Source organism: Stegodyphus dumicola, chromosome 3 (assembly GCF_044657685.1).
Source record: "Stegodyphus dumicola isolate Sdum_Otavi_A_Nest chromosome 3, ASM4465768v1".
Classification (NCBI taxonomy): Eukaryota; Metazoa; Arthropoda; class Arachnida; order Araneae; family Eresidae; genus Stegodyphus; species Stegodyphus dumicola.
The window spans coordinates 113,117,845-113,262,023 of NC_140770.1; the positions used below are offsets into that span (position 1 = coordinate 113,117,845).

Sequence of the window (144,179 nt, forward strand, 5' to 3'; positions counted from 1 at the left end):
TCTTTCTCTCCTTTACACAAAATTGTTGCAAAAACGGACAGGCAGACATGTATCCCGACGGATGGAGGACAACAACTGGAGTGCCGTTGCAACAATGCAGAAGGCCCGGAGGCGCCTTCATGCACTGTTGAAAAGACGTCCTGCGTGAATATGGAGAGATCATGAATAAGAAGAGGTGATGTCAAGAACTAAAGGAAAAGGAGGAGGATGGAAATGAATAAAAAGAGAGGCTGCGCTGGACCTCTTTTGTCACAGAAAAAGGACATTTGTGAAACGGGTGTTTAGAGCAAGTGCATATATTTTATATCCGCCTGAATCAGTAATGGCCAGTTTAGCGCCTGTGAATGGAACGCCGGGAAAGGAGTGCAAAAGAATAAATATACAAGCACTCGTATATTTTTTGAGTATTTTTATTATTGCTCTTATTATTATTTGAAGTAGGACGTGCAAGAGTTTAGCTCGGTTGCCTCCACCAGCGCCAGCAGAAGTAAAATGGATGCGCAAAAGAAGGGGGGATATCTTTAGCGAAACTCGTTTTGTGTACGAGTTTGGGAGTCAAATGTTTTTCTCTGCGAAGAGTGAGAAAGAGCAATAAGCAAATGCCGTCTTTTTACTTTTAAAAGCATAACAAGGAAGCTGAAGGTGGGGAAAGAGACATTGAATCATTTTAGAAACATGATGTATGCCTTTAGAAGACAGGCGACCTAGTTTTAAGTGCTATATATTCATGCATTCAATGGCAGTGTACCAGAATTAAAGGGAATTTTTATATTTTTATCATGAGTGGTGTAGTTCAAATGGAAGTATCCTGGAAACATTGAGTCATACATTAAGATTTATTTGTGAAAATGAGCATTATTTGGAAATTACGTTATTACGTTACGCGTAATATTGCATTAAATATCATTGATATTTCTCTTCTTTGTTGTTACTATTTGCCTGGTATTTTAAAGCATATTTTTCGACGAAGTGACCAAACGGTTATTTCAATAAAGGAATGCTATATGTTAGTTTCAAGGTAATATGCTCTGTTACATTAAATTTATAAATACTATTTGCAATATCGTCGTAGTATCTGTAGTTTTATACTGTTATTTGCATTCAATCTTTGAACCATTTCTGAGATTTTCTAAATTTGTCAACTATTAAAATATGTTGAAATAAAAGCCTAGATTAGACTTCGTTTAAATTGCAATGTTATGCTTGGAAGACATGTATACCCTCACGCAAGCGTTTTTGTTAAAATACAAGCAAAGCTTTTAGCTCAGCGAGATATGGATTCGTTTTCAAATTCCGAATTTGAAATTATTCAGCTATTATTCCTTCCTTTGCAAAGAAGAAAAATCTAAACAAATAAAAGAAACTATATTTTAAAGCAAAAGCTCATACATAAGTTGAGAAATGGCCTGGCCATTGAAAATTACAGAGAATTATTTGCAGGCGTTTACATTTTGATACAAGTTACAGTTATTACTTTTTCTAATATGCATTTCAGGCATACACAGAGGAGTAATCAGTTGCGTGACTTAAGCCACCTAATGCCTTTATCTCATCAAAAACGCATTAGATCTTTTTCTCGCTCTTTCCTCTCTCTAAGTGTGTTCGGAGTGTGGGATAGTCAGTCAATCGCGACCGTGAGAAAATTGATTCAGGGACATTCGGTCTGTTGAGTGAGACACTTTGTTCCTAATCGGACGATTGTACTGGGATGGACGTCACTTTGCGGTTGCTACGTCACTTCCGGGTCTCACTACTTCCGCTGCAGATTTTTTTATTTTTATTTTTTTTTTTATTTTATTTTTTCCCGTCCTTTTCGATCCCGGGAATAGTGCACGTGATGCTTCCGGAAGACTTTCACTGAATGTCACGTGACCATCGTAGTGACGTCTTAATGTGAAAATCTGAGGAAATGGGATCAATTATCTATCCACATTCAATATGTGTTGGAAATTGGTCACCTGAATTAATTATTTTGGGAAAATATTCATATATGCCAGCTTACAGATTGCTTAGGAGCTACCTAGAAACGTCAAAATGAAAATATTTAATTTTATTGAAAAGTATAGAAATCTATTCGTGATAAGATTAATTATCAATAAAATATTTATTACTTTCGTTCATACTAAACTCTAAGGTTAAAATACTTGCTGGTAACACTCTTATTCCCTTTCAAAGTTTTACACAAAGTTCTCTTCGACCAAAACCTTGTTTGAATCTCTTCAATAAAGAAAGTTATTCTCTTTGATGGCAGTTACACTTTCTCATTCCCTAAAATAACTCAAAATTTTCCAATAGTCATTAAAAGCATTAATATAAAATACAGAGTCTCCTAGAACGATTAACAGGATCTGATGAATTATCGATGAAATATTTATTACTTGAAATGGATAGAAAGTGGTTGCATTTAATTTAGTCACTAAAAACCGATGCCCCGATAAACCGAAAAGTTTCAATATGGGCCAAAATAATTAACAGCACTTCAGACACCAGAGCAGTATTTTGGCAAGAACGTCTGGTTGAAAACTTGCAGTGTTTCTATGATTCTTTCATTGGAATAGTTAAGCTTACTCAGTTTATTCTCTGCAGCCCAGCCAAGATAATGGTTAGCAACGTTGTCTGCCGTATCGAACAGCCTGGTTTCGAATCCCGTTGAAGGCACGGATGTCTGCAAATATATAGTGCCTGTGCGGCATGGAGGCACTCTAAATATGCAGCTAGCCTAAAGTCTTGTCGAGAGGTTAGGGTAGGGCAAGAGGGGTGGAAGACCCTCGGATCTCTCCCTCCCAGCGTTGTCTGCATCGCAATTGGAGGCGGAACTGAGCAGAGTCGTAAAGTCACCTGTGTGATACTCAATGCTCTTGCCGACGACAGGTGCAATCTTGCACTCTTTGCCACGATGAATTTCGTGGGCTTGATCTGATGTTACTGTCAGACAAGTGAGATAAGTCACAACAACACAATTCGTTCTCCGCAAACATCAATTTTGACAAAGCCGCAAAGGAAGAAGTTAGGGGATGTAAATTTAATACTTCTTTGTCGACCACGTATTGTCTCTATTTCTGCCAATTCGCCGTTCTGGAAAGTCACATTTTCTGTTGCTCCTGCATGATTCATAGCGTGCGTTTATGCTTCATCTTATTCAAAGAAGATCTGCAGTTCAGTGTCTTTCTTTTCCATTCTTTCGATTTCAAGGACAAAAGTCTGTAGTAAGATAGATATTAATCTTGATATTAGCTTGAACAACAGCAAAAACAATAAAAAAGCCAAAATTCTTTTCTAAGCTCTAAATTTAAGCGATTGTTGAAATTTTCACAACTGATTAAATCGAATGTGGTCTCCTCCAGAAAATTTTATTTGAAAAAAAAATGTTTGATTGTGAAGCCTTCATAATCTTATACGCTAATCCTATGCTGCTTGTCCTACCGCCTTCCGACTATAAGCAATACTTGAATAATTTAGGGATGAAATTTCGATGTCTTACGCATGACGTCATACGTAGCTGATTTAGGAAAACCTAACAACTGACTACAGTGTGAATTTATTTTTATGGACTAAAAGTAATTTGAAATGGGAGGATTTATTATGCATCGAGGTCTTTTAAACACATATAAACGTATGCACATAATCGTTCTGAGGGAATGAATTAAATAAACATACCTACAATTCAACGTACATAAAATATACTTCAATGAGGCATCACGAAACTTCACATTCACTCTTGCACATGCTTTATATTAAAAAATGAATATCAAATTACATATTTGGAATAATTGTTGAGAAAAATCATTAACATGTAAACCATTAGAGAGAGAGACGCACATATGTGCAATGGTTTGGCTACAGTTGATTTACTTACATTGCTCAGAAGTACTTGTAATGGCAGTAATGTATTTAGCAACTGAATCTGTTTTCGTTTTTCAGTATTTCTTTACCAGAGTGAAAAGAAAAGTGAATAGCGTTGTAATAATACGCACTTAAAAAGCGAATCTTTATTTTTTATAATAAATTTCTTTAGTTTCTTCCGGCGTTATTGGATACAATTTTAAGTATTTCTTTTGACCTTTATGAACATTTTCAAGAAGAAATAAAATAGAAATATGAAGCAAAGAATCTTTGTGTCATATTAGACGCCAGTTTATTGTAGACATTTTGAAAAACCGAAACGTTTAGCTTCACCATTGCTCGAAAGAAAAGAAAGCTTTCATTAAAAAACAAGATAATCTTACACGAAATAGTTTTATGACCTGCCATCAAACGCGTATATAAGAATGTGTATCAAATTCAAATCTTTGGAAAATTAAAATAATTCAAAGACAGTTTACAGATGCTCCTTGGCACATTAAAATAATGTGTCACACCAAAACTGGAAAACATCTTTAATGAAGTTATAGAATTTAAATGTAGGTACGGTATGCTGTTAAATTCTATAAACATGTTGGAAAACATGACAATGCATTTATGAAAATGAAGAGAAACAATCCATTTTCCTCCTTTTATATCCCGCTAATTTTATATTATCATTATTATTCTGTAGGTTTTTATTTTATTTTCTAATAGTTATTTTTATTTTGGAACAAGTTTTTCCTTTACATTCTAATTTCCTACTTACGTTTTCCTGCCAGAGTGAGTTTTCAGTTTTACACTTTGTGCAAATAAGGTAGAAATGAGTACTTAAGCTGAGGTTTAAGTTACTTCAGTAGGAGAGGGTGTTGTGCCCTTTCTGCCACGCTGTTGCTATTATTTAAAGCTATGGCGGTACTTAATACATGGCTGCTAGTATACACCGGTTGTCCTTAAATAAGGACCAACTAAAAACGCGCGAGTTTGATTCTGTGCAGATTCGGCCGAGAACGCCTAGTCTCGGTCCCTTACATCACCAGGTTTGTCACCGGTCATGGACCCATTTATTATCGGGCAAGAGGTATAACTACAACAGATTGCTGCGAATGCGGAAACACAGGCAGCCCTGAGCATTATTTAACTACATGTCCCCTAACAGAGCAGCTGCACGTAAATCTGTCGGATCAGACGGCGCAGCGTAAACATTTCTTGATCAAACAACCTGCATTTTTATAAAGAAATTATTCAAAGTTATGGCAAAATTAGAGGCACTAGGAATTGACCTGTGCAGTGTGAACTAACACACGCCATGCCCATGATACACGCAAAGTGATCAGATCACACGCACAACACACTAATCATGGTTTGTATAATTCAGTATCTGTATGTAATCCAGTAATTGTGTAATTCAGTAAATATACGTATGGCATGCAACAACAGTATGATTATGTATCATGAATATTATTCTACTAGTAATCAGTATCAGTAATTGTATGTACGTGGAACAATCTGGTTGTACAATTATATTTTATGTATGTTTATCCATTATGAATCAGTATGTAATATGTATTTTAATTATGTAATTGCATCACATTTTTGGATTTACATTTTATATTTGTATTATGTATTAGTAAGTATGCATGTATTATGCACGATGGGTAAGAATACTTCCTAAAAACACAGTGCAATTAATATATTAAAGGGCCTTAAACTGCTGAGGTAGTAACCAAATCTGTATGGATTATGTAATACTCTGGGACGGAAGCCAACTCAGCGGATTTCAGGATTTCAGTAATTGTGTAACTCAGTACTCTGTACGTAATCCAGTAATTGTGTAATTCAGTAAATGTATGCATGGCACGCAACCGTGTATGATTATATATCATGAATATTATTCTACTAGGAATAGGTATCAGTAATTGTATGTACATGGAACAATCTACTTGTAGTGTATTTGATTGATTATGTGCATATGTAAACTTGATTTGTATAATTCAGTATTCGTATGTAATTCAGAAATTCAGTTGTATGATTATGTATAATGTATGTTTATCTCATGTACGTTTATCTTATGTATGTTTATCTATTATGAATCAGTATGTTTATCTAATATGTGTATCGATTATCCACGGCTCATGTACGTAAGCAAGTATGAACAAAAGTTTTTATGTACTATGAAACCAGCCTTTGTACGGAAATATTCAACCTTTCTAATTTAATGAGTTGTTCTGGACAGTTGAGGGATTCGGACAATACCCCAACAGTCTGTGTAAGCCGCACGGGTGTCCTGATCCTGCTCTCAATTGTCAATTGATTAATTATATCTAGGATTAGTTCGTTTTGTATTTTGTATTTTAAGTTAAAGTGGAGTCTTCTTGTACGGCCAAGATGGGCCAGCTGTGAATATATTTTCACAGCTGTTAGAGAAGTTAGAGAAAAAGGGTATTTAACCCTTCTCAGGAGTTGTTACTCAGTTTCTCAGTATTTTAGCTTTCAAAGACCTCTATTCTAGTTAGGCTGTTACAATTCAGCTAAGTTTTATTTAAGATTCGCTAATTTGTACATTAAATTACGGATCTCCAACTACAGATACGGTGCTTTGTGACTACATATTTTCATCTGTTCTTATACACATGCATTATAGCCATAGCTTTTTGTGTAAAAATTAAACTTGGTTCTTTAAATGAAGTAACATGGGGATTCAGTTTTCAAGTATTTCAAAAACACAGATGATTTAAGAGGTAAACGTTATGAGATATAAAAATAGGAGATAAAAATTCAGTTTGAATTTTAGACTCATTTAAACTCATTTTTAATTAGAAAATTTTCCCTTTATATTATATTATTACATCTAATTTAATCACATACCATGACATATTTTACTTCTTCTAAAGGATCAGTCATTGTTTGGTGGCCTGTTTGGAGAAAAAAACTAATGAAAACATTTCTAACTACTGTATAACTAACTACCCATGACAATTGTTAATAGCAACGTTTAAAGCAAAATACTTAAATCGATTTTAAAGCAAAATATTTATATCGATTACCACACAGAATGGTATCATTAATAGGCAATAATTTTATAATTGCACTATTTAGTGAGAAAATAAAGGACCCTGTCCTATATTTTCCTGTAACATTTGACACTAAAACCTTCCTTTTTCTTAACACTTATTTTCTTCAAGTAAGTACTTAGTCTATTGCTTTCTGCGTAAATCGATTTGATTCCCTAGTATCTTCACTTTCAAAGAATTCGTCAGCGACGTCTGTTCGATGCAAACGAGACATACCGTCCATGAATAAAAGGTCAGATCCATATATATCCATGAGAAGTCTTGCACACAAGTTTAGGACCTCATCCCAATATCTCTGGCCGGTCACTGATCCGCTGTGAAAAACATTAAGGGCCGTTCAACCTTAGATCATTACGTCTCCCCAAATCATAACATTTGCACTACAGAAATAGTTACGTTCCATAATATTCGAAATAAGACTTTGTGTTGCTGACTCCCTCCAGATGTAAATTGATGAGAGGTTAACATAATCATTGGCTTATCAGTAAAGAGAATACGGGATCGTTGCTGTTCACTACAGTTCTGGTGTTCTTAGTACAATTGAAGCGATCCTTCCTTTGTTATGAAGACTTTTCCTATAAGACTTCTTTATACAGTACTTTCTTGAATGTGGAAACAATATCAAACTATCAAACACTTATTCATAGACATGTGCCTGGTCAACCAAGAGTTACCATCCCTTGAAAAGACCGCTATATTGCTGTAATCGTCAAGTGGAATCCCCCCTAACTGCGAAATACATGGTTGCAGCATCACTTGGTTAGACAATGTCTGTCAGTGCAGTGGATCGAAGCCTTCACGTGAAGGAATTGTATGTACACCCGAGTACCAAGTGTTTGTGTTCTAATAGCTGCCCAATATAGATAATGTCTGTCAGTGCAGTGGATCGAAGCCTTCACGTGAAGGAATTGTATGTACACCCGAGTACCAAGTGTTTGTGTTCTAATAGCTGCCCAATATAGATTGCTGTCGTCAATATCTAAACTGGACTGTTTCGGATTGGGACAATATACAGCTCACGGGCGAGTTCAGATTTGCTCTGGAATCATATGATAAACGTTTAAGGGTCTTTAAAAAGCTTATCGCACGGAATATGGCTTAGAACATGATAGAACCTCAAGCCTTCCGAGGTGGCAATATCATGGTGTGGGTTGGAATTTCAGTGGAATACAATACCCAGCTGCACATTTTCAAAAACCGGATCTGTGACCTGTTGCACAATATCAAGATAAAGTCTTACACCCCATTGTAACACTCTACACTGAAACAGTTTGATCTTATTTCCTCCTTGCGGATTATTATGCCGTTCTTATAGAGCTAACATATTTAGCGAGTACCTGCAGGGTGAACGCATTTCTCGTATGGAGAGGCTGCCGTATTTCCTGACTTTAATTTCATTGAAAATCTGTGGGATGCACTCAGCAAACTCAGGCAGGGAAAACTGCTCTAACGTAACAATGGCCAATGTTAACATCTGCGCTGCTGATTATCCCATTGAAAGCACGAGCAGTTGCTGTATAAAGCTTATGAGAATGTCTAGAGTGGTCACATACCTTATTATTATAAGTTTCGTTTGTTCCTTTTAAGCTTTAAACATAATTTTGTTAATGAATTGAATGTGACGTCATCATATTATTTACCAAAATTAATTGTTTTCATCTTTGTATATAACGCTTGTTTTCTTACATTCATAAATACTGATACCTTCATGTGAAATAGAATGTTAATCAAAACTTTACCTTACCGCTTTTGTTGTTGCAGTCGCATGCTTAACGTTTGGAAGCCATGGTACTTTTAAAACATAGAAGAATTTTCTTTTTTACATTTATCGCTTAACTTTTATCTAAGTTAAATGTGCTTTTACCATTTATTTCATTGCCACGTCATGAAGTGAAAAGTATTTATTTAGGCCGCTACATCATATTTAAATGAAATTTCAGCTTTTACACCGAACAAATGAATTTTCTCTTAATCATAATTTCTATTGAAACGTTGCAGCATGTTTCGCTTTATATTAACATGATCTGTAGACAGGAGACAATAAACTCTTTTGCGCTTAAAAAAGCTCTGTAGTAACAATTTTTCTTAATGGCTAGTATGAAATATATTGCATATTTTCTTTGTAAAAGCGAACTGTTCTTTGCACAAAATATAAATAAAACAAGGTTTATATAAATCACAATAAAAATAATTGCCGTCTATTGATGATAGAAAATATAAATTAAACAAGGTTTATATTAAGCACGTTAAAAATTCATGTCATCTATTGATGGTATACTGAACGGGAGTGGGTTATTTAAACCTTTATTCTGAAACAAAGGACGATGATTCAATGTGTCTGAGGAAGAAATAGTAGAAGAGTGTTTGAAACTCCTCCCATAGCATGTCAGTGCCTCAAGACACAGAACACCATCACTCGGCTTGTCACCGAAGACATAGAATCGTACAAAATTCTTGGAGGAATTCACCTAAGTAGTTTATATTTGTTTTCTTTGGTAATCTCTAAGAAACTTGTTACATTTCAGAAGTCTGGAAATCAAGTTTTACTTTATTTAGCATATCAATATATTTGATAAGTATAGAGAAAAATATATTTTATGTACATCTATAAAACTCCCTACAAACACAAAGCATTCATTTATATAAATGTATATACTATAAATGTTTGCGTGCATAGAGTGGTATAGTTAACGTCATAATTTAAATAATAAATAAACTTGCTTTATTGTTTTACTATTATTTATTTCTAGTTGTTCTTAATATTGAATACAATTCGTTAAAGTATTTTTACATTATCGTTCGAAATAATTTCTGGTAAATGGCGGCCATTGTAACCTACAGTTTGACGTGCTCTATCGAGGGAATTCTACAAAACTCTTATTAGAGTTTCGAGTTCTGATTATTGAATTGTTACTGGTTATTGCCCTTAAGCTGTTGTTTCGTACATAATTTGCATACACTTTCCTTTTTAAGTAGTTCAAGCGAAATCTACCTGCATTCAGTCTGGTAATGGCAGTGCCCAGTTAAAATTGAAATATCGGAAAATGGTGGCCTTAAGATATGGCTTCAAGTGTGCCACAAGTTTTTGCTAAAAATTTTGAAAAATTGGTAAATTGTTGAGCACTAGGCAGGTTCAAAAAATTAAAGAAACTGCAATATGCTTGTTTCTCAAAACAATAGGGTGTTTGATTTTGTTGAAGTAAAACTGGTCAATTTTCGATTTTTGTTTAGGTGATGAATCTTTCAATCATAAAATGTTCTTTTGTTAGTTATAAAATCCTAAAACAGAAAAGAGGAGTAAAGTACAAGAAAAAGGTTATTTATTGTTTAATTTTTAATGCTAATTATGAGCCACCGTTTACATTAAACGCACTTGTTACATAACCGTACTATTTAAGAATATATTTAGAAACTTTTATTTCTCTTATCTTTATTCATGAGAGTAATAAGTCATTCAAGTATTTCTAATAATTCTAAGAAAAATTGGAAATTTAATTTTCCTTTTACTCATCTTCATATAGACGTCTTCTTAATGCGATTTAAGTGAAAATAAAAATATTTAAAAAGAAATTTTAAAGCGTTTTAATGCAAGATATATTCAAAACTTATTATAGGTAAAAACACTCACGCAAACCAAAAACATTCATTATGAAAATTACTTAATAGAAAAAGATTTATAACAAGTTTTAGAGAAAGAGTGAAAGAAACATGCAGTTCAAAAGAATGTGTATCATTTTAAACTGAACAGATAAGTAAATGCATTATATACTTTTGTAAATGTATTGTATGGTCTATTTTTGCATAGCAGTGCTCAAGATATAATATTTATTTTTATAAATTTATTTCCGAAAATAGTCACCACGAATTATTGAAGAAAACAAGTGTCATCCATTATGTCTGTCCATAGCGTAGTTCGGGTAGATAGGGTTTAGTAATTAAATCTTCTTACTTTTGCAGTAAATTTCCGTTCTTCGGTATCTGTTTCTTACTCTGAATCAATGTAAGTCTTAAGGTCTTTCAAAACTGTACTTAAATCTACAAAAACAGATAATCATGAAGTAAAATACATTTAAAAATAAATTTTATTAACTAAATTTAAATATAAAAAATAACAAAATACAAATTAACACCAAAAAATCCTTAAGTAAAATACAAGTAATGCCAGATAAATAATATCTTTAGTGAAATGGGGAGAAACCATATTATCTCTCATTTATCTTGCAAAAGAAGAGATGATATTTTCATAGTCTTTTGATTCTTATGGTGTAATTATTGTACTGTTATTTGTAGAATTCATTTTGCTACTAAAACGATTAATAAAATTAATCGTTAATTAAAAGAAGTTCGTTTGTGATATTAAAATATTAAAAAAATTAATTACATGAATTTAAAGGAGATCTGAGGCAGTGGATTTAAAACTTGATTCTTCAGTTAATAGATTAATAGCAAAAAGAGTTTAACCCCTTTTTCTCTTAGTATTATTAGAGTTTCTTGTAATATTGAGTTGTAGGGTTTATATTTATTTTAACCAACATTTATTTTAAGTTTAAACTATCTTTCCTGTCAAGCCTTACTTTCCCCTGGAATTGCCAATGCCAGAATATGTAAATTTGAGTAGAACGCGCAAGGATTCAAATTATCAGCGGAAGTATTCTGATTTAAATAGAAGGAAACGAGTTCGGTGTGATATTCTTCTTACTTAGCAAGCGCGGAGGTAGTTAGCGAGAATTGAAGAACCCCGCGTTGCGGCCTATGTGCTTGGCGGGAAGTAGTGGTAATAGTTCCAGTGAGCTTCAAGTCTGCTGAATTAGCAGCGGTATTGTAAAACGCAGTGAGTTAGTTATTTTAGAGAGCCTCGTAGTTAGAATCTTGTCTTTACTTTCTTTTCAGGTTATTATTTTTATTTGACTGCCAAGTTGGCACATTCTGTAAGCGTTAAGAGGACGCAATTGTAATTTATTACGTTGAATAAAAAGGGACTTAAACCCTTCACTAGGCTCTATCTTTTATACAAGTTTTCACAGTCACCTCTTGGTTGCGTGCAAGTTGGAGGCGCGCAACGTTATATTGGCGCCCGAACACTTGTCGAACTGAAATGGCCGAAAATTGGATGGAAGCCGCTGGACAACACCAAGAAATGACAACTCAGTTAGAAGGATTTGGATACCTGGTCCAGACTTTGAGAGCATCAATCAAGCCAAACGTCTATTTCGACGGAAAAAATTCGGTGGCGGTATTTCTCGAAGGTCTAGAAACCACTTTCAGCTCTACCCTGTGCCTGAAAGACAAAAAGTTGCCATCGCCACATCAGCACTAAGAGGACAGGCCGCGCTATGGTGGAAAAACATAGGAAAATTTCTACTAGGTGAATTTGGAAGCCCGACGTATACATTTGAAAATTTCAAAAAATCGTTAGTAAAGGCCTTCCCCATAGTGAAAGATCGCGCACGGCTGGAAGCCGAACTATATAGTTTCTACCAACGGGATACAGCAGAATTGACGGACTTTATTTTACGAAAAATCAAGCTAACGGATATGCTGTATGGAAAAAAACCCGATGCGGAGATAATTGAAATAATATTACCAAGATTGTTACCCGCTGTCCAAGACTACTTTGAAATTAGAAACCCAAGAACATTGCAGGAACTCTTCGAATTGGCGGTGAAGTTTCAAAATCGCAGAATCGCGGAAAGAGCGAGAGGGGAAACATATTCTCAAAGTACCCGAAGGAAGGAGGAAACCAGAAATGGAAATCGCTCGTATGGGGGAAAGAACTATCAAGCTAACGCATCGAAACTCGAAGGTCAAGGCCCAAAAAGAAAATTTGAAAATAAACATCCGCGTACCCAGAAGACACAGATTGAAAGGAAAGCTTTAAACGACTAGAGGGGCCTGTGAAAGGGAGGGTCCAGACCCCGGAAGTTTTAAAAAAACCCTCAAATAGACATTTAAACACGGTCATCGTAAAAAACTCACAGCTACCAATTATACAAGTCCTGGTTGGCGATGTACCAGTAGAAGCCCTCATCGATACAGGAGCAGAAGGAAATTTTATGAGTGAAAAGTTCTTCAAAAAGAATTTTTATAGGATACGACTATTTAAAACCAGAAATACGGAAATTGTAGCGGCGCAAGGAAAAACATGTCACTGCATCGGGAAATTATCATTAAACTTACAGGTAAAAGAGGAAAATCTCAAAGTATTAATTTTTGTGGTGAAACACCTGCAACACTCTCTTATTTTAGGTATGGACATTTTAAGGGCCGCGAGGGCCAAATTAAATTTTCAAGATAGTTCCGTGGTGTTGGAGATGGACCAGAGGGTGGTGGAGCCTGTGGAGACACCTGAATTGGACCTTAGCTATCTGAATGACCAGGAAAGTAAAGCAATACAGCAAGTGGTGAGTAATTTTTCTCATTTGTTTTCAGAAAAACCAGGAAACTGCCAAATCGTGACTCATAAGATTCAATTAAAGCCGAAAAACCTTGTAGGACTAAACCGTATCGTTATGATAAACAAAAAGACCTAATCATCGAAGAACATATTCAGGAGATGTTAAAGAATAAAATAATAACGCCCATAAATAGTGAGTACGCGAGTCCAGTCGTACTATGTAGGAAAAAGAACGAGTTTCCTCCTTCGGATAAAAGGGCTTGGAGGTTTGCTATTGATTACAGAAAACTAAATAGTATTACGAAATTTCCAGTTTACCCTTTGCCGGTTATAGACGAGATCATTAGACAGATCAAATCGACAAGATATATGTCTACTTTGGACTTAACGTCTGGCTACTATCAAATAGCTATGAGACCCGAAGATATACACAAAACCGCGTTTATAACAAAATCGGGCACTCATGCATTTTTACGCATGCCCTTTGGGTTGTGTGGGGCCCCATCAACATTCCAGAGAGCTATGGACATTGTTCTAAAGCCTGTCCTAGGAAAATCAACTTTAATTTATCTAGATGATATAATTATAACGAGTAGTACGTTGGAACAACACATTAATGACCTCGAACAAGTCTTTAAATTATTAAAAGAGGCCGGTCATACAATTAACGCCTCAAAATGCAAGTTCGCAACTAAAGAACTTAAATATCTCGGTTATAAAATTTCGCAAAAGGGTATAGAAACGCAAGATTCAAAAATAAAAGCTATTAAGAATTTCCCACCGCCCAACACCGCCAAGAAACTTTCGTCTTTCCTTGGATTATGTTCTTACTATCGATCTTTCATAAAAGATTTCGCTAATATTGTTGAACCACTCTTAGTAATCAAAAGAAAAAAGAGTAAATTTACGTGGACAGCAGAAGCTAACACAGCTTTTGAAAGATTAAAAGAAGCGTTTATTAATGCCCCTGTTTTAAAATTCCCTGAGGGGGACGAAAACCTGGAAATTGCAGCAGATGCGTCAGACTATGCGGTGGGTGCGGTTCTTATGCAAAATAACCATCCGCTGGCATTTTTTAGTAAAACATTGAATCAGACACAAAGGAATTATACAGCTACAGAAAGAGAAACATTAGCCGTATTAATGGCTGTACACAAATTTCGAGTTTATTTCGGCAAATCGCCAGTAACAGTCTTTTCGGATCATGCGACTGTTGGTAGACTTTACTCGGGAAGAAACCTAACGCCCAGGTTAATAAGATGGGCTTTAAAACTCCAAGAATATAATATCACAATAAAATATAAACCGGGTAAGGAAAACAATGTAGCTGACGCACTTTCTCGCATAAAACTGGACGATGAAGGAAATGAGCTTAAATGCGCTGTGTTGACTTCAAAAATTTTAGATTCTAGAGATATGGTTATTACTGAACTGAAAGCTGATCCTGAATTTGGAAATATCTATGCTTATTTGAAAGACCCCGAAAGCTTTGAGCATACAGATATCGATGCGATAAGAAATAGAGCAGAAAACTATGAAATAATAGATAATTTATTATTCTATACGAAAACAACAAACGAAAATCTTGAGTATAAACCAGTTATCCCAGCCTCGCTTCGATTAAGCATTTTGAAGGAGTTGCACGAAGAAAAAACAGCGGGCCACCTCGGGGTCAGAAAGACTATAAAAAGGGTACGCGAGGCGGTATATTTCCCGCAATTATACAAAATAGTAACGGCGTATGTCAGGTCCTGCAATCAATGTCAGTTAATAAATGATATTAATTACAGCCCGGCCGGGTACTTAAATAGCATTCGCGCTACATTTCCGAATGAAATTTTAGGCATAGATCTTCTTGGTCCCTTCCCCCAGAGCGAGTTAAATAAAAATCGTTTTCTTTTAGTAATAGTAGATCATTTTTCAAAATGGATAGAAATTGTTCCACTTAAACGCGCGTCAGCCAAAACAGTCGCAGATGCATTCTTACACAGATACATTTTAAAATACGGTGCACCGATAAAAGTCATTAGCGATAACGGAAAACAATTCATTAGTCAAATATTTGAAAACATATGCAATGGACTTGGCATACGCCATATCAAAATGGTTCCGTATAGACCACAGGCTAACATAGCAGAAAGAGTTAATAAAAACATTGTAAAAATAATTCGCAGTTACGTTAGCACACATCACAAGCGCTGGGATGGCTACATAAATGAATTAGCTTATGCTTTAAGAACGGCACATCATGATACTACGGGAAAAACTCCAGCAGAATTATTTTTAGGCAGAAAGTTAATTACGCCTTTAGATAAATTATTCTTTGTGCAACAAAGAGAGGAGTTTAAACAACAAGATGTGCAAAAGTTGATTGATCAGGCGCTTAAAACCTCGGATACGGCAAGAAATAGGCAGAAACTTTATTATGATAGAAAACGCCGTGAAGCAGATTTTAAAGTTGGGGATAAAGTATTGAAGCGGAAATTTTCTTTATCAAGTGCCCCAGACAATTTTATGGCAAAGCTAGCTCCAAAGTTTGAAGACCCTATGTAATTCAGGAAATCAAAGGGGTAGTATTATATCTTAAGAATGACAGAGGGGAAATCTGTAAAGCAAGTCCCGACCAGGTGAAAAAATACTATAATCCAAATGATTTTGAAATCCTTAAAAGTTTCTTGCAGGACTCAAGTCTAAACGAAATAGAAGGGCCAGAGACTACAACAACTATTCCACCACCCAAGAAACAGAGAACTGAAGAGAGACCTAGCACTTCTACAACCCAGACGTCGGTATCAAAAAGAAAAAATGATTTTCAAACGCCGGCGTTTAAGAAAAACAAAAATACAGATGAACCGGGTAAAGAAACCGTGGTAAAGAGAAAAACACCACCTACAAAGGATAGCAGGAGAAATTACACATCAAGGAGAACGCGCACACGGCCACAGAGTCAGGTGCCAGCAACGCCGCCGTTCCGGAAACTGAAACGCCAACAGGAGGCACAAAAATACGAGGAACAGAAGAAATTCAAGAAGGACTCCAGACCGGAGGACGTCAAGACCAGCCGTCCCAGGCAGAAACGGAAAGGCCAACAACCAGACGATTACTCCGTCAAGAGGCCAGCATGTAGAGGACGCAAAAGAAAAAGCAACGTGGACGACACTCGGAGATCAATAAGGAGAAGATTGACATCCATGAAACCTCTAACTTGGGATCAATTTTGCCAAAAACGGATGACGGAGTTTCAAGCATCGAAAACTCAAAGATAAGTTAAAACCTTCTATAAATTTTTTTTTTCTCTTTTGTTCCGAAATGTTATGCATAGGTACGAAGTTCTATGTTTTGACGAAAGTCAATATGTCTCGGTTGAGACTTAGTTTTGTTTTACTTTATTTAGCTAAGGCAAAAGTATTATTTTCTTTAAGTGTAAAAGCTAAAAACAAGCATTTTCTGTTGGTCGAAAGACTAATTCTGTTACGTTAAAGCCAAAATTCGGCCGAAGATAAAAATAACTTCGTATTCTTGTATTAATAAGAATTTTACTTTCAGTGCCGCCAGCTTGGCGAAGAATGAGTAAAGTAAAAATTTATTTTCTCTTATTCATTTTATGGTTAATTGTAAAAAGCATATGTATTAAACTTTTGTAAATGTATGTAAATACTTGCATGTTATGTAAAAGTAGAATTTAGTCTAGAAGCATAAAATTGTAGATGCTAAAAGTGAATGCTTAAAAGCAATGAAGTCAAAGTTTAAGTATTAAACTGTAAAGTCATGCTTTAGAGCGAAAGACTGCATGTTTAAAGATGAATGAGGGGGAAGTTAGAATGAATGTGTTTTGTAGGGTTCTCCACCCACATTTGAATTTTTAAGAATATTAAAGTAGCTCATTGAGTTGTAGAATGTCGAGTAAGGTGTGTCTATTTGGTTGTTGAATTCTAACAAATCATGGTGGTTAGGTGAAGTGTTGTAAGACTAAAACACGAATATTCCCGTTTGACACCACACACGGTGGAGAGCCAGGGTAAAGTTAAATTAATGCTTGAAAAATTGAATGAATGTGAATTAAGCAATAAGTAAGAAAAACGAATCCTTAAAAACAAAAATTTATTGTGTCAAGAAAGTGTAAATTATAATATATGTAGAAAAATACTGATACTTATTCCTTCCAGATGCTGGAAGGAAAGACAAAGATTGATTGATGAAGTCCAGGAAAAGTTGCTGTAAGAAGAAAGCTTTGTAACGAGCAACAGAATTTTAGTATATAATTGTTACATAAGATTTTTTTTTTGTGTAAACGAGGTTCTCGCCAGTTAGTTCAGAATTAGAGAAACTTACAACAGGTCGTTTGTAGGACCTGCTTCCAAGTTTTCCAAATTCTGGCAGCGGCAAATGTAGGGTTTATATTTATTTTAACTAACATTTATTTTAAGTTTAAACTATCTTTCCTGTCAAGCCTTACTTTCCCCTGGAATTGCCAATACCAGAATATGTAAATTTGAGTAGAACGCGCAAGGATTCAAATTATCAGCGGAAGTATTCTGATTTAAATAGAAGGAAACGAGTTCAGTGTGATATTCTTCTTACTTAGCAAGCGCGGAGGTAGTTAGCGAGAATTGAAGAACCCCGCGTTGCGGCCTATGTGCTTGGCGGGAAGTAGTGGTAATCGTTCCAGTGAGCTTCAAATCTGCTGAATTAGCAGCGGTATTGTAAAACGCAGTGAGTTAGTTATTTTAGAGAGCCTCGTAGTTAGAATCTTGTCTTTACTTTCTTTTCAGGTTATTATTTTTATTTGACTGCCAAGTTGGCTCAGTCTGTAAGCGTCAAGAGGACGCAATTGTAATTTATTACGTTGAATAAAAAGGGACTTAAACCCTTCACTAGGCTCTATCTTTTATACAAGTTTTCACAGTCACCTCTTGGTTGCGTGCAAGTTGGAGGCGCGCAACGTTATAGAGTGACTATTACATGTATTTTGACTAATGTCGAAATCGGCCATGCGTGCTTTCCTGTTCTGATTTCCGATTGTAACATCAATTGTAGCCTCTTTTTTTGGAAGTCCAGTGCTTTAAATTGATTTTTAATACCATTCATGTTTTAAAATATTTAAAATATAGTCGTTTGAATTAAAGATTTAAAATATAGTCGTTTGAAAGAGAGGCCAAATAATTAAGTAGTAGCATTATTCCTGTTGATGCTTTGTAAAGAAAAGTAATTAGTTTATGCGGATGCATTTACAATTAAATAATGTTGCTTTCATTTTTTTCATATTTTTGCTGTTATGCAAGACACATGTGCAGCTAGCGGAGGAAGTTTAATATTACTTCCAGAACAACTGGAATAAATAATTATACATTCCGTAAAATCAATAAGATAATTAAACTTCATATTCAAATAATTATATATTAACTTCGTGTAGAAACTTAGTATTTCGTAATTTATTTTTAGCCCAAAGGAGAGTTAGCTCAGAAGGGCTATTAATTTTTTTTGGAATTTTGCGTCGATTCCCTGTTAAATGTCCGTATTACTTTTCAAACTGCTGTTACCAAATATTATCGCCCTGTGTTCTATTTAAAGAAATTAAAGAGACTCATACATTTTAAAACTCATAATATATTCGAAAATGTGATGTTGCATGAATTGATATAACTTATTTGTTTTAAAAGCAATTACTTCCAACGTTTTACAGCTGACTATATAATATAGCTGCTCTCTGAAATAGTAATCAGAAAGTTTGTGTTGCCACAAATATTTTTATAATTTAATCCGTTTTGTGACAAAATGTTTCGTCATGTTTCCATCTTGAGCGCACAGTTTAAAACATTCTGTTGCATAATTTAATTCCACATTTAATATATAGCTTTTATAACATTTGGAAACTACTGTGAACCAAAAAATCTAAGAATTTCATGTTAAATTTTTATTTTATTTGGAGCTGAGTTTATAAATGTATTTTATTAAAAAAATCTGTAATGTTTTCGTGCATAAAAATTTTTAATATTAAAATATTCATGAAATTTTTGGTTCAGTTAGAAAATAGTGCCCACATAAAGAATTCCGTCAAATTTCAAGTATGTACCATTAGCCATTTTTAAAATATCACTCGCGCAAGGTAGAAACATGTCGAAACAATTTGTCACAAAGCGGATTAATTACAAAAATATCTGTGGCAACACAAACTTCCTGGTTACTAATTCCCAAAGCAGCTGTATTATGTAGTCGCTGTAAAAAGTTGGAAGTAATTGCTTTTAAAATAAATAAAATATCCCAATTCTTGCAACAGTCACATATTCGAAGAGCATAAGGGGTTTAAGGTGTATGAGCCCCCTTAAATAATGAAGAATCTGCATAAATGTATGTATGTTTCCCGCACTGTGATAAAACAACGGAACCTAGTGCCCAATTTTGAATATTGTAATTCCCCTCCAACTATGGGTATATGAAACCCTTATTTGGAATCTGGAATTTGTTTTATTATCGATTTCATATTTTGCAACACTTTAACGAATTTTTGATTAAGAAACTCAACGATTTCAAAGCGAGCAGTGGGAACACTGTGCCCCCCCCAAAAAAAAACATTTTTAACATTTTTATCTCTAGCGCGCGAGACTGTATCGGAAATTCTAAAGATATGGTCATTTCAAAATTATTTTGCGATATTGCTGTTGAACTGAATTTTGGAGCGTAAATGCGAAGAACATGATGTTTAATAAATAAATCTAACACAGAAAACGTTAAAAAATACGCCCCTTCTTGCCTATGTAAAATCTGAAAGCTTTCGAATTTTTTGTCCTGTTTTATCAAAACATTTTATGATTTTAACTAAAGAATTTCCGTTAAAACAGTAAATAATGAAATAAATAACAAAAAAGCGAGGAAAATATACTGCACTTTTAATTTAATCTTTTTAAATTTATTTCTTTATGAAAGCAGTTACAATGCGAGTAAGCAGCTGGAAAGAAGAGTAAACTCAAGACCTATTGAAATTAGTAGATTATGTATTATCCTGGTTTCCTTCCATTCAAACTGACAACATATTTCTTTTTTTTATATATATATTTTATAAACTCTTATATCTTGTATGAGAAGAAAAAATAAAAATCTAAGCAATATATTTTGCTTTATATGTCAATGTTCATGGTGAGTGAAAACCTCACTAAGACAATAATAACCATAAAATAGATCTATTTGCATTTAATTAGAACTGCACTCCCTGATGCTTCAAGAATCTAGATATATAGTGCTCTCCAAGAAAAAGAAATGCACATTTTCCCCTTGAAAAGCCTCCTTAATTTCCTGCACCAAATTATCGCTTTCCTCTGAAATTATCACCTCTGCTCAACTTCACGGCAATGGGGCTGAATTAAAAGAGAAACCAGCGACAAAATCAAGTGGACGGTCAGACATTTAATTGCCTTACAAGGGATTACGCTAATTAATGCATCGAAATTAATTAAGGAGATCATTCTTCGTATATTGAAAGACGCGCGCCCAAATTGATCCTTTCTCGCGATATCTCGCGGTAATCCTTTGTATTTCCTCCTCAGGCTCATTGACCCCTGGTTCGGATTGGAAGGCGAAGAATAGATGAATGCGAATTCGGAAGGGGGCATTTAGAAGGGGAGGGGAAAAGTGAATTGTTGCAAATTTTGGAGAAACTTGTTGAGATGTAGAGAATTTCGAAGCAGTTTGGTTTGAATTTAGGACACAAATGAATTAATGCTGTGGTGTGTTTTGAAATATACGTAGTCTTCAATAAGTTTTAAGCCTTACCCCAATTATGCAGATAAATGCCCAAAAGGACTTGCTAGATTTTCCATGAAGTTTCCCTTGATTTAGTGATTTCCTTTGTTATTTCTTTTTGCTTCTATTTGTTAGGTGTCCAATTCCAGCAGAGAAAATCATTTTTTCACACACTGTAACATCCTGAAATGCATTTCGTCATCATCATTTATGTATCGCGAACCATGTAAAGTTTCATAGAACTAAATCTAGTGAGATGTGGCTTAAATTATACAAGAAATTTTGTTTGCTTCAAGGTTTGAAACCAAAATATCATAGAATTAAATCTAGTGCATATAGTGGGTGGGCAAGATTAAAAAATATGCATTACTGGGTAACAATTTAGGAAATATATGAAAAGCAACAATTTTTTCGGAGTTTACCACCGTCCTTTTACTTTGTTGTACGAAGTAAAGGAAGTATAATCGCAAATAATTTCGATATTTTTAACGAAAATATCAGTTTTGACCGCGCTCCAATCCATTTGAACGATGTTTTTGAATGACATCTGTACGCACGGACAGAATAAAGGACTCTTCTTTTTCAAGACGGTATGAAAAATGGATTAAAAAATTTTTATGACGATATATGATATATGTTTTTTTTCTTATGAGATATTTTGTATGACGTCTGTGCGTACTTACATATGTATTTATCTTGCATATTTCAAAAATGAACAGCCTAGAACGTTTAAATTTTGCATATGGGACTGCTATACCATGTAGTTGTGCGTCTTCCCTTTGCATTGCAGTTGGCCGCACCAAATGTATATATATATATGGATTAATTCTTCTTTACCACTTGTTTTATAATTCATTATACTAACTGCATACTTCGAAATGCAGGATCACTGGGAACCACTATCTATTAAAATTCTCACATATTTTTCGATTCCATCCCCACGAAGTTTTACTACTAAAGTTTGCAAATTTACTAACTGCATGCAAGATTTATTTGTCAGAACACAGTCTTTTTTATTATTTTCATCCCCAATAATGTCTGTAGAATTATTTCCGTGAGAGTTACACATTATTCACAAATGAGCTTTACCGCAATAGGAACATTTAACTTTGGTCTTGCATAAGCGGGAAATATGGTTCCGTTTCAAACATTTAAAAGAGAATCCGTGATTCAGCAATTTTTGCTTTTTTTCATCTAAGGTTAAACGACTTGCATTCTGACATTCAGAACTTTCATGATCTGAATCGCAAAATATGCAGTTCGAATGTTTATAATTTTGATTCTCACTTGTAGACAGCAACTGCGAGGCAGACGATACATCTGGTACCCGTTTATCATGCCAAGTTGACAGCTTGCTTTCGCGATTTGTTTGTCGGGAGGGAGGAGAAATTGACGCCGCTTCTTTCGATTGCAAAGATGTTTTTTCCCGTGCAATTAATTGCTGAGAAAGACATTCCACTAGGTGATTCAAATCGTAATTTAATTTTCGATTCCAAAACCAAATCTGCGGGCAATGTTTTAAGCAAAATAGGTGTTAATAAAGCTCCATATGTTTCTGAGGTCATATTTAATGATTCAAGACATCGAATATGTTTTTGTATATAATAATTGAATAACTTACGGAAATTTTGAATTTCATTTTAGAATCCTTTAGAGGTCTTATTTTCAGTAATTTATCTATATCGGCGTTTATCAGTACATCTTTATTTCCAAATCTTTCTGTGAGGAGTTTAACTGAAGTTTCGTAATTTTCTTCGGTTAAATCGAAACCGTCAATATTGTTATAAGCAGTACCTCCCAAAAAGGATATCAAATAATTAAATTTACTTATAGCGTCAAGCGTTTTATTTTCGTGTATGGCTGATGAAAAAGTGTTCCAAAATGTTAGCCATTCCCAGCTCTCGCCATAAAACTTCGGAATCGTAAGTTTAGGAACTTTACATTATGACTTTCGATTTTAACGTTTTCTATCATACTTTCACTTAACTGTTCAGTGCTTCTTAACACACTAAATTTTTGTTGTTCTATATTAATTTCTTTCAATTTTTTGTTTGCTTTGTATTTAAATGTAGTTATTCTTTCACGATATTAGTCAACACCGTTTAATTCCTGGTCTAGATCCTTTATGTGTATTAATTTTTCTATATCGGCATCTATTTGTTTTAACTCGTTCAATTTTTCATTTAAGAGTTCTAAGGAAATTTCTAGTTCCTCTGCATTCACTTCTGTTTTTGGTAATTCAGTTTCGATTCAGCCAATTAATTTTGTAACGGCAGCCCTTATGTGGCCGCGTTTCCTTTTCAATGTATCGATGAATTCCGTCATTTTTAATATTCAATAATTCAACAAGTATCAGCAATGCGCTTTCATTCGCGGCACGGGATGCCAAAAAATGTAATGTTCATGATATGATTAACACTAAAATCATTCTCAGAAAATAAAAGATAAAAGGATTTACCTTTTAATCGATCTTCTTTCTAATCCAAAGGCGTATCCGGGAGTATTTTAATTTCATTCATCGATGCACTACTCACAGAAAGAGAGAGGCTTCTAAGATAATAAGATATTTAATTTACAATCACACCACTAAACTAATATATATATGTATAACATAGAAGATAAGGATTACATGTTTCACTCAAACGTCCATCACGAGTTCTCAAAGTTCAGTTAAAAAAGTTCTGTTTTAGTTTTTACTGCGCGCATGCGCAGATCACGTGGTTGTCGTTGAGAGTTTCAACAATACGTTTTAATGTATTATATGTTTGCTTTAATGTATATAAGATCCTCTTCAATCCGAAACTTATTTGCCGTAATGTATAAAACCTACATAATTGACGCAAAATTTCGTTAAATTTCGCCACAATGCGAGAAACATACGTACATTTATGCAGATTCTTCATTGTTTAATTTCTTTAAATATAACGCAGGGCGATAATGTTTGGTGGCAACAATTTGAAAAGTGAAACAGACATTTAAGTTTTCGACGCTAAATGTCATAACGAAATTAATAGCCCTGTTCGACTAACGCCCTTTGGGCTAACAAAAGAATTTGAAACCTTGTTCAGAGCGTTCCGCTTTTTAGGGCGTCACTTGATAAAACAATTATATGAAATAATGCCTTCCTATTATTCGCAGTGAAAGTTTCACGAATTTTTTTGTTGATCAGTATATCTTAATGTATAAAGTGATATTTTAGTATATATAATAAACAGCCGCTCCAGCTCAGTTTTTTCCAGCTACATTGTGAAAAACTATAATTGGATCAGAATCTCTTTACAAATGCATAGCAAAGCAAACGTATATTAATTTTACAGCAGAGAATGAAAACCTGAGCCTCTTAAAGTGCATAACAGTATAGCGTTCGAAATCAATGGGAAAATATACTACAGCCAGATTTAAAGTGTCATATCTTCAAAGACGACTTCCAGTGAAACAGAAATAAATTACTGCAAAAGTAGAGTAAATTTAAATTACGGTGAAAATTTATCAATATACATTAGAATACTGGTTAGTTCTCAAACTACTTGTGACATAATGCAGGAGACAATTACCGGTTCAGGAAAATGAGCATATAGTATAGATCAAAGATGGGCAAATTTTTTCGATCGCGGGGCAAAAATAAAAAAAAAAAAAAAAAGGTTTGGCAGGTCAAAATAAATTTTCTAAAGTTTTAAAAACAATTTACAAGTATTACAATTTAAATATGTTAATGAGATGAATAAAATTGCGATTTCGTTTTTAAAAATTCTTATATTGAGTTTCGAAGTGAGATGTACACTGATTCTAAGGAACGAGGATAAATGCTCATCTGTCAGTGTACTTCTGAAATAATTCTTTCTAAGGTTCACATATATAACATATTCATATATATAAAAATACTTGTTCACGTATATAAGATAAAGCAAACATAGCACTGATTTTCTGGGCTTGAGATATTAAATTTCGGAAACTTACTTTCGATAATGATTTGTAAAACTCTAACCTTGGCATATTTAGAAACAAATGCTTGAGATGATTGTTAGATTGTAACTCAATTAACTCAAGCTGCAAATCTGACCTCATTGCTTCACAATTTACGTTGAAAGGTAAAAATATCCAATTCTGTTTGAATGGCAGTGAAGTCTTGAAATCTTCGTTCGAACTCAAAATGCAGTTTTCTCAAGCCATTTTCATAATTTTTAAGCTTCTCTTCATTTACTGAGTGTATTGAATTAACCTCGGGAAATGAGACAAGTCGTTCTTAGCTAGATTTCCAGCAAACAGATTAAGTTTTACTAATTCAGAAGTCAAACTACAAAAATCAGCGTTATATTTTCAAAATTTTCACAGGACTAGTTTCGATGGTTTTACCGAACCACCATCCTCAGCTGCAAAACCGCAAATTGTAGGGTTTGCATCCATTTGCGGTTTTGCAGCTGAGGATGGTGGTTCGGTAAAACCATCGAAACTAGTCCTGTGAAAATTTTGAAAATATAACGCTGATTTTTGTTGTTTGACTTCTGAATTAGATTAAGTTTTATTAAGTTTTAAGTTAAAATCAGTAAGTTAAGATTCAGTTTTTTCTAAGAGGTCTAATTCACCTATATTGGATTCCAATATGTCTGCTCCCCGAAAAAGAGATAACTTTTGTTGGCGCCAATCTACAGCTATAACAAACAACTAACTTCCGCTTTTAACCCTTTACCGATTGAAAGCTGTCTATGCTTGCTCTTTCCGACAATTTATGTTTTGTAGAACAAAAATAGAGAAAGTAAAAAGGTCATCAGTCCTTTGAAAAAAAGGAAGAAAAAATTAATATTTAAACAAAGTAGAAAAGAAGATGGATATATAATATGTAAATATATATTTCTTTTAATTTGCCTCCGACCGGCAAATTAAAATTCTATCCGCAAGCCGGATAAAACCTTCCGGTGGACCGGAGTTCGCCCGCGGGCCGTAGATTGCCGATCTCTGGTATCATTTGACCCTAGAGCATATTTAAATGTGAATTCAAGTCGTCATAAGTATACATTATATACAGTTAGTAAATAATATGTAATAAATAACAGTTATATACAGGTCGAATATGTAGCGCACAGTGTGCAAGGAAAAGTATAAAATTCGACATACAGGTGAGAACAAAATTGACACAAATAAGAGAAAATTCACAAGACTTCATCCATTGACATTTCTAGGGCAATTGATGAAGCAGTAGAAAATTTACAGATTTTCGAAATAAACCTTCGCATGCATGCATGAGTATATTTGCATTTTAGGCTGTCCAGTCTGCGCAGTTAATAGATGAGATCTTTCGTAGATATGACTGTTTCTCGTATGTAAAATCAAGTACGTCTTGGTAAGGATCTCCACTTTTGAAGAAAATCACGAAACCTCTCCTGCAACCACCCGGAAGAATAAGGAAATTGTTTCGCTATATTTCTTAACTGGACATTATACCATTAATGTTCAGCTTTGAATTTATTGAATGCTTAAATCTTTGAAAATGTTGTCTAAAATACCCATTTAATATTTATGTTAAATAGTACATTGAGAATAGGCTATTTTCTGTAAGTAAAAAAAGCGTTCTGTGCAAAAAAGTCTGTACGATTTATTAACAGAAAATTTACCATCCCTATTAATTATCATTTTTTTCTGTTGCTAATATACTTCAGAAGGCACTGAAATAATTACTTAAATCTAAAAGAGTGTATCGCTAGTTACAGTGTGGAATTTACGTGTAATTTTTATTAGCGAAATATTATTTAATTTACGTCTTCCCCTTCTGCCTCTTTTCGCCAGGAGCTTCGCTCATTCCATAATTTATGTGGCTACGAGTAGCAAGCATTTTTACTGTAGACATTAGAGATTTAAAACAAGAATATGAGAGTTTGGACTTCTTTCCATTGCCCTGCCCACTGAAAAAAAAACAGGCTGTTGGAGATACTAATACTGATCTTGCTTGGAATACTTTAGACTGAGGTTAGATCTTGTTTGATGAGTTTGCGTTCGAAATTCTGTTATCATTAACCGTTTTGAAAGGAAGTTTTGAGTTTTAAAATCAAGTCCAGATTGCCTGATAGATCTGTGTTCCTATATTTTAATTTTAAACACTCCCAAGTGTTGCGTTAGAATAATCTTAAACGTAATTGTGTGTCTATTTGTTTTGATGATTAGCTGTTCTGGTGGTGATAATACACCACACAGAACAAACGCAACACCTTATTTTTATAGTAATTGGCATCGCTAAGTCGGTTGGCACCCACAATAGATATAACAAGAGTATACACAGCTGATACTTTTAGAATCATAATAGCGGACTTTATTTACCTCAGTAAAAAAATAATATGCATAATATAAATGTTATTTCTTTAAATTTAAATTCACGTGACCGAATAAATGTTTCTGTTTTTTTCGATTCTTCACTTTTTAATATAAATGAGAATAGAATTTTTTAAAGAAGTTCATAAAATGTGTTTTATTGAATTTACAGCAACGCAGCTAAAATGAACGATGCATTACAGATGAATGACAGTATACATTTAACAGAATGAATTAGTTGGCAAGCCAGTTGATGCAGCATATTTAAGACGAAATAAGTTTAAAACTCTAATTATTCTGCACACGATATTTAATACACAGGAATTAAAATCTGTATTTTAAGAAATAATACTGAAAACTGAAGAAAATTCACCTGTATGACTCTTACCTTTTTGAAAAACATAAAATTATGAATAAAAACAAGTTATATTTTCTGATACAGATATCACATAACTTACATAGAATTTTATATTTTTGTTTTAAATCAATTAATCTTGAGATTTAGTTTAAATAATAAAAATTAAGGAAAAAATATTAGAATAACTTTTGCTATCATCTCAACCAGTAGTTGTGACATTTTATGAAGAATACAGTAACGAATGAAAACGTCACTTAACGATTGTTTTCTCCATGATTGCCCAAATGCAATCGGAGAAGATTTGCGCCTACAGCCAAAGACGTCAGAAAAGTGACTAGACGTGTTTGCGACATTTCGGACCAGTTTGTTGCAGGTAGCCGGTATTGCTAACCACCATACCGAACAAAGGGATGACTATTTATCATTAATCCAAAGGGGCTTTGTGTCCCTGGAAGACTATTGTTTTCGTTTTGTGATTTTGCGTTGAATCACTATAAACAGCGAATCACGTTTCAAACTGTTGCCACCAAATGTTAGAGTCCTGCATTATATTTGAAGAAATTCAATAATGAAAAATATGCATAAATGTATGTATATTTCTCGCATTGTGATAAAACAACGGTATCTAGAGTCATCCAATTTTGAATGACGTAATCCTACTGCGAATATGGGCATTTGAAATCCCAAATTTGAAATTTGGAATTTGTTTTATTATCGATTTAATATTTTTAAAACTTTAACGAATTTTTGAGAAACAAACTCAATGATTTAAACGTGAGCAATGGCAACACTCTACGGGGGGAAAAAAGACCTTTTTATCACCAGCGCGCAGAACTCTGTATCGGACATTCTAAAGATATGGTTATTTAACCATATCTTTAGAACCATATCTTTAGATATTGCTGTTGAACTGAATTGTATGTTTTAAGTGCAAAGAACATGATATTTAATAAATAAAGGTAACACACAATGCGTTAAAAAAGAGCCCCTTTGGACGTAATTTAAAGTCTGAAACCTTTCAAATTTTTTCAAATTATTTATATTTATTATGAGATTATTTGTTAAGACATCCTGAAAAAAAAAAGCAAATTGGATGATTGTCACTTTAAATAGTTAAAATTATTTATAACACTTTAAAATAATGTTTACTTAATACTTTAAATCTATACCTTAAGGTGCAGAAATTAAAATATTTTCTTTCCTCTTTAAACTTATGTAAATTTTGAAACAATCTTTCCGACTCTGAATCAAATAAATTATATGCAATTGTACACTTTTCTGTTAATTTATGAGATGTTTGAGCACCCGGAAGATGTTCGTGATCGGAACTTGCTGCGTGCATCATATGTCACTTGAGGGACGCAAGACTTTGTGTCCAGCTCCGCAACCAGTTGTTTTCCTTGGCACCTCCCACACAGCAGGAATGCCCTCCTGGCGTCCAACCAATCAAAAGTCTCCGGCTCTTCCATAAAGGAAACAATAACAAAAAATTCCCCCTCTCCCCTCATTCCTCATCTTACCGACAGAGGGCAGCCTAGTGTAAGGCCGCGTGGTAGAAACTAGGTTGACAGAATGTAGCTTTTCTGCCACGCTGCCGAGCTCAGCAGTGAAGCTCTAGGCTCCCGTCCATGCTGTTGCACTCTGTCTTCCCACAGGTACAAGGACCTGGGGATTGTTAATGCTTGTTTTAATGGTCATCTTTGAGACTCAGAATCACACAATAGATATCCCAGTTAGACGTGGACGTGTTGTCATTCGAAATAGCCTATTTTTTCATTCATGATATCATGAGAAAAGGGAGATGATTACTTGCGAAGTGAATTACTTCATCATGTAAAGATTATTTTTGATGAATGAATAATACGAAACCGCAAATACATGAGGACTTTACTCGAACTTTTTTGTATTAACTGTTGACTTGATGACAGACTTTCTTCAGAAACTCAGACTCTTTTAAAATACGTCACCTGAAATTAAATAATTTTCTGAATATTTAGAATATTTCTCAAGGTAGTTATTTGGTTTCCTTTCCTGAAAAAGTATTCAACTGTGATTTCAATTATTCATTGCTTCTTACAGAGGTATTGGCTGCAGAAACTAACTGTCCTAGTTTTTCAATGTATTTCATTCTACATGTTGTTTCATAGGAGAATTCGATACCACTTGTCATGCAATAAAATATTCTTTTATTTTCTATAAAATGACAGCTTAGCTAGTGATACATACTGTTAAATATTTTAGAATTTACGTTTGTATGGTAAATTTAAATGTGCTGCTTAAGTTTTACAACAACCTACCATGTATATTTTGGTAGAAAAGTACCTACCGAAAAAAAGAAGACATAAAAAATTACATATTCATCTAGAATAAACAGTATCATATAGAAATATTCTTTTTTGGTAAACATAGCGTTTAACAACATTCAGTTTCGTATTAAAATAAAATAAAAGGAGAATCCATCGCATGAACTTTCTACAGGTGTAATTTGGAGCAAATATGTTAATTAAATATACATAAACTTTATGGAAGAACTATAAAGATGAGTGAACTTAATTTTCATCAAATGTTGTTTTGAAATATGCAGCATATTAACAGTGAAATTCTTAAGTGGCAGTAGATTTTAGCACATTTTCGTGGTCAGTAAAAGGACAATCAGTTGCAAGCAAAAGAATTCAGGCGAAAACAAACATGCCAAGATCGTTTCTTGTAAAGAAAGTCAAGTATCCCGTAGACCACGTAACACGCTGGGCGTATCGTGAACCATCCAGTCCTACTGAGGCGGCTCCTGCACCCCCATGTCCTCCTTCTCCGTCTCATTGTCTCACCGTCCGGTACACGAATAGTAAGTACACATTTCCTTTACATTATGTTTTATATGTTTTGAATTAAATCATAAAATCCATGGAAAACTATTCCATTTGATTTTTATACGTTAATATGAACTCGAAGGCTATATTTATGAATAGCGATGTAGTAGGAAATGAGATGCACCGTACTAATCTCGTATCATTGTAAGTTTCATAAGAACAATAAGTTTCATTGTTTAACTTTCTGCATGTATCATGATTATAGTTGCTCAATGAAAATTATTATTATGCGATGTATTTTATACAAAATATTGTTATTAAGTTTCTTATTTCCTTCTTAATGGGTTATATTTCTCACTAAGAATCAAGATTACAATTCGTATTGTACTTGAATACGAATAAAGATTTTAAAATGTTAAGAAATTACAGAGAGCAACAATATTTTACTTTTTATATTTCATGTAGCTTCTGATTATATTCATTAAAGCTCTAATAAGCGCTGTTCTAATTACATTGTTTGTCGATGTTGCTAATGATTATGGAAACTTTGCTGCATATTTTCTTAGGAATTTGTTACATTACTATAACGGAATGTTAAACATTTTGTGAAAATACGGAAATTTGCTGTAATCTGTTAAATGTAAAATTATTTGTTCCAGGTAAGAAGATGTTAATCTAGACTTAATACGACTGATAAGAGGCCAATTGATGCCAACAACTATAAAAAAAGTTTTCGGCAATTTATTGTACCTGGATTATTAATGGCGCATATATATATATATATATAAGTATAGTTCCAGTTAAATCTTTTTCCGTTTCTTTCGATTGACAAAAATACGGTCCTTTTATATTAATATGAAGCAACATTGATATTATTTTTATTTAAAGAAAAAGAAATCCTCGTGCACCACAAATTATTACACGAGACTGACAAATCGTAAGTAAAAAAGGCAAAATTAAGCAACTTTGATTAGACTGCATTTCACAGTGAAACGTTGTGGCAATAGACAATGAGTGAACAACCTCTTCCGTAAATAAAATGTCAGTAAACAAAAGTTAGTAAATAAAAATAATATATATATTACTTACTGATAGTATATTTGAACTGTTAAGAAGTAATCTCCTCTATTATAAATGAGACGTTTTTGGAGGCTGTGTGAAAAATTTAGTTTACAAAATGGACAGGTAACGTACAACATTTATAGAAACAGTTAAGGCAGATTAAAGCCAAACAGTATTTTTTCCATGGCGACTCAGTTCATTAATATATTTATTTCGCTAATATTTCAATGAAACCTTATGAGGAATTATCTCATTTTCCCGTTCATGCTATCTGGTGTAAGTGGTGAGTATGGCCAAATAACAACATTAAGATCTGTGGTTTGAATTTTGACGTGTATATTGGCTGGTTTTTCAGATTTATCTCACCAAGTCTGTTAATATCCTCAAAAGTGGTACCCGGAATAGAAATTTGGTAGACGATAGTTAGTCAATACTTGGATTTTATCGAAAGGATCTCATGCCTTTCTTTAGTCTTTTTTTAAATAGGGAAGAATGTAAGGAATTATCGCATCCTCCCGCTGACCACTAATGACGAAAACTATTGGTGTGCATCTAACAATTGGAAGTTCGAGTCTCGGCGAGGGAATAAATTTTCTGTGTGGTTTCTTCTTCCAAAAATTCTTATTTTCTCAACATTTTCATTTCATATACATTTCATTTCTCAACATCAGAGGTGCTTAGTTTGATTAGTGCTTGGTTCAAAATAATTCACCGTTACAGTTTGCATAAAAACATGTATTAGAATATAGTTTCAAGAATTTCTATCATCTTATATGTCTGTTTAAGATGGATTGTAACCAAGAAAGCTAAGTATGTCCTACTGGTTGTAACTGATTTTAATCATTTTAATTCATTTAATGCATTAAGTCCTTTAACATCAGGCCAATTTAACTCACTTCCATCACAAGAATCCTCGAGGTATGTTTCAAATTGAAATTTCACTTTAATAAAATAATTTCTTAATGTTTGTTTTGATACAGAAGTATTCACATTTTGCCTATGACACCAAGCTAATTTCCAAATAATCAGATATTTAATTTAAAGCAAAATTTATGACTTTAAATTAATCAGATATTTAATTTAAAGTCATAAATTTTGTTTTAGCTGCGACAGAATTGACAAAGTTTTGTAGCTCTCAGTTCCCTGTGAAGAATTGCAAAAAGAAATACTAAATGAATTAAAAACACTAAGATTTATATAATAAAATTAGGCAAAAGCCAAACTCCTTTCAGAGACACGTTGCGAATGTTTTTGCTCTTTGTTTTGGATTTATCTTGCAAAAATTGTGGCAAATTATATTCCATTCTTTAAGGTAGGAATTTCGGTAGATGACTCCAGAAGTGATCTGAATCATGTTCTCTTGATATGAATTAGTTATTTCTTTAACATTATTGTTGTTCTACGTCAAAATACCAAACGAATGTAATCAGCGAGAGGAAATCTGTTATTTCATCCTGACATTAAATAATATATGAAATTCGAAACAGTTTTTTAATTATAATACAGATGCGAATATTTGTAAAATCAAGTCAGTTAGATATACTGTAAATTAAATCAATATAGATATATTTACACGGTTCCACTGTGCTGTAAATGTCAACTTCTAGAATTGTAAATACATCCAAGTGACTTATCTTTCCATTGTAACTTTTCAGTCGAATAACCACAAACTCAAATGAAGGATTAAAATAAATTTTCCAATTAACTCATCAGCTTGACGGTTGTATATAACAATAAAAGAAAACTTGTAGCTTGCGTAAAATTCAGAACAAAAGTTCAAATCACATTAAAATAACAAATGTAAAGTAATACGCAAAAATATAATAAATAAGTATTTGGTTATATAATATAATAAATAAGTATAAAAAAATAATAAATAAGTATTTGGTTAGGTATCAGTATTCTACAAAGCAATAATGACTAGCAAAGCTAAAGTCAATTGAGCAGTTCAAATTAGTATCAGAAGTTTGTCTCAGAGTAACCTTCCAATGATAGTTGCTAAAAGCTCTCTATCTGAACTCTAATACTATGCCCTTAATCACATTAACTAATTTGCATTCTGATTGGAGCTGGTGAAAATACAGGCTGTTTTTACAGGCTGAATACTGATATAACTGTGATAATAAATGTAAAATTCTATATATTATTAACAATAAAATAAATATGTAAATTATTGAAAAGTGTACATTTTGCTCTTCAAAAACGTGCATTTCTAAGTTTAGAAATAAACTAAAGATCTTATGGTACTCATGAGTGGCAATTTGCCAAGCCTTGTGGACAATAAATACGCTAGAAGCTTATTATAAAATAATTGCTACTGCAAAGGAAAGATTAGGCTGTAAGCTTTTGAAATGTAAAATATAGTAACTTTCACCCATTTTCAGATAGAGTTTTGAAAAAATGAATTCTAATTTTTACCAGATATCTCAGTCATTTCACACTAAGAAAAGACCCTTTCGATTTTATTGGTACTCTTTAAACATTTTAAGACGATTTGTATTCGCCATGAAAGTAATTTATAAGAAACACCGCAATCCCGCCCTTTATTTTATGCACCTTTAGGTGTGCATGCACATTGCATTTATACATGTACCGAATTCATTAATATTAAAATATTTGTGAATATTATTATAAAATGTCATAACAGTTCTTTTAGAATACTATGTAATAAGAAGGATTTCTGTTAGTATTGGAAGGTTGATAACTTATTCATTATACTATGGTCCCCTTTAACTCTTCTCTCGCCTCACAAAAACAGCTAGATTAACAACAATTCGTTATAGTGTTGTTACATTTGAATACCAGAAAGCGTTTACTGATGATCTGCTGTTATTGGCAGAGTTTTGGATCGCAAGCACTATCGAGAAATATTAAAATGACGTATAAAAGCATTTCACTAAGCAACGAAGTTCAAACATTTGCAAGTACGTGAATGCCAAATTTATATTCTGTTGATCCAAATATCTATATTTACGTTTTGAGAATCAAAAGAAACGAATACGTTTCTAGAAAACTAAGACCGTAAAATTTTCTGTTGCATAAATATTATATAATAGCAAAGTAACGGAAATTATGGAATCGGTTTTCAGCAAATGATCCAGCCTTTTAAAAGAGTTATAAAGGGAAATCAGACATTACACATGCCGTTTTCTTCTACCGAGGATTGCCTTTTGAATAAAAACAAATTGACACATGCAGATCGAAAGAGAGTGAAGAATTTCATAACATTCAGATTTTATGTCTGTAGAAAGGAAAACTATGAATTTTATAATAAAAGTTATAAATGCACATATAGGTTTATCTAATTTAATACATAAAGTGAAATAAAACCAAATCTTGCTTATACTGTGTCAAGGGTTCCCTTAGCTCTATTCGTTGAAATGTCGCAATATAAGTTCATATTATTGAGGTTTGGTTTGGTTTATTGAGATTACGGCAAAGCACACTAGGGCTATCTGCCTAAGGGGAGGGATGCCTTCGTGGAGGACTTTCTAAAGAAAACTGACTCGTATACACGTTACACATGGGGAAATCTACGAAAACTCCCATGCAGCCAGCCCGTTCGCGAGATTCGAACCTCGGACCGAACTTTACCACTCGGCCGCTGGTGAGTCCATATTATTGAGGATTTTATTTTCTAGGTATTCATTCTGAATTCTAATGTTGTTGTTGTTGTTGTGACTTATCACACTTGCCTGTGACATTAGAACAAGCCCACGAAATTCATCATGGCAAAGGAGAGCAAGATTGTGCCTGTCGTTGGCAAGAGCCTTTGGTCATCATACAGGTGCTAATACGACTCCGCTCATTTCAGAGCCCAATTGTGAAGGAGAGCACCAGCAGCCTTTCCAGAGAAATTTTGGCTAGCCGCATATTTAGAATTTCCGCATGCCACACAGGCAGTATACATTTACAAACATCCATATCTTCTCTGGGGTTTGAACTCGGGCCCTTTGGTATCGCAGTAGGCTTCCCCTATCACTATACCATCTGAGCGGCGCCTGAATGCTAATTGGTACATAAATGTAGCTAGGTCCAATGGCTAATGCCGGAATAATAAATGGTAGAGCTAAGCAATAGTAAGTAATACTGTAAGCGTTGCTTCTGAAAGCTCTATAGCTAGAAAATTTAAATTAATTTTTATCCTGGTGCGGATTAACGGAAAGACATTATACTAACAATCCAAATCATGGATCCAAATGGTTACTTAACATAAATACCTTATATGGGTCATTTATTAAAATTCTCAACAAAAAGAAAGGGATTTAATATTCGGTGAAATCTCTCTAACACGACCAGCCACAATTTCTGATAATTTTGGTCCTTTGTGGAGGTAATTTTAAAAACTTGATGCTTTGTACTCGTATTTATTTATATTCTCGGAAATAGCTCATCACTTTTAGAGGTAGTGGTCTCAGTAAGGTAGTTGGAGTTCGACCATTTTTGAGAGAACAAAAGGGATGCACATGCTTTAAATGGATGTGTATTTTTGCAATTTATTAGGAACATACTTGTACCAAAAAAGAAAGTTTGGTATACAAGATACCAATTGTTTTTAGAAAAAGGGAATTGAATTCCCCTACAAGTCTTCTCTTAGAACTAATTAGTGTCGGACCATTTAACAGGCAATCATGGCTAAGCTCATTTAACAACTAAGCAAAAATTTCCTGTTACGGAGACTATTAGTGTTAATGATGCAATTCACTAAACTGTCTATAAAAGTTATGGGACATTAAAAGTTCAGGATTTCAAAAAGAGAATGATTATCTCATCGCTTCCTTTTCACATGATATTATATTTCATATGCTTCATATCTTTCTTCATTAGTACAAATATGTCCATTTGAATGCGTTCCTAAATTGATATTTGATCATAAATAAGGTAGTGTATTATTTTTGTAAAACAATCTTGAAGCATTCTTGGCTTCGAATATTTATTTTCTATAATTGCCGCCCAACTGGTATAGTGGTTAACGTCGCTGACTGCCGTGCCGAAGGGCCCGGGCTTGATTCCCGGAGAAGACATAGATGTTTGTAAATGTATAGTGTCCTTGCGTCAGGAGGCACTCAAATATGCGGCGAGCCAAAATTCCTCTCTAGAGGTATACAGTCCTCTCTTATACCACCACTTCGAGAGGCTGGTGGTAGGGGAAGAGAGGGCGGGAGACCCACTGACAGACCACGGACATCAAAATTGGGGGGCGGAACTGAGTTAAATCGCACTGTCTCCTGTAAGGTGCTCAAGGCTGTTGGCTCAAGGCCGACGACAGGCGTATCTTTCGCTCTTTGCCAAGAGGAATTTGGTGGGCTTGGGCTGACTATAGCTCAGACAAGTGAGCATTAGTCAACAATAACAACAATTTTCTATAATTTCATTTCGGGTTAGAGCACATTTTATTCCATAATGTTCTAGAAAATGAACACGTTTTTACCAACTAAGTAGTATGTGAATAAGTACACAAGTAAGTAGTATGTAATAGGAGTAAAATGTGAATAATGGAAGACTGTTTTGAACTTAAATTTAGATGAAATTCAAATTGTCGTAATCTCAAATTACAGATGATTTTTTTATTAAAGAAGGTATGATTTATTTATTAAATAAGTGTATAATACATGCCAAATTTAACAATATAGAGTACAATTAATGGACAGTCAATTAGGAAATCACAAGACTTAAATTATTTTGAAAAAATCGAGGACAAAGTAAAAATTTAGAGTTAAGACAAAATACCTTGGATCATTGGTTGTTATACGTTTATTCCTTCATTTATTATTTATTTTTGGACCCAAACTGTAGATGAAAAAAGAAAACACATATCAAGTAAGTGTGTAATAGGCAACAATTTTAATGAAGTTTAATTGTATTTGCAATTAAAAATTTATTGCAAAAGTAAATACAACTCACTACTTATTTATTCCATTATAAAAATGTATAAAATATTTTGCTTATACAATCATGTTTCCTTTTAAATACGCAAAGTATTAAGTATTGAATATGAATGGAGATAGATAAAAATATATAAAAATGACTGGTGCAAGATTAGAATATTCTAAAAAGTAGATGACTTAATTTAGTTCACTTTCCAAGTGTCAGGGGTTTGGCCCTGAAACCCTTCAGTTCCTCGAAATAAGTGATAAATGTGAATAAGGGATATCGTCTTGAGAATAATTTCAAAGTGACCCTTTCACTTGGTATCTTAACTCCTTTATTTCTAACTTTGCACACAACCAGAAATCGAAACCATCTGGAGCTTTCAGAATTTTTCGCGTGTAAGGAATTAAAGAACCATCATTCTGTATGGAATTTTACGTTCGGTTGGTGGAGGCTGAATGATATTTTTCTTTACTTTCAGATTAACGCAAATTTAAGCTCGTTGCTTAGTCACTGATTTTTTAAAACAAAAATAAACCACTGTGAATAAATAAAACTATCCAGCACCGAGATCAGGGATACATAAATGCATTAAAAATATTTTGCAGTTTTTTGCTATATAAAGCGGACGACCGGTCAATAAGTTTGAAAATTTAGGCGGGGGGCTTAAAATTTTCTATCCTCAATTTCTTCAGTAAGCAAGTCGGAGCTCAAAATATAGATAGATAGACTGATACTCCCATACCAATTTAGAAACGAAATATGGCTTATTTTATAAAGTGTAAGGTAATTGGTATTGATACAAACGAATTGAAAAGAAATGAAACTAAATTACGAGAGTTTAGTTTTATCTCAGCATTCTTATAACTTATCTTCTCAGCATTCTTATAAGTGGCTATGAAAATTAAATGTGCAAGATTATGCGGTTCTAAAAATATGATTAATATTTTAAAAAAGAGGTCGATTTTTAAATTCGCTACAACAGGAGAAATTAGGCTTAATGAATTTCGCGCTTAATTTTATCATAGAGTTTAAATTACCACCGAAGGTAAAATACATGTGGGTTGCAAGTATGAAGAAGGTACTGTTAATGATTCCTTGGATAACTGTTCTATGTAGCACAGTAACCAAACAAGCGAACAGCTTATTTCATAAAGATTTACTTCTTACTAAGTGGCTAATTAATATCAAGGACATACCTCTCATATTTTGGGGGCATTCTAAATATGTGGCGAACCGAAAGTCCTCTCGAGAGGTTGATGGTAGGGAAGACTGGCGGGAGATCCTCGGACCCCCCCCGAGGTGCTCTCTATCAAAATTTGGGAAGGAGCTGAGCTAAATCGCATTGTCACCTGTAAGGTGCTCAAGGTTGTAGTCAACGACAGGCGTAACTTGCACTCCTTGACACGAGGAATTTCGTGGGCTTGGTCTGACTGTAAGTCAGACAAGTGAGCATTAGCAAAAACAACAACAGCGACAGTATAGTTGTGTACTCAGAAAGAACAAGACGGCAGTTCGCAAACAGTAATTAAACAATCTTTTAACTCACTTACAAAAATATTTTCTTTGAAGCACTTGATTCAGTGAATTATAAAGTATCATATCGCATATGTTTCGGTCAGCATCGTATGGCGTATGGGTTTCTGCGGAAATGGTAAGTATAGTGAATTTGAATTACTATACTGGATCACTGAAGGACAGCATTAAATTTCTGTTAACTAAAACCAGATTTTATCTGAATAGGTAACTATAAAAATAAGTAATAAATGTTTTCGCTATAGAGACAGAGGAATTTATTACCGTAGAAAATAAACACATTCTGGATTAATGTCACAAGAAAATTACTAATCACATTATCAATCAATCATAGATATACTCAACTTCAAATACTCAGTTTCTATCGAATTTTACTTAAATAATACTTGCAAGTTTTCTATATATTTATTTTTTATCTTCCCGTAATGTATTTCAATGAATTTATTTTCGGATTTCCTGCAGTTATATATAAATTATATTAGTCATTTATTAATTTTTTATACCTACTTTAAATTTTAAAGTAAGTACACCAAAATAAATAATGCAATAATAGTAATTTACTATTCTTAAAATTTAGATTCTGAATATTTTTGGAATTGCAAGTTTCCTGTCTTTACTTCAGCTATACATTAAAGGGTGGAAGATTATATAGAAAGAAACCTATATTGAATATATTCCATGAAAAATCAAGTGTTCGTACTCCTAATGAAAAGTCTGTTTGAAGAATAAGAGTATACAAATAAAGCAATGAAATTTCTTAAAATATATATTGAAGAGCATTTTATCGAATAACAGTATATATAACTAGGTCGTCGTAGTTTTAGAAATTTTTCTTTCCAAGATACTTTATACATCTGACGCTTTCAATATCATAAGCCGAAAAATAATAAACTATACTATTTTCTATATCGTTTGTTTGTGGCTTAAGCTCCAGATAGCTACATAACAGAAAACTTTTCCAGAACGTGCAAATAGAAAGAAAAAAAAAGAAATCTTTCCTCTCTGACCCACACTACATTCGATATTTTTCCATTTTGGGGCAAATCTGACTTCCAAATGCATACTGTTGAGTATACATATCCGTCTATATATACACAGATACATATATCCAGAGTGAAGGAGAGAGCAGAAAAAAGTACCTATCCCCAGTTTTCCGAAAAGTGATTTTTCTCTCAGCTTGAAATTCCGGAGCAGTTCCTAAATCCGGGATAACTCTCTGAATAAATAATTCCGGATGTCGGTTGGATTTCTAAAGGATTTTATATTCGGTGGATTTAGGGGGTTATCGGGGGGAAGGAGGACTGTATAAACCAGCAAAAGGATTATGGGATGATCGCTGCAGGATGCCCTGATCTTCAGGTGGTTTCAGGGGTGGTCCTGGTAGGGTGCAGAGCCTTGCTACAAGTGAGGAACTTGGTGGACTTCATCATGTAGTTCTTTAGTTACTACATGTCTCTTCAACCACATGGTCATACGAATTTTAATTCCATTTCATTTTGAAACTTAAAATGACTTTATATATTTTCAGTAACGTTATTCATGCCCTGTCCTAGAAGATATTCAACATATCGGTACATATATATATATATATATATATATATATATTGAATTCAACAATGGTTATCATACAAAACTTGTTCTGCCGCGAAATGGGGGTCTTAAACCTTAGTATAATGCATGAGTGCTTCAGCAAATATAAATTATCCTATCATATTGCGTTAGAAATTGAGCAAATTGACGGCAGTGCGTTTGGTCATCAGGTTGCACGAAATATATTTCATCAACAGTTTCACGGCAGAAAATCTACCGAGGTAAATTCTAAGCCTAACTCAGCTAAAAGCTATCTTATTAATGATCTATCATACTCAGACTTGCAGTGTAAAAGGTGAGGACAAAATAGTGGGGTTCTATGAAGCATTCAATAATTCAATTCCGATAAATTTCATAATGCTATTCTGAAAATTCCAGTACTTCAGTGATATATAAAAATTATCTTGCGTAAGGTAATTCTACGTTTTTGGTGCACACAAATGTAGGGAGCAAGTTAACATACCGTATTTTCAGGCGTATAAGACGCATTTTTTTTTTCTTTGAAAATAGGTCTGAAAAACGGTGTGCGTCTCATACGCCGATACTGCGTTTTATGCGTTGATACGTCGTTTGTGAATGGGTCGAAGCTTCATGGGATGCTGTGAAAACAGACACAGTGGTTAAATCATTTAAAAAGTGTGGTATTAGTAATGTACTGGCAGAGTACAGAAGACAATTTGGTTGAATGAGGATTAAGATGCTGATTTAGAAGAGGCTTCAAGTGACTTTTCATTTAGCTGTGGAGATGAGTGCCTGGGTTTTTTACGAAGGAGATTAAAAGGTGTTCTTTCCGAGATAGATTGGGTATTTTCAGAAAATTTATTTTGTATTTGTATCTTTTTATATTTAAAATACGGTAAATTCATTATAACCATCAGTAATGAAATTTTATCCTTCAAAAATGTATAAAAAAAGGGGGTGCTTCTTATACTCCGGAAAATACAGTATATCTAATATTTTATCGATGAAAATTTTACAAACGTATTTTTTCAGAATATGTTCAAGTGACTTCAGGTCAAAAGCGAACTATATAGAACACTTTAATTTTGTTTCTCAAAGCGAAAATTCAATATTTATACCACTCTGCCCTCTACTAAAAAACAACTATGAATATACCATTGAAAATAAATTAGTCAGCTATTTTATTCCGCCATAACAAATGTACTTCTATTAATTATGCAATGATATGGAGCCCTACAACCTATAAAAATAAATGAAAATTGTGCCTTTTAAAACTAGAATGTTGCGATTATTAGTAATGCCCTTCAGTCTCATCATAAAAATGCTATTCAAACATTTTGATATCAGCCTACCTGCTAGTGAGATTATTATATTATCCCGTAAACATTTCGCCATTGCTGGCTAATCAAATCATCGGAATTACAATGTAATGAAGATGGCATTCCTGCTGATCAAAATATTCTGATTAGTTAGTTAGTACTTCTCCTGCTTCTCGTGCTTTATCTCTTCATCTCTATAAAGCCTAGAGGCATATGTCTAAGAATCGCTGGTTAAAGCAACAGACTGGGTCTTAAATATGAATAAAGGAACTTTTCATTATGAATAGAGGATACAGCGAATTTAATTATTTTTAACTAAAACTTTGCTATGTGGTTTTTGAGAAGATTTTATATTTCAATTTTAATATGACAGGATATATGAAGATTATTACCATAAAGTATATGATAACAATATATTTCGTCAATAGTTCCACTGCAGAACATCTACCGAGCTAAACCTTAAGCTTAATTCTTTCTGTCAGTCTAAACTAACAGAAAAATAAATGTACATAAATGCGCTAAGAAGCCTTAGAATACATATTTTTTTCTATATTGCAAATATTTATGATCATCTATCGAGTACAACAAATGGTAAAGCAAAGATGTATCACGATAAAGCTGCTAATCGTTGCAGAAAATAATTCTGCACCTTACATATAGAAATAATTTAATAATAATATTTAAAAACTGTACAGTTATGCTAGTAAATAACCACATATGAAATTTATTGTTTAACAACAGAAAAAAATCTTATGCTTATACGATAGATTTTTCGCTTGGAGCCTTAGCAACAAGACCATTAAAACGAAAAGTCTGAGGATAAGGTACAAATTTATTGAACTCATTAAAAACTTTATTCAAATAAAGTTAATGAAATTTTTTCTTGACAAAAATTTATACATCTTATTTTATCTAAGGCTACCAACAACTAAAAATATCTAATCCAAAAAATAATTCAAAGCATTAAAAGGTATTTAGAAATTGTGTAATTCTTGCCATGATTTAAATAAAAACGTTTAACTATATTTGCATTTCTTCCCTAAGCAACACTGATTTAATATGGTATGTCCTGCATTTAACACTATTAAATTGTTTGAGTACACTGCCCTCTATATAACACATTTTATTATTTAGAATAACTATGATATCTTTATTTAACAAGTTAGAGAGTTTGCTTAGCTCAAATAGAACACAATTCAAAGTTAACAGTCTTTACAGACATTTAAATGGAAGTGTTGAAAAAATAAATTAGAAGAGACGCATTTGTATGTTTTTAAATATCTTCAGGCTTAACTATTAGGCAATTACCTATTCAGGAGTATATTCCAGAAAAGAATGTGATATGGATGAAAAAACGAAGCACCAATACAACGCAAGTAAAACTTCTACTTCAAAACCATAGGTAGAGTCCTCTCTCCTCGATATATTGTTTAGCGCTTGTTTGTTTTTGACGCTGCCAAGATTCATTTTGCGAAAGTGACACTAATTTATTCTAATTGAGTATAATATATCAATTGAGTATAATATATCTATATTAATAATGCCACTCTGGTTCATTTATGACACATTTATTATTTTAATTAACTCAATTTTCCTCCTCTTTTGCGAAATGTAACTTAAGCACACCAAAACATCACGTTGAATATAAGAGTTTTTTAGTGTTTTAGCTACAAAAAAAGAAATATTAATATCTGAAGAATGGCAAACCATGAGAAATAATGTTTCGTCTAAATTAAACATTGAGTAATTCCTTTATTAATAATGACGAAGATCGTGGGAGTTACTATACCATCTTCTTTTTTAGTTCCATATGTAACAGTAAACTCTGCATTCTCATTTACTCATTTGTGGTTCAGCACATTGTTGGGATAAGAACCGTGATAGTTTGTTGTAGATTTGAAAATGTGTAGAATTCGATTTTATAGTCAGATCATGCTGAGGTTCGTTGGTTTTATGGTAGAACTGTGTAGACAGACAGATTATTATTATTTTTTTTTCGTTTAATTTAAAGACAGAAAATTTCATATTTAACTTATATTTTCTTATTTGATTTATAAATGCACTAATAGTAGAAATCGTTTTTTTAAATGAATGCTTTAATGCAATAGAATATTTTGTTTCAAATTTATAAGATGCTTTTAATAATTAATTTTCCTTCATCCAGATCTTTAGAAACATAGTTTAGCTACCACATAACAAAAGGATGTGTCTTTCTTAATTTTTTATGCGTAATGTTATTGATATTAAAAACTTTAATGATAAAATCTCCTACACGACACAGCATGACACAATTTATTGACAGATCTCCTAGTAATGGTTTGCTGCCAATCTGTGCGCCAAATGATCCCTCATTCTATCTTTCAAATTATAAAAGCAAATTACTTATTAATCTGACAAAATAAGCTGTTAAGTAATGCTATTTCTCGTATCTTTAGTCTCAGAGTTATATTTTAAGGAAGAAAATTATAAATAGAATATCCGCAGTTTGAAGAGCTTCTTTCACTGTTTTCCAATGATTTCGCTATTTGAAAGTAGAATGTCAACTTTTGATATTATAGATAAGTTTTGTGAATTTTTTTAATATCACTAATACATTTTAAATTAATAATGTACCTGCAAAGCATATAAATGCATATAACTATTACAAGCATTCCGTATTTAAACATCCGCAAGAATACATAAGATGAATAGAGGACAATGATGAAGGTACACTAAAGTGAAAAGATGTGTTAAGGAGATACGCAAAAACCGTATTATTGCTTGCAGAATGGTGCGCGGTATTATTTGTTATTACAGATAAAGAAAATGTTGCCAAAATTCGCTACCTGTAAGATGTTACGAAGTTTTTAAAAAATAAATCATGTACATTTTTAGCATTGGTACTAAAGTATTTAAAATAAGTAAATTTATTGAAAAAATAGTATAAGAGATCTTGTTTATCCAAAAATTCATTATTCGCTAAACATTTATATTAATGGCATGAATAAGTAAAGTTTTTAAGGTTCATTATGCACTAAACTGCTGTTTATACGTTTTCTCAGGTATTGTTGAAAAAAGACGCAAAAACGAGAAAGAAATTTAATGGAAATTCTATTTTAATGATAATGCGGATATTTAAGCTGCATAATTTTAATTCTACTATTCTTCTACTGCTAGTATATAAATTTACCTTAGGGTCCACTTGCTTATCTTCTAAGTGGCAATTGTACGCGTAGTAAGTTCTGGTAAGAACTACACAGAAGAAGGGTTAAAAGTACCCTTTATTAAATCTTTAAAATTTACAATGCGTCAACTCGACGCTAACAAACTACACCTTCCTTGAGTGGTAACTGAAATCACAGAACTAAACTAAAAATTCGAAAATAATCACACGTAATAGAACTAAGCTACAGGGCTCAGATATTCCTATTTCTTCAACCCGCGTTGAAATTAGTGGCAGCAAGGTAAATACCGTTAAGCCATGTAAACCAGCAATAGCTCCGGGAGCAGAAGCTAACGCAATAGAGGTGATGGCAATAGCTTAACTCTCTCTAACGTTCCTTCTGGGAACCCGGTATTTAAACTCTTTCTTCACAAGCTAGAACTTGCATTCCTTCACGCGCGCTACCAAATTTAAATATTCTGGCATTGACAATTAGGGGAATGAAAGCTTATATCAAAGTTTAAAATTGGCAAAAAATTAAAATATTTCATTTTTAATTACGAGAATTACAAGAATACAGTATATCGTAGGTCAAATTCTGTAGTTGCGAATGTAGAGCCATGGTAGGTAATTTCCTATAGGGAAATTCTCGAAAATACGCATGCAGCCTATAGTGTCATCGTGTTATTTTGAGGCCGGAAATGTTAAAAATGTGGAATGCCCTCTCAAGGATTCGAATTTGGACCTCTGGAATACGCGCCGGTTGTTACACCCCGGGTGTGCATGCAGAAAGGAGGGAGAATATACTTTATATACTTCCCTTTTAAAAAACGGTTGATGATTAGGGGTCCCATTCGAAATAACCTGGGAGTGAGGAATTATTGTTCACCACCTTTTAAGTTAGGGAGCCACTTTTCAGTAATTAGGGTGCTTTTTTGAAGCAGGAGATATGAAAAATGAGCAATACCCTCACCGAAACCTACACGTCTCGAATATGTGTCGAGTATGCTACCGTTACGCCACGAAGACTTCTTGGCTTATAAAGTATCCCTCTGAAAGGAGGGAGGAAAGGAGGGTATACCTTATAAGCCAAGAAGATATGAGTGGAACGAAACGGCCTGTGTTCCCATATAATAATGTTCCGTGCGTACGGGTTCGTTTGAAATGAATGCACAAGTCCGATAAAAAAATGAACAAAAATTTATTATTATCACAAGAAATATGCTTAAATTTCCTCAAATATTCATGCAGTATTACAAAATATCACAGTAGTTATCTTTTAACTACTCAAACGTTCAAAAGAACTTAATTCAACACAGCTAAAGAAAGCTAATCCGCGAATTCGCTACAATCAACAAGAGCAGTTGTCTAAACAACAACAAACTAAGCAACTACCACGAACTGAGATGTTTTCCTCCTTTTATAAGATTTTAAAAATCACGCGCTAGAATTTTCTAGTACTTTCTCGAAATCAAAAAGAGATATTTATTAAATGTTTAATGCACGAGCTCTTGTATTTTCAATTTTCCGGCTTAGCTTTCTTTTAATATTCGTCACGCGCTGCACTGCGCAGGAAATAAAACCATTTAATTTATAATTGAACTAACATTAGCTGTTTAAATACCAAATTCGTGACACTAAAAAGCTTTTTACCAGTTTGTTAAAAAATACACGAAGATTTAATAAATACTGGGTAAGCTAAAATGTAAATAAACTGAAATAATGACTGATCAAATAGATTAATATATAATTGTTGTTGTAGTTATCATGTCTATGATGAAGCCTATTCGAATAGTACCATGGGTGAAGATCACAAACGTGACAACCTGGAATATCTTCGGTTTCGTAAACAAGATCGTAATTTTTACCCGGCAAGGATGGGCGGACATTCAAAAATATATCTAATTTTCAATTATGTGTCCAGACAGTTACTGCAGTTTCGAGATATTTCCCTACCCTCTCTGTTAATTTCCAATCCTCTATAATGTTCAGTTGTAACCTAACTGTGGTTTCAGTTATAAGTCGATTTCCATTGATGTTATGGAACTGGTCCTTTACTGGAATTAAACGTTCCTTCATTATGTACTTGGTCAAGGTATTTACTTCCGAGAGGATACCATTTAAGTTATTTTTATTGCTGAGATTGAGACTTCGAGCCCCTTCTGCCAGTTTTTTCTGCGTTCTCGTTACCTGTAATGATCACATGCGTCGACTATCATTGAAGAATGCAGACTTTATCAAACTTTTGGACCTCGTTTAGGCGAAAGCGGATCCCGCTGGTGATCAGCAAGCGTTCATCCAGGATTAAGTGTAGTTCAAGTAGCAGTGCCTTTTAGTCACAGTAGACAACGAGTCCTTTTGCTTGCTTAGAAATGGGGAAGGATATATGCATATCAAATGTCTTCGATATTGCCAGAAGCTCGCAAGTGAAATTAGGTACTATTGTTCTAGCGTCAATTTCGTGTTGATAAGGAATATCGCCTGGGGTAGTCAGAAATGTTCCAGAACCTCCATTAGTGATTGTCTCATCAGATGAACCGTCTGTATAACCATGTAAAAGTTCTCCTAAGGATCTTGTTCAACGGCCCTTATCCCTTTCGTTTAACGATGTCAGTCAATGCCATTTTATTGCATGGTTCTAGTATGTTGAGTACTGTTATACTATAGTTCATAGGAAGCCTGGAAGGAAATATTGGCTCTTGAAAGAATATATATATGAGTCAATGTACAGTATTATAATTTTAATCTCTAAATGTTATCGAAATATTTTAATATTATAAGATACTTTGTTCAATTATGAGAGATTTTGCAATATAAAACAGAAAGTTTCATTATGTGTAATAAATGTAATTATGAACTAAAGTTAAATATTTAAACAAGTGTACCTTCAGGTACTTGATAGGGGTCCTTCTAACTGCTTATATATGTGCCGCACATGAGTAGCTTCAATATAATAACAAAAGAATTCCATAAACGAAATTCACATGATCTTTTCGCTACTTTTATAATTTAAGACAAATTATTGGAGTTAGGAATCTTATTAATATTCATATTTTTTACAATTTCATGACACATAGCATGATAGAGTGGTTTATACTTAGTGATGCAAATATAGTAATCACAATGATCTTTAATTAAAAGAGACTTCTGGCTTTAAAATTATCTAATAATACAGAATAATAAATTTTTAAAATTCAGTATTTTTGGGGAATATAAACGATCGTCTTGAAAACTAAACACAGAATATGAATTTGAGAGTACGTATCAAACATATATTCGTTGCAATTTTAAAAAAAGTACTAAATTTACAAAAGCAGTTATAAAGTTAATATTATTTTGTAATTCGAAAGTATCTAGTTCTAAGCGAAAATGTAGAGTTAAATTTTTCTCTTGTAAAATTATGTTCAGATTCAAGTTATATTGCTGTTTGAGCTCAAATGCTTTGTCTCAATATCAAAGGTCTTGGCATAGATTTCGATAACTTGAACTCTCTAAAGGTTTAGAAGCAGGACAAATATCTTCATAAAAGATAACAAACAGCAATGCCCCCCCAAATGGTGAGAAATTTTTCTTTGTTCCCTTTTCTCCTTCTTTTTTTTTTTTTTTTTTTTTTTTTTTACCAAAGTAGGGATTTGTTTCTGACGGAAGAAACTCTAGCCTCTTTGCTTAATTCCATATTCTTAAAAATGCAGCATCGCGCTAAATGGTAGAAAGATGATTTAATAGCATTCACACTGCAGCACGAAGTATGTTGTTCAGAATGATAGTACACCATACAATTTTTCTACAGAACGATATTTGATGTTATGACGTCGTCTAACAGCAGATTCAATTAGTGAATGCTTTAGGCTTATTAAATCCTTAGGCTTTAGCCTTTAGGAGTTTTCTGAGACTCGTGCTGCCGTACTATATTCTTCCAGCTGTGTCTAAATGCAACTATCTCAGCTTTGCATTTTATCGCAACCGATACTTTAACCTTAAGTGCCAGTAAATTATCTGAGTCAGCTTGTAGCTTAATATTTGACTTTGTAGTCTTAAACTACATTATAAATGTTTAAATTTGTTTGTTATTGCTTATTTTACATCATCACAAGCAGTGGTTTATCTGTAGCACAAGTTGTGTTCTTTATATTAAAAGTTCAATTTAATAAAAAAAGGTTATTTAAATCTTCGCAGGTTTATGTCGTGTTATTTCAGACATAACAGTAACATGCTATGTGTCTATTAGGGTTGTAGGATGAAGTTCAAGTATCAGATGTACTACAACCTTGTTAAATCTCAACTAATTTTGTAAGATTAACACAATTTTTATTTACTGATGTTGTTTAGTTTGAAAATTATTGCAAGAGCTAGACTATGAAAGAGCTAGACTATGAAAAATCTTTCTTATTAGAAACCTACGGGTACAACTAGCATATGTAAATAAAGTATTTAAATACTTGTATTTAGGTTTCTAATAAGAAAGATTTTTCATAGTCTAGCTCTTATAGCCAGCTCTTCCATGGTTGTATTCAGTGCATATATGAGTTTACGTTTAGGTGTCGGCAAATATCTAACTAATGTTGAATCCTTGTTTCTATCTACATAAAACTGAACCAGAAACATTTTATTAAAATTATTCGATAAGTCTTCGACATTAAGAAGGTAGGTAAGGCTTACAGATGCAATAAAATTACCGACCTGCACATTTTTAAACGGGATTCTTTGACGGCTGTCCAGTATGGAGATGAAGTCCTAGAACGCATTGTGAGATTGTATGCTGCAGCAGTTGGCCCTACTTTTGTTTTAATAGACGATAACGTACGTCCCCATAGAGCTGACATCGTCGATGACTACGTGGACAGTGAAGGAATTGCGCGTATGGCGTGGTCAGCATATTCGCCCGACCTTAATCCCATTGAAAATCTTTACGACGCTCTTGGCTCTGCTGTATTTTCACATTTCCTACCTCTATCCACTCTTATTGAGCTGGAAACTGCTCTACAAGAAGAATGGCTATTGCTTAATTCTGCGGTGGTTGACCACCTAACTGAAAGCATGGTCACAAGGTGTAAACTTTGTATACAGATCAGGGGGTATCACATACCCTAGTAATGTCCTTTTTTTCATTTTATGCTGTTTATTTTCACTTTATACATAATTATGTTAAAGTCTCCAGTATGTCATTATCTAATAACTTACAAAAATTATAGTATACATAGTAGATCCATGATGAAGAATAAACTTGGAAGTCAGGTAAATGTAATAAAATGCTGTCCTAACAGATTTTAACTATACCTTTTAATGTAATTAAATATTTGCGACTATATATAATTCGGCACATTAATCTTACATGCTCCAGAACATTTCTGTATATAATTATTGATTCTGTTTTATGCATAAATATATATGTTACTTTGTAAGGATTATGTTAATTTTATTAACAGTTAAATTTTAAGTTAAAGTTCCTTTCCTGTCAAATTCTTAACTTCAACTTACTACTTCCGGCCAGAACGTAGTTTGGAATCTTGCTGAATATTTAATGAGGAGGAGTGGTATTTAAACCACGAAGTTACTTACTGAGTCAGAGAGAATCAGAGTGTCTGATTTACGTGCGTCTGCCTTTTTGGCCATTCTCTCTCTCAAAGCTGTTATTACGCTCGGCCGTACTCACGCCCTTGCTAAGCTTCGTGGTCAAATCAGTTAAGGGGCCAACTCGATTTGAACCTTGATAGCTTCGGCTATACCTCTTTAGTTAATCTTAGTTTTAGTTTAATTCTTAGTCTTTTAAGTTCAAGTCCAAGTGCGGGCTTTGCTTGTACACTTCCAGGCGGAGTTTTGTTAAATCTTATTGAAATAATTAATAAGGGTTAGTTACCCTTCTATCTTGTTGTTTCTTGCCACCGAACTCAAGCGACTATTCGCTTATCAGTCCTTTGATTTTTCACTTCCAACATTGACTTAGATTTCCAAAGTGAGGAACTCTACAACTTTCCTGCCGAATTTTGTGTCAATTAAAGCAGTATTTGTTGATATTTTTGCAGTTTACACCTTCGTGCTTAACCTTTGGAAGTGAGTGTACATAAACGATATTTAAGAATTCGTAGAATTGTGCAAGTTTATTAGATAATTAAACGTGCACAACACTGTAAGAGAAATGATCGAACAATCTTGGTAATCTGTTAAAAAGCTAACAGAGTAAAAAGTATTTAATCCCAGGAATCAAAGAATAATTAAATGCGGAGGTATAGTAAAATGAAAAGTAAAACTGCTAAGAAATATAAGTTACGATGTAATTTTTAAATGAGAATTTAAAAATCGTTTTAATTTTGAAATCAGAAACATGAATTAAATCCATTCATAAGCATTATATATATATATCTTCAAATGGAATAATATTTAAATCTATTGTATCTTGATTCACGTTCAGTGAATCGTTAAGATTAACGGGTTCCTGATTTGTCGACATTGTAACTGAAACTTAAAATTTTCTTGAGAACAAAAATGTGCACTTTTCTCAAAATATTTTTACAGAGTTAAAATTTAAATAGTTAAAATTAAATTTAACAGTTAAAATTTAAATAGTTAAAATTCATATAATTCGGCACATTAATCTTACCTGCTCCAGAACATTTACATTTCTGATATGGTTGCAATAGGATGACAGCAGGGCAGCATCTGTTTAGATAAGCCGAAGAAAGGAAGGAAAGTGCGTAGTTATTCAGTATGGAGGCTTAGTTTAAGAGAACGGTTTCAGTTTCAATGCATTTGATAGAATAATTAGTAATGATATAAAATTATTATTGGCTGTCTGAGTTTTAGCCCCATTTACATCACCAGATTCATGTAAATGTCACATAAACTACTAAACGCAGTGGCGCAACAGCCCTAGTGGTCCTTGTGGCCTGCAATCCCCCGGGCCCGGGCTGCTTGGGCCCTGGAATGCATATGCGCTGGACGAGTAGTCAGCTTTTCGCCCCGGTGTTTAGTCCCCAAGCGAACTCAGTACTCATTTTAACGATTCACTCAAGGGTTGAAAGGCTGAGTTAACCTTGGCCAGCCCAGGAATCGAACCTCGGACCTGTAGTGCAGCTCCGCGATGCGCTAACTATTACGCCACCGGGCCTCAAAAATCATATAATAGGGATTAATCTAGAAATGACGCAGTCCGAAATACGTTGTTATAAGCAATGATTATGTTTAAAACAGAAGGGAAATATCCAAATTAAAATGAGGACTTAAGGGGCTCTTGGCAATTAAAGTTATAATTATTTTGCATTTTTTTATCTTTACATATGCATTGGAGGAGAGAGAAAGAGAAAACTTCGGGAAATGAAACTCTTTTTTTGCAATATCTAATGAAATTCCAGTAGCTCGACACATAATTAAAAGATTAAACGATGTAATAATATATCAATATTATCAGCAAGTTTCCCTTTTTTACTTCCTTGTACAAAGTAAAAAGGAAGTATTGTAATCTCGAAAAGCTTAAGGCAGCATATTTCAACGAAAATATCCACTTTGACAACTTTCGAATGCAATTTAACGATGTTTTTGCGTGATATCTGTACGTAAAGACAGAATAAAAGACTCTTTTCCTCCAAAAAAACTGCTTTAAAAGGAATTCTGAAGAGAATTTTTCGTGGCGTCTGTACGAACGTATGTACGTACGTGCGTACGAACGTACGTACGTACGTATCTCGCATAACTTAAAAACGAGTTGCCTCAGAACTTTGAAATTTTGCATATAGGACTACTATAACATGTACATGTGCATCTCGTATTTTGGTTTCAATCGGCCGCGCCAAACGTATATAAATATATTTATAAATATATCCACTCTGTTACCCAGCTCAGTGATTTCAGTTTCTTTACTGTTATATGTTTGTAAATTGTACATTTTTTTCTTTAAAAATGACTGAATTATGTTGTTTTTATCTTTTGGTTAAGGTTTTATGCCTTTAGGAAATCTGTATGCAATATTTTTAGAATTATCAACAACTTAAAAGTTGTTTAAGTGCCGCTAAGCCTATTTTGATGGCGGCCATTGCTTGTTTACATTTGAAAAAGCTGAGTAGTGAATTTGTTGCCAATCTAGAGAAACGTAGCTTCGCAACAACAAGGATAAACGCCTTCATTTATTATTGCGATTTAAATCATGCTTAATTCTTTCTGGAATTTTTTCGAGGAAATAAGTGTTTAAGTTTTACTTAATTTTTAATAATTTAATTTTTAATAATTAGTATTTTTAGTAGAGATATTTTGAGTTTTTATGTATTTTTGCCTTGTCACGAAGTGAGAACTGAATTAATTGAATGAGAAATACTCAATCGTCTGTGAAAAACAGTTTCTTTTTTGTTTTGCTTGCTTAATTTCTTTTATACTTCGTTCTAGCTTTATTATAGTATTTGAATAGAACATGTGGCAACGATTAGATAATTCTTTAAATGATCCAAATTTGTGCATTGTGAGTTATAATATGAACGAAATATAATACTGTTAAGTGAACCTAGCGCCAGAGTGTCGCTATGGTAAACAAATAGAGTGAATTTTAAAGAATGCACTTATTCTATTGTGGTTTATGCGCTGTCGGAGAAGTAGATATAATTAAATCCAATAAGTTTAAGCAAAATGCAAGAAAAAATGCGTATAATGTAATATTCCGTACAAGGAAGTCATGTGGTGTATACATCAGATTTTTTATACTTCAATAACAAGTAACAAATGAAAGTTTCAGAAATTCACCTGCAATTCATATAACGCAAAAGATTACATTAAAAATAATTAACATTAAAAACTCATACATAGAACAACTGCGTGTATTAAGAACCCTCAATATTCTTACAGTTATTTATATTAAAGTATATTTCAAGAAAGACTAATATCTACAAAATTAAAATATCAATATACCGCATCAAAAATTATGCAATAATGTTGATTTCAATTAATGTTCATAATAGTTCATTTGTAACACCTTGTTTACTGCTCACACGTACTCTACCGTACGAATGTGCATTTCGTTGCATTCTGGTTGGTGCATGAGAAGACTCTACTGCAAAAGTTTGCACATTGCATTCTGTTTCTGTGCCTTATGCTTTTCAAAAAGGCAGATCAGTGTGTGAAACTTCTTGTGAACAGAAACGTATCATATGATTTTAGATTTAAAATTTCTTCGGAAATTGGGATAAATATCATATTTCTGGTTTCATTTTCCGTACGTCAATCACAAGTTAAAAGAACGATTGAAACCATTTAATGATGCTAACACAATATCCAACGTTAACATAATATCAAATGCTTTCAAAGTACGAGTAGTAGTGTAGTGACTTAAAATCTCTAAAACAAACACTGAAATTAGAAAAAAAATGATGTAAGTCTTCCATGGCTATTATAAAAGGATGATGAATATGTGAAATTGTGGAAGGAATTCGATTAAATGATATTTGAGATGCTATACTCCTTTGCATGGTTGTTTCTAGCTGCACCTATTAAAAACAAAGAAACAAGCAGCCCAATTTTAGCACATTCCTACGGACTGATTCAGTGAGTATAACAACATCACAAGTATGAACTCTCCGTATAAGATATGGGGCACTAAGGCTCTAGACAGTTAGTAAGTAAGAACTATATCTGATGATCAACGATACAGAGCTGTTTCATTCCATTGCTCGCACCTATAATTTAATTACCGGACTATAGTATTCGCAGATAGTATAACTTGTGTGATAAGATTTGCTTATGTGATTTCGTTAGTCAATTACAGATACGGAGAGAAGTGGATGCTAAAGCTTAACTTCACATCTACCGCACAGGTACAGTCTCATATAACTGTGGTATAACTGTGCTCATTTTGAAAACAGCTTCTCGCTTTTTTGATAGAGGACGCTTCTAAGGGTGGACCTTATACCCCTTCGTTCCTATCAACAAACCACTCGAGAGTACGTTCAGCTCGCTAGTATTTTAATTACCCCATGCCGCATAGACATAATATAAACATTTATAAACATCCAAACCTTCTCCGGGATTCGAATTCGAGTCCAACGATAGAGCAGTCTGCATCACTAACAACTACACCGATCAGAAGAAAGACAGCGTTGCTCAAGTAAATATTTGTTTGGTAAGATTATAAACATTATATCCCTTTTGTTGTCATTATGAATGATGAATCTGTCGCAGGCATACTACTAAAACTCACATAAATACTTGCTTTATATGGTTACTGATATTTTGCGTTCCCAATGTGTTTACGGGCCCATAATAACTCCATTAAATCATAGTTCTCACAAAACTCATCTTTCCTATCGCTGACATAAAATTTGAATTCTTCAATGAATAACTTAAGCGCCCTAACACTAGAATTACGACTTCATCAAACAAAATCTTTACTCCACCAAATCACCTAAATTTATACACACATATCCCTACTAGGAACGCATTTATAAACCATCAGTATCCACGCCGATACGTGAAGTCATAACCCAAACCCCAAACCTAATTTGTGTCCTGATTTCCAGCTTCTGGAGAGGTGGCCGCTTTATGATCCTCACAGATGAAAATTAGTACCCACGAATTTCTAGACTGGGCTCTACCTTTTCTCAGAAGCAGTGCGAAGGGAAATCAGATATTTAAGGGCACGGGCCCTCCTGCCGTGTTTATTCAAGGTGATTACGGCCACGTCTATGTTGCTGTATTCAACGTAAAGACATAAAATAGCGGTATAAAGTTAGGCCTAACTTGCGGGTAACACTATAAAGTTCGATACGTAACTTAGAAGACAGCTCGTAAGGTGGGGGATAACGGCAGAGCCCTCAGCAGTGGGGATGCCAAGAATGAACCATAAATATTATAATACGCATAAACAAAGAGGGCGTTCCAGTGATTTGTTACACGTTCTGGTTTATCTTTTATAAGGCGGCTTTATGCTGCGTTATGTCAGAACACCTGATGTAAATCAGGACATGATAGCGTACTTCATTAGATGGATAAACGCAGGTTATGGTCATAATATACATCAATGCCTGGTTTATGGTTCGATCTAATGCTTTATGATTAGTGCTTGTTTCGAGAGTAAGGGATTAGTGTTTTGAATAACCATCTCTAGAGAAGAAGAATATATAAACTTAAGAACGCGTTAAAAATATGAGATGAGGAGAAAATTGTGGTAAAGTTCTATAATTATGTTTTTAAGTAAAACCCACGAGATTTACAATCATAACTTACGCATTGGGAATAAATGCACTTGTCAAATGACAAAGTATATTTAGAATTCAAAATAACTTTGTTTTATCGTTTCTTATTAAAAAGCTTGAAATCTCATATTACGCTAATCTTAGGTTGAATTAAAAAGATTTGTTGGACATATTTTAGGTTGAATTAAGGGAAATTTTTGCACAAGTCATTTTCAGCAAACCTATTCTCTTCTTAAATTAATTTCATAGTCTGGATTGTCAGAAAGAAATACATAAAGCAGCTCTAATTTTATGATTCATCTAGCAATATCAGTTGTTATTAACAGCTCCTAATTTAATACAGCTCCTATTTAATAACTCCTAATTTAATACAATGATGATAAAATGCGTTCAATAATTCTTTGGCAAAATCCACAGCAAAACTTAATATCAAATAAACCTAAATTTACCTAGAAATATAATTGGTGGTTAGAAATGAATAGATGTGCAGCCATTTGCGATTCCGAATGAGAAATAAGAATTAAATATCAAAAGCAAGTCAATATGCAGAATAACCAAATGCAAGAGCTTGAAAATCTGAAGCTCAAAAAAAATATAATTATTATACAATTAGCAGAAGAGATATCTAAATATATTCATCATTGCGCCGAATCTCTGAATTAAATAATTCTTATCTTCCACCTTTTAGTATATAAACAGCTTCCCCAGGCTGTTTAAAACATTGAACATTATTAATCAAATTAATAATGTGATTTGGAGTAAAAATATGAAAAAAATTTCAGTGTAGATAGAATGTTTATATAATGAATATCTTGGCCATAGAGACGGATACTGTGATTTCATTACTTTATACAAACGTAAAAAAATTAATTTATTGCTTGCATTTACATTACGTTTCAAAGGACACACAGAAATCAATTTCAGGAAAAATATTTCAGGAAAATTATTATATATAAAATTATATTATACATATATATAATTTTATATATTTCTACAAGCTGTTTATTTTTGCTATTAATAATACTCAGATCATTGGCATTAAAAATGTGCACATTATTAATATTGAATATATAGTATCCCCCCCAATTTATCACATTTTAACTGTAGATGTATAAATTATTCTCAAAACATTACTAACTGAAACAAATTTCGTAACAGTTTATGTGTTAGCAATAGATTTCCATAGTATTAGTCATAGTATTAAATGCTCAACTTTGACACCAACGTTGAAAATTCATCTGTATGCTAAGAACATCCATAATCTAGAAACTTATAATATTATTCAATGAAGTAACGTTCACATACCATGAAATATGTTCCTACAAGGAAAAAATTACATTTTTGTACGATGTATACTAAGTTGCTTATTGAAACGGAAAATTGAGCATTATCTAAGTTTCAAAAACATTCTCTGATTTTAATAAGAAGAGTACAGTGAAAAGAATGATAACACGGCGGTCTTTATAATGATTATAACCTTTCCGCAGATTAGAATTTTTATCCGATCGAAGAATAACGCAAAGATCAGAAAAACAGAATTAAGAATTCTTGTTATTTTTAACTCTAAAGCAAATGAGATGGGACCGTATGCTCTGCGGATAAACTGCAGTTCAGTATATGAAGACAAGATTACTTAAAATAAAATGCCAACCTAGCTGTATTTTTGCATACAAAATGGTAATTTAGTTCTCCTACACACAAATAAGAGGACATACACACAAGATATAAAAGTTAACTCTAAATTATTTAATCAAGTCATTAAATGCAGCCTTAACGATCACATACGTTTCAAATTTTACGATGCAACATACAATGAAGCATTTTCAAAATACCGCTATTATTTTAGATATTATCAACGCAGCGCGCTGATAATATATTTATCTTTCTAGTATCCTTGAAAATCTTAACCTTTCTAGAAGTCTTGAAAATAGTATCACAAAATTCCCACCTAATTTTTTGATTCTTTAAAAATTCTATATGTAATTCTATATATATTTATACATATATTTAAAAACTACTGATTTTTTAAAACTTGTGTTTCATGATTTCTGTTTTAAGCTGTATTTTATTTCAAAGATTAAAGTACTATTTGTTACTGAGCTGGATTTAAAGGATTTAAATGCCGCAGTTAAATTATATTTATTTGTAACGCCAGTTTATTGTGTCATACTAATTTTGTTACTAATACTAATTTCTAAACGTTGTTTGACCTTAATGCTATCTGATAATTATTGAATAATTTATTACTAATAATATTTACTAAAAGTCTGAAATTTTAGTTGGAGGAAAACTCCTCTTTTCACTAGTTATTTTAATTTAAAAAGTGATTCAAATACTAAAAAAATGGAAGGCTATGACACAGACTAAGAAGGACATTGCAGTCACATATGAAATATGTATACTACGTTGATACTAATCTTTATTCAAAAAAAAAAAAAAAACAAAGCTTCAAAATGTCACCCAGACGGGAAAGTGGTTAGTGATATTGACTGCCGTTTCGAAAGGCTCGGATTCGAATCCCGGAGAAGGCATTGGTGTATTTGTTCTCCCTCTCACAGGAGACAACGCTGATCCACATATTAGGTGCCTCCATAATAAAGTGACCCCTGCTTTCGGCTTTAGTAGTGGCCAACGTCTGTGGACGGCTTGGGCCCGACATTGGGGAAAAAAAAAGAAGCTTCGAAGATCACTGAAACCTTGACAAAAAGATCGTCAATTATTGAACGACTCAAACGACTTTCTTCTGTTTTTATGTAAAATGTTAACATCGTAATTATACAATCAAATGTTTAAACATTAAGCAGATATTTAGAGCTGATTTTTTTCAAGTCCGGCAGTTTTGTTCTTTAACATGTGATGCATGTTTCCAAGTTTAAATTAATTGTAAAATTTATTTATAAGTATCATCCTTTTTATGTTAATTCTCACCTACCATTTCTGTTTCTTTTCTAAGATTTCAAAAGATTGCAAATTAAGCATTTAAATAGCGAGCGAATGTATAATTAGGAAGATAGATTTGGCCAACGTACCAGTAAGTAGTTTATTTCGTGAACTTGATTTCTTGTATTTTATGATCTTTTTGCAATTTAGTAATGTTTAGACCTAGAAAACGCGGGTTCCTTAACCCTGGTTTAGATACTAAAGGTGATTATTTGAGATGTTTATTTCAACATTTTGTATTTCTAAGATCTTACTGAGTGCGGTGGATAAGTTTGCTAAGTTTTAGTTTGACATACAAGATGAAATAAATTTTCGTTAAGTTTTATTTTTATGTGTGATTTTGGGATTTAGAATTCTAGGTAATTTCGAAGACTAGAATTCTCCATAAGCTCAGGAATTGTAGATAAGCAGTTGTTAATTAGGTATAACCTTACTGATAAATAAATTATAATATTTTGTTGCCTACTAAGAGTAACTTAAATTCACTTAGCGTGGAAATATTAATTAATCATTTAAATAAGGTCTTCCTGCGTATTATTTGAAAATTTGGCGGCTGTATTCTACGTTGATGTTTTATGAAATATATTTACTCTCTGTCAAATTATCAAAAAGTGCATATTCATGTTCTCTTATTCCTAACGATTTTGTTACCTCTACTGACAATTAATTCTTGGCCTAAAGTTCCTTAATTTGAATTCAACTAAGTTCAGACTCTTTATCTACTAGGGTGTCGTCCAATGCTCTTCCAAGGACTGAATATGCTCGAAGGGAAATACTAAGCTTTGGTCTCCGTTTCCCTTGGAGAGACAGACAGAGAGCAACAGATGACGGCGGGAAAGGAGCGTCGAGAGCAAAGTGTGATGAGCGCTGATTAAAGGGATTATCAGACGCAGAGGCTCGCTCTAATGCTGCGCTAACAAGGGCCCAAACCACGACGGCTAATAAGACGAGGCCCGAGCTCTATAAGCTGACGCTTTCAAAGGGGATCCTGATGGAAAGGGGGTGCGGATCCGCCGGGGCCCTAAACAGCGGCTACCAATTTGTGGCGGCTCCGGCGAAGGATAAATGAATGAGACGGTGCGAGGATAAAGGGGAGACGAGAATGAGCGAGATGACAAGAGAGTTTTTGTTTTCACTTACGGATACACACGCGTTGCCACGGTTTAGTGTCTAGGGTCGAGGATTTTTGTTGCGTCATAAACGCACAGTACAAAAATAAACAAGGTATCTTCAGTTTAGCGAAAGTCACTTAGCCCATTGCAGGAAGCGGAAAATAATTCATAAAATTACAAAAGGGCAAAAATTATTGCATGGCGACATTTTAATGGAGATTTTAAATTGAAAAAAAGTACTTTATTTTTGAATTGACAGTTCAGTTTACCTGAATTTAGTAGTTCAGTTTACCTTTAGTAGTTTTAATTCAGTTTACCTTTTAGTAGGGTCTCTCGGTTCCTATGCATCTGTGGTACCTTAAGTTAAAAGATAACTTAAGTTTTGTTACAAGTGCAATTTGGTTTTACACACGAAACCTGGTAAAATATATTTACGCTAATTTATTATTTTCTACGAATGTTAATTAGCCTGTTTTTTTCCTCTTTGTTTATTGGTTGGCTGGCTGTTCATCGATTTTCTTTTTCTCATGCTATTCATTTTTAACCAAATTTTGAATTAATATCCACCTACTTCTTCTGATCTGATTTCTTGGAATTTCTCTCAATTACGTATTTGCAAAACCTATACAATATTTCACAGGAATTGTTTCAAAACGCTTCGGACGCTTTACGTCTTTGTATGAAATAAAAGAAGTATTGCAATAGCGAAAAATTTCGGGTATCATATTTCAACGGAAATATCAATTTTGACCGTTTCCGAATCCATTTAGACATTTTTTTATTCTCCATTAATAAACTCCCGATGCAGCCCTCGCGGAATGCCGGGAGGGTTATGTTGTTCTAGATAGGTCCGGGTACTGGACGACACCCGATTTGTCATATAAAGCCGTCCGGGTGTCTGTGTCCTGCATTCACCTGTCACCTGTACGTGCGGACATATTAAAGGACTCTTTTCCCAAAATGGATTTAAAATGTGTTTGGAAGAAATAGTTTTTTACGTCTGTATGTACGTGTTTGGATGTATACCTAAAAAACGAGTGGCCTCAGAACGATGAAATTTTATATATGAGACTGTTATAATATGTAGTTGTGTATCTTCCTTTTTGGTTGCAATCAGTCGCACAAAAGGTATATATGTATACTCACTGCTCGTTACCCTGCTCGGTGCTATGTTACCTTGCTCGGTGAGCTCGGATTTTATTCTTATATACTGGTAAATTGTGTATTTTTTGCTTTAAAAGTGATTGAAATATATTGTTCGTATGTTCCGGCTAAGGATGTAGGCCATTAATTAATTTGCATGCAATAGTTGTAGAATTTTGTTTAAGGACTACTAAACCTAACGAATCCACCCTCTCTTTACATTTGAAACTCTTAGTAGAATAGTGAATTAAGTAAGTTTCTGAAACTTCAATGTCTTTTTGCCGAAACAGAAGCGTTCAGTTTTGTGCACCCAAAAATACGTATTCATACCGTCTAGCCGAATTTTTTGTTTTTGACTAAAAATTTTAAAAGTTTTTAAATCAAATGCTTTGCTAATTATTGTGCATATTTGTGAGAATGGAAATTTCTTACACCACGCAGTTCATCAGCATGGCCACTATCCTATTAATCGCAATAACATTAATCGCAATCGCAGAATTACCGCGTGCATATAAGTACCCGTCAAACAGGTTTTTCCCTCTCTTTGTTGACTACCGTTCGCACGAGTACGCGGGGCTGCGAACCTTGTAGATCTCACACTTATGGAATGATGGCTTTTTTGATGGAGAAGAAGGAGCAAAGCAGCATGAGAATTGCACATATTATCCTGAGAGATTACGTTGAAAATTAATCCAGCTATGAAATAATTACGCCAAAATTTAACTCGTCTTGAAATAATTTGTTAATGTGTGTTTCGCATCAAGAAATGGCTGCTAATGTCTGCTAATGTCATCGCCTCGTCTCCTCGTGGTCTTTACCTTGTGCTGACCAGAAGAATTGTATAAAAAACGAATAATCTAAATGTATATAAAGCAAGCCGTTTACATAACGTGGAAGTATGTCCATTACTAAAAGTGAACAATGATATAAGATGCAAATTTTGCTTTCGATCCTCGCTAAACGGCGCCGTCTTTCCGTTCTTATGTTCTTAGCTTCTTGTGTTTTTATGTGCTATGTTATCAAATTGATATATTTAATCCAGATAATGTTTAAATAATTGAATAAAGAGAGATTGAGAAAAGAAATGTGTCTCCGCAAGTCTCATGCATATGTGTTTGTGGGTAAGTGAAGTAATTTTATTATTCTCTATTTTAGGGTTACAACGCAATGTACGCCATATTTCTTTTTCAAACCAGTAAATATTGGGCACATGTAAATTTGATTTGATTCTTGTAAGTATATAGTTAAATAGTGTTACACACAACACCACAATATTTTGTACTATTACATTTTAATTTGAGCTTTAAGTTCAGTAAAACGTTCTTCTTTTTTTATTTTATTGGACTCTGAATTGACATATGGATTTGTTTTTGTGTATTTTATTTCATTTTTTTGGAAATACTTTGCTTAGAGGAAGGGTTCAGAATTTTCAGGTGAACTGTTATAATTAAATAATTTAGAATGGTTCAACCATTAATTTTGGATAAACAGGAATGCAGTGGTTTTCCTCGTTGGGAAGGACTCAGTTGCATACGATCTACCTCCTCTTGATAATCTTGAATTAGATTTTAATTGCATTACTCTTCCTATATATATTTTGTAAATTTTCTATTTCACATCTGTAGTTTGCAGTTATTCTCCTGCTTTGGTGACAGTTGGTTGAGATTTTTCACATATTTATAAGGGATTTTCGGTTTTACTTGCTTATAACTTCACTTTCATGTTTTTGTGAATTTGGTTCTAAATTTCTTACTTTATGTTTCTCTCTGTCGCTATCTATCTACCTATCTATCTATCTATATATATATATATATATATATATATATATATACCCACCCCCTTAATTCGTCTTGAGAGTCCTTACCCGGCCGTTATTTTCTCAATCGTTGGTCGTAATCATTAATTAATCAGAAAAATATTCATGTTTTGGCGATGTCAGATTAAAAATAAATTTCGACAAATAACGAAATATAACTTTTAGTAGGGTCACTCGGTTCCTATGCTAATATTTAGAAACGTTTTACACTTGTTATTAAAAAAAGCAAAATTATCAAAAAGTTTGACTCCCGTACAACAAAAATTGACCGGAATATTTAACTTCAAAAATTTGCAATTTTTGATGTCATTTTCAAATTGAAGTGCTGTTAATTAAGTTCAAATAATTCGAGCAAATAAATGAAATGTAATGTAGCAAAAAATATGCATAATTTAATATGCCATCATATTTCAAAATTTCAGTAGCTGTTTCTGACAAATAAAAGAGCTAATATAAAAATGGAAATACTTCAGTTATAACAAACGCGCAAAAATACAATGATAGAATGTTTGATATCCTAATTTTACATTATTACTTAACAGCTCAGTGGAAGAAATATCATTAATATGTATGAAACTGAATTTTTACTTATGGTTATTAATCGGCCATTATTACTTCTATTTTATAAAGGTTTATGAAAATAATGCACTTATTTTGTATTTAAAATAAAAGATATTATTAGAAACATATGTTGTTAAAAATTGAGCTTCACAGTTATTTTGACTATTTGTTTCCTCATGAAAACATTATGAAATGTAAATGAACAATAAATTGGCATATAACATGTTTTACACATGGCTGTAATCTTAGAAATATTAAATTAATAACTGCGAGCATTTAAAACTTTCTGAGAAGAGAAAGTCTAAATTTTAAGGTAATTCATTAAGAAGAAATTTCATGTTAACCTATATATTAAAAATGTACCATCAGTTCTAAATATCCTCACCCGAACCAAAATTTATAAAAATATAAGCTCCTTTTTGTTCATGTAAGCTAGTGAAGAATAATTTATCAGTCGCATTATTAAGAAAAATGTCATGTTAATTAACACCTGTTTTAGTCAGTTTTACAAACTGATGTGCTAAATATGCAAGCTGTTCTTTTTGGACAGTTTTCTCTTATCTTGTTATTATGATAAAGAAAACGTAACTTTTATCTAAGTTTTCATGTTGCAAAGTACAGTTTCATAAATTTAACGAGAATTGTGACATTTCTGGGAGATTACCTGGGAAATTTTATTTTGACTATGAAAATAATTCCTGAAATTCATTTTAATTTTTCATTTTAATATGAAATTTTTAAATTAATTTTACATAGCTCTGTGTAACTGCAGTTTAAACTATTTAGTGGAAAGCTTTTGATAATTTATCTTTTAATTTGGTTTTATTCTAAATTATCTTAGGATTTTTTTAATTCGAAAAGAAGTTTTAATGATTCGTGTTATGAATAATAACCATGAATTCAAAATTACATTATTTCTTTAACACAACAGAAAATAATACATCTGCTAATAAATTTAGCTTTCCTTTATTTTGCTCATTACAGCTCTGAAAATCAGGATTAAGTAACTTACTTATCAAGAAGAAGGAAGTACGCTTGATAGATGTTAGAAGTGACAAATGTAGCGCATATTATAGTCCATTGTTCATATAGGCAGCTTTCAAAGTTACAAATAACAAAACGCACCATATTAAATTCCAACTTTTAGTCAAGAGACGCGTTTAGATTGGAATATCAGAAGAACACAAGCATATTAACAGAATTAGTCCTAATAAAAATAATTAAAATTTAAATAAGACATGTTTCTGCATGTAAAACTGAAACAAATACACAATAGTTTCCTACAAATCGGGAAATAAATATTTACTTGCACGTTGTTTTCTAATGATATTGGTACTTTTAAATACCCTGCAGTTTTGGTAATAGGCAGCAAAAGGTTAAAATATGGTATTTAAGCTCTGAACACACTTCGTGGAGGACTTCTTAAGGAAAACCAGCATTATGTATACGTGTTACACATGAGAGAAACCACGAAAAGGTCTATGCAGCCAGCCCATTTGACGGGATTCAAAAACCGGACCAAGCTAACATTTTGAAAACATTTTATAGCTAACAACTCATGGTGAAGTTATGATTTTATTCTGCATTTTTGAGTGATATTTAGCTTTTAATGTAATTAATATAAGTTCTGAATAGCATTAAGAACGGACTTTTTTTAACATTCTAATTTTGTGAAACATTTATTGTATATCTTTCAGAAACAATAATAATCCGTTTTCTGGAAGGATATCACCTCTTCCAGAATAAATCGTCTGGCAATTGTTTTTTAGAATAAATTCATAATAAAAATTTATAAAAAAATTATCCTGGAGAGGCCAAAATGAAGTTTGCATGTAAATGCGTTTCTTGCCTAAAACGGAACGTTTTCCATAATACGAGTATTTCCCTATTTCATACAGAATTTTAAAGAATGGATTTTTTCTTTTATCCTGCCATACGTATTAAAGTTTATTAACGTTTCAAAATGAATTAGCGAGTATTGTATCTGTTATTGTATCTGTCATTTGGAATCATAATAGCTTCCATGTATTTGTCAGCCATTATATACTAATAACAGAAAGCTAATAACAGAAAGGCAGATGCTAATAACAGAAAGGTAGCTCAAAAACATTTAAAATGCATAAGCTTCAAAAAGCAAGCTTGTAAATCGAAGAACCAATAAAAATTCCAATCTCCACTGAGGTCAAAGAACATTCTTTTACTGAGTCCAGGCACTTAGGAAAAACAAACTTATAGCACAAAACATAGATTTTCAGCATAGATATTCGAAATTAAGACCACCTCACGTTACGAGCTTTGTTTATTTCAAATGAATAACATCTACTAAACATATTCCGAAGCACAAGCCAAGACGTGGGAAGAGGGGATACCATTCACAACAAAGATAAGATTCGAGATTGCTTGATATAGTGATTACCGGAAGCATGAATAATTCAGCGGAAATAGCAAATACACTTGTCATTAGTACTTTTTAAGACCTTTTTGCAGATAAGGCCGCCCGTAGCTGGGTGTACCCTAAAACAAAATAAAAAATAAAAATAAAGCAACCCCAAGGTATTTCCTATTCATCCGTGAAACGTACCCCTACGTTTTCATTCTTGCAAAAGTATCCTGGAATGATAAAACTGGCAATTACGTAAAACAAATGAAAGTACTTAATGACAATGCAAAAGGGGGTCGTTCTGCAAGGGGGAGTATCTGGGGGTCGGCAGGTATTCAGCAAGAAGCATCGCTTTACCTTTTTAACGTCATTACAAATGATCGTGTAGAACCTGGTTAGGGTTGAAATGACATTTAGGGTTGTTGAAAAACGAAGCACGCAGAATTTCTAGAAGAAAAACGGATTTTGTTTCTGTAAAACGTTGATAATAGGAGATATTCGTCCCGCTTTTCTCTCACTCAGTATGTGTAGATACAGGGAGAGAAATATCATGATTTATGAAGTCGAGAGTTAATATCGAATGCGTTAAAGGCCATTTTACGTTACTGTTTGGAAAGGGGACATACGCAAATTGTGAAGTCGTCTTTTCTTGTTCCTTTGTGGTATCGCATAATCGCAGAAGCAGAAGATGGTTTTTTAGTACCTAAATTATCAGCTATTTATTGCAATTAGTGTAGTGAACCAGCATGCAATAGATGATTTATTATATTCATTGGACAAAATGTTAGAAACAGTGGGGAATTCTGCAACCAGTAGATCCTTAGATGCATTTGCCTTCAAAATGTTAGGGACAGTGAGGGATTTTGCAACCAGCAAATCCTTAGATGTATTTGTCTTCATGTAGAGTGGTAGATAACTAAGTGCAACAGAAATATGCATCAGTATTTTGGGTATTTAAACGAAATTTCTGAAACGGATTTATTAAATACTTAAATATAAAGATTTGAGCGATGAGATTAAAACAAAATATTTTTCAATGATGCTAAGTATAAGATGTATTAAGTATGTTAATAATATAAGATCCTTTATCTTTTTCTGAATACTCCTTTGAAAATTTTAATCTTGAATCCTTCATTTAAAAAAATCAGGAAGTAGTAAGGCAGAAAAGTTAATTAATGTAAAGTTTTAATTAAAATAAAATTAAATGTAATAAAAATATATAAGAATACGGTTTTTCAAAACACGCCTACATTAATTAAGGAAATACAAATGAATTTTAATAAAAGAAGTTCAAGTAATTACAACTTTTGAATGAATACAATTTGACAAAGCATTTTTGAGGTACAATTGTTTTTTTTTTTTTTTTTTTTTTTTTTTTTTTTTCATTTTAGAGAAATTTTTAAAATCAAATCACCTAAAATAATCTTTATTGCATACGGAGGATAAATGCTCTAGGAGTTAACACATATTAATAATAAGCACCAAACACTAGGTTCTGTCCAAAAAATTAAGAAGAGTCCTCTTGACTGCTACGATGTGATGCTGGTGATCAAAGTTCATTGAAATTGCGCTTCTTTTTTGAAGAATACTTCTGGTTACTGATCGTGAATACCTTAAATGTTAAAAGATTATTTTAGGTTAAGATTCGAAGATTTTGAACTAAGCAAAATGCGCTAAGATTATCAGTGTTCAAATCTCTGATTTTTGTTGAGATTCACAGTGTTTGAAGATTCGAATGTTCATCCCTGTTTATGACACATATTTCTTTATGTGTAGAAACCAAAAACTTCCTGAAACGCATTTTGAGTTAAATTAATTTAAAGTATTTGTAAATTTTAAATATAACTGTACTTACTCTAAATTTTTTAAAACATATAAGAGGTTTGTAAAATAAACTGATAATAAATATGCTATTGAAGAGTATTCTTTAGATGAAAATGAGGCAACTACATTAAAAAGATATATAATCGTTTTAACAAATGAGCTGTTGGTAAATGGACCCGGCTTCCATACCATAAAGTCAGGGTTCAGATCCCTCAGAAAGTGTACATTATTCGTAGCTGTATGTTGTTCCTCTTCTTGTAGGGATAGTATTAGTTGCCTAATTTGGTATAACCCTGGGGAATGTTCTTGGTGAAAAGATGGTTAAACAACAGATGAGCTTGGTCATTGCTGACGAATGTTTAATGAGTAGATTGGATTAATTTTTTTCAAATATCTTTCCTTAAAAATAAAGTTAATGTTCCTCCAAAGAGACAGGAAAACATATGAATATTTCTATTAACTAGTCGCTATTTTTCATTTAATAGGTATTAGGCTTCAGATTTTCTACCATTATGTAAAAGTAATTTAAACATAAATAATACTTTAACTTCATTTCAAAGTTATACTTAAAGATTCATGTAAAATTTCGTCTTTGAGAAAATAAATTTTGAAACGTGAAGAAAATATGTTAAATTTTAATGCTTTTACTTCCCAGTCCCAAACGTGCTCAAGAAAGCAATATAAAAGCTATTGACCTAGTATTAAATGATATCAGTAAACATGACTTTATGGTATATTTTTAGTTTCTTTTGAGATAGAATAGATAATTACAAATAATTCGAACCAAATTGGAATCCTTGCAAATGGTGACGATTTTGTGGTTTTGACATGTGAATTCTAAATATGAGCTATGTTTTGCGAAACTGTTGCACACTGAAGGATACATCCCGCTCGACAGCTAGTTCTCGCGAATACTGTCATAATTTATTGAACGGAATAAAAATCAAATCATGCGCTATAAATGACTTATTAGATAGTATATATGTATTTTCAAAATCGTGTTACATAGAAAAGATATTTGTCATTTCTACTACAAAATTGAAAAGTTACTAAAGGAATTTCTCCTACAAAGTCTTCAAAATGCTTCCAATGCAGACCGAAGATCATATTGCTCCCAATCAACAGTAATGAAGCAAATAACATTGAATCATTATTTTCATCATTATCCTTGGATTAGTGTACCGTGCAATACTGGCTGAGTTTTTTTTAGAAAGAAAAGTTTTCTTAAGAAAAGGGAGCCTTTTTACTCTATTACGATACATACATTGAATCACAGAATAAATAAAAAAAAGAAAAGAAATCTTTCATTAACAAAGGATTAATATTAGAATTTATTTATTCTCCGCTGAATTCATTAGAAACAGCAAAACAGCATATCATTATACTTGAATGTTTAAGACGAGTATATTCGTAGGTTGATGAACCCAAAATAATGAATATTAACACATTTTTAATCAAAGTTTCAATATTTAAATTTAGCTTTTATTTAATAAAACTGAGAGCTTATGAGAACTGAATGCATTCCATACACCAACCTATTCATTGCTATTATTTACTATTCGTTATTTGACCGATGGTCCAAATTCCATTGCTTACATGAAATGATTACAATTAAGCTTCAGTGTTTGATCATTCGGCTCATAATTAGGCAATCCAAAAGAAAATTAACTGCGAAGAGAGCGCAAGGAAATGTATGCTTCTCGCAAGCCGCGTGAGGTGACACACATCTTGACCACAGCATGAAAACCATGACTTTTAATAATTTCCTTTCTGAAATGCAAGGTATTTTCAGAAATATTCTTTGAAACATAAACACCTTCTGAGATTTCCTACGAAACTTAAGATGCGGTAATAATGGTATGAGTGATAAAGATGTGATGTGTTAAGTTCAGCCATTAGACATTAAACTTAGTCGATTTTTAGACCGATTTCGAAGTCTATAAAAATTAAAGTGCATTTGCGGCTAAACGTCTATGAATATGAGCCTGGCTTTAAGTTTTATATGAATATGTGAACTTATACTTTTATAAGATAAATGAATCTATGAACATATGCACATTTGTTGCTTTAATAGTTCAGGCTCAGTAAGTACTGAAGATTTGAAATAATTAAAATGAGATATGAAATGGTTCGATCGAGAGAAAATACATTATTCAATTTAAATTCTGTGTTTAAATCGTGGCACGCAATGGAACATCATATTAAAAAAAACTAAGAGAAAGTTACAAGACTTTTCACTTTTACTAAAAAAATGGTTATGGCATGGCAGGAGTTTCTTTTGCCGAAAGAAATCCAAGCTTCTTTACTCAAAATGCAGTATAACATGGTGAAAAAGTTCTTCAATTTCATTTGTGCACGAACTACGCCGTCTCGTATAATATCACTGCGTAAATATTTTCTATAAGCTAATACTCTACAGCTAGCAGGCTCAATTATTGCAAGTTTCATGTAGGTAATGTTATCTTCCGCAAATTTTTAAGTCTGTTTAAATTATTACCCAAGGGAATCGAATACTTTGAAAGGATAGAAGACAACACTGTCATGTTGTAATTGGACAATTTGGCCTTTGAGATTGCAAGATGCATTTTTGAAATAAATTTACATTATTGGTCTAATTATCTGAACATTTGCCTAGTCAAACTAGGGCAGTTCCCTACAGGTTCGGATAGTCGAAGCTTTCTACTGTATACATGAAGCAATTTTTCAAAATGCCTGAACGTGATGGCCAGCAACAGTATATTCCCCGATCAGTGTAGAATGAAGAGGGGAGAGAGCAAGTTCAAAAAAGAGAACAAAGAGGGTTGAAGGGCGGGTGGAGAACGAAAAGCTCAACATAGCGAACCATGCCAAGTCAAACGATTTGTGACGAATGGATCAGGGCAGCACCGTGAATTCCAATTCGATTTCGAAATGGATGAGACGAACCGACTGCTTAATGCCCCTCGCGAAACCTTGGAATATTTTTTACTGCCCTCATCGAAATTGCACGAGTGGTAGAAAATTACAATGCGTTTGTAATAGATTATCTTCGTGAAGCGTATGCGACTCTAATCAAAACTAAAGCGAAATCCGTGTCCAGTCATTTTAGATCGTAATAACCAGACAGATATTTAGCCAGGCGTTTAAAACCATCAGGTGCGGATCGCTATTAGGCGTTATTATTGTAGCACACCTGAATTCGGCTCAACATGTATCCTGAGTAACTAAATACTTTAATTTCTGCTGTAGTCAAGTCGTGATAAAGTGTTACTGGCTACCTTTGGCAATGATTAGCTTAGCAGAGGTTTGAATCTCACGAGTATAGAATTTTTTCTCCTTAATTTGATTGATGATGGGCATGTTTTGAATCTGAGTCAAGAAGTTGTGCCAAAAGTCTGTAAAAAGAACAATTATTTTTCTGAATATGGAAGCAAATATTATCTGTCACCATGGTGAAGGTACATTAAGACATGTTGAGTTGGTGAAATTTCATGTAAAATGGTAAATGATAGTATTATTAAAAACCTTAGTTCTTACTGAATATGTTAGATTTGAGCCAGTCTAAGTTTGCTGTAGTGTATCATAAAAGTATCAAAAGGAAACACCACAGATACTCATAAATTTTTATGGAGGCACTCACACAAAATTATAAGTATTAATTATTTAAGCATAAAACAAATGTGGTTAAACAGGTATATTATGATTTATTGCTACGTATAAATGTCTCAATGAATTAGAAGTAATACTGTATGTTTAAATGTCTTACACACAAAACGTAATCTCCAATAGAATATTTAAAAAGCATCTACGTCTATGTGAAAATTTTATTACCATATCGTTTTATGTCGAGCTTCCATTGCCTTTGCAATATGAGTTGAATCTTGTTCGTAATATTCATTGCAGCGAAGAACTTACTCTGGAATTCTCTCTGGCAAATACTAATAACGTTTCTAAAAATATAAAATAGTACTTCTAATTCTAGCAATAATTTTGTGCACCACAGTGCTTCATATTCTAATGTTAATTTTTCATAAATTTAGTACTTCATAATTTAATGTTGAATTTCTAAATAACGTATTAGCACTGTTTGATTCCACACATCTAAAACACATAAAACTGAAATTTTCAAGCCATGAAATATTAACTATCGAATTTATTAACTCATTTAGTAAAAAGAAATTACCTTAAGTATGTAACAAAATTATCAGTTCTTCATTATACCATTTGTAAGATTTAACTTTCTAATGGTATGCCAGACTAATTTCAGATTTGAAGAAAAATAATAATACGTGCATGAAACTTGCAATAACTAAAGCTGGCTATTATAAGGAGTTAGCTTACAGAAAATATTTATGCCTTATTATTAATACGGGACAGCGTAATTCGGAAAACAATTGCAGCGTTTTTCGACCATGACAAACGATATTGCATTTTGAGTATACATTGTTTTAGCAAAGAAGCTTGGATTTCTTTTGGGAAAAGAAACTCCTGGCGTGTTACAATCGGATTTTTTGGGAGATTATTTAAAACATGATATCTCTGGTTTCTCTTAGCAGCATGCTTATATAAATTCAACATTTTTAGACAGTTCAAGTTGTTTCCAAACCATGGATGGATAGTCCACAACAGATAAGATAACCAAAGTGGCATTTTTGCAATGCTCTCAGGAATGACAGGAGAGCGGGAGCAGTTTATGTTCCTATGAGGAGATTTCTTTGAAGATGATTAGGTAATTGCTACTTCCTTGTACGAAGCAAAAAAGAAGTACTGTAATCGCGAAAAATTTTCAGTGTTGTATAGCAACGAAAATATCCATTTTGACCGCTATCGAATGTAATTTAACGGTGATTTTGCGTGACATCTCTACGTAAGGACAGAATAAAGAACTCTTTCTCCAAACGAACATGATAAAAACCGATTTAAAATGAATTCCAAAGACAATTTTTCGAGACATCTGTACGTACTTATGAATCTCGCATAAACGAGTAACCTCAGAACGTTGAAAATTTGTATATAGGATTGATATAACATGTAGATATGCATCTCTTATTTTGGATGCCAATCGGTTGCACCTAAAGTATATAAGTAAATGTATATATTTTATAAGAGGAATGTTAAAAAGCTAATGCTAAAAAACACATTTGATACTATAGTTCCTTAGCAAAAAGGTAAAATCATGTATCAACTAGAAACAACATTAAAGTAGTAAAAGCTCTCTCGTAAAAACTAAATGTAAAAATTACAAATCGAGATGACTTCAAAATCAAAAAGGGTGAGAAAAAATTAAGGGGAGTTGGAACCCCAAAATCTTCAAAAAATTTTGATTTCGAATTTTTGCTTTTTCAAATTCTCTACACTTTTATCTTTCTAAAACTACCATTCTTTAATCTTTAAGAAAATTAGAACTGTAACAAAATCTAGTTTTAATTTGTCATCTACTGCTTTGATCAATGAGGATTTTTACATAAAAACGCGTTTTTCTCCAAACGTGATTTTTTTATACTCGATGTACCTTTTCTGAGGAACTACAGCTCACAGGTATCTAAACTTTTTATGGTTTATTTATTAGGTTCCCTAATATTTACTGAAATGAGCTTTTTGTAATAAACTTAGGAAAAAAAAAATATTTTTTTGTGTGAGAAAAGTGCTAAATTTTACTATGCCTAACAAAATATCCTGTAATTTACTCTAAAATTCAAAATGCTTCAAAAGCTCATTTCAGTATAATAAGGTAGGTATACCTTACCTACAGAAAAAATTTCAAGCTTGTATCTACAGCAGATTTTGAGAAAAGGTACATCGAAAATGGGAAATTTAACATTGTCGGTATAGGGGTTCGGATACCCCTTAAGAAATGTTAACGCACAAATAATTTAAAAAAGAACTGTTGTAAAAATTAAATACATATTCACTCTGTTACTCAGATCATTGAGCTCAATTTTTTTATTCTTATATGTTTGTAAATTGTGCCATTTTTGCTTTAAAAATGATTGAATTATGTTGTTCTTATCTTCCGGTTAAGGTTTTTATGCCTTTAGTTAACCTGTATGTTATAGTTGTAGACGCTGTTAAGTGAACCTAACGCCAGAATGTCGCTATGGTAAATAAGTACAGTGAATTTTAAAGAGTGCACTTATTCTATTGTGGTTTAAGCGCTATCGACGAAGTAGATTTAATTCAATTCAATAAGTTTAAATGATATGCAGGAAAAATGCGTATAATTATTTAATATTCCGTACAAGAAAGTCGTGGTGTACACATCAGATTTTTTTCATGTCAAACTAGACGTATTTTCTACGAAATTTTAATGTAGGTCTGTAAAGCTTCCTGTCATTTGCAAAGTTCTTTACGTTAATTAACAATTATTTTATGTTTTGGATCTTTACAGTCACTTTTACCTTCCGCTTTCCCGTCAGAATGCAAATTAGTTCGCGTGTATTTAAGGTTAGGAATTTGGAGTGCAAGACCGACCGTGTTTTGCCTCATGGTCACCAGATCAGACTGCTAGATCAGATACGATTTGTAGTCTTCTGCCTTGCATTATAATCGCCAACATTGAACACCGGTTAAATAAGAGAGCCAACTTCGCATTATTTTGATCTGCGTAGATTTGGCTTACTCGCTGATTTAAATTTTGTTTTAGATCTGAGCTTTGTGATAATAATCGCGCCACAAGTGGCTGGCTGATTTTTAATCACCAGGTGTTCCTTCTGTCCTTCTTAGTTTAAGTAAAGGGTCTTTTACACCCTTCTCAATTTTCAGTTGTTATTTAAACTTAAATTTAATTTTAAATTTTGGCGGTCGGTGCAAAAAAAGATGAATTTATAAATTACAGATTTCAGAGGAATTCACTTAAAAATAGTATGCCTACTTGGTTTTGAAAAATATTCAGCTTTGTTTTCTGCACAATAATTTTAATGCATTCATTTGATACATTTGTTTCTTCAAGCGTATTGTAAAATATCAAAACATACAGAGAAAGAAGGTAAATACAAACAGAAATATATGAAGAATTCGTTGTAGAAGGGCAAATAAAAAATTGTGTGATATTCGAAAGTTCTGTTTACATTTTAGCAGCTGATTACATCTCAGTGCATTTTCGCCTAAATTTAAATCAAAGATAGAATTAAAGTTATTACAATATGAGAAATAATTAGTCAATTATAATATAAATTTTAGAAAAAAAGCAGAAAACAAATCCGGTATTCACAGATTTGTTGAACTATTGCAGAAAATTTTGATGTTCTCTAAATCTCAGAAAATACACTAAAATTAGAAAACCATTCACGGAAAATTTACTACTCTAACTGAGCAACGAAAGAGCTCAAAGTTATAAAAAATAAAAGTCTAAAGAAGCTAATTGACCTTTACTGTATAATTTGCAAGGCTAAATTTTCATTTTCATAAAGTTAAGAAGTCATCCAAAAATATTTTTACATTTAATTTACTGCCTAACATTTTCAAAAGTATGCAAAACATACGAAACTATGACGCATTAACTTCTTACCTTTCTTTCTCTTATTTATATAAGGGTACTTTTAATCTGATATTACAGACTCCGTACATTCATTCTCCATATTCTGCACTATTTAAAATAATGTGTGACCATGTTAAAAATAGGTACGGCTAAGATCTAATGTCCTAGTTATTATGTTAATGTCCTTAGATCAATAAATAGTTTTATTGCTTACACCATAAGTGCTATTATTAAATTATCATCTAGTTTAGTCATCGGTTCGAATACGTGCACCAAAAAAAAAAAAAAAAAATACACTTAACTCCTTTCTGATAAAAAATTATTTAAAAATTGAAAAATATTAATATTACAGTTATTGTTTTTATTACTCAAAGGTTCATACTTAATACCTCTCCATAAGTTCTGAAACGCATGATCTCAGACTGCCAACGTTTTGAAATTTTAGTTTAGCAACGGGAACATTCAATGCCTAGATTTTGTCGAATCCTTTTCAAGATCTACATTTCGAAGCTTTGCTCTTTTATTTATATTTGAAGGTTTCGAATCCTGAATTAAAGCCATTAAATATTTTGACTCCAAAAACTTTGGTAAGATTCACTTTATTGATATCCTCTAAAAATGTATATTTAAAGAAAAAAACGAAATAACGAAACTGTTGCAGCTTTAACAGGCCTTAATTACCAGCATTACCGTAGGCTACATTATTTCAAAGAGCTACTGAGCAAAGTGTGTAGGTTTCATGAATAATAGGCTTTTTAGACCTCTCCTGCCCGTAAAAAACTCTTGAAACTTCTCGATTATTCTAACACAGAAAACCTGCTTCTAAAGATACTGGATATTTCTAGCAGTTTTTGTCATGATGTATAGATGCTGCGGTGTTAACATGATTTCATTTGTCCAACAATCAAATTACTCAGCCACTACTATTGAATTTTGAAATATTTACTAAAGTGTGAAGTATTAACTTTCTTTTAACGAGCTTCGTAATTCCTCATTCACAGAAGAACTAACTTCATCAGGAAAACGCTGAAGATGGTGTGGATTTACGGCATCATCTGAAGTGAATGTTAAGTCACGAAAGAAATTTTGAAGAGAGCGGAACGAGTAAAAGTCCGATAGTATGATATGAGTGGCAACACTTTTCATCCCAACTCCAATAAATTTTTTCATTGATCAAACTTGTGTACTCTCTTGTTTCCAAGCTCCGAGCAACGAGTTAACAAATGAGTTCTACTCTGTACTGTCGCCAAATAGTCAGTTTCAACAAACATGTCTTTCAGAAAATTCCAGAACACATTAATGGTACTGGAACTGCATTCCATTCTGAAAACTCGAAACCACGCACAAGTTTGATCACTTGGCAAAAATTATTGGAGATTTGATGAAAAGTATTGCCACGTGTATCATAGTTTCCTGAACGTGTGCCGTCAGACTTTCGCTGTCTTCAAAATTTCTTTTGTAGTATAATATTCATTTCATATGAGGCCTTAAATAAGCACTTTTTTACGCTTTTCGCTGATAAAGCTAGGTTCTTTCGTGAATTACGAAGCTCATTAAAAGAAACCAAAATGCTATCGAACAAAACGGGCAATATACCAATGACTGATCATCCTTCTATATATAAATAAAGGAAGGACATTTGAAGAACATAGAAAAAGTACGTCTTGACTTTTCCAGGCAGCCCTACAAATGCTCAATTGTTTTTATTAAAATTATGTTTTTAAAATTATGTTGAAGAAATATATCTTTGAAACATTTTAATCATAGGTAAACGGTTATTCTTTCCTTTGTATTATCATTTTCACTTGAAGGGTTCAGAAGGTTCATGAAATTTCAAAATTTCAGGAAACTTAAAATTTGTCCCACTTGTAGTAAATGAAATGAGTGTGATCAAATGATGTGATAGACGCAACTTTCGATTCTAGCTCTTTAGACTCTTTGGATGATGCAGTTTAGACTCTAGTTGTTTAGATTCTTTGGACACTTTGGACTTTATTTTATTTCCAATAAGAGAGTCTGTGACGAGTTGTTAAGCTCCCAAAGAAATTCTCCTTTTCTCGTTTGGAATAAATTCGGATTCAGAAGGACGATGGTTCAAAAAATGATAGAGGAAGATGAAACCATTCTTATGTTTCAGTGTTAGGATGGAAGTGGAGTGAAGGAAAATACGATCGTTGCTGTAAGAATTATTGAATGGTTAAAATATCAAATGACCATAATTAAAATTTTTGTCTGTTAAAGTGAATTCTTTTTTTATGTGTAAAAGAAGTGCTATAAAACTCTATCCCCTTTTGATATAAGATTGCACCTTGTATTCTGATAACAAATTGAACAAAAGGAAAGGATTTTTAGGAATGTTTAGAGATGAAAACTTTTAATCTTTCTAATGATTTTAATAATTCCATATTTGTAACTCTCTGCTTCATATATCAAAACTTACACCCTTCTTCACTGGTAACTTTCAGAGTATTAACACCCTTTCTCGAAAATTAACTTCTTCAAATAAGACATTTAAGCAAAACATTAGTTCATAAACTTAAACAGAAGCATGGAGAATAAGAAAATGCAAGTAACAGAAATAAGTTTCAAGTATATGTTCTATTAAAGTCTTAGGCTATGATTCAAACCACAATAAATTTGTGTTTTTGAACGCAATAAAATTACTGATCTTTTTAAGTAGCTGCAGGCAAGAAACTTGAAAAATCGAAAGAAAGGTGCATATTCGCATTTAAATTAAAATAATATTTATTGATGTTTTCTAATATTAATCAACCCGTGATTGAAAATAATTACTGTATTACTATTATGTATTTTACTGATCTCTACGTAAATAATAATAATAATAATAATAATATAGAATATAATTAATTCCTACTGTTACATTCTTGAGTTCCAGCATTTAAGGATGAGTTAATTCAATATAGAAATAATAGAATATGCTGAAAAGTAATAACCCTGAAATCTAAAAGAATTTGTATAAAGAATAGGTACAATTTTTTTGGTATGTACTCTAAAATAAATACGAATTATATCTTACGGTACTTTATAGTGAACTTTGAGAAGTCAACTATACTTCCTTCTTCAATGTAATATAAAAACTTCAATTTATCTTTTAATTATAGCTGTAAGAGGGTACCCAACTGACAATTTAAAAGCTATAAATATACTTCTAGCCCTTCACGGTTTATTTTTAGAAATTTATTTTACCTTTATGCAGGACCGGGTTTTGATTTGACGACATCCTGAGCTATGTGAAATTTAGGGCCCTTAATGAGGGATATGTGTCAATTTTTTTTATATGTGATATAGTACAATATTTGGAGGTGGTCCTCAAGAAAGTGGGGGCTCTAATCTATAGCTTATGCACCTTATACGCAAATTCGGCAATGCCTTTATTCAACGAACCTTTTCGTCATCGGAATTCATTTCAATAAAATACATCATTTTAAATAAAATTAATTTGTAATGCATATATTTGAGTGTTTTAGAAGCACTATTAATGTAATTAAAGAAACATATTTCTTGTGTTGATATTGCGTACATCGTACACAGCGCATTTATTTATTAGTCCAAACGAGCTTTGTCCCTGAATGACTACTGTTTTCGTTTTGCGACTTTGCGTCAAAACCCCATAAACGGCGCATTACTTTTCAGATCGTTGCCACCATATACCCTGTATTATATTTGAAGTAATACTCTACAATAAATACGAAAGTAATACTCTACATTAATACCCTGTATTATATATTATATATATTAGCGTACGAACTAGGATTTTTCTTTTAACCTATATTTATAGTATATAAAGCCCTGTATTATATTTGAAGAAATTAAATAATGAAGAATAAGTGTATGTATGTTTCTCGCATTGTGATAAAACAACGGTACCTAGAGCCACCCAGTTTTGAATGATGTAATCCTACTGCGAATATGGACATCTGAAAGCCCAAATTTGAAATTTGGTATTTGTTTTTTTACCGATTTCATATTTTGTAAAACTTTAACGAATTTTTATTAACAAACTCAACGCTTTAAAAGCGAGCAATGGCAACACTCTAGGGGGGGGAGCCTTTTTATCTCCAGCGAGCGGAACTCCAGCGCGCGGAAATTCTAAAGATAGGCTCATTTTAAAATTATTTTGCGACATTGCTGTTGAAGTGAATTTTATGGTTTAAATGCAAAGAACATGATATTTAATAAATAAATATAACATGCAAAACGTTAAAAAAACGCCCCTTCGGACGTAATTTAAATCTGAAACCTCTCAGATTTTTTTTTTTTATCTTTTGTTTTCAGATAACTAAATTTCTATATTTAGAAACATGCAATTTATTTTAAAAGATTTTTCTTTCTATTTGAATGTTACGATTCTGTGTAGTGAAAAATATGTTTGATAAAAGTTTATAAAAATTAACTTGTATCATATTTTTATGCCACCATTTAGTATGGTTGATATGAGCGCTGATTAGGTCTCGCTAACAAGATTTTGATGTTAATGAAAACTTTGTATTTTCCCTAATGAGTGTGAGTTGAAATACTTCTTCTTTATATTTGTCTTCCTCTCTCTCTCTCTAATAATAATCATGTGCGCATAGTTAGAGAAATATTACACACGTACATGCATAGAACAGCCTAAAACAACCACCATGTGTCATAGGCACATTATATAGAGAAAACGCTGTATATGCGTGTTTGCTTAACAGTTCGAAAATACATACTCCTCATTCATTGCAAGTAAACCCCTTCAGAATTGTACCTAAATTAGTATCAGCTTCTGGTTCCCAAAATCTACTGAGCAAAGCATTGCGCCTCAGTGCAATAAAACGACCTTCTAAGCAAATGGGGTCCCCTTTCATATTCATATACGTTATGTTTCCATAATTAATTAAAGCCCAGTGTGAAGACGAACTGAGGCCTGGGGGATGAATGGGAAAAGCCCCTGCCAATCAAGGCCCACTCGCGGAAGGTAAAGCTTAAGGGGCTGCTTACTGATAAGGAGGTTAGTGACGTCACAGCACACGCCGAATGATTTCGGCGTCGTGGGGTACGCCGATAACACCAGGGACGTAAAAATGGAACCCCGGGATTATAGGGATTCGTTAAGAGGAGGGTTGGATTTGGATTTTGGTATCTATAAAATCCCAGTGAGCGAAAATAGGAATACTTGGGTATTGAAAATGGGTCCATTTGAATAATGAACACTGAGCATTGTTTGAGTAATGTCCTTATGAAATCTTCATTGAAGGAAAATTACAAAACCTCTTTCGGTATGAAATGTATAGCAAAAGAGTGTTTAAGGTTCCATATTCTTGGTACAGAGAAAAAAGATCACTCACCAAATTACTAATCTTCTTAATTTAAACCAAATTTTTTATTAATTAATTATAGTAAGGAGAGAAAACTAATTTCTACTTCCGGTAAAATCTTTTTTGTGATTAAACGTTTTACCTCAATATAGAATATTTAGCTATTTTCACAGTTGTTTGAAATATTCGTACGTGTTTTTGTGATATTCCATTGCTTTTAAAGCTGACTTTATTCGAAAGTTTAATTTGTCATGCATCTTGGGTTACGTACTGCGTGACACTTAAAACTCACACGCCTTTCTAAAGTGTTTTTATATCAAGATTATCCTAATTCTTTATTATTAACAGTTTTATACTCTAAAAAAGGATCAGTGATGAATTATCGTGGTGCATGTGATCAGCTTCAGTCACACGTGTAAAAGTGTCGAAATTCGAACTTTATAGGTAGCATTTACGCTGAATTATTTTTCGCTGCATACTTCGCCGTTAGAATTAAATGCAAGTGATAATCAAAATTATTAAATTAAGATGACTAGTAACTAGAAAATTTTATTTTGACGAAGGATCGAGCTGTTATTTTAATGCTTCAAGCTTATCTATCATTCATCCTGAATATGTGGTGCATAAAAAGTACAGATGTATTAACTAATCTATAGTTAATGGAAAATTTTAATCATAAAATATGATGATAAAACTGTAAAAAAGGGCAGAAAAAATAGCTGTGAATTATATAGCGCTCGCAGCGCGAGTTAATCGGCACAGATTTTTTTCTAAACCTCTAAGTGAGATTTTATAGTCTGTTACTTTAGGTAAGGTTATTAGGATTAAGGTTATTTAAGTTTATTAAGGTACTAGGGTTAAACACCCTTATCTATCATCCATCCTGTTGATGCATGTTTGTAAATATATAGTGTCCATGCGGCATGGGGGCACTCTAAATATTCGGTGAACCGAAAGTCCTCTCGAGAAGTTGATGGTTGGGAAAGAAGGGTAGGAATCCTTCGTACCCGTCTTTCTGGAGTGCTGTCCATTAAATTTGGGGGTGAAACTGAGCTAAATCGTACTGTCACCTGTAAGGTGCTAAAGGCTGTTGCCAACAGCAGGCGTAAACTTGCGCTCCTTGCCACGAGGTATTTCGTGGGCTTAGGCTGAACCACCACAACAACAACAGTTCTTTATATCAGAAGAATCATACTATCGAGATAGACTAGGCAATAAAATATATGTTGGCTTTCTCAAAAGTATGCTAAGCAACAATAAAAGAATATAAAATACTGTCATGTAAAAACCTAAAACATACAAATCTTACATATTACATATCTAGATTTTACTTATATTTCAGATAAAATTTATTGGAATAATCTCACATAGCAGAACATAGTAATATGAAGTGTATTTGTTTGTTTCAAGAATAATGATGAGGGGGGGTGGGAACCTACATGAATTATTTTGTAAAATTTTTAATTTTTAATGTGCATTTTCCATTACAAAATTTTTTAATAAAACTACATCTTAACTTATACTAACCTAACTATTCCTCAACTCCCGTTTGTCAATTATTTATCATGATTTAAAACCTTAAGAGTTCCATATCGTCAAGTGCAAAATGTTCGGAGGTACTGGGTCTATAGGAAACACTTAACAAAGTTATTAAAGTGTGCTCCTTACTCCAGTGCAAAATCTCGATCCCGAAGGCGAGCGATTTTGCGTTTAGAATTTCTGTAAATCTTTTGAAAATGTGCTGGAATTAGCCTAAAAATAGTCATTGAAAGTTAAAACAATTTGTGATTAAATATTTCTTCGAGTTGTCACGTAAAGGTGCAGGATTCTTCTGTTCTTGACTTATTAATGCATTATTAAATTTTTGCTAATTCGTCGTTTTATTTAGCAGCGACAATGAAATAATTTAAGTTTCTCACTGAGGGTTCACTCAGATGATAATGTTTTCGTAAAACTGTCTATCCTATTTTGAGAAATTTTGGTATTAAAAGCACTTGTCCAAGATCTGTTTACTAAATAAGTAGAATATTTATTCTCTTTTTCTCGAATACAGAGAACTTTTAATAATGTTCTTCTTGAGCCTATCACGTCTTTTTTCAGATTTTCATTTTTTTAATCCTTTATTATACCTGAATTGATTAAATTTTTAGATACGCTTCGTTCGGACGACGGTTTTGTCGTCATAAAGCTTTATGGTTTAAGACGTAAACGTCATTAAGAACAACCTGTTTGAAAGCCATAGCCAGTCAGGGAAAGGAAAGTTGCGCGTGGGTAAATATGTATTTGACTAAGCGAAATCATCGACCGATGTTTGCTTCGTTGTGATTTGTGGTTCTTATGCCAACTTGACATAAAGTAAAAAAGTTAGAACTGCTAAGCAAAATTTTTGAACTAGATTATGTAACCTAGTAAGGGCAGGTTGTAAATAAATTAGGTATTTTTTTAGCAGGAGAAATGAAAAATGATCAACGCCTTCGCCGGGAATCGAACCACGGACCTCTGGAATACGCGCCCGGCGTGCAGACCACTACACCACGAAGGCACGCTAAGAAGGCGGGAGAAGTACCTTATATACCACTTCCCCTCTTTTAAAGGGCGACGGGGGTTTTTAGGGAACCTAGTCACCCAATCCTGGGTGTAGAGAATCATCATCCAATGCCCTTTCAGTTCGGGCGTCACTGAAGAGACATTAGGTTATTTCGAAGCAGGAATGATGAAAAATAAACAACACCTTCGCCGAAATCGAACCACGGGCCTCTGGAATACGCTCCCAGCCTGTTGACCACTACACTATGAAGGCATGCTAAGAAGGCGGGAGAAATATCTTATAAGGTTGCTTAGCAACGAAGCTTGTGTTAAACCTGTTATGATTTTGAAACCATCATATGAACTAACCTTTGGATACCCGTCTGTAGGGAAATCTTGACCGTCTCCCAATGTGGGTAGCTGGAAAAATAAGCAGTTTGTTTAAAATATTTCTTTTGTTATTGATGTAAAACACATATACTCTTCAAAAATTTTTCAGTTTATGGATTCCTCTAAAGGCAAGTAAATCTCTTTTGCTAAGTAAATTGTTTTTCCATCTACAAAATTAAATAATAAATAATCTTAAAGCAGTTTTATAATTTTTTTGGAGGAGAAGAGTCTTTTATTCTGTCCTTACGTACAGATATCACGAAAAAACATCGTTAAATTTCATTCGATAGCGGTCAAAATGGATATTTTCGTTGAAATATGCTGCCTGAAACTTTTCGCGATTACAATACTTCCTTTTTACTTCGTACAAGGAAGTAAAAAGATCTAGCAAATTAACAAAAGAGTAGCTTCTTAGTTCTCTGACTAATCATAATTCGAGGCATATTCATACGATATATTATAACATAGTTTTGTTACATTTAACTCATATTTTAGAAAACTAAGGTTATTTCTTCTAGTGTTCATACTATAAATTTTTCGTAGGAGACAAGCCTTTCATTATTTTATAAATATTCCAAGCAGGAATTTATCTCATATTTAAGAAATTTAACCATGTTTTTTTATACGGAAGTTGAAATCTATTTTGCCATTTTAGTAGTTTTGCCGTCTAAATTATTACTAGAAAAATGTCATGCACTTTCTAACCAGATCGTGATCAGTATTTTGATGTTACATTTGCATTTTTTTCCAGTTAATAATCTCTTTTTCAACTCTTTCTTTTATGGCTTTTTCTTGCCACCGAAAAAAAAAAAAAAAAAAAAAAAAGAAAGAAAAAAGAAAAAAAAAAGAAACCACATTGCAGTTACACATTTGACTGGTTTTCTTGCATAAAAAGTGGTTCCAAGCAATGATCATTCCAAGCACGCGATGACGGAAGACAATATGTGTTATTGAAATCGATATACTCCACACTGAATCTTAATTTTCTGCAATCGTATCTTTGCTAAAAACGACACTATTTTTTGATGAAAGATTTTAATTTCTTGTTACTGTTGAATCTCTACTTTTCACAATTACAAAGTAAGACGATTATATAAAATAATATATTGCAAAAGTCATTGCAAATATGTATGGATATTATTTATTAGGCTCCTGCTGTTTTCACATTCTGATTTTTTTTTAAATGTCTTGCCTTATATTTAATTAGCGTATTCTGCAAGAACTAGGGATTGATTCTACACTTTAGTGTAGAAAACTGTTAATTAATAAATTATATTTCTATTGCAAAACTTGCACAATGTGATCAGCGTGACGTTAGTAAGCGTGACAAGCTGCGTGTTAAACGAGCATACATTAAGAAATTAACAGTGCGTCCAAAATTGTACAAAATATGTGCTTTGTTTTTTTTTTATTAAAATTAAAACGTTGTAGAGTTATTATATTTTTTTGGAAGCAGGAGACTTGAAAACTGCGCAATGCTCTCGCCGAGCCTCGATTCCTGGACTTCTTTAACACGCGTCGAGTGTGCTCCCAGTTACACCACGAAGGCATGCGGAAGTAAGGGAGAAAATACCTTATACCGTAAACTAGTATAAGTTTAGAATTTAAAGGAAATCTTTGTTAGAAACATTCTATATAAACTTAAGGAATATAGAACTTCTATAAAACTTAAGACAATCTTAATCTAAACGTTCGTTGTTAGAAACGTGCCATATTAACGCATTCGAAAATATTTAATAGCTATACATTCTCAACAAAAAAGAAGCTCACAATTTAACTTTACAATAAGACAAATATAAAGTGATTCTTATAGTTTATGATGTCTGTTTGTAATGTTCATGTACTTGATTCATATTCACAGTCATTTTATTGAAAGGCAGTTGGATAGAGTGAAGTTGCTCAAGCTCAATTTACCAGAGATTTACAAATGCTGCTCAGAGTGATGTTACGGTTGTAGCAAGAGTCGTCTGCCGAAGACCGTTTAAGTAATAAAAGAAGCAAGTAAAAGCCGCTTTTAGTTTTATTGAGATGTTTCATTATAATAATACGAGGACCGGAAAGTAATGTCGCTTTCTTACACTAAATTCAAACGAATACATGTTTTACAAGTTTTTTTAATTAACAATATAATCATTCTCGTTATTAACAGCCTTTTGCCATCTAATGTGCAGATTTTCAATCCCAGACCAATAAAAATCAATTGGTTTTTGAGTAAAATATCTCATACAAATTTTCAAATTTTTGCCGAATAAATGGAAATTCAATGCTGCGATATCGACCGAGTATGGTGGGTGGGTATTGCAGTATCTCCCACCCCAATTCGTTAATTTTTTACAATGTTCGTCTTGCACAGTGCGGTCTTGCATTGTCGTGTTGCAGAATGACGCCTTTTCTGTTGACAATTGATATTTTTCGATTAAGGATTCGTTCACTCCATCCAATGGTTTACAATAAAGGTCTGCATTAACAGTTGTCCAGGTTTCAGCAATTCAAAATGAACAATTCCGCGAATACTCCATCAAACACCCAGAAGCGCTTTTCTGGGATGTAAACCCTTTGTAATCCCTATTAAAACTGCCAATTGAGTTTTGGATTATCATATAGGACTTATTTTTGTATCCACTAATCAAATGATCAAAAAACAGTTCTGTATGGTGCCGTTGAAGCAATACGTTGCATGTGATGGATAGGTTGGCTTTGTTCTTTTCGGACAGATTATGGGGGACTCAATCACTTGCTTTGCTTATTTTTCCATTCTGCTTTAAATGTTCTTGGATGGCCGACCAAGGTTGGTTAAGAGTGTCTCACATGGATTTGCTTTTTGAATTTTGAATCTTTACGATTAATATTGATGCGTACGTACGGGTTCGTTTGAATTGAATGCACTAGTCCAATGAAAAAGGAACAAAATTTATTATTATCACAACAAAAATTCTTAAATTTCCTCAGATATTCGTGCAGTATTACAATATCTCACAGTAGTTATCTTTTAACTACTCAAACGTTCAAGAGAACTTAATTCAAAACAGCTAAAGAAAGCTAATCTGCGAATTTGCTACCATCAACAAGAGCAGTTTTCTAAACAAACTTTTAAAACAACAACAAACTAACTGATTAACAATTACTAATTGAGAGGTTTTCTTGCCGCTTATATAAGCTTTTTTAAATGCGTGAGAATTTTTTAGCACTTTCTCGAAATCAAAAAGATATATTTATTTATTAAATTATAATGCACGTGCTGTTGTATTTTTAATTTTCTGGCTTAGCTTTCCTTTAATATTCGTCACGCGCTGCACTGCACGGGGAATAAAACAATTTAATTTATAAGTCTACTAACATTATCTGTTTAAATACCAAATTTGTAACAATATTAACCACTTCTGCCCTTAGAATGTTGTTGTCGACATGCGCAGAAACACATTAATTTCCGGTCCCCCTATTGTATATACAGCTCTGCAAAACTTGTGGTAAAACTGTATCCCAGCAACGAATAGTTTAGTGATGTTGATTTGTATGCTAAACTTCTAGTTTGCCTACCATTTCTCACCACCGTACAGCTCTTTAAACCTTTGCTATACACTAGATTTATGATATGAAGATGATTAAGCTTATCTTGATTTACTGATGAATCGATATTTAACAACGTTTGCCCATGCAGGATTGTATTTATCGACAGTTTCCTTCAAGTTGAAGATATTCGCAGTGTAACAACTAGCCAAAATTCCACATACAAAAGTAATGGAGAACAAAAATGTATATATTTACTTTGGCAGATAACAAATTGCTGGGTAACAGCCAAAAAGCACAGCTTTCGGCGATTTTTACCATGAACGTTTTGAAGAATGGGATTCGTTATTTCAAGATGTTATAGATGATATAATTTTGAGCATGTCGTTTATCTTTTCACTGCTGCGTTATATGACTGGGGTGGCCAAACTTCATATCAGTAAGAGCCCCATGTTGGAATGCAGAAAAGTTCCAGAGCCACAACTACATTTTCCCAAAAACCTACCAGTTCATATTTACACCATTTTAAAAGTAATGAAACATTTCTAATGGAAACAAACGTCTCTTTCTAAAAAATCATTCTATGACAGTTTGCCTTCAACATACGATGATGCGTCGAAGACAAAGCGGAATTTTGCGGTGTCTTTGTTTTCTCTAATACAGCTTGATGCTTGAAACGTTCTCTATTTCAGTTTCTAAATCCTCTAATTCTTCCTCCATATCTTCTTTCAAATGTTCACTTATCACAGCTTTGTAATTCTCACGAAATTTCTGATTCTTCTTAATCTGCGCCATAGCGATTCAAGTCATTTTTCTGGAACCTCAAAATTATCCTGTTTCTTCTGAAAGTATTCGAATTCTCGAAATGTTTGAAAAAACCGTCTTCTAAGCTATGGCTGTCATCAGATTTCTTATGAATTCTCAAAGCTTAAAATTACCATAAATTTTCCCTCAAATTTGATGTCGAGTAAACTCTCAAATTATTTTTAAATTGTATCAAATTCTGTTTGATATTAAATGTTTCTCATGCATTATGTGCATTTTCTGTTCCGCTCTCAGACCAGCTCAATTTGGTTTCTAACTACTAATGATTCAGAAATTCGGCTGACACTTCCTATAACCCTTTCTGGCACGCTACCCTTTAAAGTCTGAGTTTTGATAAAAAATTAAAAAAAGGTAGACAGTCTAATTAGGCCTAGAGGAGTACACAAGTATAATTTTGTGAAGATAGCACTTATCGTTTTAATTCTGTGGGTGCGCCCAAAGTGGCACACTGATTGAGTAGGGCTTCGAAAAGAGTGCGAAAACGAGCATTGTCGTCAATGAACTGACCGTTGAGATGCGGAGAAACAAAGAATACAGACTATCAGTTGTCCTAGATTATCGGTAAGCCCGGTCTGGGCATACCTAGGGTTCGCCGTTTCATTTTAGGCAAGATTTCAAGCTAAAATTTAAAACTAATATAGAATAATCAGATTAGCATACAGCCAAAAAATAACATAGAAATTTCTTTTCAAACAATTCCTTTTATACTCTAAGAAAAAAATCTGGAAGATTTATTTTTTGAAAAATGAGGGTCTTAAAAACTAACCATGGCTAAAATATATGTACTGGTTTGTGTTGATCTGCCATCTACTATAAATAAAGAAGTCTCAGAGTAACCTATAAATACTTTTTCATTCAAGTTTTCTGTGCGTACAGAAGGAAATTTTTAGGCGTGTTCAGACAGGACATACTGTGTCGCAAAGGGATAAAACATCCACAAGCATATTTCATTAATTTGTGAAACACCCCAAGCAAATCTAAATTTGAGAGATTTTTTCACAAAATTATTTGATAGAAAAAGTACAAATGTTTTGCTTTTTATGTGTGTGAATAACGTGATTAAGTTTCTTAACTAACAAGAAAATTACTTATTTCGTTGTATAATATACAACAATACAACTAATGCACATGTTTATATACATAAATTGTCTTACATCCTAATTTGTGTCCTGTTAACAGCTCTTTTTGTTAACTATGCACCTATTTCCATTTAAATCTATTTATCGGATTTTGATCCTGCGCGTGAATATTACGTGTGAAGTTTAGTTTCATGGTTTCAGTTTCCTATTTATAAATTTCTCAAATTTAAGACGACCATTTTCAGTAAAATTAGGAAAAAAATAATTCAAGAATCTTTACAATTAATATTAACCATTTTTACAATAATACAGGATTGGAGTTCATACGTGGAATGAAATACACATCCTTACAGTGGCTACTTAAAGTATGGAAATACATTAGTTACAAAACCCTCATCGTGGAACGTTCTGCTTGTCCAGAGCTTTACCCATGCTCTTTGTTCAAGTTAATCCGTCCGCGTCGCCATTGTCTTTCTTCAGTACAGTCACAGTCAAGGTTATGTTCTTGAACAGCTTGTTTAACGTGATTAAAATTAATATGTATGTAACCGTAATACTAAGGCATAGCTGAAAGAAAACTTAATGAGATTTTGCAATAAAACAGAAGTACTATATATACTTAGTGTGTATTCGTTTTTAATTCAAAATACCGCGTTTTTGCTCAGAGGTTGAAGTAGATGACACACGAGTTTATTTAAGCAGATTTATAAATGCGTAAATAATTTAAGTGCATATGTATGTAAATGAGTGAAATGCTATTAGAATAAAAATCTGGTTCGTGATATATTATTTTTATCACATAAATGCAATTATCTGAAACATTAAAGGAAAATTAAGAAGCAATTTCAGTTTGAGAAGCGAGATTTCCCGTGTTTCCCGTTACTTGAACGCTTGATTTTAAGAAATTAGCGAACAAATGGCAAACAAAACTGTATAGCGAACAAATATGCTCTAAACTGGTAGTTTACTTATGTAAATATGTTTTACTCTTTGTTGAAGACACATTTCAACTGATTATATTTCCCATAAATATATTTTAATTAAAAGAATATTGACATATACATTACTCAATTAAATTGTAGCGGTAAAGAAGGGCAAAAAAGATTCCACACATATGTAAGATAAAAAATATGAAAGCGAACTTCTAAATTTAATTAACTGTAGCATCGTTTATTTCATTTGGGAACAATATCTCTCTGTCCTAAAAATAGCGCTATAAGTCTAAACTGCGTCATTCAAATTAATCATGCGATCTTACGTAAAGCTTAAAAGATAGATATCTCTGGCCCAATCAAAATAATTCTAAACCAAAACTAACTCGAACTGAAAACTGACTCCCCGCCTTCTTCCTCTGAAGATGCAATCACGCTTTTATCGCTATAGTATCAAAATTGTAAATGTATAATAAGCGTGAGTAGAATTCCAAGTGATTGTGGCCACAATTTAAATAAATAATGGAATTTTATCCGGCTCGACTGTTTATTCTTCATCAAAATGGATGGACGCTCTAAGCCTCAAGTATCTACGCCATCAGTACTTCTAAGCTTCTACGTCGTAGTGTTCCCACATCAGTGCTTCCAAATTTGTGCTTTATTATTACATTTTTTTGGCGCAGCTTTTAGGCATCTACATTTCAGTGTTCTTCAATCAGTGCTTCGAAATTTGTGAACACACGCACTCACATATATATATATATAATATAAATTTAGAATTAAAGATGAAAATTAGGACGTTAAATACTAAAGTCAAGAGCTAAAGCAGCTAACATAAAGTAAAAAATGGAATTAAGAAACTTAATCAACATTCACAACCCACAATATTTTAATATAAATTCAGATGTATTTTAAAATATTTAAGAATATGAAAATTTTTAACAAAATAATAAAACTGAAGTTTGTGAAGGTGATCGTTAGGTAAAAGAAATGAATCATGATAAAATGCTGAAATGTTGAAAGTAAATTGATGTCACATTTTTGAATCAGTTAAAACTCACATCATCAGGGGGGTAAACGTTTAAAATGCAATCGTTCACATCATGAAATCTGAGAATGCATTTCATTTATTTTTGATGTTCAAAAACCATTTCGAAATTTAATTACAAATAAGGGTGCTTTCAGAAATTAAAAAAAATGCCCCCCTACGCATATCGGAGATCATTAAATTCGAAAAAGAACAAGCAAAATAAATTCATATATGACATTATATAAAACATTGTGTACAATAATCGTAATAAAAAATGGTCAATGAGAATGGTGGATAATAATAACCTGGGAAAAATGCTATAAATAAAGTAAAATAAAATAAAAATTATGCAGTAATTTTGACAACTAGAATTTATTGCAAATAATCTACTTCGTAAACTCAAAAATAAAAGATTTTAGAATAGTTTAAAAGTAGAAAAAGTCAAGAATTTAACCCCTTTTTGCCATTTTTCTGTTGTACCTTTAAGAAGAAATCTTGTGGCTTACTGGATGTGATTTATTGCACAGAGAAATTAGGGTTATATTAGGATGGTGAGAAATGTGCAAATGGAAGAGTAACTTCAAAAACATTTAAAATATAAAATGATGAAAATTATGGTGACTGAAAGTGAGTGGAAAACTAAAATAGAAAAAGAATAGCATAAAATATTCACAGTGTTCGGATCAAAACTAAAAATCGAAATAAGCCTTGTTTGTGAAAGAAATTATACCAAAATAAATATTTACATAAATTACAAAATTAAAATCCATAAATTTAAAAGTTACATATCTGTCTCGCTACCCCTTTCGGCTTCCTATCATTTAAAATTTTCTTAGTGAATTAATGGCAAGTTTAATAAAACAGAAGTTACTGAAACTCCTAGGAATTTTATTGTTTTTCAGCTTGTAGGAAGGATTAAAATTTTGTAGGTCTGAAACTGAAGTACGAATATTTTTAATTCTTATAATTTGTTTAACAATGGTATTACCTATTACATGTAGAAACGTTGGAATGCTAATTAATTAATTTATATTTTATAATTAAATCTTCTTTTAATAAAATAGTTTAATTTGGATACAATTAAATATCTTTAAATTGAGGTAGTCAATTTGCTTTTGATTAACAGTTGTTGATGTTGCAGTTTTATTTAGCGTGAGGCAGTGAGAGTAAATTTTTCTAGTTTTAAAATCCCACATTGTTAACAGAAATAATGTCATCAGTGTAGCGGTAGGTCTGATATACTAAAATGTATATAAATGTGCAATCAGATAGGTCATCATACTTGTTTTATGTGCTTACAAACTGATGAATACATTGCTAAATCACACAATGTGCTTATTTTCCAAAAATATTATAACTCTTCCTTTTTTCTCTTTTTTTAGGTTACATCCATGATGTACTTCCTCCTTCTAGTTTATTAAGCTATGACAGATTCACTTTCGAGAATTCTCGAGACGACGTGTTTGATAAAGAGCTGGATCTCAGCCGAAGAGGCCGAGATCGAAATCGGGACCCTGACCACAGTGATACCTCTTCTTTCTGCAGTCATGTCTCTGAAAGCAGTTTAAGTCCTGGATTAGTGCCGCCATCTCCGCCAACATCTGTGACTCCTCCAACTATTCCATCCGCACCTAGTAGAGGTACCGCCAGTTTATTATTTCAGTTACTTTTTACTAATTTAAATTCCATTAATTACCTGAGTTAACTTATTAAAAATAACTATTATACCAAACACACTACCACATGAGCTCAGCTTTTGCACGTAATGTAAATGAATTATTCTTAAACAGCACAAATTGTGAAATATCATACTGTAAAATTTTATTTAAAAACTATAAAGGTTTTATACCGTAAAGATTCATTCATGAGAAATATCGAACTCATTGTAACATAGTGGTAACATAGTCATGTTACCATCTACAGTTTCCAGCTGGGTCAAATCCCAATGAACTGGATGACTGCAAGGGCATTTTGAAGGTTTTCCTATGTGTAATGTGAAGACAAACCAGTTTCCTATATAAAATTGTTGGCAAAGGCATTTCTTTTCTAAAGCAGAGAAATTGAAATAATTCATATCTCCAGTTACATCAAGCGTACATCCATCCTATATATGTAGAATACATATGTACCAAATATTATAAAAGTCGCTTAACAGAAATGTTTGAAAAAATATTCAGTCGAATCCATGAGTCAAAAATCTAATCATTCTCGGTAATTTTTAGCTTGTATTCCTCTTCTCATTGTTTTAAGTAAGTATGTAATTTAAATATAAACAATAGATCTCATATATTTTATAAATACATGAAAAAATAGTAAACTATGAATTCCAGTATTTACGTTTTAGCAAAAAAATGGGAATAGCTTATTAAAAGGTGAAGAACTTTTAATTTGTTTGAATTATAAGCATTATTGTCGTTGCGCCTAAGTGAATTTGTGGGAAATTTGTCTACAGATTATGTAGTAGCAGAAGCAAAATTTAAATTCAAATGTTATATGAGGATTCTAAAAACACAAGTTGAAAGCTTTAAGACCTTATATTATTTCGGTATAACTTAAGTAATAAATTAACAAACTTGTGTAAATTATGAAGTCAATATAATTAACTTAAATGACTGCAAAATATTATTATGTGTCTGAAACAAGTATATTAGTTTCCAAACAAACAATAATTGACATGTAAATTAATGTGTTAATATGCTACTATTGTTTACTATTTACTAAATTTTACAGTATCTGAAAGTGTTGTATAATATTTCAGATTGTAATGTTATCTAACGCCTTGAATTTAGGCATCAATGCAATTTTAATTTGATAAAAATTTCTTAAATGTTTGAATATAATGAGTAATAGTTTTCTTTTCATCGGAACGATTTAAGGAAAAATTGAAAATCCATCTGTCTCTGTAGCGAACTGATTGGTTGATTCAAACACTTATATTTTGTTCTTAGAAAAATACGTTACATTTTTTTATTTTGAAATTACAAACGTAACGTCTTCCTTGATATCTTGTACAAGAGATAGTAAAGAGGGGGCGAATCCTAAATTTCCTTGAATCCGAATTATTAAAATTTCCTGAATCTCTCGAATATTTAAAATCCTTCAAATAAAAAATGAAAATAAGAAACATTTTACTCTATAATAAAATATTTTAAACTGAATGTTATGAAAAACAATTTTAAGAACACAGTTTTTGAAACATATTCATATTTAGTAAACCAAGTACATGTTTGAATTTCTTGAATCTTCAGTTCCATTTTCTCAACATTATTTGACAAAGATATTTGAGAAATGGCCAAACATTTAAAATGGTAGACAATTGCAGTCATATGCACCACGCAGTCTTTAAGAGTAGACAGTGTTAGGGTATAAGTAACTAGATATATCTGGGATTTATTCGAATAAGTTATCGACGGTCCGAGCAATCAGTGTGGCTTAATAGCTAGTCTTCAGACTCATTGAAAAAAGCATATCACAGCAGATACTTGCAATTCCCCGCAGATTTCCCTAAATGCCATTCTGTAAGATTTCAATATTCAGGAATGCCATGACGTGATGCTGGAATCCAGGTAATTCAGATATTCAGAGAATTGCGACCGGTTTTCAATGAACGTTTCTATAGGGTATCTTCATAAAGTAATCTATAGATTAATCTCTCTAAAGTTAAAAGTTAAACTATTCGTCGGATATTTACACTCTAGGATTTAAATATTTCCGATTATAAAAGGAGCCCAAAGATTTAAATTTCGAACACCCCACTCCTAATAACTAGTCAGAATTAAATGTTTAACTTTTTAAATTTTGATTACATAATTATGTAATTAATTAAAGATGGAACGGGTGGGGCATCATAATATGTAGATTTTTCTCTAAATTTTAATTCTGAAATCAGACTCTTTTCCTATTTAGTTCTTTACAATAAAACCTAAGATTTGCATCAAAGAATCGTTGCTTCCACTTTTCTGTACGAAGTATTATGGATATAAAATTTCTTTATACAAGTTATAAAAGTATTCTATTTATATAAGGTATAAAATTATGGGTTTCTGTATTATGGTTTTAAAAGAGTTAATAATTAAAAATTATCTGTCGAGATTTATTATCTATCCTACTTTAAATTTAACGATAAAGCTGTTTGGTTAACTACACAATTGTCTAGATTGTATGATATAGGAAATTATAGCAAAGTACTCGAGTGCTAGCTGCCGAAGAGAAGGGATGCCTTCGTAAAGAACATTATGAGGGAAGCTGGCTCGTATACACATTACATAAGGGAAAAACCAAGAAAACGCTCATGCAGCCAGCCCGTTCGCCGGGATTCGAAAAGAGTGTTCAGCGGCTTTGCAGATCGACCTCTGGTCGGGTACAGGTCGTTAGATGTTAATGATCAATATATATTACACAGATATTTTAAATGTACTTGTAATAGCATGGAAAGTATCTAATTATTAATTGCAATAAATATATTTTATTTATTTATTTTTTGCAAAAATTTAATCATTTATTTGTATTTCTGTGTTTTTTCGAATTAATAAATGCTCTCTAACTGGTAAACGAATACGCACATACAGAGAATGCTTACACATTTTTAGAATGATTTCGATAAAGAATTAAAAAAATCAAATGTTTGGGAATGAAAATTTCTATCAACACCTTATTATTCGAAATTAGAAATATTGTTTGCTACTTTTAAATTTAGACTTCTTGCGAGATGCTGCATGTAAAGAAACTGTAGACTAAAGATATGTGTCTATGCTTTTCGAAGAGAAATGTTTTTCTTCGAAATTTCAAAAAAATTAGGAAATGCATGGTATTAAAATTTCTCAGTGCAGAATAACCAATATAATTAATCTGAAAGGGAAAAACCATTAATCATTACTTCTACATGGAAAGAATGGAAAGAAGACTCCAAACGAAAAGCTGCAATGGTGTATTTTGTTTCCAATATTTCTGAATTTAAGTCGTTGGTAACAACAGAAAATTCGCCGATGCAGAAATCAATTGCAAAGTCTTTACATCTTTGGCAACAATAAATAAATTAATAAACCAAAATTTACAACTTGAAAAAATATAATCAGGAAAAAGGGTAAGATCAGAAGATAAATAGAAATACAATGTGATCCGTAATGAAGATGGGTTTACCTAAACGACTGCAGCAAGAAGAGATCTATTTATTATCGAAAACAAAAAGAGAAAATGTACAAATCTAGTTCTGTCAATGCAAAAAAGGTTTCAATTAAGCGTTTATGATTGTAATATGATTCTCTTAAAATAAGAAATTAAAAATAAGAAGAATGAGAAAAAAAATTTAAATCAACTCAGTGTATTATCAGGATAAAATTTTATGTCCGATATTTATAGAAAAAAATTTCACTTCTTTATCCCAGTGAGTTTCAAAGAGTGAAACTTCGTCAAGACGAAGCAACTAGTCCTACTTCGAAAAGTACCAATGCATTCTTTAAAAAAATGAAGATTGATATAGGTATTGTAAATATACCTTTTCAACGTATTTATGCGATATCCCGTCTGACGTTTCTACTATGGACTATTGTGCTACTGATTTCTTGAAAAGAGTTCTTTCTAAACCCAAACTCACTATGACTGATGGACTTTGAAAAGTAATGGAAGAAGAATGGAGATCAATACCCCTGGAAATTTTATGAAAGGCCCTTCTGCCATACAAATCACGCTTTTTGTTTATAGCTCAAAAAAAAGCGCTACCTGATCGAACATTTAAAAAGCATTCTGTGCATTTTAAACATTAACGACCCTGAAATCATCCTAAAAACGGCTCTGAAATCATCCTAAAAATGTGTAAACACCGACTGTAGTTCATTAAATATGATTTACATTTTAAAACTTCCTTCAAACGTTTTACTATACTGCATATAATTAATTTCATTTCAGTAAGCTCCAATAATCTGGTGAGTGATCCTCAGTTCCATGTATTTTCCAATGGAGTGACCGTCAGTTACACCTATGACGCCTTCTTCGTCTCTGATGGCAGGTCGCGACGTCGCAATGCTCTGGGACTGCCAGAACAGCCACCTCAACGGGACAGACCCCGCTATACATGCGGTGAATGTGGTAAACATTATGCTACATCCTCTAATTTGTCTCGGCACAAGCAGACCCATCGCAGTCCGGACTCGCAGCAGGCCAAGAAATGCGAGACATGCGGCAAAGTGTACGTGAGTATGCCAGCCCTAGCCATGCATCTTCTCACCCACAATCTGAGCCACAAATGCGCTGTCTGCGGCAAGGCCTTTTCAAGGCCCTGGCTGCTGCAGGGCCACATGCGCTCGCACACGGGTGAGAAGCCTTTCGGTTGTGCCCATTGTGGCAAGGCTTTTGCTGACAGATCCAACTTGAGGGCTCACATGCAGACACACTCCGCCTTTAAACACTACGCCTGCGCTAGATGCAACAAGTCCTTTGCCCTGAAATCATACCTCAACAAACACTACGAATCGTCCTGTTTGAAAGACCCTGTTCTTGGAGCCCTTCCTCTGAACCCCACCTCGCCGCCTATGGGACACGATTCGCGACTGCTGCTCAGAACTTGAAATGCTATGATTGCGTCCAAATGCCGCAGACTGAGTGTATATAAAATACGGACCATTGAAAGAACGCATCGAAGTTAAGATGAATTGGACCAGCTGTATTATATCTAAAGGTAGAAAAGTCAGTACAATTTCATGAGAGAAAATAATGTATAATATTTTCTGCATTTCTTACTCCATTTTATAAAGTCTGTTGGTAGGATGCTAGAAAACAGAAACAGCTTTCAGATTTTTACTTTTAGCCTATTTAGACTGCGAATCTATAGTAAAATGACTTTTTGAGAAAATACTTTCGCAATATTCAAATAGTGTAATTATAATATTTTATAATATTCTAAGCCAATTAAATTAGTTATTTCATGCTATTTGATTATGGAAATCACAGCGTACTATAACATAATTAAAGGGAAGCTGCAGAAGGAAATTTAGTATAAAAGAATGACCTTTTAATCAAATAATCTAGGTAACAAGCTATGAATAGAAGATTTTAAGCTAATTTTTTAATCTCTTTGGCAAAATGCGCATTAAAATTTGTATAGTTCCCCAAATCTCAGCATTTGTTATTTTTACCAATTTGTTTCATATTGGTATCGACACCTACAACTCATATTGCGTGTTTCCTGAGGAAGAACTGATTACTGTATTGGAAAAGTTTAGATTTTCAAATGTAGCACAAGTATAGCAGCAGCTTTTATCATTTGGCTTTTTCTTGAAATAATAACTTATTTTATAGCTTTTATATATTTTTAAAACTCATATTTGCTCTCATATTTTTACACTTTGCTTATTATTAAACATCAATAAAGTTCATTAATATCAATAAGGTTCTTTTAAAAATCCGTAATAAATTTCTAGATTTTTCTTTTACAACACAATGTTTCTAACATAAATGTAAACCAAGCAGCAAGCAGAAATATTGAGACAGATTTTGGCAACCGCGCAAATTTCCGCAATTTTTGTACCATTTATATTTCACATGCTTTTGTTTGTAATGTTCAAACTTGATTTTCACTCATTTAGTTCAATTTCTAACCCTTTAAAACTCTGCAGTTCCAACTAGTATTGCAAATGTCAGAAACGTTGCAAGTAACTGCTTTTGCGAATGTAAAGCTTGGAACCGATTGTTATTCTAGCTATACGCATCAATTCCACCAAATCTTTGAGTGCTTAATCTTTAGTCAAGAAATCCTCTCTGTCAAACAACATATTCAACAAAACTTTAAGGGTATAAGCTAAGAACGATTTATCTAACCTTAAGTACATTACGACGACCTCAAAAGAGAACTCTAGGATAAGTATGCAACATGCAGTTGAATTCATCCTTGAAAAGAAAACGCAAAAAGGCGTTCGTGGCAAATCCGTTTTTGCAAATCGTATTTTGTAAGGAAGTGAAAATACTAAGAGAAGAAAGCTTGCTCAAAATCTGTCTAAACAATGCTCTAAGAATCTAAATCTCTCAATTTCTAAAACGGAGTTTTATCTCTACTGTGCATACTTATTGAGAAAGCTCTTTGGGATCCAAAGATCCGTAATAATCCCCAAAAATATATTTAGCGTCCAAGGAATAGGCGTTTCTTGAAGCAGTACTGAAGGAAATATTTAGTGCACAAATGTTTGGTTTGTGTAAGTTTTCATACGTAAAGAAAACGGACAAAAAGAATTTTTAAGATAATTGAAAGCTAAACAAGGGTAATATAACAGATTAAAATTAATTTCTACAAAGAATAATTGAAAGAAAATATATGCTGTGAAAATTTATTTTCCACGTTATTGATATTTCAAGAAAAGGTACTTTTGTTATCATTCCTGTTGAAACTTAGGTTACTCTGATTAGCTACTTACAATTGCAGTGTAATGTAATTACAGAAATATAATTTCAATGAAAATAATACAGTAAATAATACAGCTTCAATAGACTGAAAAAGTTTTGGATTTCCCGAAAGATATTTTCAAATGTCATACTCAAATATACATGTGAATAAGAAGCATATTTCCTGAATTTATATTAGTAGTAAAAAGAGACAGTTGACAAAATACTAACATTTAATATGCTATATAATGTATTATAAATGAAATACATTATATACAATGAAATAAAGACAACTATTCATGTGCTTTATTTTCTTAGACGTATCAAAACTGCCCTACTGTTTCTCCACAATTACTGATTCTTACACTTACGAACTTTGCATAAATGCCCCTGATAAATATCAGGTGTAATTATTCAACATCGAATTAACTCCCGCATATTAAGTATCATTTTATGAATTACGACTTGCATCAAGCTCCAAATATGTTTAAATGTCTACATATATTTTGCTTTGTGTCTTTAATTTAAATTATTTTATATTTTTATATGAGGCAAATAATAAAAAAATGACCGATAACATTGCATTCTATGAAAATAATAAAACTTTAACTGAAGCAAGTAAGACATTTTAAGGCAAAAATTATACTAATATTAGAAAACTTCAATTCGGACATGCCAGAAGAAATATAAACTGCATAACTCTAGTAATTTGGAACTACTGCGAATATTCATTTAGATCATTATCTTCTATGAGTATTGTTATTTTTAGAATTGTTTTCGATAAAATTGCGAGGCTGTAAAGCTAAAAGGAAGCTTTTATCAAGAGATATTCAGCATTTGTTATGTCAAAAACAACATGCTTTGTGTAGCATACCTTTCGAAGTATTTATTAGAATGTAGTTTGCAGCTTTATTGTAGAATCTCAAACATGTAAATAATGTTTTCATACTGAACATATTTCTCTTACATTGCATACATCGATAGAGAAATCAAAGTGCAATTTGAATTATGGAGAAGTTTCATCTCGAAAAATTTTAAAACTAGATAGCTGGAGGTGCAATAAAATCTCCAAAATCTAAAGCAATATTCTAAGGCTGAAAACCTTTAGATACTTGCCTGCGTGTATCCAAAGCAATAATTAATAAACAATAATACTGTCAGATATAGCAATAATTTTTCTATAGTGAGACCATAAATTAGTGAGTATATCGTATATCATTTAACATTGAAAAGTTTTGAATTTTATTGGATTTTTAGCTGCTTTTTAAAGGTGTTTTCATATTTAGAATGTTTTAGTATACATTAAATGACGATTGCACAATATATCACTTAAGTGATATGCTACTAAACGTTTTTACTTAATAGTATAACCTCGATATTTATAAATTCAACCAGCCTATCAATTGTATTAAGCTAAAAATACTTTTAAAATAGATAGTGTTTAACTTGATAACAAATGTCTTTCTATTTATTAATTTTGTGTGATACTAATTATGCAATATAATTACTAATAATAACTTAATGTTAGAATTCTTATTGAAGTTAGTAGTATTAATTTATGCTCCTAAATTTAATTAAATAGATTTTTGATTCGTTTATGGAGATACAGACAATGCATAGAAACTTTCAAAATAAACAACAGCTCCCGATGAATTCAACAAATATTTCCAAATTAAAATTTTTATCAGTTACTTTCAAATAGTTCAATTAATATTTGTTATGAGATAAATATAACGCTAAACATTTACTAAATATGTATTAAACTCAAATGCCTTTTTTGAGTATTTAAAGATTTTTATTGAAATTAGATTGCTTGAGAAATGTTTTTGTAACATAAAAATACCCGAAAAGATTTTAGCATAAAATATTTTAATCGTTTATTGCATAAAATAACAATTCTTTGCAATTATTTATTCGGTTAATTATATATAGATATAATATATTATTTTCCTAAATTTCATACTATACATATAAATAATATAACTAGTTGATTTTAGGTTCTTAATACTGAATTAATATTCTCTGCTTTATGAATAAATTGAAAGATATTTGTATCATGTTTATCTTTTACACTGTTTACAATATGTTTAGTTCATTTCTTTTATTTAATTGTTATTGCAAGTTCCATTTGTGTACTCGTTTAAATAAAAGTATTATTTTTATTTTACATGAGCAAAGTTACTTAGAATTATCTATATGTCAATCTTCATTATTCCAGCCATGCATTATTTCGTTCAAAGTTTCGTCGTGTAAGAAACTTGAGTGCGTATATTAGGAGTTAGTCAGCTTATTTTCAGAATGTCCAATTAATGTGGAGAAATCTTTATTTTTATTTATCAGTTTAAGATGACATATTTTGATTAATGTATATATGTATAAAACTATATATAATGCTACAATTTAAAGTAATGTAATATATAACTTGTGAATATTCCTAATCCGAATCAAATGCCATTTAGAAACGTTATTCAATATGTTCTTATAATAAAAAAATAGGATTTTCAACAGAATGTTTATCATTATTTATACAAATAAGAGGAACAAAATCGGATAATTAAAAGGAAGATTCAAAATGAATTTTTTAAAAGCCTTGTTTTATTACTGTAGCATTCAAGTGATTGGAAAATTTTCATACTTATTACAATAAAACTTTTTCTTACTTATCTAAACATTTGTAAATAAATGTCAAAATTCTTTAAGTTGCTAATTAATTATTAACTTTTCTAAATTGTACATGAGTTTAGAAGTCACAACGGATTAAGTGAGGTACAATTTAAGAGAGTAAACCAATAATTAAAATCAGGTTAAACGAATTTTAAAGAAATTCTTTATGCAATTCTAAACAAACCTAGAATAACTATATCTTTCTTAAAACGCGAGAATATTCACAAAATATTCTGGGATTGAAAAATAGCGTCGCTTGATGAGTAGCTCTTTAAAATCAAAGACTAACTTAAGTCTAATTATACCTAATTTTAAAGTTTAACATTTATTCTTGAGTTTATGACCATGAAGCAGTCATATATTTTAAAATGTATAAGCTAATGTAACAATATTTTCCGCAAATCAATCTAAGTTAAATTAAAACGTTATGAAAACTATAGTTGAACAAATGACGAGATAAGAATCATTGTGAATAAATGAAGACTATCTAATCTTCATTCTTAATATTGATAATATTTTCATCTTATTTTCTAAAATATTAAACATATTTATAGAAAAATGTAATAAATTATTAATCATTTAATTTATACTTTTATTTAAGTTGCACGGAGATTCTTTTTTAAAATGAGGAAAAATTAGCTAACTCTTTTAATATGAAAAACAATTTGCAATGTTGGTTCATTTATGATTTTAAATTAATTGCTGATGATATTCATTCAGATGTACTACATATTAGAATTCCGAAAGCAATAAATTATTTCTGATCACTATTGCAGCAAATTATCTATTGTGCTGTAATTTTCCTAGCATTTTATTCAAGTTTGAGAGCAATAAATATTTACGATATTTTAGCTGTCAAATAAAGTCACTATAGAACGTAATTCATACGCAGAAGCTTTAAAAGTAATAAACATTTCCCATGTTTCATCATTCTCTTATAGAAAATGATATATTTCCTGATATACATGTACATAAATTATTTAGTTATTTTTGCCATTTTCTCATCTGTAGTTAAAAAGCAGTTTCTGTAAATTTATATATTATATATGCAAATCGATTTTGCTAATATGTCAATGACTGCTATTGAGAAAACATTGTTGTAGACCTAAGAAACTGTCTGCTTTAAAAAAGTTTACTATTTCCATTTTGTGAAATAAATAAATTAATAAACTCTTGTTTCAGAAACGTGTCTTGAGTTTCTTCTATGGAGACTTTTTGGTTGATTCATTCTATGTATACGGATTACCACAGTTCACATAATAAAGTTTAATAAATGCATAATATTATATTTAAAGAAATTAAATAATGAAGAATCTGCATGAATGTATGTACGTTTCTGTGGTAAAACAACGGTACCTAGAGCCATCAAAATTTGAATAACGTAATATTCCATAGAATATGGACATGTGGAGGCCTTAATTTGAAATTTGTTTTACGATTGTTTTCATATTTTATAACACTTCAACGAATTTTTTATTAACAAACTAAACGATTTTAAAGAGAGCAACGGCAATACTGTACAGAGGGGCGGGGACATTTTTATCGGTGGTGTGGCTGCAGCAGACGTGGGCAAAGCGGACACTTCGAAACTCGTCGTAGTTAGAGAGGATACATTTTTTTCCCATCTTAGAATAGATAAAGGGTACAGCTAAATAAGTAAATAAATACTTTTAAAAATAACAAATATAATTTAAAACAGTATTTTAAGTGGCAAAATTCTTTCAAAGTGGGATAACGTTTTTTGACGAAGTTTTCTGCTTTTGCACTCGATTATCGAATTACAAGGCCCTGGAATAATTACTCTTGGCACTGGGGTATGTCGGTATTTTAGTAAGGAAATAAAAACATGTCTGATATAATTCTGAAAGTTCTTGAAATATCTGGGGAACGGGAACTGATGTATCTTCTCGAACTCTTTTTCATGGAAGTCTAACTTTCTTTTAACTTCCATCTCAGCAATGTTGGGCACGTAGGAATGTTCAGTTTTCTTCAGCACTTCGTACTGAAAATTTGTCTTTACATTTCCTATACAACAATCTGTCTTAGATACCCAACTCATTCCTAATTTATTTTTTCGATGTGGGTAATCATCTACAACTAAACCTTCTTTTCCTTTTTTTGTAGAGAGTAATTTTGTTGAAATGGCTATGGGTTCCATAACAGATATTTTCGAGGCTATAAAACGACATACACACTTCATAAAGATCAAACATCTACTGAGAAAATGAGAAAAACCTTTTATCTTAAAAGTATCGGCTTATCTCTACAGCAGGTGCAAAGCTCGAAACTACACAATAGATGACATGTTGATTAGGTAAACAGCACAATAGGTGCAAGAATGTCCGCTCTGCCCACCCAGCTACCCTCACGTGTCCGCTGTAGCCACTGTTCGCTCAGACCACGTCCGCTCTGACCAATTAACCTTTTTATCTCCAGCGCGCGAGACTCTGTATCGGAAATTTTAAAGATATGCTCATTTTAAAATTATTTGGCGATATGGCTGTTGAACTGAATTTGACAGTTTAAGTGCAAAGAACATGATATTTAAGAAATAAAGGTAACACACAAAATGTTAAAAAAAAGGCCCCTTTTGGCGTAATTTAAAATTTTAGATTTTATTTATTTATTTATTTTATTATTCTACTTTTTCCTGTATTGTTAACATTTTATGTTTAAAAAAGGGGTAGCCTTTTACGCTAAGAAAATACTACAATTTCTTTCTTAGCTCATAGTAAATTTTCAAAATAGTCTCCTCAATTGAATTTTTGAATCATATGTTTTCTACATTTCTATAATAAGCGAAATATTAAATATTCAACATCCTTTCAATCAGAAATGTTTATTTTTAAAAGGTAAATACAGTAACCAAGTGATGAAGAATAACGCTTTTATCAAGAGATTAAATAAAGCAAGTAGTCAATTAACTAAAATTCAATGAAAATTCATTAAAATGTTCCTTAATTAAAAATTGTTTTAAAATTAAAATTAAATACAATATATTTCATTTTTATGACCTTTTTAGAGCATTATTAGTATTACTGATTTTACAATTTGTATCAGCTATTTTAAAAGCAACGTTTTACGCTTTGTGAAACTTCGTGCCATATATTATTTTGAGCTAGGTAGAAAAAAAAATAAAGTGTAATAAATAGTAAATAATAAATTTAGTAACTTTGCGTCATTATCAGTTCAGAAACAGATTGTTCAATTCACTTTTTTCAATACTCCAGTCCCCTGACGACATGTGCGGGAAGATGTAAATTCGTTACATTTTTTATTCTTTATTATCGTAGTACTTTTTTTTGTACTTTATTCGCGTTTATTCTTTAATTTTTGTCCCTTTTAAGCATTTATACGCTATTGATCTCATCGCTGTACTAGTTTATTGCAATAAACACAACTATTTACAGAAGTACTTGCAGTTTTACCTGAAGACAAAGAAAATAATTTCCTTAAATGTATGCAACTTTATAATTACAAAGAACAATTTACGGAATTCCAATGAAAACTAACTACTCCAAAAATATGTAACCCTTACTTATTATCTAAAAAATTTTAGTTCCAGAATTCATCAGACAGCTCACAATTAATATATTTTTAAAATACATTTAGGTACATTGATGACATATTTGCAATTAACGATCTTGCGAATCTTAAAAATTACGACATTTACCAAAATTGCTCACTACTAAATAAAACTAATACAAGACAAAAATAAAATATAAAATCTTGATTCACACATACTTTAACTTCTTAAGATTACTTACTTAGATTAAACTTTTTGATAAGAAAAGAGAGAGAATTTAAATTTGAAGCCATTAAATTAATAAACTCGCTATCTAACGTTTCCAAAAATGTTAAAGGTAATAATATTTATAATCAGTTAAATAGAATTAAAAATATTTGTACAGAAGTTTTTTAGTTAAATGGAAAAAATATTTAACTAACAGATAGCTTAGCTAAAAATCAAATCCCCCCAAAATGTATTGATTTTTTCTTAAAAAAGTTGGCATTAACTGCCAGATTTTGTCTTTGTTATTATTACATAATGATCACACTATTCCAAATCGTATAGAAGAGTAATGCAGGACGATTTATAGGACTGGAAATTTGTATATATTGTTATGAAATGCCCAACTGCGTTGAAATAGATTTCCCGCAAAGCGGGGTTGCCAGAAAGTAGCAGGGTAAAGGCAGGGATGCTTGATTTGGCGCGAAATCGCCCATTAAGCGACAAAAATGGGGACAGAAAAATGCTGTAGAGAGAGCGAAAACGCATTCTTAGCGGTATTCCTCGGGAAAGTTCTCGAAGGTAAGTTAAAGTTATATATACCCTGCCTGTACGCGGACAAAGAAGTGTATTAGATTATCTTGAGTTCAGTAGAAGTGCTTTGAGTTCAGAGATTAGCTTAAGAGAGACCGAACTGAGTCGGGATCTATGCTTTAGTGCTTTGCCGTGAAACTCTCTTCACCGTGGTCGCCTGAAGGCTGTTTTGCTGATTGTTTCAGCATGTTTACCTTAGTTTTTCGACGACTTTAAACGTGTTTTTTAAACTCTCCTGTTTAATACTGGCTTATAAATTATGTTTTGATTCTTTATCAAGTGTTATTGTCAATTACTCCCTATCCACGAACCCGTAAAACTCAATAATATTGAGTAAATTCCTTTGTAAAGTTTATGTATATAGGTTCTGGCAACTATTCTTTTTATAATAGGTCATTTAAATTTCAAAAGACGCTAAAATAGCCAATTTAGCGAGAAGAATATTTGCTATTGTCTTTCGATTTTTCTATTTTCTTAAAGTTTTACCAGAAATAATTATAAATAATTTACATCAAATGCTAACAGTCACTGTCATTTTGTATAATTTTCTTTTGCATCTACCACATGGTTTTATTCGGCAAGTAGTAGACACCAAAATTTCACTGAAGTTACCCTTTGGTTTGAAGTAAATAACATTATTTCTTTGTTTCTAAAATCACCCACCAATATTTTTCAGTATGAAATTTATTCACCAAGTTAATCAACCTTTTCATTCCAACAACGTTATACGTATTAACAAGTAGAAATTTACAAATCTCTTAACCAAATTGCTTCTTTTTATAAATACTTTCAAATACGAATTTAGTTGAAGATTTTTAGTCAAAAATGGTTCACTGTTTTAAATAGTACAATCATATTACACAAAAAGGATGACGTTCAGAACCTAAAATACACTCCTCTTTTTATTCGAGACAAAAATAATCATTTTATAAATCTTAAGAACTTTTAAATTTCTTGACATTCTTGGCTTTCTCTGTAATTATTTGTAACATTATGATGCGATTAATTTCTAGATTTATCAATTATATCGGCTGCATTTAAATTTATAGATAATTTGAGATTCTATACGTTGTATATCGAACGAGAGATCTGCATAGGTACATAAAATGCAGAACGGAGAATAAAAAAACTTAGCGGACGGCCGTAGGTTCAAAAAATAATTTTATTTCTTGATAGCTTATTTTAATATACATGCTATTCTTAACATGTCATCACTGTGGAAGAGATAAGCATATCACAATTTTATATCACTGATCTCATCTCTAGACAATGGGCAACATACAGAGCAGAGCGATGCATGGTAACAAAGCAAAAGGAAAACCTGAAAGTACGGTACGCATCAGCAAATTGAGAGTTATATGGCGTATTTTAGATGCATATAATAGTATTTTTGGACAGGAAGAGGACGTTGCCAAATTAAAATAAAGAATTAAGAGGGCTGTTCTGACTTAATACAAAAAGTAGTTAAAAACCTATTCCCATAAACTAAAACATTTAAATCCATTGCATTTTCAATCGGATTAAACCACTAAATATAAATACATAATTGCTTGCCTACACAAGAAACCGGAAAAATGTAAATTTTTTTAAACACTAAGAGCCACAGTAAACAAATGTATGAAAAAGTGCAAAATTAGTATAAACCAAAAATGAAAAAAATTCAGAAAGAAATAAGGAGAAGTAAACAGTATACCTATTTGCAAATTACAATCTAACCCCTTCGTAGAATAATGATGTCTCCGCCTCCTTAAACTGTCAACTATAATTCTTGTCACACGCTGCCGAATAATTTCTTTCAATATTGACAATAATATAGGTCGACCTCTGTGCAACTGTTACTTCGATTAAAGTATTTCTGGCAATATAAGTTTTCGTTATTAAAAAAAATCACATCTTTCTACGTACTTCTGTGGAAACTTCATTGTGCTGCTATCTGTAATTTTAAATTAATGAATGTTTACATTTTCTGTTATTTTTGGCTCATCCTCTATTTATTATCTACAAAAACGTAGCTCATAATTATAATCTTCAAGACTCACCAAAACCAGCTAGCATTACAAACGGCTGTTCACGAGAGAACAGTTTTTTCTCCAAACTCTCTTTCTAAAATAACACCTTCGCTCGCTATTTAAATCTGAGTTAATTTTACTCCAGTGAGACCGACGGAAGAACAGAAGTAACAGAAACGTGTTAATATACAAATGATATGTTAATTAACAATAAACATTACAAATTCAGATAATTTTTTGCAAATTTTGCCCCTTATTAAAATCAAAGTTTTAGGAACAAAAACATGGGAATTCCTTTGAAAACACGTATTATTATAAATTACAGTAAAATCAGATTTTATACAATATTTTAAAAGATCATTTGAAATAAAGTTTTGATGTGAACAAAAATTCGGTGATAATTGATGATATTAGTTGGAATATGATAAGCCAATTTGAAGACAGTATTATTTATCGAAGACGATGAGATATATATATCGTTGTGTATATATTAAACGAAACCTTGAAGAGGATAAATATTCCCCAAAAAGATTACTTTCAGCTCTGAAAAATCTCATTTTTCTTACTTCGCTCTCTAATAATACACTGCCTGAGATGAAATATGTGTGAGCGAAATGTATTGATCAGCATTTAATATATTAATAAAAAACTTAACATTGTGCACCGAACTAAACTCCAATTTTATTATTATCATCTTTATTCAAAAGTGCAGAGACCTTAAATGCAACCTCACTTTAATCATATTCCGCTGCACTTTATGCATGTCCTGCTAAATATTCATGGGCAGCTATTTTATCCACCACTTTTTGATATATCTGATATTATTTTCTAGAGGGTCACTAAGAAATGACTTTTCTTTTTCTGTATAGGCATTTAGTGTTACATCTCTCATCAATTTTAAGCACTGCTTTCCACGCGATAGAAAAGAATTCCTGTTTTTTTTATCCTTTAATAAAAATGATTGAGTATAAGGAAAGACTGAAAGAAAGACTTCGGAAGGATATGAGATAGATGGAGTGCCGCTGTTGCGTAGCGGAATTTTTAAGCTGCAGGATTTAAATTTTTTGATGAAGTTTGAAGCGTTCAACAGTTTTTGTCAGTATTACGTTAGAAAATGAAAAGAAAAAATAAAGATGGATGATAAAATGTTGCGGTGAAGAATGAAATCAGATTTCTGATTAGAGAGAGATTTTTTTTATTGCTCTACAATAAGACTTAACATACCTAAATACCGATTTAACTGCATAACTGAATAAAAATTAAAAGATACGAAAGAAATAAACACAATTTTACATCACATCATTTAAATATACATCATTTTTTATTTTTAGATGTGTTAATTAACTTTCATTCTGTTTGAGCGCTTGCCAACAGCGATTCCCCTGCGTCGTAATATTCTCAAGAAATTGGTATGTGTTCCGAGAAATTTACTATAGTAGTTATCGAAGTAATCGTCACGAGATTAAATTATTGTAACACAATAAATGCTCGTTATAATGACCTCTTAATTTCTAACCCCCCCGAACAAAAGACGTTACAACGAGCTGCCTGAGCAAAAAATTGATTCAGTACTCTCTCATCAGCTTGGGAATGTTTGTACCAGCATTTATAATCGAATGATTGCAATATAAAGTGTTCACTATAGCGAAAGTTGATTTCAGTTATTAACGATTAACTGTTCTGTTTATAATTAAGACACAATAACACGCCGAATAAATACTAATTCAGAATTCAAACAACAAAAATCAGCGTTAATTTACAAAATTTTCACAGGACTAGTTTCGATGGTTTTACCGAACCATCATCTTCAGCTGCAAAACCGCAAATGAACAAGATAGGAAACAATGTTTAGATAAGATAAGAAAGCCTGGACAAGAATAAGCAAGTGGCGCCATCTGTTGGCGAAACCAGAACTAAAACATAATTTCTCTAAAAGCCGAAGGCAAATTTGGATTGGAATTAGGATCGTTAACTAGAACAGAAAGATTTTTATGAATGTGAAATGCCTCTAGAAAATCCAGTTCTCCAATAGAAGATGTTTTTTGAATAATTTTGGCAGCAGAAAAATTGAAAGTGTGATTTTCGGACCAACAATGTTGAGCAACAGAAGACTTCTGTGTTTCCTTTTTTTCTAACATATGCCTCATGTTCTTTGACGCGAAATTTTAAGGCTCTCTTAGTTTGGCCAATGTAAATTAAACCGCACTGGCAAGGAATCCTATAAATACCCCAGGAATTCATATCCGGAATGGGGTCTTTGAGTATAGAAGTTGGAATTTTATTGATGGGAGAGTAAACAACCCGAAAGTTAAATTTCTGCAAAATATGTGCAACTTTATAGCTAATTGATGGAAAGAAGGGAATGACAACAGAATTTTTATAATCTCCTAAAATAAGAGTGTGGCTTTTAGTGTGTTGAGATGAGAATTTTTTAACTGCTTGATTAATAATGTTGGGTGAAAAGCCCCTGTCAATAGCTATTGCTTTTAAATAATTTAGTTCTTCATCAAGGGCTAGTTTGGAGGAGCAAACTTGAAGAGCACGGAAAACATAGGAATAAAATGAAGCTAACTTTTGTTTAGTCGGATGACATGATTTAAAGTGTGGTGGAAGGCAAACCGATGAAGGTTTACGGTAAACTGTAGTACTGAAGTTGGATGTGTTACGTGTGACCAGAATGTCGAGAAACGGAAGAGAATTGCAAGTCTCAAGTTCAAAAGTGAACTGAATAGCAGGATCAGTAGAATTCATTGTTGAAAGAACTCTATTTAAATCATCTTTATTACCTTCAAACAGGGTAAAAGTATCGTCTACGTAGCGGAACCATGCCGGGAAGTTTAAAGTTTCAAACAATTTTGATTCATAATAATGCATGTAGATATCAGCCAGGATGGGACTGAGGGGGCTTCCCATGGCTAATCCCTCAGTTTGCTTGTAATATTTATTTTGGAAAACAAAATGTGTTTGTTTCAAACAGAGTTGAGTGAGAGAAATTAGCTCATCAATTTCGATGCAAGAGAAATGAAATTCGCGAAGTCTGGTTTCTAGACATCTTAATGCACCCTCCACTGGGACATTGGTGAATAATGATTTTACATCAAAAGAAACCATGAGTAAATTACGAGGAGAAATTTTTTTAACCTTTTTTACAAACTCTATTGAATTTTTTATGGTGTAAATGTTATTGTCTAATAGAGTGGAAAATCTAGAAACTAAATATTTAGCTAATGGATACGAGGCAGTACCTAAATTTGATACAATAGGGCGGAAAGGAATACCACTTTTATGAATTTTGGGAAGAGCATATAATCTGGCACAATTCGCAACAGATGGGATAAGCGAAAGTTTTAAGTTGCTTGAAATGATTTGCGAAGATTTGATCGCAGTTTTTATTTTGGATAAGTCCGAAGGTGAAGGATCTTTAGGGATCGGATTATATGGTCCTTCGTTTAAGAGTTTAGTGACACCATCGATGTAAGTGTTCTTATCCATGACGACTATCTGGCCACCTTTGTCGGCCTTTGAAATGACAATATCCGGGTTAGAATGAATCTCGCGCATTGTAGCTCTTTCTCTCGCAGTTAGATTTGGTTTCAAAGGTTTATTATTGAATTTCACATTATGAGCGATAAGATGCCTAATCATTTCTTTCTGTGAATCTGAAACTTTACTGAACTTGAAAGCTTTTTCGATAGGAGCCAAAATCTTTGGAATCGAGGGTTTACAGGTTTGTGAGAAGTTAAAATTATATTTTAGAATTCTCTCTTGTTCTTCTGAAAGACTAACATTAGAAATATTAACTATTGGCTTGATGTTTACAATGGGAAGATTTTTTGAACTACTTGGACTGGAAGACTGTAAAAGAAGTTTTTCGAATTTAACTGCAAGGCTGTTTTTATGACGGTTAACTGCATTCTCCGTTCTAGACCAAGACTTTTGTTCAAGGGCAGTGAATTTTGGATATGTTTTAGCGAGTTCCAGATGAAGCTTATAGAGTTCATGTTCAATTTTGGACAATTGTTGACGTGTATCCCTTATCACGGACTGAAGTAAGGCAAGTTTGCAATTTAACAGAATTCTTGAAACGCGACTCGAAGGTTTTTGATTAGATTTGATTTGAATAAAATTAGGGATCAATTTTTTACATTTACATTTAAGTAAAAAGTCAAGATGATTCAGGAATTTTTGCCGTTTCAGGCGTAATTTAGTGAAACGATTAACGGATGAAGGCATGATTTTCTGCATTGTTTATCATGCCTTCATCCGTTAATCGTTTCACTAAATTACGCCTGAAACGGCAAAAATTCCTGAATCATCTTGACTTTTTACTTAAATGTAAATGTAAAAAATTGATCCCTAATTTTATTCAAATCAAATCTAATCAAAAACCTTCGAGTCGCGTTTCAAGAATTCTGTTAAATTGCAAACTTGCCTTACTTCAGTCCGTGATAAGGGATACACGTCAACAATTGTCCAAAATTGAACATGAACTCTATAAGCTTCATCTGGAACTCGCTAAAACATATCCAAAATTCACTGCCCTTGAACAAAAGTCTTGGTCTAGAACGGAGAATGCAGTTAACCGTCATAAAAACAGCCTTGCAGTTAAATTCGAAAAACTTCTTTTACAGTCTTCCAGTCCAAGTAGTTCAAAAAATCTTCCCATTGTAAACATCAAGCCAATAGTTAATATTTCTAATGTTAGTCTTTCAGAAGAACAAGAGAGAATTCTAAAATATAATTTTAACTTCTCACAAACCTGTAAACCCTCGATTCCAAAGATTTTGGCTCCTATCGAAAAAGCTTTCAAGTTCAGTAAAGTTTCAGATTCACAGAAAGAAATGATTAGGCATCTTATCGCTCATAATGTGAAATTCAATAATAAACCTTTGAAACCAAATCTAACTGCGAGAGAAAGAGCTACAATGCGCGAGATTCATTCTAACCCGGATATTGTCATTTCAAAGGCCGACAAAGGTGGCCAGATAGTCGTCATGGATAAGAACACTTACATCGATGGTGTCACTAAACTCTTAAACGAAGGACCATATAATCCGATCCCTAAAGATCCTTCACCTTCGGACTTATCCAAAATAAAAACTGCGATCAAATCTTCGCAAATCATTTCAAGCAACTTAAAACTTTCGCTTATCCCATCTGTTGCGAATTGTGCCAGATTATATGCTCTTCCCAAAATTCATAAAAGTGGTATTCCTTTCCGCCCTATTGTATCAAATTTAGGTACTGCCTCGTATCCATTAGCTAAATATTTAGTTTCTAGATTTTCCACTCTATTAGACAATAACATTTACACCATAAAAAATTCAATAGAGTTTGTAAAAAAGGTTAAAAAAATTTCTCCTCGTAATTTACTCATGGTTTCTTTTGATGTAAAATCATTATTCACCAATGTCCCAGTGGAGGGTGCATTAAGATGTCTAGAAACCAGACTTCGCGAATTTCATTTCTCTTGCATCGAAATTGATGAGCTAATTTCTCTCACTCAACTCTGTTTGAAACAAACACATTTTGTTTTCCAAAATAAATATTACAAGCAAACTGAGGGATTAGCCATGGGAAGCCCCCTCAGTCCCATCCTGGCTGATATCTACATGCATTATTATGAATCAAAATTGTTTGAAACTTTAAACTTCCCGGCATGGTTCCGCTACGTAGACGATACTTTTACCCTGTTTGAAGGTAATAAAGATGATTTAAATAGAGTTCTTTCAACAATGAATTCTACTGATCCTGCTATTCAGTTCACTTTTGAACTTGAGACTTGCAATTCTCTTCCGTTTCTCGACATTCTGGTCACACGTAACACATCCAACTTCAGTACTACAGTTTACCGTAAACCTTCATCGGTTTGCCTTCCACCACACTTTAAATCATGTCATCCGACTAAACAAAAGTTAGCTTCATTTTATTCCTATGTTTTCCGTGCTCTTCAAGTTTGCTCCTCCAAACTAGCCCTTGATGAAGAACTAAATTATTTAAAAGCAATAGCTATTGACAGGGGCTTTTCACCCAACATTATTAATCAAGCAGTTAAAAAATTCTCATCTCAACACACTAAAAGCCACACTCTTATTTTAGGAGATTATAAAAATTCTGTTGTCATTCCCTTCTTTCCATCAATTAGCTATAAAGTTGCACATATTTTGCAGAAATTTAACTTTCGGGTTGTTTACTCTCCCATCAATAAAATTCCAACTTCTATACTCAAAGACCCCATTCCGGATATGAATTCCTGGGGTATTTATAGGATTCCTTGCCAGTGCGGTTTAATTTACATTGGCCAAACTAAGAGAGCCTTAAAATTTCGCGTCAAAGAACATGAGGCATATGTTAGAAAAAAGGAAACACAGAAGTCTTCTGTTGCTCAACATTGTTGGTCCGAAAATCACACTTTCAATTTTTCTGCTGCCAAAATTATTCAAAAAACATCTTCTATTGGAGAACTGGATTTTCTAGAGGCATTTCACATTCATAAAAATCTTTCTGTTCTAGTTAACGATCCTAATTCCAATCCAAATTTGCCTTCGGCTTTTAGAGAAATTATGTTTTAGTTCTGGTTTCGCCAACAGATGGCGCCACTTGCTTATTCTTGTCCAGGCTTTCTTATCTTATCTAAACATTGTTTCCTATCTTGTTCATTTGCGGTTTTGCAGCTGAAGATGATGGTTCGGTAAAACCATCGAAACTAGTCCTGTGAAAATTTTGTAAATTAACGCTGATTTTTGTTGTTTGAATTCTGAATTAGTATTTATTCGGCGTGTTATTGTGTCTTAATTATAGAAGCCCCAAACAGGCTTACATTTTGCTTTCTTTTTTACACGTGGTGTGGCCGCCATTTTGTGATTGTAGGAGTTTCGGTGAGTACATTTTAGCAAATTTCAAGTTATGTTTATGTTTTGTATATTTGGATATTGTGCTTTGCTTGTCTGATTTCATGCATTTTGCTTACAAACATTTTGTTTTCTATTCATTTCAGTGAGGGATTTTTCTGCTATTTTGTGTGTACTTTATTATTGCTCAGTTAATTTAGTTTGATTTTCTGCATTGTTTATCATGCCTTCATCCGTTAATCGTTTCACTAAATTACGCCTGAAACGGCGAAAATTCCTGAATCATCTTGACTTTTTAATTAAATGTAAATGTAAAAAATTGATCCCCAATTTTATTCAAATCAAATCTAATCAAAAACCTTCGAGTCGCGTTTCAAGAATTCTGTTAAATTGCAAACTTGCCTTACTTCAGTCCGTGATAAGGGATACACGTCAACAATTGTCCAAAATTGAACATGAACTCTATAAGCTTCATCTGGAACTCGCTAAAACATATCCAAAATTCACTGCCCTTGAACAAAAGTCTTGGTCTAGAACGGAGAATGCAGTTAACCGTCATAAAAACAGCCTTGCAGTTAAATTCGAAAAACTTCTTTTACAGTCTTCCAGTCCAAGTAGTTCAAAAAATCTTCCCATTGTAAACATCAAGCCAATAGTTAATATTTCTAATGTTAGTCTTTCAGAAGAACAAGAGAGAATTCTAAAATATAATTTTAACTTCTCACAAACCTGTAAACCCTCGATTCCAAAGATTTTGGCTCCTATCGAAAAAGCTTTCAAGTTCAGTAAAGTTTCAGATTCACAGAAAGAAATGATTAGGCATCTTATCGCTCATAATGTGAAATTCAATAATAAACCTTTGAAACCAAATCTAACTGCGAGAGAAAGAGCTACAATGCGCGAGATTCATTCTAACCCGGATATTGTCATTTCAAAGGCCGACAAAGGTGGCCAAATAGTCGTCATGGATAAGAACACTTACATCGATGGTGTCACTAAACTCTTAAACGAAGGACCATATAATCCGATCCCTAAAGATCCTTCACCTTCGGACTTATCAAAAATAAAAACTGCGATCAAATCTTCGCAAATCATTTCAAGCAACTTAAAACATTCGCTTATCCCATCTGTTGCGAATTGTGCCAGATTATATGCTCTTCCCAAAATTCATAAAAGTGGTATTCCTTTCCGCCCTATTGTATCAAATTTAGGTACTGCCTCGTATCCATTAGCTAAATATTTAGTTTCTAGATTTTCCACTCTATTAGACAATAACATTTACACCATAAAAAATTCAATAGAGTTTGTAAAAAAGGTTAAAAAAATTTCTCCTCGTAATTTACTCATGGTTTCTTTTGATGTAAAATCATTATTCACCAATGTCCCAGTGGAGGGTGCATTAAGATGTCTAGAAACCAGACTTCGCGAATTTCATTTCTCTTGCATCGAAATTGATGAGCTAATTTCTCTCACTCAACTCTGTTTGAAACAAACACATTTTGTTTTCCAAAATAAATATTACAAGCAAACTGAGGGATTAGCCATGGGAAGCCCCCTCAGTCCCATCCTGGCTGATATCTACATGCATTATTATGAATCAAAATTGTTTGAAACTTTAAACTTCCCGGCATGGTTCCGCTACGTAGACGATACTTTTACCCTGTTTGAAGGTAATAAAGATGATTTAAATAGAGTTCTTTCAACAATGAATTCTACTGATCCTGCTATTCAGTTCACTTTTGAACTTGAGACTTGCAATTCTCTTCCGTTTCTCGACATTCTGGTCACACGTAACACATCCAACTTCAGTACTACAGTTTACTGTAAACCTTCATCGGTTTGCCTTCCACCACACTTTAAATCATGTCATCTGACTAAACAAAAGTTAGCTTCATTTTATTCCTATGTTTTCCGTGCTCTTCAAGTTTGCTCCTCCAAACTAGCCCTTGATGAAGAACTAAATTATTTAAAAGCAATAGCTATTGACAGGGGCTTTTCACCCAACATTATTAATCAAGCAGTTAAAAAATTCTCATCTCAACACACTAAAAGCCACACTCTTATTTTAGGAGATTATGAAAATTCTGTTGTCATTCCCTTCTTTCCATCAATTAGCTATAAAGTTGCACATATTTTGCAGAAATTTAACTTTCGGGTTGTTTACTCTCCCATCAATAAAATTCCGAGTTCTATACTCAAAGACCCCATTCCGGATATGAATTCCTGGGGTATTTATAGGATTCCTTGCCAGTGCGGTTTAATTTACATTGGCCAAACTAAGAGAGCCTTAAAATTTCGCGTCAAAGAACATGAGGCATATGTTAGAAAAAAGGAAACACAGAAGTCTTCTGTTGCTCAACATTGTTGGTCCGAAAATCACACTTTCAATTTTTCTGCTGCCAAAATTATTCAAAAAACATCTTCTATTGGAGAACTGGATTTTCTAGAGGCATTTCACATTCATAAAAATCTTTCTGTTCTAGTTAACGATCCTAATTCCAATCCAAATTTGCCTTCGGCTTTTAGAGAAATTATGTTTTAGTTCTGGTTTCGCCAACAGATGGCGCCACTTGCTTATTCTTGTCCAGGCTTTCTTATCTTATCTAAACATTATTTCCTATCTTGTTCATTTGCGGTTTTGCAGCTGAAGATGATGGTTCGGTAAAACCATCGAAACTAGTCCTGTGAAAATTTTGTAAATTAACGCTGATTTTTGTTGTTTGAATTCTGAATTAGTTCTGTTTATAGTCAAGTTCCACTATAACGAATGATTGCTATATAAAAAGTTCACTATAATGAAAGTTGATTGTAATTATTAACGATTAAGTGTTCTGTTTATAGTCAAATTCCACTATAAGGAACCTCAACGGACCCAACATTTGTTTCATTATATCCTGTATGATAAGAAAAAATCTGATGTGGACACCACATGACTTTCTTATACGGCCTATTAAATAGTACGCATTTTTGCTGCACTTCATTTAAATTTATTTCTTCGAATTGAATTAGAGATATATTTCTCATTCAATTAATTCAAGATAGCCCTCGAGGCTTTGCCATAATCACACACATACACAATTAATTCAATTCTGACTTCGCGGCAAGGCAAAAATACATAACGTCTCAAAATCTCAAAATACCTTTATTAAAAATTGAAGAATATAGAAAAAAACACCAAATACAGTTAAACAATTTAAAAGAAGAACAATTTTTTACAATTTAAATGAGAGTTTATACGCAAAAAAGCAAATCGGTCAGCGGGCAAGAAGGTAGATTTTTCGGTGCACAAAACTGAAAGTTTACTTTTGGTCCAACTAGGCAACAAGACAGTGAAGATACAGAAACTGAATTAACTATTCTGCTAAGTTTCGAATCTAAACAAATAATTAACTATTCTGCTTCTGCTCTCTTAGTCAATCTTTTTTATTAAAGAAGGACAACAACAACAAAAAACAAACAAACCAAAAAAAAAAAAAAAAAAAAACAGGAATTCTTTTTCTAACGCGTGGAAAGCAGTGCTTAAATTTAGTCGCACTTAAACAACTTTTAATTAGTTGATAGTTCTATAACTATTGCAGATTAACTAAAAGCATAAGAACCTTAATCGAAACATAAGAGCACCATAATTTATCCCCTTTTAAAGCAAAAAATGCACAATTTACCAACATATAAGATTAAAAAACTGAGCTCATCGAGCCGAGTAACACAGTAGTGTATATATACATATATATGTACATATATATGTGACTGATGCATTCGATTGCAATCAAAAACGAAGGTCCGCAACTACATCTTATAGCAGTCCTATATAAAAAAAATTTAACTTTCCGAGGCTACTTCTTCCTCAGTTATGCGAGATACACATACATTTACTTACGTACAGATGTACAGACGTCACGAAAAAATGTCTTTTGAATTCATTTTAAATCCATTTTATAATCCTTTTTGGGGAAAATGCTACTTTATTCTGTCCTTACGTACAAATATCACGTAGAAACGTCGATAGCAGTCAAAATGGATATTTTCTTTGAATTATGATACCCTAAGTTTTTTGCGATTACAATACTTCCTGTACTTCGTATAAAGAAGTAAAATTGAATCATTTCTAAAAATAGAGTAGTAACTATTTGCTGCATCACCGAGGAAGAGTGACCAGCGTTGTTACATCTCCCAGATGTTAATAGCAACTTCAATTTAAAAAATATTAAACGTTAATTACAATTACTAAATTTTACTTCTGTTGTTTTTCAGTTTCAACATACGTTAATTATTTTTACACGAAAAATTACTTAATATAAAATATAAAATAATATAAACAATGTAAAAAATATGGTATAGATCTTTCCTCTATTTACACCATTTTCATCTAAGCCACGAATTCGCTCTTATGAATAAGCGTCAGGCTGGAATACAGTGCTTTCTAACAGCTCAGTGGAAAACCTCAAATGGGATCAAAGAGCCGATTGAAGTTCTTTGTGTCAGTGGATCAATGTCTCATTGGCTCAATGAGTGGTATATTAAGATCTCCTAAAGTATATTTATTGTGCATCCTGGTTTTTCAGAAACTGAATGTACACTTTCATTGCATAACCTTTCTGTTTAGAACGCACAGAACGGTGGAGCCGAAGAAAAAGAAACAGAAACCGTGTTTTTGCTATTCTGATACTGTAAATAAGATGAATTTAGGGTTTGTAGTTTTCACCTGAATGTTGCGGAAATGCGGGAAATAAGTTTGAAAAATACTAACACTTTTAAATCCAAGATATCCGCAAAGCTTGGTATGTCTGATTTATGCGTTCGGCAGTTCTCTGTAGCCGTGTAAAATAGCATTAAGTCTATACGAAACTGAACGGGACTAAAGCATTCATTCCTTGTATCTGGAATTCGTAGTAAGCTGACTTTGCTAATCCGCGGTTTGATTACATTATAAATACATAGTGTCAATGATCTTTACCTTTATTGACTTGAGAAATACCTAAAAACTATTTTATGTACTCCGGAAACCGATAAAAATATTACTATATATTTAGATAATCTCTATTAGCTTCAGAAAAATATATGTTAAAAAACATGTTACATGAATTTATAGCGTCTGGCCTTCGCAGGTTGCATAAAAGTTGACTAGAACTCTAAACGAGAACTGGCGAACTTCGGCTATGTCTTGCAAGTACCACAGGAACAGGAAAAAGGTGTAAAAGACCCTTTATTTAAATAATGTTTTTACAGTTACAACCAACTCGTGCTTTCATAAGCCAATAGTTTTGGATTAAATCAGAGGTAAGCCATTAACTGAAATAAAGGAATTAAGTATTGCCTAACGGCTGCACAGTATAACTAACGCCAAGAGCTGGCTCCGACCGAAGTCAACGCAAACAAGCCTAATGGCAAGAATAATCAAAGCCGCAGAATACTAATCTCTAGAGAATCAAATTTAGGAACGTGCTCTTCAAGCAGCAGAATACTCTCCGATTCTATTTTCTAAAACCTTCCTTTCAATGCTTTTTACCTTCATCATAATTTGAATATCGCGCGAGCTAGAAATCTATATTCTGGCAGGGAAATGGAAATAAAACTGATAAGGTAGCGCATTAACGTAAAATAACAGGTCAGAAACTTAAATGATGCTTTATACTTTTATATGGAAAACTGAAAAGAATATCATTGTTCCCTTATTCTAAAATTTTATTTACAGTAAGAATAGAAATTTAAAAAAATATTTGATTGGTAATTTTAGACGTTCAGTTTTTAGTCCTCCTGGTATTAAAAAATTCCTCCTAATTCTGATTTTGACTTGAGAAATTCTTATCTACGTCTCACAGTTCAGCGGAGTATAGTTTGAAGATTGCTATATTATACTGTGTATTTATTAATTGATTGATTATACAGCTATAGGAATATTTTGAAAGGAATAAACTTTAAATACGAGATCTCTCATACATATAACGTGATTTCATTCTTTATTTGTAAATAAATTTGCGAAAACTGTAAATTATTTCCAGCTTAAACCAAGTGTTAGCAAAATTAATTATGCTTTCCTTATGAACGAGAAAGAAAGATGTTCGTAATGTTATTATTTAATAGCTTCTAAGTAAGGATTCTCTGGCATATGAACATTTTCTAAACACTCTGGAAACAAGGGTAAAAAATTTAGAAAATACTGTCAATAAAAATCATAGCTTTTGGAAATAAAAAGAAATATAAGCGAAATTTGAAGAGATAGACGTATCTGGTGCCATTCCTACAAAAACGTAGCTTATCATATTCCCCCATACTCCAGTTAGATTGCAATACTCCAGAGCTGAATTTTTTCAGCTAACTTCAAAGAAGCTGCCATATGATAACTAATGGTTCTAGTAACTGATGTATTTGAACATACTTTCTTTTTTGCGACGTAAGTAGTTATCTCATTTTGTGTGCTGACATGTGGTGTTAAAAATTTTTTTTTATACCTGGAAAAGAGGTGTTGTTTTTATTTTCACAAATTTATTCCTCTATTAAAATAAAATTCTTTCTGCATTCACATAGAGAGAACATTCGTTTCAAATCTCGCATCCAAGCTGTCCGCAAGAAAATTGCATAGTTACGTCTTTGATATATATAAGACAATTCTTTGATATATGCATGAGAGAATAGCTATAGATTTTTAATTTGTCACAAAATAATGACATAATAAGTCCCCTTTTCTGTGATTTGACATATTTTCGTAAGTTCGTTATAAATACAGGACTTCTATGTTCCTTATATTGAATTTCTGGAGATTAATTCTTAAATTAGTAGCTCAGCCTATTGCAGTTGCTTAGCTTTAAGATTAGCTTGTGCCTGTGTGTCATGTATTTGTGACATATTGGCTCTCTATTTTATGGAGTGTTCGATCTTACATATTATTATTAATATTAATACTATCATCATCATCATTATCATCATCATTTATTAACACACATTATTATCACTACCATCATCATCATTAAGACATAATGAAATACGTATATCATAAATAAAAAATTTTGTATTTATGTTTACAGTATATATTTGAAATTTGGATGAGTTTTTATCTTTGCACTGACTGCCTGTGATTTGCTACCTAGAAGTACAAACTTACAGGTAGCACCGATTTATAATACTATATGCTTATTGTTTTTTTCTTGTATTGTATAGAGGCACTAGGTTTTTATTTGAAAGCAGGAGACGTGAAAAATGTGCAATGATGTTGTAGAGATTCGAACTTCAGACCTTCAGATTGCTAGCCGAACGAGTTTTCCAGCTTTACAGTTACACCACAAAGGCACGCGGTTAGGAAGGGAAAAAACGTTACATCTTCCCCGTTTAAAGGGGGACTGGGGAAGCCAGGACACAGTAGCCAACCCTGGTGGTGACGAATTATCGTCTATCACCTTTTTTCAGTTCGGACCCCACGTTTAGGGTCATTAGTTTTTATTTCGAAGGAGGACATGTGAAAAATATGTAGTGCCCTGAACGGAATTCGAATTCCGGACCTTCTGATTGCTAGCTAGACGTTCGTCTGAATTATACCACAAAGGCACATGGTAAGTAGGGAGAAAAACCTTACAGTATTATAAAAGATAATGCAACCAAATAAAATTACATTTTCTGATAGGCATAATGTGAAAACTATTATCTTTAGAGTGCAGAAAACAAACAGCTTATTATGTTTAGACCAAACAGACTAAGAATATATCCAAACAGCAAAGCACTTGTTTGGTTGGTTTGGTTTATTGAGATTACGACAAAGTAAGCTAAGGCTATGTGCTTGAGAGAAAGGGATGCCTTCATGGAGGAATTTCTAGGGAAATCTGGCTCGTATGCATGTTACACATCAGCCCATCAGCGGCCGAGCCGTAAAGTCGCTGAACACCGGTAGCTCAGTACGAATCTCGCGAGCGAGTTGGCTGCATTGTCATTTGCGCTCTTTTCCCCATGTATAACGTGTATGCGATCCAGTTTTCCTTAGAAACTTCTCCACGAAGGCATCCCTCCCCATAGACAGATAGACTTCAAGAATTTGCATTAATAACATGAACCATAAGCCATTAGTCGTTACATATGAAGACATTTGTGAGCATTACAACCCATTTGATTAAATTTATGGAGTGTTTTTCCATAAACCGCATATAATTTAATAATACAAAATGCAATCATTAATCAGGAATGAATATCACAGAGCTGAAAAGCGATTGCCTTAGCACTTCCAAGATTGCGATTTTGCAAGTACCTATAGCATGAAAAGTTATTTTGATCAAATTCAAAGCATTTATTTTCAAACTCATTGGATTAATTACTATTAGTTAATGAGAAATAAAATATTGTACGGTAATGCGTTCATATTCTGGGTTACGCAACTCATGTCGTTTCATTTTAAACAACTTATATGTTTGCTAACATTCATCGATTAACTAACTGGATTATATTCACTAAATTGCTGTCATACAGAGCACGTGAAAAGATAATAGATAGGAAACGGTTTCCGTTAAAATCCTTTACTAAAACTAAAAGTATCATTACACTTTTTAAAAATTATTAACCTATAAAAAGTTCAAACGATTAATTACCTTATGAAATTATCTGCAAAGTAATTAACTGCTAAACACAATTAAACTTATTGGTTTTAATCCTTAATTTCAATGGATGAATAAACAAAGGCTCTTTATAGCTAAGAATGCAATTTACCATCGACATCATCTAAAAATTTGATAAAAAAATAGAGAAGGGAATGTTGCGTAAACCAAACAAAAGTGCGTAAGAGGACGATATTTTATATGAGGATGCTTTTTACAAATCTGCATACATTATACACCTAAATGCTACGTATTCCCTGGCATATAATATTCCCGACAAAAGGCTTTGATTTAATTTTTAGCCTCTCGAAAATGCTTCCAGAGAACATTATACGCGAAGATTTAAGCTGCTCCCAGAGGGGAAAATGTTGTGTTTTAAGTTTAAAAGATTTCTTGCGTATTTTCTCTCGCTTTTAACACTTAACATTACATTTTATTAAGGTTGGTATTGAATGTCATGATTCTGAACAACCCAGTTCGGTTTTTAAACTAAACTTAGTACTTTTTTAAAAGTAACAACAGTTTTAGAATATTCTATGAAGAAAAATGATTTAAGTCAGGATAACATTTTAAGTGAATTATGTGCAATTTCTAATAGGATATTGTCGTTTCTGTATATTTATTTGTATGTGTTCTCAGAAGCTATTACTTTCAAGATTTAAATGAAGAAAGAGTTAATTCTTTTCTTGAAACATAAAATTAATCTGTGATATTACTTTTTGACATTTCCTTCGTCACACTTCCTTTTTCCTTCTAAATCGTACTGTTGAACGTTTAATTCTGAAGATATTTATTGCGGGCAAATATAAGTAGTTTAAATAAGCGCACATTAATTCAAACGTCCATTAGAATGGTTCAATGTTAACATAAATTCGAAGAAAAATCCATGAAGCTAATTTAGATTATTTTTTAGATTTACATTTTCGGGTTGAAAATCCACAATTAATTAACACTTTGGAATACAACTGCAGCAAGCTAACCATCTGCTAAGTGAAAACTATCTTAGCAGAAACAAAATGTACTATTACGAAGAGGGAAAGTTTTTTTTTTTTTTTTTTCTTTCTCATTGCATTTCTTTGCGATTATATAGTGCGTCTGCATTCCTATTGGCTTCATTAACAAGCATGTAGCCAAGACCAAATGCGTCTATACTAACATGTGATTAAATAATTTTCTCATTAATTCAGGTTATATGAACAAAAATCAATACAAAAATTAAGTGGACATTAGTCCATCAGATAGATTCTCAAAAATAGGTAACAAATTAAAGTAAAGTGCAGTGTTAATCTGTATACACATACACACACACATATATATATATGTATATATATATATATATATATATACAGAGTAAATTTGAACAAGAGCACAAAACTTAAGGGAGTGATAATAGGCAGCTATACGATCAATATTCGTCATAGAATGTATAATCGGAACGCATACGGTGAACCGCTAGGTGGCATTGGAAGTGGTATAAAATGGATAGGTTCTCTCACCTGCATTTTCCACCGTAGATTGTCAAGACGATGGCTAGTTACACAAACCACGAAATTCCCCAGAGCAATGGATTTGTCAAGGTGATCCATAGCTAGGAAACAAAGATCACCGGATTTCTCTTTTTGAACTTTCTCTTGTGGGTCATATGAAAAGCCTAACCTACGAATGCCCCGTTGAAACAAATATGGGTCTAATTGTCAGGTTCGCCGTTGTTGCCGGCGATACAGAAAATGCCTGGTGTCTTCGCAAATGTGCGTCATTCCCTATCGCGCAGTTGTGAAGCCTGCATTACAGCTGGCGAAAGGTCTTTTGAGCAATTTCTTTGAGCATGAACATCAATTAAATTTCTAGTAATAAAATATTTTCTGAAGTATCACCTTTCATCCTTGTATTAATTCTTTAATTGTGACAGTGGAAAACTACCCTTAACTTCTCATGGCTTGCGTTCTGATCACTTCTATCACGAATATTGCTAGTATAGCTTTTTTCTGTCAGTCCCTAAAGATTTGCCCTCTTGTTCAGATTCACCTGAATCAGGAGGACTCTTGTGAAGTACTGACTATTATCTGTACTTAGGCAATCTCAATCACGGGGGTATATAATTTGTCTTCACAGGACTTGAGCCCGAGTTTTCTCTCAGGTTGGTTCAGGCTTGGCAGGGACCGTACTGTTACTGTCATGTCTGTTTCTCTGGCTATGGTGGAGCTATATCGTACGTAGATCTGACATTATCGACGGGGATTTGGTCCTCAGACTCCCAGTGACGGGAACTGATAGAGTAAGGCAAGGCACCGAAACGAATTTATTCGATGCTGAGGGAGTGTTATCCCGAAGCAAAGATGACACAGCAACCCATTTTTGCATTAAGTTCCAACATTTCGTTCTTGCTGAGGCTATGTATAAAGCCGGACAGGGAATGTGGGGTCTGCACCGCCTTTGAGGGGTCTCTGGAGTTTGGATATCTCAACCCCGATAAGACTTGTACCAGGACGGGGATCTTTCTCTAGCGTCCTGTATATACATAATACAAAATAAAATTAAAGAAATACTTTTAAAATTAATTACGTAGTCAAATGGATAAAATAATCATAATTTGGAATAAATCACATGCAAAAACTAGAACAACAGGAGCACAGTGACAAACTGCAAGAAATAAATTTGCCAAAATCAAAAACTTAAGTTCGATATATTTCGTTGCATTTTCATCTCGGGGATGGCGCTGTGAAAGAAATAAATATTTAAAACAACCAGTTATTGAACCGAAAAAGACACAAATTTAACTTTAAAATTTAAAAATAGTTTTAGGAAAATATTAAAAGTAATTTGTGTCTTTATCAGTCCATCTCCTATAGGTTGTTATTTTGGAACAAACTTTTCCTTTACTCTCTTGTTTCCTACCTACGATTCCCTACCAGAATGAGTTTTGAGGAATTGCATTTTATATAAACGAGGTAGAAACTAGTAATTAAGTCTCGGGCACTTAACTAGTAGAGCTTAGAAGAGCCTAATAGAGCGTGTTGTACATTCTTGCCATGTTGTTGCTAAAAGTTTAAGCTCGCAACAATCCGGCCGTAATGTTACGTGCCTGCTGGCATTCGTTGGTGATCTTTAATAATGGCCAGCTCTGTTAATTATTTCTGTGCAGCTTCAGCTGGTTTTAGTTTACTTAGATTAGTTTCTTTTTTTCTATCTTGAGTTAAATCCCAAGTTGAGGCTTACTGTAAGCCCGAGAAAGGGCCATCTGTTAAGCATTTTTGAGTTGGATAATTTTAAAGTAAAAAGGGTAAATTTAACCCTTCCTTGGACTTATGAGTGGCTAAAAACTCTGCGACTATTTGCTGAACATTTCTTCAATATTCTAGCTTTCAAGGACTACTAATGTAGTGAGAATATTACAACTTGAAAAGTGTGTTATAAAAATGTGAAAAAAAGTTATCACTGAAACACTGGCATGGGGTTTGCATCAATTATGCTGAGAATATTATATTGAAGAATGTTTTGCCACGATTAACATACTTATCACAATCTATATCATATTCTGTTTTACCATATTTAAAGTATCATTACATATACACTGGTCACAAAAGAATAATGACAGAAACGTAACTGATACTTAATGAAAAATTATTAATAGAAACACGCATTAGTTAACATAAATTACAATGTTTGGTAGTTGATTGACCAGGCTGCAAAATGTTGAAATCAAAGCCAAACTTACGGAAATTGGAAAATGATGGTAAAATTAAGTCACTTCTTGTGGAAAAAATGTTTCTTTAGCATGGTGTAATATGGTGTTCGGACACATAGGCATGGCTTACATCTTCATTTCATAGACCTTTACCGAAGTGTTGATCACGTCTTATGAAATTACACTCCACACATAAAAAGCATCTTTTCAGTTTCTGGAGTGTCCGGGGAGGAATTTTGCCGCCCTGAAATTCGGTGCCTTTAAGGCTTCCCGCACGTGCGCAATCGGGTACAAGTCGGATAAGGAAGGTGGCCAATGTATTCAAGTAATATCTTCTGTTTGCATGTATTCTGATACCATGTATGCTCGATATAATTGTCACCCATTAGCAAAACCACTGGGCCAATGACATCTCTAAACAGCGTAATCTGAGGTTCCAATACCTCGTACACATATCTCCGATCACTTACAGAACCTTCCTGATCAATCTGCTGCCCGGTGCGACCATTCGGCATGATTCCTCCCCAAATTATTAAACCGAGGTCGCGGAAACAGGATATTTCACGGGCAAGAGAAGGCAGGTTGCGTGTTTCTTCCTCTCTCAGATCAAATCTAGAATCACTGTTCAGCCTATATCTGGGCTCATCAGTAAACAATACTCGGCCCAGGTCCTCTTGGATCCATTGAACAAGACGATGAAAACAGTTTAAACTGGCTCCTCTGGAAGCTGGAAAGAGTGGGACACAAATATTGGTTTTCTCGCATGTAGTCCATCTCGTTTAGCCTTTGTGCAGCAGAACAACGGCTAATTCGAGTTCCTGCGGCAGTCTGAAAATTTAAACCAAGCCTCTTGTAGTCGCTTCGAAGTTTCGTCAAGCCGACAACGACAGAAAACGGTTCTTTTGATGCAACTGTGGCTCTTGGTCGCCCTTGTCCAGGCTGCATACCAACTGATCCAGTGCTTAAAAAAGCGGCTCCAAACTCTTGATATGACACTTTGAAAGATATTCAAATCTTGGGCCCCTCACTTGTGTTTGACTTTTCTTGATTCTACTAATATTCGCCACTTTTGACCCTCACTTTAACGATGCCTTTGAGCCATAACTACTGATTACTGATCACCCTCAGAAACCGCATTCACTTTCAATAACACTACAGATCAGAATTCCAACATTCGTCCTTTGCGCACCACATGCTCAATCACCGAATTTATACATTTCCTGCACATATAAGAGAAAGCGTAATTTTTGTTCAACTGTATTTAATTAACATGAATAATTACAGTATTAAGCATTGGTTGGTGCATTAACTTAGCGAGCACACTTTTTCTGATTTTCGCTTAACGTATTCCCCAGGGGTCGACGTAGAGAACTCTGCGAAGCTACCGACTAGGATCTATACCTTGGCAGTCTCGGCCACGGAGGTACAAAATTTATGAACCTAGTGGTTTTGGAGCACCGGAAAGGTCACTCATTGGCCGTCCCGGTGGTCTGGCGAGTCCTAGAGAGGTGTGACTCTAGTAGCCCGTGGGGTAGCGCCCGCAGGTTCGCTGGGTAATGTCCCACTACGACGGACAGCCCGAGCGACTGGCAGTTAGCAAATTGACGACCAGTGTGTCCTTAAGCGATGCACCCTTCTCTCCTCTGAGGGGCGAGGGAACTCATTATGCGGTTCAGTCTCACGGTGTGAGGAAGCCAGCCTTACATGCCTTTCCTTTAACTTTGATGACTAGTGAATGTAAATCCGAGTGTAAATAGCATAGACGTTTTGAGAGCAGCAAATGCGGGATCTATATCAAGAATGGCCTATCTGATGAGGTTTTTCAGACGTCTCAACACCGAGTGCTGCACCTACACTACATTATATCATCTGGGAAAGAGAAAATTCAGGTACTATAGAACCAAGATTTATGAGGGAATGTAAATTAGCTATCAGCTTTCTCTAACTACATCCCTGGATTACTAGTCACTGTATCAACCTGGAGTTCCTTTAAATAATATATTATATTGGGAGACATCTTAGACATAAAATGATAAACTATAAAACAAACAGCTACTTCTTTGGCTAATTAGTATGAATTTCTTCTTTTAGTTCTTTGTTTAATTAGTAGTTATTAGATTAGTATGAACATAATAGTCTAAATATATTTATCGCTAATACGTAAAAACTGTGATATCTGTTCAAGAAGACTGAAACGTTTATTTTGAATTTTTGTTTTGTACGTCAGTATAGCATACCGCAAATTTTCTTAAAACATACTTAATTGCTAGTGACAAAACCCTTAAATGTGTTTTGAAACAAGTTACCTATCCTAACATTTGTTTTGAAACTAGTACAGATTCCCAGGTATGTGTGTGCTATTGATCAAAGTTTTGCCCCATTTAAAACGCGGCGAATTAAAGTTCCCTGGTAAAAGGAAGAATAATTCCATTCTCCAACAGTTCGATTGAAGTAAAATTTAAAAGAAACTGGATTGATAAAGAAATGAAGTGAAAGTGGGAACGTAAATTCAGGCATATGACAACTACTATAGGAAATAGAGATAACTCAGATCTACGCAGTACATAGGAAAGAAAGATTTATTTAAAGTAAGAATATAGTTTTAGAGAATGGGATGGCTAGTTAAACTCTAGAATTCTTTCTGTCGCTTTTTATTTCATCCAAAGAAGTCATGCATGGAATTTACAAAGACTAACCTGAATTATCTCATCCACCATTACTGAACTTGGAATTTTTATTAATTTGATCGATTTGTTTGCTTATAATAGAAACAAAATTGCATCATCTTTTTAATATCTTAATACATTGAAATGACATTTAAACATCTCAGCATTGCTCGTGCTCCAAAAAAATATATCTTTTCGGAATTCATAAAAATGTCGATACATGCAAAGCCAAAAACAGTTTATTATCATAGGAAGAGGCGAATTTGTGCTTTATAAATTAAAATTAAAAAATAAAATATCTTCTAAAAACATTGTCAGAGCATTTCACTTAAAGTTAGCTTTAAAATATTTTCAAGAATGTGTGGAAGGTACTAATTAGAATTAGATAATTCCTTTAAAAACTGTTGTTAAGATCAGCATTTTAGAAGAAGTCTTTTAATTCCAAATGCTTTAAAACCTAATTAAGAACTTCATAAACCTATACAATTTATCTCGTTTATATATTTTTGTATTCATTCATCATATTCACCTACGTTAGAATTCCCCTTTCTTTTCATTTACCTATCTCATAAGGCTTAAAACAGTATGAAAACCAAGTAAAGTTTGCAAAAATGACCTTATCACAAACCGAACTAATCGAGTTTCATCGAGTTCATTGTTTCTGTAATGCATAGTGTTGTTGAGTGTCAAAGACAAGTAAGAAGAACAGAGGTTAAAAAGAAAAAAAATATGTAAAAAAATAACATATTTTTTTCCTGCAATGCAATTCGCAGAAGACAGAAATACGACTAGAATTCTACCTTTCTGTCCAATATATACAATATCATTCTTCTACATGTATCCTAGTTTTACATTTCGCAGCAAACATTAATAAGGGTTGACGGAAGAAGAAAAACATGAACATTAAAAAAATTAAGCAATTTTATATATTCTACACAGGTCAACTCTTTATTTCTGTAAAAGAATTTCAAATCTCATCAATAAAATAGCTCAATTATGTCTCAACGGGACCTTTAATCCCCAATTAAAAAAAATCAATAAAAAGCTTTCGTAAATTTAATGCGAGATATTTCTCATGCACAAAGAAATATGATAAGAAAGTTCCAAACTCTTTTTCAAAAAATAAAATAATTTGGGACATAAAGGTTTAAATATTTTTAAACACCATGAAGGAAATCCCATTTGAAGTGGTTGTTTGTTCCAGTCTGGGGACTCTATGATCTGACAAAACAGAAAGTAGAGCTATTTGAGAGAAATATTTAATAAAATCTTTATATACCAGTGATTTAGTGAAATAATTGTACAGTTAAATCTTAATTGTACAATTAAGTCTTTTCAGTATTAAGTAAGCTCACAAGTTTGCAAGTCACAAAAATCATACAGTAATGAATACTTTCTTACTCTTCGGCTTTGTCATTTTGAAATACCCGTTTTAAATGTAAAATTTTGTAAAGATTTACATTCAATTTCTGAAATAATTTCGACTGGCATTTTCTGAATTTCAGAAAATTTCAGTAGAAATTACTGCCTAATATTTCGAATCATGAGCCAGTTCTCAAAGTTTTAAAATAATTAATAATATTTCACAACTTTAAACATTCTATAAAATAAATGAAATAAATATTAATTAAATATTTAAAATTTTTAAGGGTCTTACTATATCAAAATATTTATGACTTTCCGAAATTGTATATCTGTTTAATTTATAGAAGTTTCATATTTCTGTATATCTCTTTTATAAGAAAAATGAAAAAAGGAAAATGCTTCTGCAAGTGGATTTTTTTCTCTACAAATATTTTTCTATTTTTCCTATTTTTTTCTATTCTTCTCTTTAATACACTGACAGAATTTTATTGTAAATCTCTACGCTTTTCGAACGAATCCGACTCAGACTCCCTTTCTATAAAAACAAATAAATTTTTAGCCTTTTTTCCAGAACAACGTCTTTTCAATGGACAAAGTAAAAACAGGTAAATCTAATAAAATAATACAAATGTATCTTTCATCGCTTATCATCATTGGTTACATAAAAAATTGTTAAACTTTTCGTTCTCTAAAGTTATTTAAAATCTTCCTCGACAAATGGATTCCTCTGAAGCCTACTTTGCATTAAAATGTACAGATTTGGCTAATAATTTTAATTTTAAGTTCCAATCTCATCAAAGCATTTAAAAGCATTATCTCATAATATTATAATTCTTCCTCTCCATTTTATGCAACATGTAGTGTTGTAGTTGTTGTTTCCTTTAATATTATTTATTCCTTTTATTTCGCCTGGATATTTATATGATAAAATGGCATTGAATATTACTGCACTTTGAAGAAGGACATCTGAAAATTTGCCTTATAGCTCTGAATGCACCCGATGGGGTAGAACGCTAATGAGTCCTTAAGAGAAGGGGAATTACGCATAAAAACAAAAAATCCTTACCCGAGAGTCGTAATTTCAGCCTGAAATTTGAACTAGCTACCAGACCCCGCTAACCATTACATCATCCAGGGCAATAATTAACCCTTTGCGGCACAGTGTGTCCGGTCTGCACAAATCTAAAAATTTCCTTCTGTACGCACAGAAAAATTGAATGCAAAGGATTTATAGGTTATTATAGGTTACTCTGAACCTTATTGATTTATAGCAGATGGCAGCTCAACACAAACCAGTCCATATATTTTAGCCATGGTTAGTTTTTAAAACCCTCATTTTTCAAAGAAATATTCCAAATTTGTTTAGGGTATAAAAGGAATTGTTTGAAAAGAAATTTCTATTTTATTTTTTGGATGTATGCTAATCTCCTTATTCTATATTAGTTTTAAATTTTTAACCTGAAATCTTGCCTAAAATCAAACGGCGAACCCTAGGCGAACCCAGACCGGGCTCACCGATAATCTAGGACAACTGAGAGTCTGTATTCTTTGTTTCTCCGCATCTCATCGGTCAGTTCATTGACAACAATGCTCGTTTCAGCACCCTTTTCGAAGCTCTATTCAATCAGTGTGCCACTTTGGGCACACCCACAGAATTAGAAAGATAAGTGCTATCTTCACCAAATTTTACTTGTGTACTCCTCTAAGCCTAATTAGACTGCCTATCTTTTTTATTTATCAAAACTTCGACTTTAAAAGATAGCGTGCCAGAAAGGGTTAATACTGATATACGATCAAAAATAAATTTCTAAAACTAATTTTAGGATGTTAGGAGTACTCTGACTTTCAAATGTATGTAATTTTATAGTGCTGTTTTCTCAAAGGTTAATAATTATTATCGTTTCTGATATAAATCTTTATTTAGTAGTAATAACCGTTTTCGGAAAGTTAATCTGCCGTCACTCTTGCTTGACATACACCATTTTCTTCTTAAATATCTCGATAACGGTTGGATGAACTCTAACACATTTCTTTTTAGTGAAATTTGAATTGCAAAAATATGCCTCAGACAAAGCATTTGCGATAAAAATTAGGTTTAGTGGATTTAAATTTGTAAATTGCTTCTCGCTCAATGTTTCTTTCAGCTTGAGTTTAATGCATAAAATTAGATTTTACGCTTAACGTCAGAAAAGAATTTGCGTAAACAATGTAGAATGAATTTAAGCTTAATATGAAAATCATTGGCTTACTCTTTCTCTTCTCATATATTAAGCAGAATGTGAATTTTTAAAAGTATGCGATATCAATTTGAAATCTGTGATGTATTCTACGTAAGTCAAGCAATGCAGTTAATTAATCTAAAATTGCACATTAATACTTAAAATATAAAAATTACAAATATTACATTTGTTAATTTTAATATGTAATTAATGCAACCTTGATTTTAAAGTCTATTTATTTTATTGTCTTATAAATATTCTCTACGTAGTACAATCTGAGGTGTTACTATTAGAAATGTTTCTTTTGGATATGATATTCTAACTGATACTTAAGTGTGTGAGGCATTACTGCAGCCTCCAGTAAGTGCTGTCGTGGTGTAAGGGGTCAGCATGCCACTTTATTAGCTAGGACATCTGCTATCCGAATCTCGATGAAAATGCAGTTGGTTGGCTCAGTTCACACTTCCAGTTCCTAAAAAATGAATTTTATTTGTAAAAGGCAAAACTGAAATTCCCTTATAAGTAAGTAGTTAAACTAAGGCAAATTCAAGAAGTTCAGTGTTATCCTCAAAAATGATTCAAAATAAAACTAATTCATGTCTAGAACTTCTTTTCATATAAAAATGTTATGGCAAACCTTAACAAAGGAAAATTTAATGAAATAACTGAAAAGTGCATTGCAGTCATTAAGAAATATTAATATAAGGTACTCTTCCCATTTTTGCACGTTTCTTTCAATATTGAACTAATAAGTATATTTTCATCTCTTCGCAACTGATCTAGGTCAGCGTTTGAGAAACGAGGTTACTCAGATGCTGATGCTTCTTGAGAAATCACCAAGGACAATGCAAGGATTCATGAATGATAAATATAATTTTAAACCACTTTTACATTTAAAATTATAGGTAACTGCATACGGGAGTCTTTTTTGTTTTCCTGTTCGTAATTTTACTAATTAGCCAAATTAAAAAGTTACTAAATCTTAAGAATCATAACTTTATTAGTGGCTGCAAGTAAAGGTTTATTTTAATAGAAATGTCTGGTGAGAATTTACATACTGTAAGTACAATTTGTATGAGGTTTTCCATGGTTTGATGCCATGTTCTTCTTTGGCTGCTAATAAAAAGAAATAATAAAAAACAAAAATATATTTTAAACATAAGCAATCAGCATTTTATAATAACGTATACGTCATAAATAAAGATAATTACACAACGCTATCAAAATAATGTACATGTTTCATATTTGACCCATTTTTGTTGTAAACATGAAAATATATGCATTTTATTTTACGGGCTTCCTTCTTTTACATATTGTGTTTCTGATAATATACAAAATATGTTTTAATATTTAAAGTAAGAAAAATACCCGCTGGTAAATAATATAAGGAAATCACGAATTTTTAGTTTCTTCCTCTTATAATTACTATTTTGTAAAATTTTATTTTTTCGCTTGCATAGCACACAGAGAAATCTCTTACGTTAAATAAACTTTATATTTCTTAAGATTTAAAACTAAATAACATTAGATTTTTCTGAAAATTTTTTTAAAACCTAGAGCTTTTAGGAAAACATACAGCTAATACGAATGAACATATTTTTCGAGTTGTTGATGAAAAGAAATTTAAATACATGTAATATAAATAATATTAAATGATAAAGAGAATATAAATTAAACGTATTATGCACATGTTATTTTTTAATTTATTTTCTATTTACATTTTAATAACATTTTGATAAAAATGTAAAGGGACGTAAACACGCTTGATAAATAGAAATACTAGCATTCTACGAATGCCCAAGAAAAAACTCGGTTATCAAATTTTACAACCGGATATATCTACATTTTATATTCTGCAGACTAAATCGATAATTTGTGTGTTGCAGGTCATAAAGATTTGAGGAAAACATATACTGTATTTTTATAAATTGCAAGGAAGAATATATTGTCCAAGCCTAAAGCATAAGTTTACAGACCAGACTTGAATTGAAAAATATTCGATATTCGGAAACTGGAATTTTGGTGCATTTTTCCTCATTCGCATCTTTCGACACTTAGCTTCAAATCATTAATCGTTGTGATTTAAATCGTTGGAATAATTTTTAATGAAACAGAATTCATTAAATGAAGAACGCGATTGCTGCGATTCGAGTTGACCTCCAATATTAATATCATCTCTTGGCGATTCTGAATGATACACTCTCACTCTTCTGGAGAGCAGAAGATAATAACAGATAAGCACTAAATACGAGTATGAACTGACAATTCATACTCGTATTTAGTGATTATCTGTTGTTACTCTTGAAATAACCCTCTTATCTCTACTGCTGCATTAATTAAGAAACACTTTCTGAGGAAATGTGGAAATTTGGACACTTTTTGCGAAATATTACTGAGAAAATGAAAGACTGAAGAATCTTAATTCTTCACTTTATTTGTTAAACTTCATTTATAACTTCATATATATGTTTAATAAATATAGTAGCATTTTTCAAAACTGCATTATTAATTCCGCCTTCCATTAAACGCAGATTCCATATCTTACTTTAATTAAAATCTTCTAACAATAAACAATAATTTCCTTCTTATTATTATTCTTGTGTGAAGGATTCAAGATCACAGAGATAAAGTTGTGAGATTCCTTTTCGAGTCCGAGAAAATTTATAATTCATTCTATCTTTATCGAAAACATTCTTAGGATTTCACTTAGCAGCGATTCCTTTTAGATAGACTTTTAACAGGCTTTGTACTGTTATTCCGCTTTCAAAACTGCTACCAGATGGCAGCACGATCTCTGATGCTTAGGAACTCTGCTTATTTCTCTAAGCAATTATTCACGGAGTCTTTGAGTGTGAAAACAAAATAGCTATTTATCTTAAAATTGATTAAGCCACATGAAATCAATGAAACAATTATTAAACAGTTCTTTTTCTAAAACCTTGAATCATGTTACATTCTGACTAATTGGTATCTGTAGAAAATTCGATGGTGGCCTTTGCTTAAAACGTTTTAAAATTAAATACGATAATTATTCCGCTTCTATAACGTTTTATTATATTTGAAGGTCGCTGAAGTTAGTCTCATTTATTCCTTTTATATTTAAATTTAGTTTTTGTCGGTAATGCAAGAACTTGCTTTCAGCGAAAAGGGGGAGAAAATAAGTATAATGTTAATTCTATGATTCGAATATTATAATTCAGAGTACAATTTTCCCAAGGAGCCCATGACCATTACATTTCTGAACCAAAAAAACAATCAAATTTATACCTGTCTTTTTGAGTATAAAGCAGGGAAAAGGACCAATAGTTTTTCTGCAAAACTTTTCAGAAAACATAACTTTTATATTTCTATAAAAATGGAGAGTTTTAAAATTAATGTCTTGCCATTAATACCCAAGATGAAATATAAAATTACAATGAAGTTCCAGTTTGCCGGGAGGAATACATACACGGTTTATCAGGGAGCACTTAAAAAGTACACAGAAAACAAGAGGCTTAAACTAGATACATTATAATAATCAGAAAATGTTATAAACAATTTACCTGTATTTCCAGTTAATTTATTTTTGAGAATAAGTGCATTTGGGCTGCATAAAAAAGGCTACATAAATAAAAATCAAAGCAAAACATAAATTTATATATATAGAAAGAAGAATGTCTTTTTGTGTGTTTGCTCGCGATTAACTCAGTCACTACTACAGCTATCATTACCAAACTTTCTACAATTCTTTTCTGGGTCCTGGGATAGGTCGACGTTCACGTTTTTCCACAAAGAGCTAAAATCAGATATATTGATTAAAAAGTCTAAAACGCAAATTTTCGTCCTCATTTTCCGAGTGGCAACAGTCTGGTACGCTGGAGATAAAAATCTGCTTTATTTCAAGAAGTGTTGTCACTGCTCGTTTTAAAATCGTGGAGATTCTTATAAAACGTTTCCAGGTTTCACAATGAAATAAAAATAATATTTTTAAGATTAAATACATCATTCCCGATTCCAAAATTTCGAGGGAAGCCATTTCGACTGTTCCTATTTTCTTATGACTTTAATCAGCCGAGAAAAACTCTGAAAACGCTAATTTTCGCATTCATTTTTTCGAATGGCAACAGTCTCTCGCGTTGGAGACAAAAATGCTTTATTTCGAAAGGTGTTGCTACTGCTCGCTTTCAAATCGCAAAGTTTGTTAATCAAAAATTTGTAACTTTTACAAAATTTATATATATATAAGCTTGTGTGTTTGTTCGCGTTACTGATTTCTGATCTATGGTCAATTTTTTGCCGCATGTAATCGCCTAAAATTGAATATACATGAAATATTGGATGGAACTTGAGTTTTTACGACTACTTGATTAGAAAGACGAAAATCATTAACAACTAAGTGCCATTGTAGTTGATATAATGAAAGAGAATTAGTTTATTTTTCTATCAAAATTTTATGTGTGGGTTCCATATCGCATCAGACTGAAACATGTATGGCTATGAATCGTATTTTTTGCATCGTTATTAGAGAAGAATTACAGTGATATCATTCTCTCTGCTGTTAGATAAATTACTTTCAATTTAATTTAATTGACATCTGGTACTTCTGCTAATATATAATAAAACAAAAAAACCGATGGGAGGCTGGCTGTTATATTTTTTCCAAATGGCCGCTGAAAGGTAAGATGGACGATTCTTTGGAAGATGCATAAGTGTAGTTCGTACGATTTTTGACACCAATGATAATTTTTTTTATTTGACAGACACTGTTGAAGAGTCTCTACATTATAATCTGGTTAAAATGCATTCACATTTGGCAATTATTATTGGTAACAGTGAGAGAAGTTGAAATACCTTGATTTATTTGAAAACGAACAACTTCAGTCGAATTTATTTTCTGATTATTATTTTCCTAATATCACTTGTTGCGTGCTTTCCTTTTTATAGCTAAAAGCTATAAAAAGATTTATTAAAAGAAGATAATAAAAAGCTATAAAACGCTATCTTAGCTTTTTATAGCTTTTTATTACATTCTTTTATTAAATCTTTCTTTAATTTTCTCTTGTCTCTTGCTCTGTTATTAGTGCAGCTTTATTTTTCGGCATTTTGCAAGGAAAGAAATTGTTATTAAGGAAAATAATATTACCTTTCCCACATTTCTTGATATATCAAAGGTAAAATTCCTTTTGTTTTCCACTGTTCACGGACTATTACTGCAACAAGGGCATCTTAGAGATAATGAAGCAAGTGAATGAAAATAATTATATCCAAGAAACTACAGATTGATGTAAAATGTAGAAAGGCGGCCTAACCGTCAGATTGCTAGCAATGACTAGGATGACTTTCTAACCCTGTAGTGCCATTAACTTAGTTTGGCGGAACAGGTTGTGACGGGGTCACATTGAATTAATTATTTACTACGTTATGGCAATATTTAGATATTTGCATCAGATTCCTTTGGTGACAGTTTCATTTTTTTCGCCAACTTGTGTTGTAAGGTGAGGAACAGATTTCATCAGACAACTGTTGTAAGCGGAGGAAAGTATTGCATCAGACAACTGTTGTAAGCGGAGGAAAGTATTGCGTCAGACAACTAGCGTCTTCACTTCTGTTTGCCTGGGTAGCTGAAGGTATTTTGCGATTGGTTTCCTTCTGACGCTGGATCTTTTTTCATTGGGCGGCAAAACTTAACTGTGGAACTTTATAAAAGGCGGTATTTTTTTGTCTACCTGGGGAGACGAGAAGGAGGAGATTGTGAAGGTGCGAGATGGAGATGCTGCATAGAGAAAGACAGTAAGAGTGGAGTAAAAATGCAAACTTGTGGGAGATTATCGTGCAAGCTTTCTTTGGTCTCCCAGTGTGTATAAAGGAAGTGATTTTCTTTCTCTTTGATGTTGTAGCTGCAAAATTTAAGCTAATCTTTTTTTTTCCCCGGGCTTGGCATTTTCGCCCGGCATCCCGATGAAGAGTACCTGCATGTGTGTGAGCTGAAATACACCAAGTCTTCGAGGGGCTGTGTGGAAGAATTGATCTATGTTTTTTGTTCTGAGTGAGGAGGCCTCATATCGTCATGTGCCACCGGATTACAAAAAAAAAAAAAAAAAAAAAAGGAATATCTCTTCAGTATTGTTGGTATCCAATAAAGCAAGAATTAAATCTGTTTTCACGTGTTTGTCACTCTCTCGTCATGGCGGGTTATAGACCTGGATCTTGTCCTGGGGTAAGTTGCCACTATATTCCTGTTTATCATAACATGTGACATATACGTTTGCCACCACAACCAACGAAAATAATCATTACCACACAGGTTAAGTAAAGTGACCATATATCAGCACATTTTGTCTGATTTATGCCTCTAACCCAAAGGAAAGTTGATCATAACTACGTGTAATGTACTGAACAAAGAATTTGCTAATTGATTTAACTGTAAAAAGTACATAGTCGCCTTGTATGCGCTTGCGTATTTGAAGGTTTTTTCACAATACAGCTAATTTTTAAATCATCCTTCAAGATCTTGTATATTATCTCAAAGCGTGAAAGATTAATTATACATTAGAACAGTACTATTGTTGGAATTATCGTTACAGAATTATTTAACTGGATTTCATAATGAATTTAATAAAATACCATTTTCTTCATTTATCAACGTATAAAATTTCAATTCTAAATTTAAGCATTTCTAAATTACAATTCTAAATTATTAATTCTAATTTAAGCATTTCTAAATTACAGTCATGTGTTAAGGCAAATGTCCATGACAGACATTATATTAACATTATTATGATTATACCCTAAAGCATTAAATAAGCTTCCATATGATTCATGTTGGAAAATAGTATATGCACCCTCCAGATATTTACCGGAACACTAGCGTTTCGCTATGGGCTTTTTGTGAGATGGAACCCCGAATCATTTACTCCGCGCCAAGTTGTGAGCTGTAGAGAGTAAATGGCAACGGGGGTATTTACGAATGTAATTGACTAGAGAAATCAATTAGTAGTAAGAGTAGTTGCAAAAATAATTGGTAGTTACAGTTTTTTTGGGAAAGTAATTCTAGAAACATGTTGTTATGGTTTTCACTTGGGCAGAACTTTATGCGCAAACTCAAATTCATTCTATTGATGTTTGAAGCTAAAAACTTTGATAAATTCAAAATGCGAATAAATAAATTTAGAACTTTATATATCATCGCAAAACAGCACTGAAAATATTTATTCTGCATGCGCAGAATTAAAACCTGGGATGCAAAAGTATTTTTGTTGAGAAAAAATAAGACTCTCAGAAACATTTGAATTGCAGATATTAGTAAAGCGATGCCTTCCAAAGGCACATTGTAGATATATTCGAAAATTTATAATTTTATAGTAATTGTAATCTTTAGTTTAAAATATGAAAGAAATAAAAGTAAACTACATTTTTAAAAAATAAATTATTTTATTAAAATATGGTATACATCTGCGTTCTGCTTTAAAGAGAGTTCAGAGCTGCAAGATAAGTATCATTCAAATTCAAATGGAGCGAAACATGTTTTCCTTTCAATGCTATAGCATTCAACACTTTTCGTGCACTTACTAGTTGAAGAAATCGCAGCAAACATGCACGTACTCCAGCAGCACTTCAGACGGTCAATAAAAAAGATTCTTTTTACTTGGAAAAGAAATCGAGAATTCGGAGTATCGAACCTTTTTTCTTCCGTTTGGGTTCAGAGTGTATAGGAGTGGAGCAGACAGTGAAGAATACCAACAGGTGTTCAGTTAAAGTTAAAAATATCTTCGGCAAGTCCGCACTTTAAGTCGATATTTTTACCATGGGGTTCTCTGCTGCCTTTTGATATGCCAGAAAAAGGGACCCTTTGTGAACTGAGATTCTTTTCTAGAGTGTTTGATCTATAGGTGTGTAAATTTTCGGAAGAATATATTGTACTTTGCTTTTTCCGAAAGTTTAAACAAGTAAAAGAAAAATATTTCTTTTTGCAATTCCTTTTTTGCATAAATTTAAGGAAGTTTGTTGCATAGAGTTTTATATCGAAGAATTTATTCCAAACGAATATTTAACTTACTTGCATTTAAATATATTTGGAGCGAATTTGTTCTAAGAATGTAACAAACAGACATTAAGAAGGTCAAAAATATTTATAATACAGTATGACTGTCATTAATCTTTACGTAAAATTATTTTGGATTAAGTTTTATGTTTAATTTGCAATTTTGTGTTAAGATAAAATTAGATAAAAATAATGACATATATTTGATTAGATCTTTGCTGACAGTTTTAGTACTTTATGATTTTATATTATTAGATTTTCTGTATTTTACATAAATTTTAGACTCTGTTGGTTTATTGCATCATTTAAAATTCAGTTTCTGTTTTTATTGCTGTAAGAATCCAGCTATAATTCACGTTTACTTAATAGAAAATTCATAAGTGGACAACGTTTGATGTCTAATTTTATGTAAGAGTTTTACTCTAGACCATTAAAAATTATCAAAAAGAGTAATATTTATTTTCACACTTTGTCTTATGCACATTGAAATTTGCAAGCTCCATTAAAATTTTACATGCATGTTTAAAACTTAATTTTTTATATTGAGCAAATTAATAATAATTCACTTTTTTCAAGACCATTGACCTTGCTCGAAATGTCATATTTTAGAAATTCCTTTTCTGCATTTTTAAACTGCAACTAAAGTTTAGTTCTTTATTTTGCTACGTTGCAAATTCCTTGCATTTTTAGCGATCGATAATTAAAATAAGAATTCATTTTTTTATTCTTAAGGGAGATTAATTTGTTTCTAACATTCATATTTGACTGACTGTAAAGATATTTTGATATATTATGAATCTTAAGTGTGAATGCGCGCTGTGAAACGTAGGTTAAAATAACTTAAAGGTTGAAGAAGAACACAAGTGGCAAGACGAAATGTTTGTAATCTGAAAAATAAAAGAAGGTATTTTAGAACGGACTTTTTTTTAAATTCTAGCAAGTAAATTTCTCTAAATTGCCATTTTTAATACAACTTTTATATTTTTATCTTTTATTATCTTAAATAATTATCCTTTACTTTAAAGTAATTTGTTATTTTGTGTTTTTATTATTATTTTGTTATCATATGCATTACGACTTTCAAAGGTGCCTCAAACCTTATGCATCGTGTGACTTAAAAATCTGGTTACAACTAAGTTTTGAACTTAACATATCCTTCAACTATTTCAAGAAACTATTTCAAGAGTGTAGTGTTTTATTAATTAATTTAATACGCTGCCTTTGAATATGCAAAAATAATCCTTTGGATGCATATTTGTCCTTAAAACTTGACACATATCAACAGTCTATTACTTTGCCGTGCAAGAAAGTCAGGCAAAAAGGGGAAACAGATCTCATTTTTTTTTCTTCAACTCCTGAATATTTACTGCCCTCCCCCCAGATAGAAGTACATGCAGCAACTCGTTAAAATACAAATAGCAGAAAACCATGTATATGTAGTTTTTCTGTTTTGATTATAAATAACAGCTGATTTAGAAAACTAATAAAATCAAGTCGTTATCGTTTAAATGGAATTAAAAGTAGGAAAGATAATCTTAGATGAGTAGCTGCCTAAGCGGTTTTTAGATTATACTCTGTGGTTATAAATTGAATTTTTAAGGTTATTACTTTTATTTTTCCTTAACTATTCATTTTAAGGCTATTAATTTTATTTTTCATTAACCACTTATTTTATGTTTGGGACCTTACTGTCACTTCACCTTTCTGTTTCCCTACCAGAATGTAAATGTGGTAAAATAAGACAGCGGTTAAGAGAAAGATTTGGGAGTTTAATTCAGAGCGTGCTTTGCCTCTTGAAGCCACGTTGCTAGGTTAGGTAACTCTGATAAGATTATCTCATTGGGCTTTGCATTGTAATTGCCGATTTTTTTAAGTTTTACGCCGGTAAGAAGTTTTCAGCCAGCTCCGCTTTTAATTCTTTGTGAAACCCTTGGCTACTAAACTTAGATTTAATCTGAAATTTGAATTTACATTTCTTTACGTTAACTTATCACAAGTGGTTGTTCGATTTGTAAACGCAAATCGTGCATTTATGTTCAAAGATTTTGATTCAGTAAAAAGGTTTGCTTAAACATTCTCTGTCGTTAACTGCAAACACAGCGGTGATTCGCTCCCAGTCTGTAAGGAGGTTCTACTTAGTTTATGGTAGCAAAGCAAATCAAACTTTATAATTTAGAAACGAAAAATGAAAAAAACTGAAGATCCTAATAGTTTCAGCAACATATTTCTCTCGCTAAGTATTATTATATTAGTTATAAATAAAATTTAACGGTAATTTTAATATGAATAAGCTACAAAAAGTTTTCCACATTTTGTATGAAGAATTCAATAAAATATAAATACTAAAATTAATCTAATGTAAATTCTAATGTAAGGTGCAGCTTTCTGATGTATATTAATACAATATTTATTTGAAGATTCATCTCTAAATTATACCGATATTTAGT

The 144,179-nt window shown here is 32.6% G+C and overlaps 1 protein-coding gene across 1 annotated transcript; it reads left to right on the plus strand.

The window, feature by feature from the left end:
• The first annotated feature begins 29,264 nt into the window (after positions 1–29,264).
• LOC118182553 (uncharacterized) lies at positions 29,265–103,201 on the plus strand. The gene is made up of 3 exons (XM_035351918.2): positions 29,265–30,545; positions 92,369–92,626; positions 96,891–103,201. Exons 1-3 carry the CDS (start codon positions 30,392–30,394, stop codon positions 97,547–97,549), a joined length of 1,071 nt encoding a protein of 356 aa, XP_035207809.1. The 5' UTR covers positions 29,265–30,391; the 3' UTR covers positions 97,550–103,201.
• Positions 103,202–144,179: the final 40,978 nt, after the last annotated feature.

Bases quoted from the DNA above. Each gene is read 5' to 3' on its own strand.
- LOC118182553 (XM_035351918.2), top strand. From the start codon at position 30,392: ATGCCAAGATCGTTTCTTGTAAAGAAAGTCAAGTATCCCGTAGACCAC. The intron at 30,546-92,368 runs GTAAGTACACAT...CTCTTTTTTTAG, and splicing joins CACCGTCCGGTACACGAATA to GTTACATCCATGATGTACTT. The intron at 92,627-96,890 runs GTACCGCCAGTT...ATTTCATTTCAG, and splicing joins TCCATCCGCACCTAGTAGAG to TAAGCTCCAATAATCTGGTG.